At 47.6% G+C, this 114,754-nt stretch overlaps 1 protein-coding gene and 2 long non-coding RNA genes across 9 annotated transcripts; 2 read left to right on the top strand and 1 right to left on the bottom strand.

Annotated features, from left to right (window-relative positions):
* The first annotated feature begins 30,222 nt into the window (after positions 1-30,222).
* Positions 30,223-39,262, top strand: LOC122238481. 3 transcript variants are annotated; one of them, XR_006217405.1, is made up of 7 exons: positions 30,223-30,357; positions 32,606-32,662; positions 33,578-33,638; positions 33,746-33,781; positions 33,871-34,143; positions 36,355-36,450; positions 39,076-39,262. It is a non-coding gene; the product is annotated as an uncharacterized LOC122238481 (long non-coding RNA). The 3 variants fall into 3 exon arrangements; XR_006217406.1 differs by having other exon boundaries at positions 33,978-34,143; XR_006217407.1 differs by lacking the exon at positions 33,578-33,638.
* Positions 32,962-77,994, bottom strand: LOC122238480. 5 transcript variants are annotated; one of them, XR_006217402.1, is made up of 9 exons: positions 77,956-77,994; positions 76,485-76,887; positions 64,015-64,932; positions 62,194-62,350; positions 38,230-38,322; positions 36,936-37,181; positions 35,548-36,421; positions 33,928-34,219; positions 32,962-33,253 (listed from the first exon to the last, which is right to left on the bottom strand). It is a non-coding gene; the product is annotated as an uncharacterized LOC122238480 (long non-coding RNA). The 5 variants fall into 5 exon arrangements; XR_006217401.1 differs by lacking the exon at positions 32,962-33,253 and having other exon boundaries at positions 34,128-34,219; positions 64,015-64,243; positions 64,672-64,932; XR_006217403.1 differs by lacking the exon at positions 32,962-33,253 and having other exon boundaries at positions 34,128-34,219; positions 38,230-38,308.
* Positions 77,995-80,286: 2,292 nt separating this feature from the next.
* LOC102964765 (tripartite motif-containing protein 26) lies at positions 80,287-107,090 on the top strand. The gene is made up of 8 exons (XM_042985408.1): positions 80,287-80,370; positions 90,625-91,092; positions 91,189-91,284; positions 93,740-93,970; positions 98,340-98,362; positions 98,750-98,865; positions 100,574-100,606; positions 100,967-107,090. The coding sequence occupies exons 2-8, from the start codon at positions 90,655-90,657 to the stop codon at positions 101,647-101,649; spliced, it is 1,620 nt and encodes a 539-aa protein (XP_042841342.1). The 5' UTR covers positions 80,287-80,370; positions 90,625-90,654; the 3' UTR covers positions 101,650-107,090.
* The last annotated feature ends 7,664 nt before the right edge of the window (positions 107,091-114,754 follow it).

Below are 114,754 nucleotides of genomic sequence, written 5' to 3' on the forward strand. Positions count from 1 at the left end.
ATTCCGCCCTGGCGACGTCCCTGGACCAAACCCTAACCCTAGCTAAGGCTCCCTCCCCATGGGGACCCAATGCCAACGTCTGACAACACCACGCGCCTGGGGTCCAGAAGCGGTGCAGGCTGACTCGGCGTGGGACCTGGAAGCTCACCATGTGGTTTCCCCGCCTGTCTGCAGCTGAGCGAGAGGATTCCGGAGGCCTCCTCGAACAGGGGCCGATCGACGTCTGTGGCCTTGGCAGCCAAAGCCGGATCCTGACCGGCACCGTCCCTTGTGTCCTCAACTCAGCCCTTCGGGGAGACCACTGCCCTGCGGTGGGTTCGGCGCCTGGAGCCTCCTGGGACCTAACCCTAACCCTAACCCCACACCGAACGGGGACCCTCCACCGAAACCTAAGCCGGCCTCGAACCCTAAGCCTGCACTTGAGCCGCCTTGCCGCATGCGCCCTCACTTCAGCCCTCGAGGGAGATCACGAGACCGGAGTCGCTTCGGCCCTGGCGACGTCCCTGGACCGAACCCTAACCCTAGCTAAGGCTCTCTCCCCAAGAGGACCCAGTGCCAACGTGTGACAACGCCACGCGCCTGGCGTCCGGAAGAGGTGCAGGCTGACTCGGCATGGAACCTGGAAGCTCACCATGCCGTTACCCAGGCCCGGCTGCAGCTGCCGAGAGGATTCCGGAGGCCTCCTGGACCAGGGGCCCAATCACGTGTGTGGCCTTGGCAGCCAAAGACGGATCCTGACCGGCAGGCTCCCTTGTGCCCTCAACTCAGCCCTTCGGGGAGACCACGGCCCTGCTGTGGGTTCGGCGCCTGGAGCCTCCTGGGACCTAACCCTAACCCTAACCGTACCCCGAACGGGGACCCTCCACCGCAACCTCAGCCTGCCTCGAACCCTAACCCTGCAAGTGAGCCGCCTTCGGGCATGGGCCCTCACTTCAGCCCTCGAGGGAGATCACGAGACTGGAGTCGATTCCGCCCTGGCGACGTCCCTGGACCAAACCCTAACCCTAGCTAAGGCTCCCTCCCCATGGGGACCCAATGCCAACGTCTGACAACACCACGCGCCTGGGGTCCAGAAGCGGTGCAGGCTGACTCGGCATGGGACCTGGAAGCTCACCATGTGGTTTCCCCGCCTGTCTGCAGCTGAGCGAGAGGATTCCGGAGGCCTCCTCGAACAGGGGCCGATCGACGTCTGTGGCCTTGGCAGCCAAAGCCGGATCCTGACCGGCACCGTCCCTTGTGTCCTCAACTCAGCCCTTCGGGGAGACCACTGCCCTGCGGTGGGTTCGGCGCCTGGAGCCTCCTGGGACCTAACCCTAACCCTAACCCCACACCGAACGGGGACCCTCCACCGAAACCTAAGCCGGCCTCGAACCCTAAGCCTGCACTTGAGCCGCCTTGCCGCATGCGCCCTCACTTCAGCCCTCGAGGGAGATCACGAGACCGGAGTCGCTTCGGCCCTGGCGACGTCCCTGGACCGAACCCTAACCCTAGCTAAGGCTCTCTCCCCAAGAGGACCCAGTGCCAACGTGTGACAACGCCACGCGCCTGGCGTCCGGAAGAGGTGCAGGCTGACTCGGCATGGAACCTGGAAGCTCACCATGCCGTTACCCAGGCCCGGCTGCAGCTGCCGAGAGGATTCCGGAGGCCTCCTCGACCAGGGGCCCAATCACGTGTGTGGCCTTGGCAGCCAAAGACGGATCCTGACCGGCAGGCTCCCTTGTGCCCTCAACTCAGCCCTTCGGGGAGACCACGGCCCTGCTGTGGGTTCGGCGCCTGGAGCCTCCTGGGACCTAACCCTAACCCTAACCGTACCCCGAACAGGGACCCTCCACCGCAACCTCAGCCTGCCTCGAACCCTAACCCTGCAAGTGAGCCGCCTTCGGGCATGGGCCCTCACTTCAGCCCTCGAGGGAGATCACGAGACTGGAGTCGATTCCGCCCTGGCGACGTCCCTGGACCAAACCCTAACCCTAGCTAAGGCTCCCTCCCCATGGGGACCCAATGCCAACGTCTGACAACACCACGCGCCTGAGGTCCAGAAGCGGTGCAGGCTGACTCGGCATGGGACCTGGAAGCTCACCATGTGGTTTCCCAGGCCCGTCTGCAGCTGAGCGAGAGGATTCCGGAGGCCTCCTCGAACAGGGGCCGATCGACGTCTGTGGCCTTGGCAGCCAAAGCCGGATCCTGACCGGCACCGTCCCTTGTGCCCTCAACTCAGCCCTTCGGGGAGACCACGGCCCTGCTGTGGGTTCGGCGCCTGGAGCCTCCTGGGACCTAACCCTAACCCTAACCGTACCCTGAACGGGGACCCTCCACCGCAACCTAAGCCTGCCTCGAACCCTAAGCCTGCAATTGAGCCGCCTTCTGGCATGGGCCCTCACTTCAGCCCTCGAGGGAGATCACGAGACTGGAGTCGATTCAGCCCTGGCGACGTCCCTGGACCAAACCCTAACCCTAGCTAAGGCTCCCTCCCCATGGGGACCCAGTGCCAAAGTCTGACAACGCCACGCGCCTGGGGTCCAGAAGCGGTGCAGGCTGACTCGGCATGGAAGCTGGAAGCTCACCATGTCGTTTCCCAGGCCCGTCTGCAGCTGAGCGAGAGGATTCCGGAGGCCTCCTCGAACAGGGGCCGATCGAGGTCTGTGGCCTTGGCAGCCAAAGACGGATCCTGACCGGCACCGTCCCTTGTGCCCTCAACTCAGCCCTTCGGGGTAGACCACGGCCCTGCGGTGGGTTCGGCGCCTGGAGCCTCCTGGGACCTAACCCTAACCCTAACCCCACACCGAACGGGGACCCTCCACCGAAACCTAAGCCGGCCTCGAACCCTAAGCCTGCACTTGAGCCGCCTTGCCGCATGGGCCCTCACTTCAGCTCTCGAGGGAGATCACGAGACCGGAGTCGCTTCGACCCTGGCGACGTCCCTGGACCGAACCCTAACCCTAGCTAAGGCTCTCTCCCCAAGAGGACCCAGTGCCAACGTGTGACAACGCCACGCGCCTGGCGTCCGGAAGAGGTGCAGGCTGACTCGGCATGGAACCTGGAAGCTCACCATGCCGTTACCCAGGCCCGGCTGCAGCTGCCGAGAGGATTCCGGAGGCCTCCTCGACCAGGGGCCCAATCACGTGTGTGGCCTTGGCAGCCAAAGACGGATCCTGACCGGCAGGCTCCCTTGTGCCCTCAACTCAGCCCTTCGGGGAGACCACGGCCCTGCTGTGGGTTCGGCGCCTGGAGCCTCCTGGGACCTAACCCTAACCCTAACCGTACCCCGAACAGGGACCCTCCACCGCAACCTCAGCCTGCCTCGAACCCTAACCCTGCAAGTGAGCCGCCTTCGGGCATGGGCCCTCACTTCAGCCCTCGAGGGAGATCACGAGACTGGAGTCGATTCCGCCCTGGCGACGTCCCTGGACCAAACCCTAACCCTAGCTAAGGCTCCCTCCCCATGGGGACCCAATGCCAACGTCTGACAACACCACGCGCCTGGGGTCCAGAAGCGGTGCAGGCTGACTCGGCATGGGACCTGGAAGCTCACCATGTGGTTTCCCCGCCTGTCTGCAGCTGAGCGAGACGATTCCGGAGGCCTCCTCGAACAGGGGCCGATCGACATCTGTGGCCTTGGCAGCCAAAGCCGGATCCTGACCGGCACCGTCCCTTGTGTCCTCAACTCAGCCCTTCGGGGAGACCACTGCCCTGCGGTGGGTTCGGCGCCTGGAGCCTCCTGGGACCTAACCCTAACCCTAACCCCACACCGAACGGGGACCCTCCACCGAAACCTAAGCCGGCCTCGAACCCTAAGCCTGCACTTGAGCCGCCTTGCCGCATGGGCCCTCACTTCAGCCCTCGAGGGAGATCACGAGACCGGAGTCGCTTCGGCCCTGGCGACGTCCCTGGACCGAACCCTAACCCTAGCTAAGGCTCTCTCCCCAAGAGGACCCAGTGCCAACTTGTGACAACGCCACGCGCCTGGCGTCCGGAAGAGGTGCAGGCTGACTCGGCATGGAACCTGGAAGCTCACCATGTGGTTTCCCAGGCCTGTCTGCAGCTGAGCGAGAGGTTTCCGGAGGCCTCCTTGAACAGGGGCCGATCGACGTCTGTGGCCTTGGCAGCCAAAGCCGGATCCTGACCGGCACCGTCCCCTGTGTCCTCAACTTAGCCCTTCGGGGAGACCACTGCCCTGCTGTGGGTTCGGCTCCTGGAGCCTCCTGGGACCTAACCCTAACCCTAACCGTACCCCGATCCGGGACCCCCACGGCAACCTAAGCCTGACTCGAACCCTAACCCTGCAATGGAGCCGCCTTCTGGCATGGGCCCTCCCATCAGCCCTCGAGGGAGATCACGAGACTGCAGTCGATTCAGCCCTGGCGACGTCCCTGGACCAAACCCTAAACCTAGCTAAGGCTCCCTCCCCATGGGGACCCCATGCCAAAGTCTGACAACACCACGCGCCTGGGGTCCAGAAGCGGTGCAGGCTGACTTGGCATGGAAGCTGCAAGCTCACCATGTCGTTTCCCAGGCCCGTCTGCAGCTCACCGAGAGGATTCCCGAGGCCTCCTCGAACAGGGGCTGATCGACGTCTGTGGCCTTAGAAGCCAAAGACGGATCCTGAACGGCACCGTCCCTTGTGCCCTCAAGTCAGCAATTCGGGAAGACCACTGCCCTGCTGTCGGTTCGGCGCCTGGAGCCTCCTGGGACCTAACCCTAACCCTAACCCCATACCGAACGGGGACCCTCCACCGAAACCTAAGCCGGCCTCGAACCCTAACCTTGCACTTGAGCCGCCTTGCTGCATGGGCCCTCACTTCAGCTCTCGAGGGAGATCACGGGACCGGAGTCGCTTCGGCCCTGGCGACGTCCCTGGTCCGAACCCTAACCCTAGCTAAGGCTCTCTCCCCAAGAGGACCCAATGCCAACGTCTGACAACACCACGCGCCTGGGGTCCGGAAGTGGTGCAGGCTGACTCGGCATGGAACCTGGAAGCTCACCATGTCGTTTCCCAGGCCTGGCTGCAGCTGCCGAGAGGATTCCGGAAGCCTGCTCGACCAGGGGCCCAATCAATTGTGTGGCCTCGGCAGCCAAAGACGGATCCTGACCGGCAGCCTCCCTTGTGCCCTCAACTGAGCCCTTCGGGGCGACCACTGCCCCGCTGTCGTTTGGGCGCCTGGAGCCTCCTGGGACCTAAACCTAACCCTAACCGTACCCTGAACCGGGACCCTCCACCGCAACCTAAGCCTGCCTCGAACCCGAACCATGCAATGGAGCCGCCTTCTGGCATGGGCCCTCCCTTCAGCCCTCGAGGGAGGTCACGAGACTGGAGTCGATTCCGCCCTGGCGACGTCCCTGGACCAAACCCTAACCCTAGCTAAGGCTCCCTCCCCATGGGGACCCCATGCCAAAGTCTGACAACACCACGCGCCTGAGGTCCAGAAGCGGTGCAGGCTGACTCGGCATGGAAGCTGCAAGCTTACCATGTTTCCCAGGCCCGTCTGCAGCTGACCGAGAGGATTCCGGAGGCCTCCTCGAACAGGGGCCGATCGACGTCTGTGGCCTTGGCAGCCAAAGACGGATCCTGACCGGCACCGTCCCTTGTGCCCTCAACTCAGTCCTTCGGGAAGACCACGGCCCTCCTGTGGGTTCGGCGCCTGGAGCCTCCTGGGACCTAACCCTAACCCTAACCGTACCCCGAACCGGGAACCTCCACCGCAACCTAAGCCTGCCTCGAACCCTAACCCTGCAATGGAGCCGCCTTCTGGCATGGGCCCTCCCTTCATCCCTCGAGGGAGATCACGAGACTGGAGTCGATTCAGCCCTGGCGACGTCCCTGGACCAAACCCTAACCCTAGCTAAGGCTCCCTCCCCATGGGGACCCCATGCCAAAGTCTGACAACCCCACGCGCTTGGGGTCCAGAAGCGGTGCAGGCTGACTCGGCATGGAAGCTGCAAGCTTACCATGTCGTTTCCCAGGCCCGTCTGCAGCTAACCGAGAAGATTCCGGAGGCCTCCTCGAACAGGGGCCAATCGACGTCTGTGGCCTTGGCAGCCAAAGACGGATCCTGACCGGCACCGTCCCTTTTGCCCTCAGCCCTTCGGGAAGACCACTGCCCTGCTGTGGGTTCGGCGCCTGGAGCCTCCTGGGACCTAACCCTAACCCTAACCCACACCGAACGGGGACCCTCCACCAAAACCTAAGCCGGCCTCGAACCCTAAGCCTGCACTTCAGCCGCCTTGCTGCATGGGCCCTCACTTCAGCCCTCGAGGGAGATCACGGGACTGGAGTCGCTTTGGCCCTGGCGACGTCCCTGGACCGAACCCTAACCCTAGCTAAGGCTCTCTCCCCAAGAGGACCCAATGCCAACGTGTGACAACGCCACGCGCCTGGCGTCCGGAAGAGGTGCAGGCTGACTCGGCATGGAACCTGGAAGCTCACCATGTCGTTTCCCAGGCCCGGCTGCAGCTGCCGAGAGGATTCCGGAGGCCTGCTCTTCCAGGGGCCCAATCACGTGTGTGGCCTTGGCAGCCAAAGACGGATCCTGACCGGCAGCCTCCCTTGTGCCCTCAACTCAGCCCTTCGGGGCGACCACTGCCCTGCTGTGGGTTCGGCGCCTGGAGCCTCCTGGGACCTAACCCTAACCCTAACCGTACCCCGAACCGGGACCCTCCACCGCAACCTAAGCCTGCCTCGAACCCGAACCCTGGAATGGAGCCGCCTTCTGGCATGGGCCCTCCCTTCAGCCCTCGAGGGAGATCACGAGACTGGAGTCGATTCCGCCCTGGCGACGTCCCTGGACCAAACCCTAACACTAGCTAAGGCTCCCTCCCCATGGGGACCCCATGCCAAAGTCTGACAACACCACGCGCGCCTGGGGTCCAGAAGTGGTGCAGGCTGACTCGGCATGGAAGCTGCAAGCTTACCATGTCGTTTCCCAGGCCCGTCTGCAGCTGACCGAGAGGATTCCGGAGGCCTCCTCGAACAGGGGCCGATCGACGTCTGTGGCCTTGGCAGCCAATGCCGGATCCTGACCGACACCGTCCCTTGTGCCCTCAACTCAGCCCTTCGGGAAGACTACTGCCCTGCTGTGGGTTCGGCGCCTGGAGCCTCCTGGGACCTAACCCTAACCCTAACCCCACACAGATCGTGGACCCTCCACCGAAACCTAAGCCGGCCTCGACCCCTAAGCCTGCACTTGAGCCGCCTTGCCGCATGGGCCCTCACTTCAGCCCTCGAGGGAGATCACGAGACCGGAGTCGCTTCGGCCCTGGCGACGTCCCTGGACCGAACCCTAACCCTAGCTAAGGCTCTCTCCCCAAGAGGACCCAATGCCAACGTGTGACAACACCACGCGCCTGGCGTCCGGAAGAGGTGCAGGCTGACTCGGCATGGAACCTGGAAGCTCACCATGTCGTTTCCCAGGCCCGGCTGCAGCTGCCGAGAGGATTCCGGAGGCCTGCTCGACCATGGGCCCAATCAGGTGTGTGGCCTCGTCAGCCAAAGACGGATCCTGACCGGCAGCCTCCCTTGTGTCCAACAGTTTGTGGAATAACAGTGGTGAGAGTGGACATCCCAGTCGTGTTCCTGACCTTAGGGGGAAAGCTCTCAGTTTTTCCTCATTGAAGATGATATTAGTTGTGGGACTTTTGTATCTGGACATACTGATATTCCGACAAGATCTTTCTATCCTTCCTTTCATGAGTGCTTTTTTTTTCATCAAGAAAGGAAGCTGCATTGTGTCAAATGCTCTTTCTGCATCTATTGAGAGGATCATATGTTTTTATCCTTTCTTTTATCAATGTGCTGTATCACATCAGTTGATTTGCAGATATTGATTTCGTGGTGCATCCTAGGAATAAATCCAATTCATTCTGGTGCATAATTATTTGTATGTATTGTTGGATCCGGTTCGTTACTTGTTGTTGAGAATTTTTGCATCCAGGTTCATCAGGGAAATTGGTCTGTAGTTTTCCTTTCTGGTGGGGTCTTTGTCCAGTTTGGACTCAAGGCCAAGCTGGCCTCAGAGAATGAGTTTGGAAGTGTTCCTTCCATTTCTCTGGCCATGACCTTATCTTGTTCATTCATTTGGGATGCATTCCTCTTCTCTTGGCATTTTGGCTGAGTATTTGCCTTCTCTGTGTTACAAAAGCTCATTATGTTAGCTTCTTTTGAGATGAATGGCTTTATAAAATGGAGTTCATCTAGTGTCCAGGGCCTGACACATCAGGGAGTGTCTGTGGTGTGTGTTGCGTACACTGTTTTGTGTTCTGGCTGCACTGTCCTTCAGGCCAGTTGTATGGACAATGTATGGTCCTTGGCCAGAATGTGCTGAGTTTTATCTAGGTCAGCTCCGATCTACTTCTTAAATGAGACTTGAAATGACTGCCACTCGAAGTGAAGCTCTGCAGAACTGTCTGGTCAAGAGAGGTGGTATGGTCCTGGGCTTCCGCTGGTCTCCTGGGGAAGGGGACACCTCCACTGGGACTGAGGCAAGCCTGATTGACCTAGAAGGCCAGTCTCACCAGAGCACAGGAATGTGGGGTTGGTGTAAGCATCTTAGGCAGCCAGTGTGGGATGACATTGTTTCCAGCAGATGGCTCTGTGTTTATGCTGTGGAAAAGAGGAGGAAAATGGTCCCACACACCTCCTCTGTCCTAGCTCCTTTGTCCCCTTGTTGTGAACACTGCCTCTCAGGGGTGCTCTCCATGATGAGTGTATAATCGCCCCACTGTGTGCACCAGGCGATGTACAGGTCACTGTTTCCATACCATCTGCCTGTAAGTAGTTTGCTGTCTTCTCTCAAGGATTAGGCCAGTGCCCTCAGGGCTGTATCCCAGCCAAGCCTGCTAACCTTTGAAACTCCACGTTTTCGGGGTCTGGATCGCTTGGTTAAGTGTCCGAGTCTTGATCCTGGCTCAGATCATGACCTCGTGGTCATGGGCTTCTCTCTCTCCCTCTACTCCTGCCCCTCCCTTGCATGTGCTCTTTCTTTCTCTCTCTCTCTCTCTCTCTCTCTCTCTCTCTCTCTCTCTCAAAATAAATAAACTTAAAACAAATTTAGTGACATGGAATACCTTATTTAGGTGAGATTTCCTCCCTGAAGAAATGGCAGGGGTCTATCAGTTAAATTTCCAGCAATGACCAGGAATTTCATTGCTGACTGGTTAAAAGTTACATTCCTACAGGAATGAATTTAGTGTTAGTGACATGAGGCCTTAACATAAGTAACTCCATGATGGTCCTGTGAGTTTTCTTTACATTCCAAACCCATATTTTTGCACATCAATTTTTTTATTAAAATCATAGCCCTAAATAATATTTTAGTCATCTACTGCCGGCCCAATGATCATATCCTGTAAAACTGTGACCATCTCCTAATCATAGATGAAGATCAACTCTGTGGCTATAAGGTTTTTGTGACTCTAAATTACATTGATGTATGTTACTAAGATCTTTGTGAGTCTAGGTTACTGCTGGCCTCCTGAAATCTTTGACCCAGGGACACCCAGCCAGGTTTCTGAGCCATCACTTAGCCACAGAAGGACCCTTTCCAAGTCACCTCTTCCTAAAGCGTGTCTTTCACTCTGGTACTTCTGGGTCTTACCCTTTTGCAGATCACATGCTGTGATGGACATCCCCTCATGAAAACCTGTCAAAGTGGACGAGAGAAACCTGCTTGCCTGTGACTGCCACTTCATGGTCACATATTTTCCTTCTGAAACCCCTTGAACACCCTATCATTCTTCCAGCCTTTGAACATCTCTTCGATTTGGAAATATTTCATTCTCTTGTATTCCTGCTAAAAATATGCGTGAAAATATTAAAGCAAGGATTCTTTACAATAAGTGAGCTAGTCACAATGATCCATCTGGCCGTGTGTACGTATGTTTTCTTTTTTGGACACTCTTCAGGCATGATGTGAAGTACATCCTGTAAAATCTGAGTATCATTCATTATCTAGGATAACCGCCTCTATGGAAAGCCATTTAATGACATGTTCATTCAAGATCCGAAAAACGCTTAATTTACATACCACATAATACAGTGGTGTATACATACGTTATTATCTTAAAATATGTAAAGTGGATGTTTCTATGAAGTGTATATCATGCATTCAGTTTTCTGTACCATGAATGCTATTATTTAAATTACACAATAGTAAGAACAACAAGAATAGGTACATGGCCATCACTAGTAACTAATACTAGAACTAGTCATATAATATTAGGTGTTGAAAAAATAAAAGCATGATTACTAATAATCTTTTCAATCATGGTGGGTTTCTAGTTACTAGAAAAATTGGGAAGATATTATTGAGTCTCCACATACATCAGAGTGTTTTCTGACTATTGATGTCCTCTAAGTTGATACGTGATCACAATCAATATCCCAAAGAGATATGGTAGTATTAATTACTTTATATTTGTATTCATATTGCTTCAGTTTTAACCTCTTCTGTCCCAGACTCATCCCAGCTGGCACATTACAGTCATCCTGTCTCCTTCAGCTTCACTTGGCCATGGCGATTTTTAGATTTTTCCATATTTTTCCTAATCTGCAAAGTTTTGAGGGTACGTTTGTAGAATGTATTTTGTAGAATGATCCTTGGTTGGGATATGTCTAACGTTTGTTCAAATGCTTAGGCTGACTACTGTGTTTTGGAGCAGAAGATCCAGAGGCATAGTTCCATCCATAATTATCACTTCACATAAAGGTTGTTTACTCTGAAGATTTGGGTCTTTTGTGGTTCTGTACAAATTTTAGGACCGTTCTAGTTCTATGAAAAATGTTGCTATTTTGATGGCAATTGCATTAATTGTGTCAGTTGCTTTGGGAAGTATAGACATTTCCATGAAATTTGTACTTCCGATCCATGAGTATAGAATATCCTTCCATTTTTTCGTGTCATCTTGTATTTCTTTCATCATTGTTTTATAATTTTCAGAGTATAGGTCGCTCACCAGCTTGGATAGATTTATTCATAGATACCTTATTATTTGGTGTACAACTGTAAATGGGACTGTTTTCTTAATTTCTCTCTCTACTGCTTCGTTATTGTCTAGAAATGCAACAGATTTCTGTACAATGATTTTTGTATCCGGTGACATTGCTGTATTCATTCATCACTTCTAGCAGTTATTGTGTGGACTCTTTAGGGTTTTCTATATATAGTGTCATGTAATCTGCAAAGTGTGAAAGATTCACTTCTTCCAGATTTGGATTAGTTTTTCTTTTTTCTTTTCTTTTCTTTTCTTTTCTTTTCTTTTTTTCTTTTCTTTTCTTTTACTTTAATTTACTTTATGTTGTTTTGTTTCATTTTGTTTTGTTTGATTTATCTGCTGGCTGTAGCTTGGACTTCCAGTGCTATGGTTATTAAAAGTGGTAAGAGTAAACATCCTTGTGTTTTCCCTGACCTTATAGGAAAACTCTCAGATTTTCTCCATTAAGGTTGATTATACCTGCAGGGTTTTCATAGAAAACATTTATTGCATTGATGTATGTTCCCTGTAAACCTACTTTAGGGGGTTATAATCATGAATGGATGTTGTAGTATGTCAAATGTTTTTTCTTCATGTATTGAAATGATCGTATGATTCTTTTCTTTTAACATTTATTAATTTTGAGAGACACAGAGTGTGAGCAAGGAAGGGGCAGAAAGAGAGTGGGAGACACAGAGTTCGATGAAGGCTCTTGGCTCTGAGCTTTCAGCACAGAGTCCGATGTGGGACTTGAACTCACGAATCATGGGGTCATGACCTGAGCTGATGTCGGACTGCTAAAGGATCAGTGCCCCGATCATATGGTTCTTGTCCTTTCTCCTGTTGATATATTGTATCACATTGATTGATTTGCAAATACTGAACCACCCTTGCAGCTTGGGAATAAATCCCACTTAATTGTGGGATATATTTACATTTTTTATATCTCCTTTTGGACTGTACCCTTTACTGTTATATAACGTCCTCCTCTGTCTCTTGTTATGTACTTTGTTTTAAGTGTATTTTTTCTGATACAAGTATTGCTACTCTAGTTTTTTTTTTTTTCATCCGTTCTTACACCCTATGTCTCTAGATTGGAGCGTTCATTCCATTTACCTTCAAAGAAATGATTGCTATGTATGTATGTATGTATGTATGTATGTATTGCCATTATATTACCTGTTTTCTTGTGGTTTCTAATGATTTTCTCTGATCCTTTCTTGTCTGTCTTTCATGTTTTGCTTATTTTCTTTAGTGAAGTATTTTAATTTATTTATCTTTATTCTTAGCATATTTGTGACTGGTTTCTGATATATGGTTACTGCTGGATTATTTATATAACCTCTTCTGCGTTTAGCAGTTTGTATTAAGGTGATGGTCATTTACCTTGGAACCCATTATTTTCTCCTCCCTAGGTTTTTGGTAAATGTTATTATATTTCAAATCCATATCTCCGAGTTCCTTAACTATTTTTTACAAAAATATTCATGTTTTACTTGATTTGTGTCTTTTACGTCTATAGTGTCACTTTTGGTCTCTCCTTTCCACTCAAAGAGTCCCTCTTCAGATTTCTTGCAGGACTGGTTTAGTGGTACAAACACCTTTAGTTTTTCTTTGGGAAAGTCTGTGTCTCCTTCCATTCTGAATGATAGACTTGCTGGATAGAGTATTCTTGGCTGCTGATTTTTCCATTCAGCACTTTGAATATGTGATGTCACTTGCTTCTCGCCTGCCAAGTATCTGTTCAGAAATCTGGTAGCTAGCCTTATGGGTCTTCCCTTCTAAGTGAAGGTCTCTTTGTGTTGCTGCATTTAAGAGTTTTTCTTTATTGTCACTGTAATTTGCAAGTTTGCTTACAATATGTCTGGATGTTGGCCTGATTTTGTTCATTTCGATGTGAATTCTCTAGCCTCCCGGATATGGATGTTTGTTTCCTCCCCCAATTAGGACATTTTTCAGCTATTGTTTCCACAAATAAATTTTCTGCCCCCTTTTCTCTTTCTTCTGAGACTCCTACAATATCAATATTGTTATCTTTGCTGTAGTCACTGAGTTCCCTTAGTCTCATCTCACATTGCAGAATTCTGTTCTCTCTCTTTGGTTCAGTGTGATTATATTCTATCACTCAGTCTTCGAGGTCACTGGTTTGCTCCCCTGCTTCTTCTGTCCCTCTGTTAGTTCCAGCAAGCGTGTCTCTCCTTTATTGTGTCCTCAATGTCTACTGTACTATTTCTTATCTCTAGTCAGGGGTCTCACTCTTCTACTCATTTCACAACTCTAATGAGTATCCTTATGATCATTGCTTTCAAATCTGTATCAGGTATGTTACCTACATCTCTTTGGCTTATATCTCTGGCTGTGACTTTGACTAGGTCTTTCACTGTGGAAAAACATCTCTGTGTCCATTTTGTCTGTCTCTCTGTCTCTATTTCTCTGTGTTAAGAAAGTCAGCTGTACCTTCTGCTCTTGAAACTAATAACATTATGAAGAAGAGGTCCTGGAGAACTCAGCAGTGCACATCTCTGTTTATAGGACCTGGACCTTCAGGAGGCTATCGTATGGGTACTGTTCACAGCCTGCTGTTGTGTCTGGGTTACTTTTCCTTTTAGTGCAGGTGTCTGCACTGATTGCGTGCTGTTGTGGGCTGTGCTTCGTCTCAGTGGTGTTTGTGGGACCCAGGCAGGCCAGCTGTGGGGTGGTACGCCCGCTGGATAACTTGGGCACAGGGCAGGAGTGTTAGCAAAATTTCACAGGGCTACAAGTCCTATGCCAGATTTCCCGATGTCCTTTGGTGGCTGGGGTGTGTGGCCCAGCGGTGGAAGCTAGGGGCTTGAGGATATGCACAGAGCATGTCTGTGCCTGGGGACATGTGGCTTAGTGAGACAGATGAGGGTGCCTGTATATCTACAGCTGGGTGAGGTGCAGATGTGCACAGCATGTTGTGGCAGCTATGCATGCAGCTTGTCAGACAGGGTGCCCTTGTGGTTTGAAAAATGTTTGGCCTGAGACCAGCAGGCTTGGTTTGGTGAGTCCCCTAGTGAACCCTTGGGACTGGCACACTGCTAATGGGTTAGTTAGCAAGTGTCACCCTCTTGTGAGTGCTTCTATGCTTATTCTGGGAGGCTGGGGGAGAGGAGTGGTGTCTGTGAGCTCCCTCATTGTTGGAGAAGTCCTCCAACACACTCCAGAATCAGCATGAATACATCTGTCTCCTGTTCCCTCGGCATTGTGCAAAATGCCATGTTTACATTGCCTCTCTACACATGCAGGGATCTGGCTATCACTCATCCTCCTGGATCTCCCAGTGCTGGGTCAGCTGACCTCCAAAGCTCCTGGATCTGAACACAAAGGCATTCAGCCCCTCTAAGTTTTAATGCCCATTGTTATGGAGATTAGTCTTCCCCCTATGACCTCCCTGGTGTGGGGCACACTTTTTCTGCCCCTTCTGCAGGCAGATGGCCTCCACCTTTCTGACATTCCTAACCTTTCTGATGCAGCTTCTCTCTACTTCGGTGTGGAGTTTGTTCTGCCAGTCTTTGGATCCCTCTTTGGTTCATGGACTTGGATGTGGAAGTTATGCAGTTGAAAACATGGGACAGGGTGAGCTCAAGGTCCTCTTACTTTGCTATTATTAATTTTTTTAATGTCTTATTATTTTGGATTTTTGAGACATGGGAAGACAGACTCATATCACACATGCACTTCAGGATTGGAAAGGAAATTTCCCACATTTGCTTCTATTATTTTATGTTTTGAAACTCTCTTTAATGAGGTACAATTACATATAACAAACCTCAAGTTAAAGGATATACTTTGATGAGATTGAGGGTACAGGACCATGGGTACAGCACCATGAAATCATATGGTTTCTCCCTAAACCTTCCATCATGATCCCTTTGTGTCTAATGCTAATGTTGCTTTTGAAGTAAGGACTACTTTTTTTCCCCCATGTTTTCACATATTGCCCAGGTGTCTGAAAGCTGGCATTAGGGTATCTCTTTTTCCGATAGTCTATGTTCCCATAAGTTTTGCAGTCGGTTTACCTTTGGACTTTTGCTTCTATTGTATTTCTCTGTATGTTCACATACTCTCGTTGCAATACTTTAATGATGAGGTCTTCATCATCGCTTTAATTTTCACTAAATGGTATGAGCTGCAGTTCCACTTATGACAGAAGGCACAGGCTTCCTGTGATATGTATTCAAGAGCAAGGCAGATATCCTGAGCACTTGAGCTGAGAATGTCACCCTGTCTTTTTGCCTGCCCTCTTCCCTTCCCTGCGAGACAAGAATCTCCTTTTGTTCACACAGAAATGTGGGTGAAGTCAGTAGAAAACATTGCCTTCTCTCCTCTTCCCTTTATATCTCAAAATCCTTGCCACTATCTTCTGCCTTTCCCTTTCTCTGACTCAATCTCCCAGGCCCACTCTTCCACTCCAGCCATGATCAGGGTGTCCTCCAGCTGCTGGCCTCTGCCCTGTCCATCCCTCAGTGAGAAATCTGGAGTAGGATTATGCATTTCACAGGACTGATCAAGAAATATGTGATCCTCAGAGCCCTCCTGCACAAGGTTGCTGTCCGTGGAGACATGGCATCCTGAGGGAGGATCTGACTCCATGTGTGGCCTCCTCACTCATCTCCCACAGTCACTGTTGGTCCCTGATCCTTACCCACCATTACAAATCAGCCATATGCTAGGGTCATGTACCTGTCTATCTGACCCCAAGACAGGAGTCAGTGAATATTTCTAAAATAAATGAACACAAGCACCCCATGCATCTAGATATAGGAAGTTACCATCAACCCAGAAAACTCTCTCGGGCTCCTCTGCAAAAAGGGCAATCTTGCTACTATCCTCCATCACTGCAATTTCTGCTAGTTTGTTACCTGTGTGTATAGGAACCGCACTGTGTGCATTCGATGGGGGGTGAGAGTAGGTCCTCCTAGAAGCAAACACTGAAACAGAGACAGAACAGTGAAAGTACTATTAAGGGATACTAAGAAAAACAAAGTGGAGAGCGCAGGGTGAGCAGAGAAAGCATGCGGGCAGATCTGACACATTTTTAAGATATATAATCACCATACTCTGTCACCTGACACAGTCCTAGTCAAATTTCAAAATCGTTGTCGTATAAGGCAGTGAGATTTACGAGATTTGGGGTTATTTCCCTATGGTCTTATGTTTTGCTACATGCATTCCCTCTTCGGTACTTAATCTGTGGCCTCAGATGAACACTTTAGTGTGTGGATGCATCTGCGAGTCTATATGTAATGGAATATGATTGTCTTCAGATCTCAGATGTAGAACTCTGATATACACATTCTCGTAATTATCTTTTTTCTTTCTTTGTCCTGTAGGGCCTGAATCTTAATAGAATAAGTGTGCCGTTGTCTTCTTTAAAGTGGCAATCCCCAATCCCTGGGCAGAGGCGTTAACCATCTGGTTTAATGAACTTCTGTGACCATATTTTTTTGATGATCATTTGTGTGGAGATATCTTAATTGAAACTGTGAGAAGAGTGAGTGGATATTTCCCAGACATTTTGCAGATGCATTCTGTATTCAATGTCTTCTTTTCATTATGTCCTTAGAAACAAATATTACCCCTCTTTCACAGATAACCCATCTCAGGCTCTGTGTAGGTCCCACTGAGAATTGGTGTTCTGGCTGAGATAGCAGGAACACAGGGAAACCCTCGGGATATTGTGATAGAAGTTTAAGGAGATAGATGCAATGCCGTAGTCAGGTTATGTCAGGGGTCCATCAGGGGTGGCATCTCGGCATCCCTGAATTGTAGGTCTACCCAGGCTAAAGGCCAATGCAGACACTCAGCTGATCTAGATCCTGTCTTCACTTTTAGTCTCACTGAAGGATATGAACTTAGGCAGACAAGCATTTCCTTAAGACCAAGTTAAATTTCCTATATATCCAGGGCATTTTTTCACCCATAAATATCCAGAACCTTCAGACAATGCAGGGAGAAAACAACCTTTTTAGATGATCACCTGGGTGCACTTTGACAAATATGACATTTTGGAGAGGAACCTTGCATTGTGCACTGAGAGTGATCCCACATAGTAGCTCCGTGTGGAACTCATGCTCCCTGCTCAGGCTGTGGTCAGGAATGGCCTGCAACTGCATCTCACTGAACCCAGTACCCTCCCCTCTGCACTTCCTCAAACTCTGCTTACTGTCCTCTAATTTCTCAAATTTCTATTCCTGTGTGATTCAAGTTTCCCCCACTCCTTCACTGGTGCTTCCATTATGGTGACCACAAGGTCTGTGTCATATAATGCATGTGCCCCATTTCACACAGGACACCTAAGGCACCTAAGGGGTGCATCTCATCCTTCACAGAACTCAAAACATTGTGTCTGTAAAATATGCACCAGTACGCCTGATACATCTGTCTTTGTGTAAAAATCCTCTTTCTTTTTGACAGGAGAAACCTAAAGCTGACCTCATTACGGGGAAATGATACAGTCCATTGAACATATGTCCTGAGAAACTTGAGATATGTTACAAAGTCCTCAGGCAGTTTTGCAGTTGAATTGCCAAGCCCTAACAACCATCTCTACATTTTTCTCACAAAGTGTTTCACGAAGTAGATGAATATGCTTTAGAAATCCCTAACCACTTCAGTTTATCTACCTAAATAGAGGAGGCGGGGGATGGGGGGGGTGGTTCATAGCCCATGACTGGTGATGAAAGACTTTCCATGGGGTTAGGGTTAGGGGTTAGGGTTAGCGGTTCGGGGTTAGGGTTAGGTTTAGGGTTAGGGTTAGATTAGATGGTTAGATTTAAAGGGTTAGAATTATGGTGAAGGTTAGGTTTAGGGTTTAGGGGCTAGGGTTGGGGTGATGGTTAGGGTAGGGCTTAGGTGTTAGTGTTAGTATCAGCATTAGCTTCAGGGTTAGGTTCACGGTCAGGGTAGTGTCAGGGTCAGGGGATAGGGGTTAGGATTTAGGTTTTATTGTTTAGAGTTTAGGTTTTAGGTTTTGGGGTAGGTTTTAGGTTTTCGTGGTTACGTGTTAGTGGTTAGGTTTTAGGGTTATGGTCAGGGTCAGTGTTTGGTTTAGGGTTAGTGTGTAGGATTTATGGTTTAGGGATTAGGGTTAGAGTTTAATGTTCAGGTCTAGGGTTTAATTTTATGGTTATAGTTAGGATTTGGGGTCTAGGGTTCAGCGTTTGTGTGTAGGGTTTTGGGTTAGTATTATTGTTGCTGATGGTGTTAGGGTAGGTTAGTGCCATGGTTTGGGTTAGGGATAGGATTTAGGGCTAGGATTTAGGTTTGGGTTTGGGTTTGGGTTAGGATTAGGGTTCGTAGTTAGGATTCAGCCCTTGGACATTGCAGGGGCTGAACCACAGCATTGCAATTGTGTCCCCAAATGGCTGAGGTGAGGTTCGTAGGTCGTTTGCCTTTCAGGATTAGTCTTTTGGTTTCAATACAGACAACTGTATGGGAGAGTGGTCTGGTAGGCCTCAGGGAATAATCTCGGGCAGCTGCAACCAGGTTTTGGAAATGACATGGTGATGTTCCAGGTTCTAAGCTGAGTGATCCTGCACCACTTCTGGACCCCAGGGCGTGTTGTTGTCAGACTTTGTTATTGGGTCCGCATGGGTAGAAAGCCTTAACTAGGGTTATGGTTTGTTACAGGGATGTCACCAGGGCTTAGGCGACTCTAGTTTCGTGATCTCCCTCTAGGACTGAATTGAGGACCCATGCGACGATGCTTTTCAACTGTAGGGTTAGGGTTGAGATAGTGTTAGGATTCGGTTGAGGGTTCTGTTTAGGTTTAGGCATAGGTTTAGGGTTATGTTCCAGGAGACACTAGGCGCTGAAACCAGAGCAGTGCAGTTGTTTCCCAGAAAGCCTAATTTGAAGGAACAATGGATGGTGCCGATTAGGATTAGTCTTTGAGTTCCAAGGCTAGACAACTGTATGGGCCACTAGTCGGGTAGGCCTCTGGAAATCTCTCTGGAGCTTCAACCTGTCCTTCAAAAGGACATAGTAGGTTACATGTCCTATGCGGAGTTATGCTGCACCGCTTTTGTTCTCCAGGCATGTGGTGTTGTCATACGTTGTTATTGGGTCTAATAGCGAGAGAGCTTTATCTAGGGTTAGGGTTCTGTCCAGTGACATTTCCAGCTCCAAGCGAAACCAGTCTCGTCATCTCCCTCGAGGTCTGTAGTGAGGGCCAATATGACGATGCAGAGCAATTGTAGGGTTTGGGTCTAGTTAGGTTCGATTTCAGTTGAGTTTTCTGATGAGGGTTAGAAGTAATGTTCGGGGTTTGTTCCCAGGACGTTCAAGGCGCTAAACACATAGCAGTGCACTTGTCTCCCCGAAGGGCTGAGTTGAGGGCACAAGGGAGGGTGCCGGTCAGGGTTTGTCTTTGGGTTCCAAGGCCAGACAACTCTATGGGCCACTGGTTGGTTAGGCCTCAGGAATACTTTTGAGCACCTGAAGCCCAACCTTGGAAACAACATGGTGATGTCCCAGGTTCTATGTGGAGTGATCCTGTACTGCTTCTGGACCCCAGGCGCTTGGTGTTGTCAGATTTTGGTATTCGGTTCCATGGGAAGAGAGCCTTAGCTAGGCTTAGGGTTTGGTCCAGGGACGTCACCAGAGCTGAAGCCACTCCCGTCTCGTGATCTTCCTCGAGGGCTGAAGTGAAGGCCTGGGTGATGGTAAGGGTCAAGTGTACGGTTAGGTTTCGAGACTGGGTTAGGTTTTGGTTGGCGGTTCTGGTTGGGGTTAGGGTTACGGTTATGTCCCAGGAGGCTCCAGGCACTGAACCTACAGCAGTGTGGTTGTATACCCAACGGGGTGAGTTGAGGGCTCAAGGGAGGGTGCTAGTCAGGATTAGTCTTTGGGTTCCTATGCCAGATATCTCTATGGGCCACTTGTGTAGGCGTCAGGATTCCTCTCAGATTGCTGCAGCCGGGTTTTGGAAACGACATGGTGAGGATCCAGATTATATGTTGAGTGATCCTGCACCATTTCTGCACCCCAGGCGCTTGGTGTTGTCAGACTTTGGTATGGGGTCCCCTTTCAGAAAGAATGTTAGCTTGTGATAGATTTCAGTCTAGGGACGTCGCCAGGGCCAAAGCCACTCCAGTCTTTTGATCTCCCTCGAGGGCTGAAGTAAGGGCCCATGCGACGGTGCGGCTCAACTGTAGGGTTAGTTTTCGAGATAGGGTTAGGTTTTGGTTGAGAGTTCTGGTTAGCGTTAGGTCCCAACAGGCTCCAGGTGCTGAAGCCACAGCAGTGCAGTTGACTCCCCGAAGGGCTGAATTGAGGGCACAAGGGAGGGTGCCCTCAGGATGAGTCTTTGGATTTCAAGGCCAGACAACGCTGTTGGCCAAAGTTCGGGTAGGCCTCAGGAATACTCTTGGACAGCTGCCACCAGGCCTTGGAAATGACATGGTGATGTTCCAGATTCTATGCTGAGTGATCCTGCACCACTTCTGGACCATAGGCGCGTGGTGTTGTCAGTTTGGTATTGGGTCCTTATGGGGAGAGAGCCTTAACTAGGGATAAGGTTCGGTCCAGAGACAACCCCAGGGCCGAAGCGACTCCAGTCTCATGATCTTTCTTGAGGGCTGAATTCAGGGTCCATGCAACGGTGTGAGTCATGGGTTTCGGCTTTAGATACGGTTAGGTTTCTGTTGAGGGTTCTGGTTAGGGTTAGGGTTAGGGTTAAGTCCCAGGATTCTCCCTGCGCTGAACCCACAGCAGTGCAGTTGTCTCCCTGAAAGGCTGAGTTGAGGGCACAAGGGAGGGTGCCGCTCAGGATTAGTCTTTGGGTCCCAGGCCATACAATTCTATGGATCACTCGTCAGTTAGGACTCAGGAATTCTCTTGTGCACCTGTACTCAGGCCTTGGAAATGAGTTGGTGATGTTCCAGTTTCTATGCTGAATGATCCTACATCAATTCTGGACCCCAAGCACGTGGTGTTGTGAGACTTTGGTGGGTCCCAATGGGGAGAGAGCCCTAGCTAGGGTTAGGGTTTGGTCCAGGGATGTCCCCAGATGCAAAGTGACTCAAGACTCGTGATCTCCCTCGAGGGCTGAAGTGAGGGCCCATGTGACGGTGCGGGTCAAGTGTAGCATTAGGTTTCAGTTGAGGTTTCTGGTTAGGGGTAGGGTTAGGTCCCAGGAAGCTCCTGGCACTGAGTCCACAGCAGTGCAGTTGTCTCCCCGAAGGGCTGAGTTGAGGGCACATGGGAGGATGCCAGTCATTTTTAGTATTTCCGTTCCAATTCCAGACAACTGTATGGGCCATTGGTTGTGTAGGCCTCAGCAGTCATTTCAGAAAGCTGCAGCCGGGCCTGAGAAATGACATGCTGAGGTTCAAGGTTCTATCTGGAATGATCCTGCACTGCTTCTGGACCCCAGTCTTGTGGTGTTGTCAGACTTTGGTTTTGGGTGTCCATGGGTAAGAGCCTTAGCTAGAGTATGGTTCCATCTAGGGTTGTCGCCAGGCTGAAACAACACCACTGTTGTGAATTCAATGGAGGGCTGATGTGTGGCTGTGAGTCTGCTATAGAGTTAGTGTGCTAGGTACGGTTAGGCTTAGGGTGAGGGTTATGTTTCAGTTCACCGTTAGTGTTAGGTCCCAGGTGAGTGAAGGCAGTGACTCTACAGCAAAACAGTTGTCTTCCTGAAGGCCTGAGTGCAGAACAGAAGGGAGGGTTTTCATTAGCATTAATCTTTGGGTCCAAAGCCAGACAAACATATGGCCCACCCTTCGGGTAGGCCTCAGGATTCTTCTCGTGCAGCTGCTGTCATGCTTTGCATGTGAAATGGTGATGTTCCATGTTTCATGCCTAGTATTTATGCACCGATTCTCGATCCCATGTATGTGCTGATGTCAGACTTTGTAAATGAGTCCCCATGGGGATAGACAATTAGCTAGGGTCAGGGTTCAGTATAGGGAAGTCGCCAAGTCCCAAGTGACACCAGTGTTTTGGATTCCATGGAGCACTGAAGTGAGGGCACATGCGCGGCTGTGAATCTGGTTTAGAGTTAGTGTGCTAGATAGGGTTAGGTGTAGGGTGAAGGTTATGGTTCGGGTTATGATTAGGGTTAGGGTCAGGTCTCAGGAGGCTCTAGGCACTGAACCCACAACAGTGGTGTTATCTCCACAAAGGGGTGAGTGGTGTCCCCAAGGGAGGGTGTCAGTCAGGTCTAGTCTTTGGGTTCCAAGGCCAGACAAATGTAAGAGTCACCATTCGGGTAGGCCTCAGGATTCGTCTCATGCAGCTGCAGTGGCGCTTTTGAAATGAGATAGTGATGTTCCACAGTCCATGTCGAGTATTTCTGTACAGATTCTTGAAACCGTGTGCATGCTGTTGTCAGACTTGGAATTGGGTCCCGACGGGCAGAAAGCCTTACCTAGGGTTTGTGTTAGGTCCAGGGAAGTCAGCAGGAGCAAATCGACTCCAGTTTCGTGATCTCCCTCGAAGACTGAATTGAGGGCCCATGGGACAGTTCGGGTCAAGTGTAGGATTTGGGTTAATGTTAGGGTTAGGTGTAGGGTGAGGGTTATGTTTAGGGTTACGTTAGGGCTAGGCTTAGGTCCCAGGAGTCTCTAGGCACTGACCCCACCGCAGAGCAGTTGTCTCCCCGATGGGATGAGTGGAGTACACAAAGGAAGGTGCCAGTCAGGATTAGTCTTTGGTTTCCAATACCAAACAAATATTGGGCAAGCTTCATATAGGCCTCAGGAATCCTCTCGTTCAGCTGCAGTTCCTCTTTGAAAATGACATAGTGATGTTCCACGTTCCATGTCGAGTATTTCTGCACCGATATTCGAACCCATGTGCGTGCTCTTGTCAGACTTTGGAATTGGGTCCCCATGGGGACAGAGCCTCAGTTAGGGTTAGGTTTCAGTCCATGGGCATCACCATGGCAGAAGCCATAGCAGTGTTGTGAATTCCATGGGGGGCTGAAGTGAGGGTATGTGCGTGGCTATGGGTCTGGTGTAGCTTATCGAGGTTGATAGGGTTAGGTGTAGGGTAAGAATTATGTTTAGGATTAGGATTAGGTTTAGTTCCCAGAAGACTCCGGACACTGATCCCAGAGCAGAGCTGGTGTTAACCTGAGGGATTGAGTGGAGTACACAAGAGAGGGTGCCGGTCAGGATTAGCCTTTGACTTCCAAGGCCAGAGAAATGTATGTGTCACCCTTCCTGTAGGATTTAGGAAGCCTCTAGTGCAGCTGCAGTCGTGCTTTGGAAATGACATGGTAATGTTCCACGTTCCATGCCAAGTATTTCTGTACTGATTCTCGAGCCCGCATGCGTACTGTTGTCAGACTTTGGAATTGGGTGCCTGAGCCTTAGCTAGTGTTAGGGTTTGGTCCAGGGAAGTCGCCAGGCCTGAAGCAACTCCTGTTTTGTGATCTCCCTCGAGGGCTGAATTGAGGGCACATGCGAGGGTGTGGTTCAATGTAGTGTATGGTTAGAGATAGGGGTAGGTGTAGGGTGAGGGTAATTGTTAGGGGTACGGTTAGGGTTATGGTTTGGAAATAACATGGTGATGATATATATTCCATGCCAAGTATTTCTACACCTGTTTACGAACCCTTGTGTGTGCTATTGTCAGATTTTGGACTTGTTTCCCCATGGGAGAGACACTTAGATAGGTTTAGGGTTTGGTCCAGGAATGTCACCAGGACCAAAGCAACTCCAGTGTTGTGAATTCCATGGAGCTCTGAAGTCAGGGCACATGCGCAGCTGTGGGTCTGGTGTAGACTTAATGAGATAGATAGGGTTCAGTGTAGGGTGATATTTAGGGTTAGGATTACTGTTACGTTTAGGTTTAGGTCCCATGACCCTCCAGACACTGACCCCAAACAGAGCAGGTGTCAACCTGAAGAGCTGAGTGTAGTACACAAGGGAGGGTGCCCGTCAGTATTCGTATTTGGGTTCCAAGACCAAACAAATGTATGGGCCACCCTTTGGGTAGGCCTCAGGATTCCTCCCGTGCAGCTGCAGTCACGCTTTGGAAGTGACATGTTGATGTTCCAAGTTCCATGCCAACTATTTCTGGACCAGTTCTTGAACCAGTGTGAGAGCTGTTGTCAGACATTGGAATTGGGTCCCAATGCATACAGAGCCATAGCTAGGGTTAGAGTTCATTCCAGCAGTGTGGCTATGGCCGAAGAGACTCCAGTGTCGTGATCTCGCTGCAGGGCTGAATTGAGTGCCCATGCGAGTGTGCGGGTCAAGTGTAGTGTTTGGGTTAGAGATAGGGTTAGGTGTAGGTTGAAGTTTATGATTAGGGTTATGATTAGGGTTAAGGTTAGGTCCTAACCCAGCAAGCTCCAGGCACTGAACGCAGAGCAGAACAATTGTCTCCCCTAAGGGCTGAGTGTAGGATACAATGGAGGGTGACTGTCCGGATTAGTCTTTGGGTTCCAAGGACAGGCAAATGTATGGGCAACCCTTCGGGTTGGCCTCAGGAATCCTCTTGTGCAACTGCAGTTGTGCTTTTGAAATGACATGGTTATGTTCCACGTTCCATGCTGAGTATTGTTGCACCGATATTCGAACCCTTGTGGGTGCTGTTGTCAGGTTTTAGAATTGGGTCCCCATGGGGAGAAAGCCTTAGCTAGGGTTAGGGTTCAGTCCAAGGAAGTCGACAGGGCTGAAGCGACTCCAGTCTCATGATCTCCCTGAGGGCTGTGTTGAGGGCCCTAGAGAAGGTGGGGGTCAAGTATAGGGTTCAATTAGAGATAGGGTTAGGTGTAAGTTGAAGGTTATGTTTAGGGTTTCGTTTAGGGTTAGTTTTAGGTCCCAGGAGGCTCCAGGCACTGAACCCACAACAGTGCAGTTGTCTCTCCGAAGGGATGAATGGAGTACATAAGGGAGAGTGCCAGTCAGTATCAGTTCATAGGATCCAAAGCCAGAGAGATGTTTGGGCCACCCTTGGAATAGGCCTCAGGAATCCTGTCGTGCAGCTGCAATCACACTTTGCAAAAGACATGGTGATGATCCATGTTCCATGCCGAGTATTGTTGCACCGATTCTCGAACCCGTGTGCGTGCTGTTGTCAGACTTTTGAATTGGGTCCCCGTGGGGATAGACACTTAGCTAGGGTAAGAGTTCAGTACAGGAAATTGCTAAGCCCGAAGCGACACCAATGTTGTTAATTCCATGGAGGGCTGAAGTGAGGGCACATGTGTGGCTGTGGATCTGGTTTACTTTTCATGTGCTAGATAGTGTAGGTTGAGGGTTATGGTTAGGGTTATGTTTATGGTTAGTGTTAGGTCCCAGGAGCCTCTCCATCCGTATAGTTTCAAATGGCAAGATTTTATTCTTTTGATGGCTAAGTAATATTCCATGGTGTGTGTATGTATGTATGTATGTGTATACACGCACACACACACACATATACATACTATGTATGTATGTATGTATGTATGTATGTATACCACGTCTTTATCCATTCCTCCATCGATGGACATTTGGGCTTTTTCCATACTTTAGCTATTGTTGATAGTACTTCTATAAACTTTGGGGTTCACGTGTCCCTTCGAAGTAGCATATCTGTATCCCTTGCATAAATACCTACTAGTGCACCTGTTGGGTTGTAGAACAGTCTTCTTTTTCATTTTTTGAGGAACCTACCTACTGTTTTCCAGAGTGGCTGCACCAGCAGTGCAAGCCAGTGCACCAGCAGTGCAAGAGTTCCTCTTTCTCCATTTCCTCGCCAACATCTGTTGTTGCCTGCGTTGTTAATGTTAGCCATTCTCACAGGGGTGAGGGGGTGTTTCATTGTGGTTTTAATTTGTATTTTCCTGATATGATGATGAGTGATTTTGAGCATTTTTACATGTGTCGGTTAGCCATCTGGATGTCTTCCTTGGAGGAGTGTTTGCTTGTGTCTTTGCCCATTTCTTCACTGGATTACTTGTTTTTTGGGTGTTGAGTTTGGTATGTTCTTTATAGATTTTGAATACTAATCCTTTATCTCATATGTCATTTGCAAATATCTTCTCCCATTCTGTTGGTTGCCTTTTAGTTTTGCTGATTGTTTCCTTCTCTGTGCAGAAGGTTTTTATTTTGATGAGGTCCTAATACTTCAGTTTTGCTTTTGTTTCCCTTGCCTCTGGAGATGTATTGGGTAAGAAGATGTGGACGCCAACATTAAGAGGTTTTTGCCTGCTTTCCCCTTGAGGATTTTGATGGCTGCCTATCTTACGTTTAGGTCTTACATCCGTTTAGAGTGTCTTTTTGTGTGAGAAAGTGCTCCAGGCTCATTCTTCTGCATATCACTGTCCAGTTTTCCCAGCACACTTGCTGAGGAGACTGTCTTTATTCCATTGGATCTTCTTTCTTTTGGTCAAAGACTAGTTTGCCATACATCTGTGGGTCCAATTCTGTGTTCCTGTTCTGTTCCATTGATCTGAGTGTCTGTTCTTGTGCCAGTACCATACTGTCTTGATGATTACAGCTTTGTAATACAGCTGGAAGTCCAGGATTGTGATACCTCCTACTTAGGTTTTCTTTTTCAAGATTGCTTTGGCTATTCGGGGTCTTTTCTGGTTCCATACAAATTGAAGGATTGTTTGTGTAACTCTGTGGAGAATGCTGGTGTTATTTCGATAGGCATTGCATTGAATATGTAGATTGCTTTGGGTACTATTGACATTTTAACAATATTTGTTCTCCCTATCCAGGCGCATGGAATGTTTTTCGTTTTTCTGTGTTTGTCATCTTCAATTTCTTTCATAATCTTTCTATAGATTTAAGTGCATAGATTTTTCACCTCTTTGGTTAGATTTATTCCTAGGTATTTTATGGGTTTTGGTGCAATTGTAAACGGGATGGATTCTGTGATTTCTCTTTCTGTTGCTTTTTTGTTTGTGTATAAGAATGCAACTAATTTCTGTGCATTAATTTTATACCCTGCCACTTTGCTGAATTCATGGATCATTTAACAGTTTTTTGGTGGAATCCTTTTATCAAGAAAGGATGCTGTATTTTGTCAAATGCTTTCTCTGCATCTATTGAGTGCGTCATGTGGTTCTTGTCTTTATTTTATTGATGTGATGAATCACATTGATTATTTTGTGGATATCAATCCAGCCTTGCATTCCAGGTTAAATCCCACTTGGTCGTGGTGAATAAAGTTTAAATGTATCATTGGATCTGGTTGGCTAATATCTTGTGGAAGATTTTTGCATCCATGCTCATCATGAAAATTGGTCTATACTTCTACTTTTTAGTGGGATCTTTGTCTAGTTTTGGAATCCAGGTAATGCCAACTCATAGGAAGAGTTTGGATGTTTCCTTCCATTTCTATTTTTGGGACAGCTTCAAGAGAATAGGTGTTAACTCTTCCTTAAATGTTTGGTAGAATTCCCCTGGAGAGCCATCTGGCCCTGGGCTCTTGTTTTTTTGGGAGATTTTTGATTACTAATTCAATTCTTTACTGGTTATGGGTCTGTTCAAAATTTCTATTTCTTCCTCTTTCAGTTTTCATAGTTTGTATATTTCTAGGAATTTGTCCATTTCTTCCAGATTGTCCATTTTATTGGTATATAATTGCTGATAATATTCTCTTATTCTTTTTTGTATTTCTGCTGTTTTGGTTGTGATCTCTCCTCTTTCATTCTTGATTTTATTTATTTGGGTCCTTTCCTTATTCTTTTTGATCCAACTGGTTGGTGGTTTATCAATTTTATTAATTATTTCAAAGAACTAGCTTCTGGTTACATTGATCTCTTCTACTGTTTGTGTGTGGGGGGGGGTTGTTGTTTGTTTTTGTTTTCAGTTTTGAAAGCATTGATTTTTGCTGTAATCTTTATCATTTCTTGTCTTCTGCTGGATTTGGATTTTATTTGATGATCTTTTTTCCATTACTTTAAGGTATAAGCTTACGTTATGTATCTAAGACTTTTCTTCCCTCTTTAGGAAGGCCTGGATTGCTAAACTTCCTCTTATGACTATCTTTGCTGCATCCCAGAGGTTTTGGACTGTGGTGTTATCAGTTTTATTGGCTTCCATGTACTTCTTAATTTTCCCTTTAACTTCTTGGTTCACCCATTCATTCTTTTTTTTAATTTTAGTTTTTATTATTTACAATTTATATCCAAATTAGTTACCGTACAGTGCAACAGTTATTTCATGAGTAGATTCCTTAGTGCCCCTTACCCATTTAGTCCATCCGCCCCACAACCCCTCCAGTAACCCACTGTTTGTTCTCCATATTTATGTGTGCACTTCTTTTGTACACCTCCCTGTTTTTATTTTTGTTTCCCTTCCATTATATGTTCATCTGTTTTGTGTCTCAAAAACCTCCTATGAGTGAAGTCATATGATATTTGTCTTTCTCTGACTACTAATTTCACTTAGCATAATACCCTCTAGTTCCACCCATGTAGTTGTAAATGGCAAGATTTCATTCTTTTTGATTGCTGAGTAATACTCCATCTCACACACACACACACACACACACACACACACACACACACACACACACCACATCTTCTTTGTCCATTCATCCATCAATGGACATTTGGGCTTTTTCCATACTTTGGCTATTGTTGATCGTGGTGCTATAATCATGTGGGTGCATGTGTCCCTTCAAAACAGCACACCTGTATCCCTTAGATAAATGCCTAGTATTGCAATTGCTGTGTCGTAGGATAGTTCTCTTTTTAGCTTTTTGAGGAGCCTCCATACTGTTTTCCAGAGTGACTGCAGCAGCTTGCATTCCACTATTCATTGTTCCGTAGGATGTTCTTCAGTCTACAAGTATTTGTTATCTTTCCAATTTTTTTCTTGTGGTTGATTTAGAGTTTCATAGCATTGGGGTCTGAAACTGTGCACGGTATGATCTCTATATTTTTGTACTTGTTGAGTACAAGTAAACATAAAATTATTTATGTTTATTTATTTTAGAGAGAGAGAGAGAGAGAGACAGGGGCAGAGAGAGAGGGAGACACAGAATCCAAAGCAGGCCTCAGGCTCTGAGCTGTCAGCACAGAGTCCGACACAGGGCTCAAACTCACAAACCATGAGATGACGACCTGAGCTGAAGTCAGATGCTTAACTGAATGAGCCTCCCAGGCACCCACTTTAATGAAATTTTAAATGACACTGTTCAAAGTGCACTTGCTACCTTGCAAACTCAGAGAGAGAGAGAAAGAAATGTGAAGAATCAGGAAGTGGTTAAGAGTTGGCTGCTGAGTTTTACCGTAATTTGGCTTTGGAGGGTTTTTGTTCATTGGGTGAAGTGAGCACAGCATATTTGCCTGCCATTTACCACAGTAGACAATGGGCCTCTGGGAGCCAAAACTCTTTCTGACCAATGAGTTGGAATTTTACTAGGACCGCCAAGATGAGATTTGCTATTTCAAGGACTAGGAGTTATCTTTTATTTTCACAACTAGGTAATTATCACATCATTCAACTTTGCCCTCCAAGATATGTAGAAAATACCCAAATATAGTTGAGAGAGAAAGGGTGATGGCCAAAGTGTATAATCCTTTCCCTTTAAAAAATATGTTTAAATTATGCTTTATGATTTTTTTTTTAATTTTAGTGAGGGGGCAGCAAGTGGGGGAGAGGGGCAGAGGGAAAGAGAGAGAATCTTAAGCAGGATTCACACTCAGTGTGGAGCCCAACACAGGTCTGGGTCACATGATCCTACAATCATGACCTGACCCAAAATCAAGAATCTGATGCTCAACTGACTGAGCCACCCAGGTGCTCAATAGTCTCTTTCTCTCTGAATGCTGAATAGTAAATTTTCAACGTGAATGGGGGATAAACATGCATACATACATACATACATACATACATACATACATACATACGTATACCACTAAGAAAGCCATGAGTTGTTAGACATGAACTATTTTCCATCATCTTTGTCTTCTAGTTATATTCATGCCTCAAGGTGTTTGTTGATTGCAATGCACGATCTTGCTGTGTGAGGTACAAATTGTTGTGTGATCAGTTTTCCGTGAAAGTCTTTCCTCATATCTGTCTTAACCACAAGATGCAAATGTTGAATTCAAGGATGTAGAGCTAAGAGCCTTCAGGTCCAATAACTGTCAACTAGAAGTTATATTTTCTGTTGGGGAGAAATCCCCATATGATGGCAATGACTTTGCATTGGTAAGGGAAAGAATACTTTCATGCCTTCGTGGTTCTTGCCTTTTTTCTGTCTCACCAAACTCAAGACTCAGGTCATGTGCACGTTTATCAAGAAAACACCTTTTTTTTTTCCAGAAAATAAAAACGCCCTGGAAGACAAGTGTGATGCATTGAGGTCTGTGAAAGCCACAAAGGAAGCAAAAGTCAAACAGCTGAAGGAGAAAGCACATAACCTGGAAGAATTCTATGAACAAAGAAAAGTGCCTACAAAAAAGTAACATGGGGGCGCTTGGGTGGCTCAGTCGGTTGAACGTCCAAATTCGGCTCAGGTCATGATCTCACGGTCCATGAGTTCAAGCCCCATGTCGGGCTCTGTGTTGACAGTTCAGAGCCTGGAGCTTGCTTTGGATTCTATATCTTCCTCTGGCCCTACCCAACTCGCACTCTGTCTCTATCAAAAAATGAATAAACGTTAAAAAAAATTTAGAAAAGTAAGATGTTCATGTGAGAACTGTCACAAGGACCGGATTGTATGGGAGAAGATGGCAGCCAGTAGAGATAATTGTATTTCTTTTGGAACTGTGTCCAGAGTATTTTTGCCCAATGCATTCAGTAGTATTGGACCTTCCCTTCCTACCTTGCTTTCTGTAATGTAACCTTCATTTTCCTTTCTGTCCTAAGTGCTTGCCACACATTGTGTCATGTTTTGGGGGTGGAAGAGGGAAGGTACCATCATTAATAACTTTAATACCTGGATCCACTCTGGATCCACCTACACTGTCCTACAGGTTTCAATCGCATCACACTGTTTTGTCACCCAGCAATTAGGTCATTTTTCTTCAGGACCAGACATGGGTCAAAAATGTGTGGGGAAAAAAAATGAATTATCTTGCTGCAGAAACAATGGAAGTTGCTTTCTGGAAAGTGGGTAGGGGTACCAGCAGTACTGGATCCCTGCATCCATTCTGCCAGTGAGATTGCTCACTGAAGGCCCAATCCCTAAGAAAGTCAAGTTGTTTCCTGTACCCTGATTTTTTAAGTGTAACTCTTCTGAGTCTTGGCCAAAGCCCGCAGCTTCACTAGGGCTCATCTTTGCTGGCCGCCCCTGAACTACACTTGTTTACTTCTAAGTCTGTGCCCATAAAGTTGTTCAGCTTCTTTGCCATTCAAATGTATGCCCCCCACCTCAATGATGAGTCCTAGGGAGTTTGGGTCCAACTGCCAGGCTGGCTTTGTCCTGGGCTTCCTTCTTCTCCATCTTGGTCTTGTGTGTCTTTGTGGGGTTGTCAGACACTTGGTGCATTCAGTAACATGTTTCCTCCTTTGTACAGTATTTCCTTTTGTTCTCAGGAGGAGATGCGGGACTTTAGAGTCCCTCACTCGTGTTGGAAAATGAAGTCTTCTCTTCCCTGGAGACTCACCTTATATTTGTCCTTCCCACAGCTGGGGCTGGGGTTAGGGCTTGCTCTGTCTCACTGGCATCTTGTTTTTGTTAACTCGTAAGCACTTTCTGTGAGTGGGTGCAGCACCCTGACCACCTCTCTATCTTCAACCCCTTACAACAGAGCCACTACATTACAACCACTCCAGCGAGCATTTGCCGAAGGACTGCCTGAGAGGCCAGAAGGAAATGCATGTGCCTTTCTCTGTCTAGTGCTTTTGTGTCATTTTCTAAGAGATTTTCAATTTTGCATGTGATTCTTGAGTACATCAAGTGTCAAGTTGAAACCATCTCAATCAACACCACAAAGAAAATAGTCTGAGGGTAACACAGCAACCCAGCCTTGCCAAGCATTGCCTTTTGCTGCCTTCATTATCAATGGAATGAGTCTTGTTAAAGTAGATTTGGCTCCATGAAGTTGAGAGTTTTCCACCTGAAATCTCTTTCCTGGAAGTAATCCCAGACTGTGTGACAGTTCATATCATGTTGTACGTCAGGAGATGATGTTGTTCTAAGATTGGCCTTTTGAAGGTGGAGGCAGGGGTTGCAGTCCTGAACTCTAGCGGTGTCTGGGAGTGAGCTGCAATGTTAGTGAAACCATAATCTGGAAGGTCGTCTTTCAGGTGATTGCCTGTGTCATGGTACAACTTTTGGACTGAGAATCAGGGCTCCCCACGGAGGTGTAAGACTAGTGATGATCCCCTGCTTCATCCTAATGGGTACAGTTGGTCAGATATGGTTTTTCACTCACTGATGAAATGAGTCTTCACCATCTCAAACAAAAGACCAACTCTGGGAAGGCACAAAGTACAATGTTATTTGATGACTTTATGATAAAGGAGAGGAAACGAGAACTAGAAAGACAGTTCCAATAGTAGAGACGTGGCAGCAGACAGAAGTTGAATTTTCTTGAACTTAAATGGGGTGTTCACTTCATTTCTCTGATTGGGTTGTCAGTCTGTGCATTTATGGGAGAAGTGGGGGAAGGGATATTTGCATAGGACTTCAAGAGTGCTGGGAGGTAAAAAGGGAGAACCTCTGGACCTTGTTCCTGACTGTGTATGTATCTTTCCCATCATAGGAAGCTGAAAATGACACTGTGAACTGGTGGCAAAGAAGAATCAGCTGGCAGCTGCAGGTAAAATTTGAAAATAGCTACTTAAAGGGCGCCTGGGTGGCTCAGTCGTTTAAGCGTCCAACTTCAGCTCAGGTCATAATTTCACAGTCCGGGAGTTCGAGCCCCGTGTCAGGCTCTGTGCTGACAGATCAGAGCCTGGAGCCTGTTTCAGATTCTGTTACATCTCTCTCTGTCCCTCCCCCGCTCATGCATGTGCTCACTCTCTCTCTGTCTCAAAAATAAACATTAGGAAAAAAAAGAAAATAGCTACAGAAGAAATAAACAAGTACAAGTGAGTTCAGCTAGTAATTACCAGCAGCTCATGAAACTGCTGTTCATTTTTTGGTTTTTAATCTTTGTGCAGTGTTTAAAGTCAACATATGCATAGAGTATTAACAGATAAAAAAGGTAAGTTTAGAAAGAATAAAACAATTAAGTTTCTAAACATTTGCAGATCTCAAGTAGTGGCCAGACTGTGTGGAAACTTTGTCCATGCTAACATTCCTCGGAGGTGGTGTCAATTGTCATCATATGTAGGAAAGCAGTGTGTCATACAATGAATCATACCCATCAACGTGGTAGTGCCATTTCATGGCCCTCATCTTTGCAACCCTGGGAAACATGGTGAGGATATAAGTTATAGAAGAATAGATCTTTATGATAAAAGACACTTGTCACATGATGAGTTAGAGAAAGATTGAAAATGGGAAGGAATTCTATGAACTCTGAACCCTACAGGCATGGAATAATGAGTAAGGAAAAGATGTAACAATAGCTTTGATCCTACTGGTCATTGATAATCATGTGCAAAGTGTTTCATGTGTAAGAATAAATTGTATCCTGGGACAAATATGAGGTTGTTGGGAACGTGGGCAGCTTATTTAAAATCATACCCAATATCGGGCCTTATCTGACAAGAGCAATTGTAACTCACAGGCAACAAATTGAACAAACACGGGAACAGCTGCAGCAGGCAGAGCTCCCCTTTAGATACCAGGTAACCTGAGTTCTGCCTGACATACTGAACCCTTAGCACCTCACGCGGGTGAGTGTAGTGGCCCTTGGAATCCCTGACCACGGGCTTTTCATTGTTGGCTTTTTCAGCTTGCAGTTCATGAGAAGAATGCTCAGGACAACTAGGTAAGTGTTTTCTTGTTTCCTCCTCTTTCTTTGGTGCACAGTGTGGCACCACCTTCCGACTGAAGGTGGATGTGTTTTTTCTCCCCCAGATCAAGACTCAGATCTGGGACAGGGAGATGGTGGAGCAGGGCAGGGAGGTCGCTTACTTGAAATACAGGTGTGGTCATTTGACTTGCGTTTTTATGGGTGTTTCCAGGGATGACGCCTGCACTGTTTGTTGTCTAGTAGACGACGCGGTGTTGCAACTCTTATAGAAGTCCATTATTTTTCTGTATCCAAGACTGGACGGGATGGAAGCAAAGAGGCTGCCTGAGGGATACATGAGGCAGAAAACAATCACTGCAAGAACCCTCCACGGAGAGGTAAGGAGCACGTTGTGATGTGCCGCAGTCTAATTTCTGCTGTGCAGCCTGTTCCTGTGTGTGATCATCGTGTGGTCTGGAAAGAATCACAAGCAGTAAGGACGGCAGGTGGTCTGAAGGGGTGACAGAATGGTGTTCTCCTCTGCTGCCGCAGACAGTGAGGCACTTGTCCCTGTGACTGGTGGAGTTCATGCCCCTCCTCTGACGGTGACCCTCCCACCTCCTCTAACATCCCGGTGTCTGAAGAGCCTGGAAACCTTCTTCCCACTCGGACACAATACGAAGACTTTAGTTTATTTGAGGAGAAGGTCATTTATTCACTAGTTTTAACAGTCTTTCTTTTTGTTTGTTTTGGGAACTGTAGCCCTACATCCCTCATTTCAAGTTCCATAAAGCTTAGCTTAGTCCTCTGATGGTATCAGTGCAACTCTGCAGCTTCACTGCTAACTTCTGACAGTTTTCCTTTTCTCGATAGTGTCAAATTAGTCTTTCCTTATATACTAACTGCTCTCATGTGGAAGGCAGCTTGTAGATAAGCTGGGAGATTGAACAATTTGCCTGAAGCCTGAAGAAATGCACCCTTCTTGAGGACTCATTGAGGATATACACCAAACCAGTATTCTCAATGTTATTCTTTTTTGTTAATTTTATTTATTTTGAGAGACGCATAGACAGAATGCCAAGCAGGCGCCACACTGTCAGTGAGGAACCCAATGCTGGGCTTGAATTCACAAGCTGTGAGATCGTGACCTGAGCCAAAATTAAGAGTTGGATGCTGAATCCAAGCATCCTCAGATTAATTCTTGATCTGTAATGGAATCGTGATTTCCCATGATGTATACTGAGAAAACTGTTTTACTGGTGAATTCTAAATTGCTAGTTTGCCTGGCCTGTCCACAGTTATGTGATTAATTATGAAACAACATGAACTAGGGCACCATGAGGTCTTTATCAAGGTGAGGGGATGGTTCTCCCCCTTATCCTTGGGGACCTGACCATAGGGAAAAGTTTAAGATATTTGAGGAATGAGTTGAGGGATTGTTTTCATTCCGCACAGTCCTCTAAAAGCAGAATAAACCTCTGTCCCTTCTAGGGTCTTTAGTAGATCGAGAAACTGCTGAAACCTTTGTGGGTTACAGCGGCTCTGACTGTACCAAGAATGCATACAAGGACAAGGTAAATGCCAGGGCCATTCTCAGTTGTAACTCTTTTGGGAAACCCTCATCTTTATGTACAGCATGCTCCCCCGGCCTTGTCTCATTTTGCGTGTTGTGTGATATGTCTGTTTGTTCTTTCTTTTCCAAATGCACACTCATAACCCAGGAGCCCACAGGCTTCTCAATTTTTAGTCTGTCAGCTTTCTGTGGTAAGTTTAGAAGCCAAAAGCGCTTAGAGACTGAGTACCTTAAGGTTTTTCCATGAGTTTCAGGAAATAATGAGAGGAGGATGACTGCACACTCCAAACAGAGGTCTCCCGGCCTGGGTGATCCCTTCCAGACCTCACCTCTGTGGGAACAGTGTGGCTTCTGTGTCTTCCTTTCTTGATTCTGGCTAGGAGATGAACCTGTTAGAAATGACATCATGACTCCAACTTTTTATTATGTGCCCTGTGCCATTTAGAGTGGTCATAGAGAAAGCCAATGTCATCACCTTTCTGTCTTTGTTGGTAAATGACTTGTCTGGAATCCTCCAGCTATACCTTAGGTAAAAAACAATTTGAACACTGTGTCCTTCAGTTGTGTTTCTATAAGCAGTTTCTGGTTGTGTCCCCAGTCACTGTTAGAGCTGATATAATCTCATGACACATACCAGTTTTATACCAAAACACTTGCATGAAATCTGTTATGTGAATTTCTCCCTCTTTTTTTCCGTTGCACATAACTACTCTGTGTCCTTTAGTATGTTTAAAGTCAGAATTCCCTATGAATTAAGAAGAACACATCTGAACTTTGTAGACATTCACCACAAGTAACTCGTTCTTCACAGAAGACTCTCATTCCCCTGCAAGATTCCAGGCATCCTCCACTCCCCAGAGGTCTCCGAGGCCTTTGACAACACTTCAAGAGGGAAGACTCCTTTCTCAGGGAGAGGACCAGAGGAGGCACAGTGAGGGTCCGGCTGCAGAACGTTTTGCCAGGAGTGGCTGTGATTCCATGAGCAGAATATGAGTCGTTTATTCCCAATCATTTTTTTTTTGTGTTCTTAATATAGCAAAAGCAGAGCATCTGGAGTCGCCGTAGAGGAGGGATGCAGGGTGAACCTGGACATCGGTGGCTGCCTGTCGGGAGAATGCTACTTCATTAATCTGTAATTACTTCTGTTAACCCTCTAGGACAGGACCCTTGCCATTTTACTTCCGCAGACATGGTCAATGATGTGTGGTGGCAATAGGTTAACCTCTTGCATCTACTACCCCAAGCTGTAGGTGGTATCCAGTGGCAGGGACAGACTTTTCAGGTACTGATGCTACTCTCTTGGATCCTGGTGGTAGAGAGGTGGCAGGTGCTGACACCTTCTTCTCTGGGTTACAGCTGCTTTTGGTATTTGTTCTCTTGTCTGGCATATGGATGTAGCTGTCACTTCTGTTCTGCAGGGAGGTCTGGATCCTGGGGACCTCCTCCGTTAACTGGATGATTCTGCATGCCCTACCCTAGACATGCCCCACCCCCATGGACTATTAGGCATGTCCACCTCCTGAACCTTAGTGGCCCTGAGGCCACCCGGAACCCCTCCACCTGCAACACTTGGTAAGATGATCTAAGCACTAGGATTTGACTCTAAAACACACTCACCTTATTTTGTTGCTGTTAGGTCTTGGGCCAAGGTGCAGAGGCGGTACCACACACCATTGTGATGCAAGGGGAATGTGTCTGCTGCCATTACCATATTCCTCAAGTTGCTCAGGATCTCATCTTTGTCCTTTCCCCCACCATGGGTTGGTACAGGCATCTCTTGTGGAAAAGGAATGGGGCCGTATGCAGAAAAGCAGACATAGCGCTTCAGCAGAAATGCCCTGTACACAGTCCACTTGCTGGGATCTGTGAGGCATGAGGCACAATGTAACGTACGTCCATCTAGTTGTGCTCACAGCCATCCATAGTTGTTCTATGAGTGATGAATACATCTGAATCAGGGCTTTTAGGAGTCTTCATCAAGTTATAAGGGATGGTTCTTCAAGTTCTTTTTGGGTATCACCGGAGGCATGTGGGACACCCTGTGCATGTAATTTGGGATCTCACTGGGACAAAGAGTTTAAGTTGACGGAAGTATGAGGGGAGGGTTTTTTGTTTTGTTTTTGACCTCCAAACAGTCTACTCAAGTCAGAATAAACCTCCATCTCTTCTAGAGCTTTCTGCAGGTCCAGAAGTAGGTGTCACAACCAAGAGTGACATCGACACTGGCTCTGCCAAAACTACCAAGAAGCACAAAGTAAATACTGTGGCCATTTTCAGTTCTAAGTCTTTACGGACAGCCACATCTTTCTGTACAGGACACTCTCCTGCCATTGTCTCTGGTTTGTGTGAAGTATGGCCTGTCTGCTGTTTTTGTTTTTTTTTTCCCAAATGCAAAACCTTTACCACCGAGTCTATGGGATTCCCTATTTTCCAGCTGGCATCTCTTTGTGGTAACTTTAGAAGCTAAGCGTGCTTAAGGGTGAGAACCATAGGGCTTTTCCAATGTGTTCCTGGAATAAATCAAGGAGGATGACACCACACTCCACTTGGAAGTCTCCTACCTTGCCTCATTCTTTGTGGATCTCCTCAATGTGGAATCATTGCTCTTGCTGTTTCTTCCTCTCCTGTTTCCTTCTATTGAGGGTTTTAACGTGCTCAGAAAAATCTGTGGGTATCCTTACAATTTGAAAATGCAAACTGCCTTCACTCCAACTTATATTTTTGTATGTGTCATTTACAATGGTCTTAGACAAAGTAAATTTCATACCCATCAGCATTTTGGTAAACATGCTGTCCAGAGTCCCTTCAGGTGTGCCCTGGGCACAAATATCTGAACTATAAGAGGTGGCATATTTGCCATAGAAAACATGCACTGAAACTTAAGTTGTGAAGAGAAAAAATCCAAAATTACCTGTGTGTCAAGTCCCCACGGTGTCCTTCACTTGTGTTCACATGAGCACATTCTCTCGTGTCCTGTGTCACAGGTACAGCTAAAACATGGAAACTTACACCAGACATCAAAGTGCATTTGTGTTAATTTTGTCTTTTAGAATTTCCGCTCATTTTTCCAGAGGACACAATTACCCTGCAAAGTGTACTGCACTTAAGCTGAGAAGTACCTCTGAATTCAAATAAATTAGCTGAACCCAACTAACATGTATAGGCTACCTGTTTCTCTAAGAGCATGCTTTCCCAGGTCCTCTACAGGCCCTCACTGTGCCCATGGATAGCACTTCCAGAGAGGAGGAGATCCCATTGTCGGGACAGTAGTTTGGACACAGGCAGGGGCTTAGAGGCAGAACTTTGAGCCACGAGGGCTATGATTCCATGTGTGGACACTGGCTTTGTCATTCCTTCTCATTCTGTAGTTCTTCACATACACAATAAACAGCCTCTGTGGTGGAGGGGATGAAGGGTGGAGTGTGATCCTGGACATAGTTGACTTCCTATCTGGAATATGCTACTTTGTTAATTTAGTATTCAGCCTATAAATCTTCTAGGAAAAGGACGCTTGCTGTTTCTATGTTTCCAGACACGTGGGGACATTAGTTTACCCCAATCACATCCTCTTCCCACCCCAAAGCTGTAAGTGGAACCCAAAGTATGGGTAGAGATTTTGGCACTGATGCTGCCCTCTTGGAACCTGGTGGTGGGGAAGCTAGTAGAATATGAGCACTGCTGCTTTGGGTTTCCGCTTTTTGCTGGTGTTGGTGCTCGGTTCTGTCCTATGAACATACCTCTCATTTCTTTTCCGCAGGCTATTTTGTATGCAAGAGTCCTGGTCCTTTCCCAGGATTGCCTTGCAGGCTGTACCCTGTGGACCACCCTTCACCTCCAGTCATGGGCTATAGGCCACATCCCCCTCCTCCACCTACTCTATTTGTTAAGATGACCTGAACTGGATGAGTGGCTGGTAAAGTATATTCATCTTCTTCATGATTGACTTTGTGGCAATGATGTAGAGATGGCTGTGAGTCTTGGCAATCCAACTACAAACTGCCTGAGGACACCGTAGCATATCTCAAGTTTCTCAGGACATACATACAATGGGCAGTGTCATGTCCCTGTAATACAGTGAGCTATACGTTTCTCTTGTCAAATGAAAGAGGATTTTTTACACAAAAGCAGACGTATCAGCAGTACTGGGGGGTATGCTGGAGACACAATGTGTTGGGTTCTCTAACTTTTAGAGCATCAGGTGTCCTGTGTGAAAGAGGGACATTCATTAAACGATGCAGACCTTGTGGTCACCATGATGGAAACACCAGTGAAGGATCCAGTGCAAAACCAGGGGAGACTTGAATCATACAGGAATAGAAGGGAAGTTGAGCACAATAAGCAGAGTTTGAGGAGGTGCAGAGGGGAGGGTGTTGGGGGTCAGTGAGATGCAGCTGGAGGTCATTCCTGGCCACAGCCTGAGCAGGGAGTGTGAGGTCCACACGGAGCTGCTATGTGGGACCGCTCTCAGTGCACAATGCACTGTTCATCTCCAAAATGTCAGTGTGTTGCCAAAATGCACGCAGGTAATCACCTAAAAAGATTCTTGTCTCCCTGGATTTTCCTGAAGGTTCTACATATTTGTGGGGGGAAAAGAGCCCTGGAGATATGGGGAATTTAACTTGTTCTTATGAAAATGCTGTATGCCCAAGTTCATATCCCTCAGTGAGACTAAAAGTGGAGACAGGTTCTAGATCAGCTGAGTCATCCTACAATTCAGGGCTGGCCAGATGCCACGCCTGCTGGACCCCTGTCATCACCCTGACTACAGCTTTGCATCTCCTCAAACTTCTCTCACAATATCCTGAGGCTTTGCCTGTGTTCCTGCTGTCTCAGCCCTAATAACAGTTCTCAGTGGGACCTACACAGAGCCTCAGCTGTGTTATCTCTGAAAACAGGGGTAATATTTGTTTCTAAGAACAAGAGAAAAAGAAGACATTCAGTGTATAAAGCATCTGCAAAATCTCTGGGAACACGCTTCTCACAGTTTCAGTTAAGATATCTCCACACAATGATCCTCCAAAAAAGATGGTCACAGGAGTTCATTAAACTAGGACTGTTAACAACTCAGCCCAGGGAGTGGGAATCACGGTTTTAAAAAATAAGGCAATGTCCCTCGTTTTTCTATTAGAATTCGGGCCCTGCCACACAGTGAAAGAAATCTAATTATGAGAACGTGTACATTCAGAGACCTAGATCTGAAGACAATCATTTTCTATTACACATAATCTCACAGATGCAGCCACACACTACAGTGTTCATCTGAGGCCACAGCCACAGATAAACTACAGAAGACAGAATGCATGTAGGAAAACATAAGATCACAGGGAAATAAACCCAAATCTCTTTGCCTTGTAGGACAACTCTTTTGAAATTTGAAGAGGACTGTGCATGGTGACAGACTATCATGTTTGTATATACATTTTAAGAATGTGTCAGATCTACCTGAATGCTTTCCATGCCCATCCTGTCCCCTCCACTTTGTCCTTCCTACTGTCCCCTAGTTATGTCTCTGTGTCAGCGTCTGCTTCTAGGACCATCTACTCTCACTCCCCATTGGTGCACACAGTGGGGTTCCTGTACACACAGGTAACAAAGTACCGGAAATGGTGGAGGGAGTTTTCTGGGGTGATGGGACCTTCCTATATCTAGGTGCTTATGCTCATTTATTTTGGAAATATTCCCTGAGTCCATGATGCCTTCGGGTCAGATAGGTATCTGTCCTTAGGAAATGGCTGAGATCTAATGGTGGAGAAGGATGAGGGACCAGCAGTGACTGTGGTAGAGGAGTGAGGGTCAGACCCATGCCCAGGATGCCAGGTGTCCACAGACAGCACCACGTGTAGGAGGACTCTGAGGAGCAGAGATTTCTTGATCAGACCCATGGACTACATAATCATCCTGCAGTTTCCTCACTGAGCGATGGCCAGAGCAGAAGGACAGCAGCTGGAGGACACCCTGATCATGGCTGGAGTGGAGCAGTGGGCCTGGGGGATTGAGTCAGGGAAAGGGACAGGCAGAAGGCAGCAACAGGGAGTTTGAGAGACACAGGAAAGAGAAGACAAGGGACCCTTCTCTGCTGACTTCACCTACATTTCTGTGTGACCAAAATGAGACGCTTGTCTCCCAGGGAAGGGAAGAGGGCTGGCAAAAAGACAGAATGACATACTCAGCTCAAGTGCCCAGGGTATCTGCCTTGCTCTTGAGTACCTAACACAGGAAGCACGTGCTTTCTGTCATGATTGGAACTGCAGCTCGTACCATTTAGTGAAAATCAATCCAATTATGCATCCCTCAGCATTAAAGTACTCCAACAAAATTAAGTGAACAGACTGAAAGATACAACACAGGATAAAGTCCAAAGGTAGAATGACTGCAATACTTTCGGGAATACAGTCTATCAGAAAAGGAGGTAGCTACCCTAGTGCAGGCCTTCAGACACCTGGGCAATATCTGAAAATGTAAAAAAAAAAAAAAAAAATTCCTTACTCCAAAAGCAACATTAGCGACCCAGAAAACCGCCAGAGGATTAGCAGAACGGAGTCTCCAGAGCCAAGCGCAGACGAGAGGCCCACGGAAGAGGGTAGGAAGGGCGGCAAGGCGGTGCGCGCTCCACGGACTGGCGGGAGGGAGCCGGGGCAGAGGGGCGGCCCGCTGGCCAAGCAGAGCCCTCGAGTCTGGCTGGCAAAAGCGGAGGGGCCGGAGGGACTGTGTTCCAACAGCAAGCGCGACTTAGCGTCTGGGAGGTCATAAGTTAACAGCTCTGCTCAGAAAGCGGGAAGGCTGGAGGACAAAGGGAGGGAGAGCTGCTGAGCCCCCAGACGGCAGAGCTCAGCTTGGCGGGGAACAAAGGCGCTCGCCAGCGCCATCTCCCCCGCCCATCCCCCAGCCAAAATCCCAAAGGGAACCAGTTCCTGCCAGGGAACTTGCTCACGCAGCGCAAACACCCAACTCTGTGCTTCTGCTGAGCCAAACCTCCGGCAGCAGATCTGACTCCCTCCTGCTGCCACAGGGCCCCTCCTGAAGTGGATCACCTAAGGAGAAGCGAGCTAAGCCTGCCCCTCCTGCCCCCGTGCACCTTGCCTACCCACCCCAGCTAATACGCCAGATCCCCAGCAACACAAGCCTGGCAGTGTGCAAGTAGCCCAGACGGGCCACGCCACCCCCACAGTGAATCCCGCCCCTAGGAGAGGGGAAGAGAAGGCACACACCAGTCTGACTGTGGCCCCATCTGTGGGCTGGGGGCAGACATCAGGTCGGACTGCGGCCCCGCCCACCAACTCCAGTTATACAGCACAGCACAGGGGAAGTGTCCTGCAGGTCCTCACCACTCCAGGGACTATCCAAAATGACCAAACGGAAGAATTCCCCTCAGAAGAATCTCCAGGAAATAACAACAGCTAATGAACTGATCAAAAAGGATTTAAATAATATAACAGAAAGTGAATTTAGAATAATAGTCATAAAATTAATCGCTGGGCTTGAAAACAGTATAAAGGACAGCAGAGAATCTCTTGCCACAGAGATCAAGGGACTAAGGAACAGTCACGAGGAGCTGAAAAGCGCTTTAAACGAAATGCAAAACAAAATGGAAATGATGACAGCTCGGCTTGAAGAGGCAGAGGAGAGAATAGGTGAACTAGAAGATAAAGTTATGGAAAAAGAGGAAGCTGAGAGAAAGAGAGATAAAAAAATCCAGGAATATGAGGGGAAAATTAGAGAACTAAGTGATACACTAAAAAGAAATAATATACGCATAATTGGTATCCCAGAGGAGGAAGAGAGAGGGAAAAGTGCTGAAGGGGTACTTGAACAAATTATAGCTGAGAACTTCCCTGAACTGGGGAAGGAAAAAGGCATTGAAATCCAAGAGGCACAGAGAACTCCCTTCAGACGTAACTTGAATCGATCTTCTGCACGACATATCATAGTGAAACTGGCAAAATACAAGGATAAAGAGAAAATTCTGAAAGCAGCAAGGGATAAACGTGCCCTCACATATAAAGGGAGACCTATAAGACTCGTGACTGATCTCTCCTTTGAAACCTGGCAGGCCAGAAAGGCTTGGCACGATATCTACAGTGTGCTAAACAGGAAAAATATGCAGCCGAGAATCCTTTATCCAGCAAGTCTGTCATTTAGAATAGAAGGAGAGATAAAGGTCTTCCCAAACAAACAAAAACTGAAGGAATTTGTCACCACGAAACCAGCCCTACAAGAGATCCTAAGGGGGATCCTGTGAGACAAAGTACCAGAGACATCACTACAAGCATAAAACATACAGACATCACAATGACTCTAAACCCGTATCTTTCTATAACAACACTGAATGTAAATGGATTAAATGCGCCAACTAAAAGACATAGGGTATCAGAATGGATAAAAAAAAGACCCATCTATTTGCTGTCTACAAGAGACTCATTTTAGATCTGAGGACACCTTTAGATTGAGAGTGAGGGGATGGAGAACTATTTATCATGCTACTGGAAGCCAAAAGAAAGCTGGAGTAGCCATACTTATATCAGACAAACTAGACTTTAAATTAAAGGCTGTAACAAGAGATGAAGAAGGGCATTATATAATAATCACAGGGTCTATTCATCAGGAAGAGCTAACTATTATAAATGTCTATGCGCCAAATACAGGAGCCCCCAGATATATAAAACAATTACTCATAAACATAAGCAACCTTATTGATAAGAATGTGGTCATTGCAGGGGACTTTAACACCCCACTTACAGAAATGGATAGATCATCTAGACACACGGTCAATAAAGAAACAAGGGCCCTGAATGATACATTGGATCAGATGGACTTGACAGATATATTTAGAACTCTGCATCCCAAAGCAACAGATTATACTTTCTTCTCGAGTGCACATGGAACATTCTCCAAGATAGATCATATACTGGGTCACAAAACAGCCCTTCATAAGTTTACAAGAATTGAAATTATACCATGCATACTTTCAGACCACAATGCTATGAAGCTTGAAATCAACCACAGGAAAAAGTCTGGAAAACCTCCAAAAGCGTGGAGGTTAAAGAACACCCTACTAACGAATGAGTGGGTCAACCAGGCAATTAGAGAAGAAATTAAAAAATATATGGAAACAAACGAAAATGAAAATACAACAATCCAAACGCTTTGGGACGCAGCGAAGGCAGTCCTGGGAGGAAAATACATTGCAATCCAGGCCTATCTCAAGAAACAAGAAAAATCACAAATACAAAATCTAACAGCACACCTAAAGGAAATAGAAGCAGAACAGCAAAGGCAGCCTAAACCCAGCAGAAGAAGAGAAATAATAAAGATCAGAGCAGAAATAAACAATATAGAATCTAAAAAAACTGTAGAGCAGATCAACGAAACCAAGAGTTGGTTTTTTGAAAAAATAAACAAAATTGACAAACCTCTAGCCAGGCTTCTCAAAAAGAAAAGGGAGATGACCCAAATAGATAAAATCATGAATGAAAATGGAATGATTACAACCAATCCCTCAGAGATACAAACAATTATCAGGGAATACTATGAAAAATTATATGCCAACAAATTGGACAACCTGGAAGAAATGGACAAATTCCTAAACACCCACACGCTTCCAAAACTCAATCAGGAGGAAATAGAAAGCTTGAACAGACCCATAACCAGCGAAGAAATTGAATCGGTTATCAAAAATCTCCCAACAAATAAGAGTCCAGGACCAGATGGCTTCCCAGGGGAGTTCTACCAGACGTTTAAAGCAGAGATAATACCTATCCTTCTCAAGCTATTCCAAGAAATAGAAAGGGAAGGAAAACTTCCAGACTCATTCTATGAAGCCAGTATTACTTTGATTCCTAAACCAGACAGAGACCCAGTAAAAAAAGAGAACTACAGGCCAATATCTCTGATGAATATGGATGCAAAAATTCTCAATAAGATACTAGCAAATCGAATTCAACAGCATATAAAAAGAATTATTCACCATGATCAGGTGGGATTCATTCCTGGGATGCAGGGCTGGTTCAACATTCGCAAATCGATCAACGTGATACATCACATTAACAAAAAAAAAGAACCATACGATCCTGTCAATCGATGCAGAAAAGGCCTTTGACAAAATCCAGCACCCTTTCTTAATAAAAACCCTTGAGAAAGTCGGGATAGAAGGAACATACTTAAAGATCATAAAGGCCATTTATGAAAAGCCCACAGCTAACATCATCCTCAACGGGGAAAAACTGAGAGCTTTTTCCCTGAGATCAGGAACACGACAGGGATGCCCACTCTCACCGCTGTTGTTTAATATAGTGCTGGAAGTTCTAGCATCAGCAATCAGACAACAAAAGGAAATCAAAGGCATCAAAATTGGCAAAGATGAAGTCAAGCTTTCGCTTTTTGCAGATGACATGATATTATACATGGAAAATCCGATAGACTCCACCAAAAGTCTGCTAGAACTGATACATGAATTCAGCAAAGTTGCAGGATACAAAATCAATGTGCAGAAATCAGTTGCATTCTTATACACTAACAATGAAGCAACAGAAAGACAAATGAAGAAACTGATCCCATTCACAATTGCACCAAGAAGCATAAAATACCTAGGAATAAATCTAACCAAAGATGTAAAAGATCTGTATGCTGAAAACTATAGAAAGCTTATGCAGGTAATTGAAGAAGATATAAAGAAATGGAAAGACATTCCCTGCTCATGGATTGGAAGAATAAATATTGTCAAAATGTCAATACTACCCAAAGCTATCTACACATTCAATGCAATCCCAATCAAAATTGCACCAGCATTCTTCTCGAAACTAGAACAAGCAATCCTAAAATTCATATGGAACCACAAAAGGCCCCGAATAGCCAAAGTAATTTTGAAGAAGAAGACCAAAGCAGGAGGCATCACAATCCCAGACTTTAGCCTCGACTACAAAGCTGTAATCATCAAGACAGCATGGTATTGGCATAAAAACAGACACATAGACCAATGGAATAGAATAGAAACCCCAGAACTAGACCCACAAACGTATGGCCAACTCATCTTTGACAAAGCAGGAAAGAACATCCAATGGAAAAAAGACAGTCTCTTTAACAAATGGTGCTGGGAGAACTGGACAGCAACATGCAGAAGGTTGAAACTAGACCACTTTCTCACACCATTCACAAAAATAAACTCAAAATGGATAAAGGACCTGAATGTGAGACAGGAAACCATCAAAACCTTAGAGGAGAAAGCAGGAAAAGACCTCTCTGACCTCAGCCATAGCAATCTCTTACTCAGCACATCCCCAAAGGCAAGGGAATTAAAAGCAAAAGTGAATTACTGGGACCTTATGAAGATAAAAAGCTTCTGCACAGCAAAGGAAACAACCAACAAAACTAAAAGGCAACCAACGGAATGGGAAAAGATATTTGCAAATGACACATCGGACAAAGGGCTAGTATCCAAAATCTATAAAGAGCTCATCAAACTCCACACCCGAAAAACAAATAACCCAGTGAAGAAATGGGCAGAAAACATGAATAGACACTTCTCTAAAGAAGACATCCGGATGGCCAACAGGCACATGAAAAGATGTTCAACGTCGCTCCTTATCAGGGAAATACAAATCAAAACCACACTCAGATATCACCTCACGCCAGTCAGAGTGGCCAAAATGAAGAAATCAGGAGACTATAGATGCTGGAGAGGATGTGGAGAAACGGGAACCTTCTTGCACTGTTGGTGGGAATGCAAATTGGTGCAGCCGCTCTGGAAAGCAGTGTGGAGGTTCCTCAGAAAATTAAAATTAGACCTACCCTATGACCCAGCAATAGCACTGCTAGGAATTTATCCAAGGGATACAGGAGTACTGATGCATAGGGGCACTTGTACCCCAATGTTTATAGCAGCACTCTCAACAATAGCCAAATTATGGAAAGAGCCTAAATGTCCATCAACTGATGAATGGATAAAGAAATTGTGGTTTATATACACAATGGAATACTACGTGGCAATGGGAAAAAATGAAATATGGCCTTTTGTAGCAACGTGGATGGAACTGGAGAGTGTGATGCTAAGTGAAATAAGCCATACAGAGAAAGACAGATACCATATGGTTTCACTCTTATGTGGATCCTGAGAAACGTAACAGAAACCCATGGGGGAGGGGAAGGAAAAAAAAAAAGAGGTTAGAGTGGGAGAGAGCCAAAGCATAAGAGACTGTTAAAAACTGAGAACAAACTGAGGGTTGATGGGGGGTGGGAGGGAGGGCAGGGTGGGTGATGGGTATTGAGGAGGGCACCTTTTGGGATGAGCACTGGGTGTTGTATGGAAACCAATTTGACAGTAAATTTCATATATTAAAAAAAATAAAAATTAAAAAAAAATCTAAAAAAAAAAAAGCAACATTAGCTCTAGACACAAAGGGATCATGATTTAAGGTTTAGAGAGAAAGCATGTGACTTCATGGTGCTGTATCCATGAGATCAATTCTCATCAAATTATACCCTTTAATTTGAGGCTCTTTGTTATATGTAAATTATACCTTATTAAAGAGAGTTTCAAAGCACAAAATACTAGAAGCAAATGTGGGAACTTTCCTTTCAAATCCTGAAGTGCATGGGTGAGATGAGTCTTTCTGCCCATGTCTCAAAAATCCAAAATAATAAGACACTTAAAAAATTAATAGCAGACTAAGCAGACCCTGAGCTCACACTGTCCCATGTTTTCAACTGCATAACATCCACATCCAAGTCCATGAACCAGAGAACGATCCAAAGACTGGCAGAACAAACTCCACACCTAAATAGAAGCTGCATCAGAAAGGTGGAGTCTGGCTGCCTGCAGAAGGGGCAGAAAAAGTGAGCCCTCACACCAGGGAAGACTAATCTCCATAACATTGGGCATTAAAACCCAGGGGGGCTGAATTCCCTTGAGTTTAGATCCTGGGCTTTGGAGGTCAGCTGACCCAGCACTGGGTGATCCAGGAGGATGAGTGATAGCCAGGTCCCTGCCTGTGTAGAGAGGCAACGTAAACATGGCATTTCACACAATGCTTAGGCCACAGGAGACACATGTATTCATGCTGATTCTTGATTCTTGACTCAGCTGGCCTGCCTGGGTCCCACTGACACCACTGACAGCAAGCACAGCCCACAACAGGCACGCATTCAGTGCAGACCTCCGCACTGAAAGGAAAAGTAACCCAGACACAACAGCAGGGAGTGAGCAATACCCATACGATATCCTCCTGAAGGTCCAGGTTCTATAAACGGAGATGTGCACTGCTGAGGACTCCAGGACCTCTTCTTCATAACGGCATTAATTTCAAGATCAGAAGGCACAGCTGACTTTCCTAACACAGAGAAATAGAGCCAGAGAGACAGACAAAATGGACACACAGAGATGTTTATCCATAGTGAAAGACCTAGTCAAAGCCACAGCCAGAGATCTAAGCCAAAGACATATAAGTAACATACCTGATACAGAATTTAAAGCAATGATCATAAGGATACTCACTGGAGTTGTGGAATGAGTAGAAGAGTGAGACCCCTGACAGAGGTAAGATATAACATAGTTACACACTGAGGACACAATAAAGGAGAAACATGCTTGCTGGAATGAACAGAGGGATGGAAGAAGCAGCCGAACAAACTAGTGACCTTGAAGACTAAGTGATGGAAATTAATCACACTGAACCAAAGAGAGAGAACAGAATTCTGCAACGTGAGACGAGACTAAGGGAACTCAGTAACTACAGGAAAGATAATAGTATTCATATTGTAGGAGTCCCAGAAGGAAGAGAAAATGGGGAAGAAAATTTATTTGAGGAAACAATAGCTGAAAACTTCCCTAATTGGGGGAGGAAAACAAACATCCACATCCAGGAGACTAGAGAACTCCCATCAAAATCAGGCCAACACACAAACCTATTGTAAGGAAACTTACAAATTAGGGTGAGAGTAAAGAAAAACTCATAAAAGCAGCAAAACAGTCCTTAACTTAGAAGGGAAGACCCATGAGGCTAGCTACATATTTCTGAAAAGAAACTTGGCAAGCCAGAGTGACATCACATATTCAAAGTGCTGAATGGAAAAATCAGCAGCCAAGAATACTCTATTCAGCAAGGCTATCTTTCAGGATGAAGGAGACAGACTTTCACAAAGAAAAACTAAAGGAGTTTGTACCACTAAACCAGTCCTGCAAGAAATATTAAGAGGGATTCTTTGAGTGGAAATGAGAGACCAACAGTGACAGTATAGAGGTAGAAGACAAGTTCAAGTAAAAAATGAACATTTCTGGAAAAAAATCAGTTAAAATACTCAGAGAAATGGATCTGAAATATAATAACATCTGCCAAAAACCTAGGGAGGAGAAAGTAATGGGTTCAAAGGTAAATGACCATCAACTTAATACAAACTGCTAAATGCAGAAGAGGTTATATAAACACCTAACAGTAGCCATATCCTAAAACCAGTCATAAATATGCTAAGAATAAAGAAATCAAAATATATCACTAAAGAAAATAAGCAATACATGAAACAAAGGCAAGAAAGGATCAGAGAAAATCATTAGAAACCACAACAAAACAGGCAATAAAATGGCAATACATATATACATAGCAATCAATTTTGAAGGGAAATGGAGTGAATGCTCCAGTCTAGAGAGGTAGGGTCTAAGAATGGATGACAAAACAAAACAGATTCTGATGCCTACAAGTGACCCACTTTACACCTCAAGAATGATAGGATAGAGAAACATCACACAAATGAATGTCAAAAGAAAGCTGGGGTGGCAATATTTGTATCAGAAAAAATACACTCAAAAAAGTACATAACAAGAGACAGAGGAGGACAGTATATAACAGTAAATGGTACAATCCCAAAAGAAGATATAACAACTGTAAATATATCCCACAATTAAATGGGATTTATTCCCAAGCTACAAAGGTGGTTCAATATTCGCAAATCAATCAATATGATACAATACATCAACAGGAGAAAGGATAAGAACCAGATGATCAGGAAATCCGGGTGGCTGATCCTTTAACAGTCTGAAATCAGCTCAGGTCATGACTTCATGATTCCTGAGTTCAAGTCCTGCGTCAGACTCTGTGCTGAAAGCTCAGATCCAAGAGCCTCCTTCGAATTCTATGTCTCCCTCTCTCTCTGCCCCTCCCTGCTCACGCTCTCTCTCAAAATTAGTAAACGTTAAAAGAAAAGAAGCATACAGTCATTTCAATACATGCAGAAAGGAACATTTGACAAAGTACAACATCCGTTCATGCATGTAACCCCCTAAAGTAGGTTTACAGGAAACATACATTAACATCATAAAGGTTATCTATGAAAACCCTGCAGTTATAATCAACCTTAATGGGGAAAATCTGAGAGCTTTTCCTGTAAGGTCAGGAAGAAGACAAGGATGTTTACTCATACCACTTTTAGTAAACAAATTACTGGAAGTCCTAGCCACAGCCAGCAGACAAACAAAATGAAACTATTTGCAGATTACATGACACTATATATAGAAAACCCTAAAGAGTCCACCCAATAACTGCTAGAACTGATAAATGAATTCAGCAATGTCACAGGATGCAAAATCATTGTACAGAAATCTGTTGCATTTGTAGACCATACAGAAGCAGTAGAAAGAGACATTAAGAAAACAGTCCCATTTACAGTCATACAACAAAAATAAGATATCTATAAATCTAACCAAAGTGGTGAGCGACCTATACTCAGAAAAGTATAAAACAGTGATGAAAGAAATTCAAGATGACACAAAGAAATGGAAGGACATTCCATACTCACGGATCAGAAGTACAAATATAGTGAAAATGTCTATACTTCCCAAAGCAATTGACAGAATTAGTGCAATTTCCATCAAATTACCGACAGCAGTTTTCACAGAACGACAACAGTCCTAAAATTTGTATGGAACCAAAAAAGACCCCAATCTTCAGAGTAAACAATCTTTATGTGAAGTGATAATTATGGATGGCACTATGCCTCTGGATCTTCTGCTCCAAAACACAATAACTCTGGCTTAAGCATTTGAACAAACGTTAGACATATCCCAACCAAGGATCATTCTACAAAATACATTCTACAAACGTACCCTCAAAACTTTGCACCTTATGAAAAATATGGAAAAATCTAAAAATTGTCATGGCCAAGTGGAGCCTAAGGAGACAGGATGACTGTAATGTGCCAGCTGGGATGAGTCTGGGCTAGGAGAGGTTAAAAACCGAAGCAATCTGAACACAAATATAAACTTTACTTCATACTACCATATCTCTTTGATACATTGATTGTGATCATGTACCAACCATTATGACATCAATAGTGAGAAAACAGTCTGATGTATGTGGATACTCAGTATTATGCTCCCAATTTTTTTTGGTAACTAGAAACCCATCATGAAAGAATAGATTATTAGTAATCATGGTTTTTCTACACATAAGATTACATAACCGGTTCCAGTATTAGTTACTAGTGATGTACATGTACCTATTGTTCTTACTATTGTTTAATTTAAATAATAGCATTCATGGTACATAAAACTGAATGCATGATAAACACTTCATAGAAACATCTACTTTACATATTTTAAGATAATAACGTATGTATATACCACTCTATTATGTGGTATGTAAATGTTTTTCTGATCTTGAACGAGCATGTCATTGAATGGCTTTCCATAAAGGTGGTTATGCTAGATAATGAATGATACTCAGATTTTACAGGATGTACGTCACATCATGCCTGAACATCGTCAAAAATAAAAACATACACGCGGCCAGATGAAGCATTGTGACTGGCTCACTTATTGTAAAGAACCCTTGCTTTAATATTTTCACGTATATTTTTAGCAGGAATACAAGAGAATCAAATATTTCCAAATCGAAGAGATATTCAAAGACTGGAAGAACGATAGGGAGTTCAAAGGGTTTCAGAAGGATAAGATGTGACCATGAAGGGGGAGTCACAGGCAAGCAGCTTTCTCTGGTCCACACTGACATGTTTGCATGAGGATATGTGACTTGCCAAAGGGTAAGTCCCAGAAGTACAAGAGGGAAAGACAACGCTTTAGGGCGGGGTGACTTGGAAAGGGTGCTTCTGTGCCTAAGTGATGGGTCAGCAACCTGGCTGGGGGTCCCTGCGTCAAAGACTTCAAAAGGTCAGCAGTAACCTATACTCACAAAGATCTTAGTAACATAGATCAAAGTAACTTAGAGCCACAAAGATCTTAGAACCACAGAGTCGATCTTTACCTATGATTAGGAGATGGTCACAGTTTCACAGGATATGATCTTTGGGCCGGCAGTAGATGCCTAAAATATTATTTAGGGCTATACATTTAATGAAAAAAATGTATGTGTAAAAATTTGGGTTTGGAATGTTAAGAAAAATCACAGGCCCGTCATGGAGTTACTTACGTTAAGGCCACATGTCACTAAACCTAATTTCATTCCTGCAGGAATGTAACCTTTAACCAGTCAGCAAAGAATTTCCTAGTCAGTGCTGGAAATTTAACTGATAGATCCCTGCCATTCCCCTCAGAGAGGCAGTCTTGCCTAAATAAGGTATTCCATGCCACTATTTTTTTTTAAGTTTATTCAAGTTAGAGACAGGGAGCACATGCAAAAGAGGGGCAAGACAACAGGGAAAGAGAGAATCCCACAACCAAGAGGTCATGATCTGAGCCAGGATCAAGAGTCAGACACTTAACCAAGCCATCCAGGCACCCTGAGAATGTGGAGTTTCAAAGGTTAGCAGTCTTGGCTGGGATACAGCCATGAGGGCACTGGCCTACTCCTGAAGAGAAAGCGCAAACAACTTGCAGGCAGATGTCATTGAAACAGTGATCTGTACAACACCTGGTGCACACACTGGGGGAGATTATACACTCATCGTGGAGAGCATCCCTGTGAAGCAGTGTTCACAATGAGGGGACAAAGAGCTAGGACAGAGGAGCTGCGTGGCACCATTACCCTGCTCTGCACACCCCCCCAGCAAAAAAAAACACAGAGCCATCTGCTGGAACCAAGGCAATCCCCACACTGGGTGCCTAAGCTGCTTACGACAACCCCAACTTCCTGTGTTCTGGCGAGACTGGCCTTCAAGGTCATTCAATCTTGCTTCAGTCCCAATGGAGCTGGCCCCTTCCCCAGAAGACCAGGGGAAGCCCATGACCATACCACCTCTCTTGACCAGACAGTTATGCAGGGCTTCACTTCTAGTGGCAATCATTTCAAGTCTCACTTAACAAGCAGATTGGAGCAGACCTAGATAAGTCTCACAACATTCTGGCCAAGGACCATACATTGCTCATACAACTGGCTTGAAGGATAGTGCAGCCAGAACACAAAACAGTGCATGCAACACACACCACAGACACTCCATGATGTGCCAGGCCCTGGACACTAGATGATCTCCTCTTCATAAAGCCATTCATCCCAGAGGCAGGTAACATAATGAGCTTTGGTAACAGAGAAGGTACATACTCAACCAAAATGCCAAGATAAGAGGAATGCATCCCAAATGAAAGAACAAGATAAGGTCATGGCCAGAGACATGGAAGGAACATTTCCAAACTCATTCTATGAGGCCGGCATGGCCTTGAGTCCAAACTGGACAAAGACCCCACCGGAAAGGAAAACTACAGACCAATTTCCCTGATGAACCTGGATGCGAAAATTCTCAACAAAAAGTAGCAAACCGGATCCAACAATACATAAAAAGGATTATTCAGGACAATGAGGTGGATTTTATTCCTGGAATGCACAATAGATTCAATATCTGCAAATCAACTGATGTGATACATCACATTGATAAAAGAAAGGATAACAACCACATGATCCTCTCAATAGATGCAGAATAAACGTTTGACAAAATGCAGCAGCATCCTTTCTTGGTGAAAAAAAAAAAACCTCATGAAAGGAGGGATAGAAGTATCATTCCTCAACATGAGAATATCCAGATATGAAAGTCCCACAGCTAATATCATCTTCAATGGTGAAAAACTGAGCTTTCCCCCTAAGGTCAGGAACACAACGGGGATGTCCACTCTCAGCACTGTTATTCACCATACTGTTGGAAGTCTTAGCCTTAGCAATTAGACATCAAAAAGAATACAAGGTGTCCAAGTTGGCTAGGAGGAATCAATATTTCCCTGCTCACAGACACAATACTCTCCGTGGAAAATCTGAACGACTCCACCAAAAAACTTCTAGGATTGATACAGGAATTCAGGAAAGTATCAGAATATACAATCAATATGCAGAAGTTGATTGCATTTCTATACACCAGTAATGAATCAACAGAGAAATCAAGGAATTGATGTCATTTACAACTGCACTGAAAACCATAAAATACCCAGGGATAAACCCAACCAAAGAGGGAAAAGATCAGTACAGTTAAAACAATAGAGGGTCTCCTGGGTGGCTCAGTCAGTTAAGTGCCGTCTTCGGTTCTGGGCATGATCCTGCATTTGTGGGATTGAGTCCCTTGACGGGCTCTGTGCTGACAGCTCAGAGTCTGGAGCCTGCCTCAGAGTCTGTGTCTCCCTCTATCTCTCTCTGCCCTCCCACCCCCCCACCGCTCATGCGCTCTCACTTGCTCGCTCACTCTCTCAAATATAAATAAACATTAAAAAATTAAAAGAACAAACCATACAGCGTCTATAAAAGAAGTTGAAGAAGACACAAAGAAATGAAAAAAAATCCCATGTACATGGATTAGAAGAACAAATATTGTTAAAATGTCAATACTATCCAAAGCAATCGACAAATTCAATGTAATTCCTATCAAAATAACACCAGCATTTTTCACAGAGCTAGAGACAACAATCCTAAAATTGTATGGAACCAGAAAATATCCCAAAGAGCCAAAGTAATGTTGAAAAAGAAAAACAAAGATGGAGACATTACAACTCTGGACTTTATGGTGCATTAGAAAGCCGCAATCATCAAGACAGTATGGTACGGGCACAAGAACAGACACATAGATCAAAGGACCAGAATATGGAACCCAGAAATGGAGCCTCAAACATATGGCTGAATAATCTTTCACAAAGCAGGAAAGAATATCCAAAGGAAAAAGAAGAGTCTCTTCAGCAAATGGTACTGGGAAACCTGGACAGTGACAAGTATGAACCTGGACTATGTTCTTAAACTTCTCTCTCTCTCTCTCTCTCTCTCTCTCTCTCTCTCTCTCTCTCACACACACACACACACACACACACACACACACACACACACACACACCTCAAAATGGATGAAACATCTAAATGTAAGACAGGAAACCATCAAAATCCTAGTGGAGAAAACAGGCAACCTACCTCTTTGATCCTGACCGCAACAACTTCTTGCTTGTCATTTCTCCAAAAGCAAGGGCAATAAAACCAAAATAAACTATTGGGACCTCAAGATAAAAAGCTTCTGCACAGCAGAGGAAACAATCAGGAAAACTAAAAGGAAACTTAATGGAATGGGAGAAGATATTTACAGGTGACATATCAGATAAAGGGTTAGTATCCAAAATCTATCAAGAACTTATCACACTCAACACCCAAAAACCAAATAATCCAGAGAAGAAATGGGCAGAAGACATGAAGAGACACTTTAACAGGACATCCAGATTGGTCACACGTGAAAAGATGCTCAACCTCATTCCTCATAAGTGAAATACACATCAAAACCACAATGAGATATCCCCTCACGCTGATCAGAATAGCTAAAATTAACATCTCAGGAAACGACAGATGTTGGCAAGGATGCAAAGGGAAAGCTTTTGCAATGCTGGTGGGAATGCAAAATGGTGTAGCCACTCTGGAAAATAGTATGGAGATTCGCTACAAAAACCAAAATAGAACTGCACTAGGACCCAGCAATTGCACTACTAGGTTTTTACACAAAGGATACATTAATGCTGACTCCAAGTGGCACATGCACTCTAATGTTTATAGCAGCATTATCAACAATAGCTACATTATGCAAAGAGGCCAAATGACCATTGACAGATGAATGGATAAAGAAGATGTATATTCATACAATGGAATATTACACGGTGATCAAAAGGAGTGAATTCTTGCTATTTTCAACAACGTTTAGTGAACTGGACTTTATTATGATAAGCAAAATATGTCAGAGAAAGACACACATCATATTAAATTCCACAGATGAGAGAATTCATAACACTGAAGAACGTAGTGAAAGGAAAGCAAAAATAAGATACAAACAGAGATGGAGTCAAACGATAAGACACCGTTAAATAGAGGGAAGAAGCTCAGGGTTCCTGGAGGGTTACTGAATAGGGGTATGGGCTAAATGGGTGATGGGCATTAGAGACAGCACTTAGGATGAGTACTGGATATATTTTGTAATTGACGGATCACTAAATTCTAATCCTGAAACTATTCCACTATAAGGTAACTAACTTGGGCTTAAATTTTAAAAAAGAAAAAAATATTAAAAATAAGTAAAGAAATATACTACCAGTCAAAAGTAAAGAATATATAAATCGGGCTCTTTTAGTGGAAATGAAAGACCAAAATTGTTACAGACAAGAAAGGATCAGAGAAAACATCAAGATACAATGGTAAAACAACTAGTAGGGCACTAAATATATACCTATCAATAATTACTCTAATGTAAATCGATAAATGCTCCAATCAAAAGACATTGGATAGGGAGACAGAATGGACACAAAAAAAAAAAAAAAGAAAGAAAAGAAAAAGAAAAGAAACAAACAAACAAACAAACAAAAAAAACCAAGGCCTATCTAGGTGCTGCCTACAAAGCCTTATTTGGACTTAAGTCACCTGCAGATTTAAATTGAGGGAATGAAAAAACATTTATCATGCCAATAATATCAAAAGAAACCCAGTACCAATACTTATATCGGGCAAAAAAACTTTAAAATTGAGACTGTAGTTTGGTACCCTTTAGGTCAATACCTAGTAGTAAAATTGCATGCACCCAATATTTATAGCAGCTTTATCAACAGTAGCTAAATTATGGAGAAAGCCCAAGTATCCAACAAGTGATGAAGGTATAAAGAAGTTGTGGGGTCTGTGTATGTGTGTGTCTGTGTATTCATGTATACGCGTGTGTGTGTGTACGTGTATATATTCATACATACATACATACATACATACATACATACGTATATACAATCAAATATGTCTCGGCTTCAAAAAGAATGAAATCCTGTCATTTGCAACGATGTGGATGGATCTAGAATGTGTTATGCTAAGTGAAATATGTCAATCAGAGAAAGACAAATATATCATTTCACTCATGTGTAATTGAAGAAACAAAACAGATGAAAACATGGGAAGGGGGCAGGAAAAGAGAAGAGTGGTAACAAACCACATGTGTCTCTTAATGATAGAGAAAAAAAAGTGAAGATTCATGGAGGGAGATGGGTCAGCTCTGGGCTAGATGGGGGACCTGTATTAAGAAGAGCACTTGTTGTGATGAGCACTGGGTGTTGTATGTAAGGGATGAATCACTGAATTCTACTCACGAATCCGAGAATGCACTGTATGTCAACTAAGACTTAAATTTAAAAAATAAATAAAGCTGTAACAAGAGATGAAGATGAACACTATCTCATACTAAAGGGGACAACCAAGCAAGAAGATCCAATGATTGTAAATTTTGATGCCCCCAACATGCAACCACCAAGTATATAAAACATTTAACAACAACAATAAAAGAACTCATTTATAATAATATAACGATATTAGAGGACTTTAACACATAACTCACATCGATGGACAGAACCTGTAAACAGAAAACCAACAAGGAAACAATGGCTTTGAATGACACACTGGACCAGATGGGTTTAACAGATATATTCAGAACACTCCATACTAAAATGACAGAGTACACATTCTTTTCAAGTGCACATGGGGCATTCTCCATAATTGATCACATTCTAGGTCACAAATCAGGCCTCAACAGGTACCCAAAGACAGAGATCAGACCAAGCATTTTTTTCTGACCACAAAGCTAAGAAACTTGAAGTTAACCACGTGTGCGCACGCACGCACGCACACACACACACACACACACACACACACACACACACTAAGGGGGAAAGGCCACAATTAAAGGGAGGTTAAATAACATGCTACCAAATGAATGGGTCAAACAGGAAATCAATGAGAAAATACACCGAAACTAATGAAAATGAAAATACACTGGTAAAAGTATTTGGAATGCGGCAGAAGCAGTCTATGATGGAAGTATATAGCAGTACAAGCCTACCATAAAGAGCAAGAAAAATCCCAAACAATCCTAACTTATAACTAAAGGAATGAGAAGAACAGCCGAAGGAAGGAAATAATAGAGATTAAGGCAGAAATAAGGAATATAGAAACCAAAAAGACACTAGACCAAATCAATGAAACCAGGGGCTGGTTCCTTGAAAACGGTAATCAACATGAAAACCTCCTAGGCATACTTTTCACAAAGAAGAAGGGAAGGACTCAAATAAAATCACAAATAACACAGGAGAAATAACAGTCAACACCACAAAAATACAGTTAGAAGATAATATTATGAAAATCTATATGCAACAAATTGGACACTCTGAGAAAAATGGAACAATCCCTAGAAACACACAAACTACCAAAACTGAAACGGAAAGATACATAAAATCTGAAAACAGAAAGAAATCAAATCAGTAATAAAAAATTTCCCCCCAACACAAGAGTTCAGGGCCAGATGGCTTCACTAATGAATTCCACCATTACAATTATTACAATTATTATTATTATTATAATTATACAAAAAATTATTACAAAAAATAAAAAAAGAAGGAAAACTTACAAATTCATCTTATGAGGCCATCATTACCTTGATACCAAAACCAGTTAAAGCCTCCACTAAAAATGAAAACTGCCGGGGCTCCTGTGTGGCTCGGTGGGTTTGGTGTCCAAATCTTAATTTTGGATTAGGACATTATCTTGCAGCGCATGGATTCGAGTCCCACGTTGGACCCTGTGCTGACAGTGTGGAGCATGGCCAGGATTCTCCCTCTCCCTGTCTCTCTGCCCCTCCCTCACTTTTATGTACCCTATGTCTCTAAGTAAATAAATACTTTAAATATGTTTTAAAAAATTTAAATAAAACTACAGACCAATATCCCGATGAATATGTATGCATAAATTCACATCAAGATACCTTCAAATTAAAGTCAATAATACATTAATAGAATCATTTACCATAATCAAGTGGGATATATTCCCGGACTGCAAGGGTGGTTCCACATTCACAGATCAATCAACATGATGCACCACAGTAATAGAAGAAAGGATAAGAACAATATGATGCTTTCAAGACATGCAGGAAAATGATTTGACAAAATGTCACGTCCATTCACGATAAAACCCCCTAGCAAGTATATTGGTACTCAACCTACCTGCACATAATAAAGGCCATCTATGAAAAACCCACAGCTCATCTCATCCTCAATGGGGAAAAATTGAAATTTTTCTTCCAAGGTCAGGGACAAGATGGGGATGATCCCTCTCACCACTGTTATTCCACATAGTACTGTAAGTTATAGCCACAGCAATCAGACAACAAAAAGAAATAAGAAGCATCCAAACTGGCAAGGAAGAAATAGAACTTTCACTATTTGGAAATGACATGATGCTCTCTATAGAAAACATGAAAGATTCCCCTCAAAATTGTTAGAATTGATACATGAATTCAACAAATCAAAATATACAGAAATCAATGTACATAAATCTATTGCATTTCTGTAGACAAATAATGAATTAACAGAAAGAGAAAGTAAGGGGTCAATCCCATTGACAGGTGCACCAAATACCCCAAGATACCTGGAATAAACCTAACCAAAGAGGTAAAAGATCTGTACTCTAAAGGCTTTGAAACACTGATGAAAGAAATGGAAGAGGACGCAAAGAAAAGGAAATACATTTCATGTTCACGGATAGGAAGAACAAAATACTGTTAAAAGGTCTACACTCCACAAAACAATCTACACATGTAATGAAATCCCTATCACACAAACAAAACATTTGTCACAGAACTAGAACAAATAGTCCCAAAATATGTATGGAGTGACAAAGACCCCAAACAGCCAAAAGAAATTGAAGACCAAAACTAAAGCTGGAGACATCACGCTTCTAGACTTTAGGTTATATTACAAAGCTGTACTGAACAGAACAGTATGGTACTGGCAACCAACAACAACAACAAAAACATAGACGCAGAGACCAATAGAATGGAAACCCAGGCATGAACTCATACATATATGGTCAATTAATTCTCAACAAAGCAGGAAAGGATATCCAATGGGTAAAAAAAGATACTCTTGGGACACATGTGTGTCTCCACAGCGTGTGACCGTGGATTCAGCTCCAACCATGATCTCAGGGCAGTGCAGAGCATGCGTGGGATTCTCTCTCTCCATTTCTCTCTGACCCTCTTCTGCATGTTCTCTCTCCCTCTCTCTCTCTCTCTCTCTCTCTCTCTCAAAAATAAATACATAAACTTAAAAAAAGTCTCCTCAACATGTGGTTTTGGAAAAACTAGACAGCAACCTGCAAAACAAAACAAAAACACAACCGGACCACTTTCTTACAACATACACAAAAATAAATCCAACATGAATAAAGAACTATGTGTGAAACCTGAAACCATAAAAATCCCAGAGGATACCTAACACAGGAAGTATCTTATTTGACATTGTCTGTACAAACATCTTTGTAGATATATCTCCTGAGGTAAGGGAAACACAAGCAAAAATAATGGGACTTCATAAAAATAAAAAGCTTCTGTCACAAAGGAAATAATCAACAAAACTAAAACACCTACAGAATAATATTTGTAAACGACATCTGATAAAGGTTTACTGTCCAAAATATATAAAGTTATACAGCACCCAAAAAATGAGAAATCCAATTAAAAATGGGCAGATGACATGAATGGACATTTTCCCAAGGTGACATAAACATAGCCAAGAGACACATGAAAAGATGCTCAGCATTACTCGTCTTCAGGGAAATACAATTCAAAAGTACAATGAGATAACACGTCACATCTGTGAAAATGACTAAAATCAATGAATGATGAGACAGCAGGTGTTGGCAAGGATGTGGGGAAAGAGGAACCCTCTTGCATTGTGGGAAGGAATGCAAACTGGTGCAGCCACTCTGGAAAACAACATGGAGATTCGTCAAAAAAAAATGGAAATAGAACTATGTTACGATCCAGCAATTTCACTACGAGGTATTTACAGAAAGAATACAAAAATAATTCTTCAAAGGGATACATGCACCATGAGGTTACAGCAGTATTTTCTACAAAAGCCAAATTACGGGAACTGACCAAGCATCCATCAACTGATGAATAAACTGAGATGTAGTATATGGAATGTAATATTTATTCAGCCATAAAAACATGAAATCTTGTCATTTTCCACGAGGTGGATGGAGAGAATGTTATGCTGGGTGAAATAAGCCTGTCAGAGAAACACAAATACCAGATGATTTCACTAACACATGGAAATAAAACAAAACAAAGTGGGGGGGGGGGGGAGACAGTGACAAACACTCTTAACTAGAAAACAAACTGAGGGGTTCCACAATGAGGTGGGGGAATGGATGAAACAGCTTCTGGGGATTACGAAGTGCACCTGGGATGAGCACCAGGTGACGCATGGAAGTGTTGCTCTACATTGTACACCTGAAACTAATATTACACTGTATGTTTACTAAGTGCAATTTAAAGTAATAGATATCAGAAGGTTAAGACACCTACCTACGGGGTTTTCTGTAGTTTTTAATCACTTCATTAGGTTGGAAAAATAACCATAATTTTTTTAAAAAAGCATGTATGTTGTGGGGGACAGTTTGTGCCCTTACCTCGGTCACTGGTTCCAGCAGGACTCGGAAAGTGGGTCACAGCTCATTCTTCTAGAAGGTCCTGAGACAAACATTTCGTGTATTCAAGTCCTAATGGAGTGCAGCTCCCGTTCTTCTGAATTTCTGTCAGGGTTTCTTCCCGGAAACAAGCCTGAATCTGGAACAAACCATCGACTGTATCTATGAGGTGATGTCGTGGAACCCTGCAATCCACAAGTCCTTTAGTAAAATACGACTTGTTCAAATACTGTCCAGGAAGTTGAGGAATGAAACACGGGAACAACCGAGAAAATGCAAGGGCCTGTGCTGTTTAGCAACCATCATGCCCAGGGAAGCCACCCAGCGCCCCCTCCTCAGCAGTCAGTACAAGGTAGCTTCTCTCTGGCGACTCAGGAGATGCCAAGTTGCTGCAAAGCTCCCAAGGTCTCCCCTGGGGCCGGCGGCAGAAGCCGCTGGAAACGCAGCTCTGCTCTCTGTCCTGAGACAGCGGTAGAGGCCCTGTGTCCTCTGGGAGCAGCAGCAGCCCTTCCTGCTCTGAAGTGCCCTGGGTCAGAAAAGCCGATGGTGCGCCCTCTGCTGGCCATCACTGCCTAGGCAGAGGAGCCCGCCCCTCCGGGTCTGTGGTGCTTGAGCTCTCTCTGCTGGATACCATGGGAATTCGTGCAATGTTGAAGGCCCTGGCCGCTCAGCTGAGGGACCGAAGGTGCTCTGGGAAACTCCGCCTGTTCTCCACAATGGGAAGGGTCTTAGTGACAGGGCCTGGGACACAAAGAAATCTTTTCCTTCTCCTTTTTTTTGAGTGAAGAATGAAACAGAATTTATTAACATAATGACATCATTTGTAATGTTTTAAACAATGTCCACAGAAAAATAGACTGCCAACTTACACATGCTGAGCAAGTAATTGTGTTTACCACCAGAGTATTTAGGTTAGATAAAGAATTGACACCTTTGAGAGAGAGACAACTGCTTCCAGCTATGGAACGAATGAGTCCTAGGGATACAAGAGACAGCCAATGGAATAGAGTCAATTCTGTAATAATATTGTTGCATGCTTTCACAGGATAGCTACACTTGTGCTGAAGTAAAACATAATTTATAGACATATGGAATGACTACAAAGTATGCCTAAAACTAATACAACAAATGTGTGAAGAATATTTCAATGAAAAGTTGACATCCTCTACGCTATCTTTAATTTATCTTTTTTTTTGCCAATAAACTATCATTCCTGGGGCGCTTGGGTTGCTTAGTCAGTTAAGCGTCCGACTTCCCATCAGGTCATGATCTTGCAGCCCATGAGATTGAGCCCTGCGTCAGGTTCTGTCCTGACAGCTCAGAGCCTGGAGCTTGCCCCAGATTCGGTGTCTCCTGCTCTCTCCCCCATCCCTCCCTCAGGCTCTCTCCAAAAAAGAAAAACAGAAACATTATAAATTTTAAAAAAAATCATTCCTAATTTAGAATCTGTGAAATTCCATTTATACTAGATTCTCTAACATCACCATCTTGATGTTGAGAGCTTATCTGAATAGTCACTAATATCTTTGATGACACATATGTGACAGGGTCAGAATGCAACTTACAGGGAGCTACACATCTGTTATGAATTTACTGTATGTGTCCTTGGCTAATATTTCCCATGAAATGTGCTTTAGGGATGCACATTTCATACATCTGCATCCCTGGATGTGTGTAATGAACATCCATTCTGTGTTGCAGTTAACTTTAAAGCCATAACAATGAGTCTTATAGGACTGACAGCAAGATGTCAGTAGAGCTGCTTCCTTCCAGAGATTCTGAGGGGAGCATCCATTTCTTTACCTTTTTCAGAGTCCAAGGGCTACCTGTGTCCCTCAGCTTATGGCTCCTCCCATGCTCACACCACTCAAGTCTTCTCTTCCCCAGTCAAATTTCATTCTTCGTACAATGATGCTTGTGGTTGCATCCAGGGCCCACCTGGACAATCCAGGCCATTCTCCTCATCTTCAGATCATTGACTTAATCACATCCACAAAGTCCTTTTTGTCATCAAAGAGAACAGTCACGGGTTCTGGGGATTAGGACATTGATACCTTTGAAGCCCATTATTCAACCTACCACACTCTACCCTCTGGCTCCCCAAAATTTATGTCCACTCCATATGCAAAATATATTCACCCCATCCTAACATTCCTAAAAGTCTCAAGCCCTTACATCATCAACTCAAGTTCAAAATCTCATCTCTATATCATCAGCTCCAAAGACCCAACTGTCATAATCTAAATCATGAAAGCTGGTATGAGTGGTCTCTGGATATGACCACCCTGGATCACAAGTCCACTCTGGGGAGCTTGGGAAGATGGCAGAGTAGGAGGACCCTGAGGTAACCCCATCCCACGTTTACAGCGAGGTATCATGCACACCCAAGTCAATAAATCAGAGCACAATGCAAACACTGACAGAACAAAGTCCACAACTAAATTAGAGAAGAAGCTGCACCTGAAGGTTTTGGAAGGTCGGAGATGGAGGCAGATGGAGGGCCTTGTGCACACGAGGAGGGCAGAGAAACTGGTCCTTGCAGGAGGAAGCTCATATGGGGAAAACTAGTCCCCATAATGTTTGGCTTTAAAAACCAGACAGGCTGAGTTTTTAAAGCCAGTGGGACTTGGATCCTGGAGCTTTAAAAGTCAGCTGACTCATCACCAGGCAAGCCTGGAGGGTGAGTGATAGCTGGGTCATCGCCCTAGAAGAGACAGCAGCCTGCACAGAGAGACAATATGCAAAGAGCAGTTTACAGAATGTCAGGGGCAAACAAGAGACATATCTGCTAGTACTGATTTCTCTAAAATCAAGGAAGCTGGCAGGTGCCATTTTCCTCTCCCTTCCCACCGCCCCCCCCCCCCCCGCATTAACACAGGACTACCTGGGGGAGGCAGGGATACACAGACACTATTCACCTTTGTCCAGGGCTATGGGAAAATGTTGCTAAAGCAGTGCATGTAGCCCACCCAGCCCCAGAGCCACATTCAGTCATGCACCCCCAGGCACCATCAAGTGTAAGGCCCAGATGTCAGAAACACAGCTGAGTGGAGGGCCACTCTCAGCCACCACACTGTGCCCAGCTGCCTGCCCCCAGCCACCCTGGTGTGCAGCCTCCAGCCACCCAGCACTTCAGGGGATCCAGCATAGGATTCGTGGCCCAATATAAGATCTCTAGTGAGCACATCCCCTCAGGGCTGGCCTGCCTGGGTCCCACTCACACCACAGACAGGAAGCACAGCCCACAATAGGCAGAAAGGAAAAGTGTGTTACTCTTGGGGTAACAGCGGGGCAGGAGCAACACCATGGGATAGAGACCAAAGCTCTCCAGGTCATGGTGAACAGAGACACTGCACTGCAGGCACTCCAGGACCTCTTCCTCACTGAGTCACTACTTCCAAAAGCAGGAGACACAGCTTAGTGAGTTCATACACATGAACAGACAGAGAGAGGCAAACCACACAGGGTGAGGGAGAAATTTACCCCAAATGAAAGAAAGGAACAAGCCACAGCCAGAGATCTAGGCAAAACAGATCTAAGAAACCTGCTTGATAGAAAATGTAAAGCAATGATCATAAGGATACTCACTGGGCTTGAGAAAAGAGTGAAGAATATGAGTGAGTCCCTTAACACAGAGATAAGGACCAACATAGCAGAGATAAAGGGCTCAATAAACAAAATGAGAAACACACCTGATGGAATGAACAGCAGCAAAGAAGAAGAAAAGGAATGACTTAATGACCTAGGAGACAGAGTAATGAAAAGTAATCAAGCTGAGGAAAAGAGAGGAAAAAAATAATTATGCAAAACGTGAATAGATTTAGGGACCTCAGTGACTCAATCCAACATAATAACATTCATACCATAGGAGTCCCAGAAGAAGAAGAGAGAGAAGGGGGGATGGGCAGAATATTTATTTCAGGAAATAATATCTAAAAACTTCTTTAATCTGGAGAAGGAAACAGACATAAGACCCAGGAGGCACATCGAATGTCCATCAAAACCAACAAAAGCAGACCCACAGCAAAACATATTTTGCTTAAACTGGCAAAATATAGTGATAAAAAAGTCCTAAAAGCAGCAAGACAAAAGAAGTCCCTAACTTACAAAAGAAAACATCAGGTTAGCAGCAGATCTCTACACAGAAACTTGGCAGGCCAGAAGGGAATAGCAGGATGTATTCAACGTGCTGAATGGGAAAAAACTGTAACCAAGAATCTTTTGTCCAACAAGTCTGTCATTCAGAATGGGAGAGATCAAGAGTTTACCAAACAAAAACCACTAATTTAGTGACCACTAAACCAGTATGCAAGAAATTTGAAGATGGACTCTTTGAGTGGAAAAACCAAAAGTCATAACACAACAGTAGGAAACACAAAAGCAGTAAAATGAATATTTCTATTTAAAAAATCAGCCAAGAAACTCACAAAATAAGAGAATGTAAAGTATGACACCACATACCTAAAACCTGGGGAGGAGAGGAATAAAGAATGGATTCGAACTTAAACAATCATCAATGTAATATAGACTGCTATATGCAGATGTTATATACAAACCTAATGGTAACTACAAATCAAAAACCACTAATAAACATGCAAAAAATGAAGAGAAAGAAATCCAAATACATCACTAAAGAAAGCAAAACATAAAAGAAAGAAAGAATCAGAGAAAAATTCAGAAGCAAAAACAAAAGTAATAATAAAATGGCAATAAATACATATCTATCAATAATTGCTTTGAATGTAAATGGACTAAACACTCCAATCAAAAAACAGAGGTGAAGCGTATTAAGGAGGACACGTGTTATGATAAGGGTATTAAGGAGGACACGGATGTTGTATTTAGGTGATGAATCACTAAATTGTACACGTAAAACTAATATTACATTGCATATTAACTAACTGGAATTTAAATTTAAATTTAAAAAAAGACATAGGTGACAGAGTGGATAAAAAATCAAGATCCATCTATATGCTGCCTACAACAGACTCAGTTTAGACCTAAAGACACCTGCAGACTGAAAGTGAGAAGGTGGAGAAATACGTCATGCAAATTAAGTCAAAAGAAAGCTGGAGTAGCAATACTTATATCGCACAAAATGAATTTTAAAACAAATACCAGAAATGGAAAAACATTCCATGCTCATGGATCGGAAGAATAAATATTGTTAAAATGTCAATACTACCTAAAACTATCTACACATTCAATGCAATCCCAATCAAAACTGTACTAGCATTCTTCTTGAAGCTAGAATAAGCAATCCTAAAATTTGTATGGAACCACAAAAGGCCCCGAGTAGCCAAAGTAATTTTGAAGAAGAAGACCAAAGCAGGAGGCATCACAATCCCAGACTTTAGCCTCGACTACAAAGCTGTAATCATCAAGACAGCATGGTATTGGCACAAAAACAGACACATAGACCAATTGGAATAGAATAGAAACCCCAGAACTAGACCCACAAAAGTATGGCCAACTAATCTTTGACAAAGCAGGAAAGAATATCCAATGGAAAAAAAGACAGTCTCTTTAACAAATGGTACTGGGAGAACTGGACAGCAACATGCAGAAGAATGAAGCTAGATCATTTTCTTACACCATTCACAAAAATAAACTCGAAATGGATAAAGGACCTGAATGTGAGACAGGAAACCATCAAAACCCTAGAGGAGAAAGCAGGAAAAAACCTCTCTGACCTCAGCTGCAGCAATTTCTTACTTGACACATCTCCAAAGGCAAGGGAATTAAAAGCAAAAATGAACCATTGGGACCTCATGAAGATAAAAAGTTTCTGCACTGCAAAGGAAACAATCAACAAAACTAAAAGGCAACCAATGGAATGGGAAAAGATATTTGCAAATGACATATCAGACAAAGGGCTAGTATCAAAAATCTATAAAGAACTCACCAAACTCCACACCCAAAAACAAATAATCCAGTGAAGAAATGGGCAGAAAACATGAATACTTTTCCAAAGAAGACATTCAGATGGCCAACAGGCATATGAAACAATGCTCAATGTCACTCCTCATCAGGGAAATACTAATCAAATTTACACTGAGCTACCATCTCATGCCAGAGTGGCTAAAATGAACAAATCAGGAGAATATAGATGCTGGAGAGGATGTGGAGAAACGGGAACCCTCTTGCACTGTTGGTGGGAATGCAAACTGGTGCAGCCACTCTGGAAAACAGTGTGGAAGTCGTCAAAAAATTAAAAATAGATCTACCCTATGACCCAGCAATAGCACTGCTAGGAATTTACCCAAGGGATACAGGAGTGTTGATGCGTAGGGGCACCTGTACCCCAATGTTTATAGCAGCACTTTCAACAATAGCCAAATTGTGGAAAGAGCCTAAATGTCCATCAACTGATGAATGGATAAAGAAATTGTGGTTTATATACACAATGGAATACTACATGGCAATGAGAAAGTATGAAATATGGCCTTTTGTAGCAACGTGAATGGAACTGGAGAGTGTTATGCTAAGTGAAATAAGTCATAGAGAGAAAGACAGATACCATATGGTTTCACTCTTATGTGGATCCTGAGAAACTTAACAGAAGACCACAGGGGAGGGGAAGGGGAAAAAAAGTTAGAGAGGGAGAGAGCCAAACCATAAGAGACACTTAAAAACTGAGAATAAACTGAGGGTTGATGAGGGGTGGGAGGGGGGGAAAGTGGGTGATGGGCATTGAGGAGGGCACCTGTTGGGATAAGCACTGGGTGTTGTATGGAAACCAATTTGACAATAAATTTCATATTAAAAAATAAAAATAAAACAAATACCATAAAAAGAGACAAAGAAGTATCCTTCCCAAGAAGGACACTATACAATCATAAAAGGATCTATCCATCAAGAAGATCTAACAATTGTAAATATTTATGCCCCCAACTTGGAAAAATCCATATATATATATATATATATATATATATATATATATATATATATATATATTACAATATACAATATACAATATACAATGTACAATAATACTAGGAGACTTTAACACCCCACTGACAGCAGTGGACAGATCATCTAAAAGGAAAATCAGTAAGGAAACAATGGTTTTGAGTGACACATGGGACTAAATGGACTTAATAGATATATGCAGAACATTTCATCCTAAAGCAGCAAAATTTACATTCTTCTCGAGTGCACATGGGACATTCTCCAGAATAGATCACATACTGGGACACAAAACAGCCCTCAACAAGTAAAAAAGATTGAGGTCATACCATGCATATATTCTGACTACAGTGCTGTGAAACTTGAAATCAACCACAAGAAATAATCTGGAAAGACCACAAATATATGTAGGTTAAAGAACATCCTACTAAATAATGAATGGGTTAACCAGGAAATTAAGAAATTTAAAAATGCATGGATGTAAATTAAAATGAAAACACAAAAGCCCAAAACCTTTGGGATGCAGCAAAGTCCGTCTCAGAGGAAAGTACATTGCAATTCAGGCCTATCTTAAGCAGTAAGAAAGGTCCCAAATACACAACCTAACCTTACACCTAAAATAGCTAGAAAAAGAAAAAACAACGCCTAAAGTCAGCAGAAGGGGGATAATAAAGATTTGAGAAGAAATAAACAATATAGAAACAAAAACAACAGTAGAATAGGTCAATGAAACTAGGAGCTATTTTTTTTGAAAGAATTAATGCAATTGATACACCCCTAACCAGACTTATCAAAAAGAAAAGAGAAAGGACCCAAATAAGTAAAATCACAAGTGAGAGAGGAGAGATCACAACCAACACCACAGACATACAAACAATTATAAGAGAATATTATGAAAAACTATATGCCAACAAATTGGGCAAGCTGGAAGAAATGGATAAATTCCTAGAAACATATAAACTACCAAAAGTGAAACAGGGAGAAACAGAAAACTTGAACAGACCAATAACCAGCAAAGAAATTTAATCAGTCATCAAGTATCTCCCAACAAAGTCCAGGACCACATAGCTTCACAGGGGAATTCGACCAAACACTTAAAGAAGAGTTAATACCTATTCTTCTCAAATTGTTCCATAATATAGAAAAAGAAGGAAAACTTCCAATTTCATTCTCTGAGGTCAGCATTATCCTGATACCAAAACCAGACAGAGTCTCCACTAAAAAAGATAACTATAAGCCAATATCCCTGATGAACATGGATGCAAAGATTCTCAATAAAATACTAACATACTGAATCCAACAGTACATTAAAAATATCATTCACCATGATCAAGTGGGATTTATCCCTGAGCTGCAAGAGTGATTCAATATTCACAATCAATCAACGTGATACACTACATTAATAAAAGAAAGTATAAGAACTACATGATCCTTTCAATAGATGCAGAAGAAGCATTTGACAAAGTACACCATCTATTCATAATAAAAACCTTTGAGGATTGGAGGGAACATGCCTCAACATCATAAAAGCCATATACAAAAACCCCACAGCTAATATCATCCTCAATGGGGAAAAACTGAGAGCTTTCCCCCTAAGGTCAGGAACACAACAGGGATGTCCACTCTCACTACTGTTGTTCAACATAGCGTTGGAAGTCTAGCCTCAGCAATCAGACAACAAAAACAAATAAAAGGCATCCAAACCAGCAAGGAAGAAGTTAAACATTCACTATTTGCAGATGACATGATACTCTATGTAGAAAACCCAAAAGACTCCATCAAAAAATTGCTAGAATTGATACATGAATTCAGTAAAGTCACAGGATACAAAATCAACATACAGAAATCTGTTGCATTTTTATACACCAATAATGAAGCAGCAGAAAGAGAAATCAAGGAACCAATCCATTTACAATTGCACCAAAAAACATAATATACCTAGGAATAAACCTAACCAAAGATGTAAAGGACTGTACTCTCAAAACTACAAAGCATTTATGAAAGAAATTGAAGAAAACAGAAAAAAATGGAAAAGCATTCCAGACTCATGGATTGGAAGAACAAATACTGTTAAAATATCTATACTACCCAAAGCAATCTACATATTCAATGCAATTCCTATCAAGATAAAACCAGCATTCTTCACAGAGCTAAAACAAACAATCCTAAAATTTGTATGGAACCAGAAAAGACCTCGAATAGCCAAAGCAATCTTGAAAAAGAAAACCATAGCTGGAAGCATCACAATTCCAGACTTCAAGATGTATTACAAAGGTGTATTCATCAAGATAGTATGGTACTGGCACAAAAACAGGCACTTAGATCAAGAATATCCAATGGAATAAAGACAGTCTCTTCAGCAATCGGTGTTGGGAAAGCTGGACAGCAGAAGAATGAACCTGGACCACTTTCTTACACCATACACAAAAATAAACTCAAAATGGATGAAAGACCTAAACATAAGACAGGAAGCCATCAAAATCCTAGAAGAGAGAGCAAGCAAAAATCTCTTTGACCTTGGCCGCAGCAATTCTAACTAGACATGTCTCCAGAGACAAGGGAAACAAAAGCGAAAATGAACTATCGAGATAAAAACTTCTGCACAGAGAAGGAAACAATCAGCAAAACTAAAAGACAAATGACAGATGGGAGAAGATATTTGCACATGACATATCAGATAAAAGGTTAGTATCCAAAATTTATAAAGAACTTATTAAACTTAATAACCAAAAAAAACAAAAAACAAAAACAAAAAAAAACAACAAATAATCCAGTTAAGAAATGGGCAAAAGACTTTAACAGACACTTTTCCAAAGAAGACATTCAGATGGCAATCAGACACATAAAAAGATGCTCAACATCACTCATCATCAGGGAAATAAAAATCAAAACCACAATGAGATACCACCACACCTGTCAGAATGGCTAAAATTCACAATTCAGGAAACAACGGATGTTGGTGAAGATGCAGAGAAAGGGGAACCTCTTGCACTGTTGGGAATGCAAACTGGTGCGGCTGCTCTGGAAAACAGTATGGAGTTTTGTCGGAAAACTAAAAATAGAACTACCCCACAACCCAGCAATTGCACTACTAGATATTTATCCAAGGGATGCAAATATCCTGCTTCGAAGGGGCACATGCACCCCAATGTTTATAGCAGCACTACCAACAATAGTCACGTTATGAATAGAGCCCAAATGTCCATTGACTAATGAATCAACTGAAGAAGGTATGTGTGTATGTGTGTGTGTGTGTGTGTACACACACACACACACACACACACACACTGGAATCATATATACTCAGCCATAAAAAAGAATGAAATCTTGCCATTTGCAGTGACATGGATGGAGCTAGAGTGTATTATGCTAAGTGAAATAAGTCAGGCATAGAAAGACAAATACCATGTGATTTTACTATGTGGAATTTAAGAAACAAAATTGATGAACATAGGGGAAGGGTGGGGAAGGAGAGGGAAAGATACCATAAGAGATTCTTAAAGATGGAAAACAAACTGAGGGACGATGGAGGGAGGTGGGTGGGGGATGGGCTAGATGGATGATGGACATTAAGGAGGGCACTTACTGGGAGGAGCACCAGGTGTTATATGTAAGTGATGAACCCCTGGGCTCTACTCTTGAAACCAATACTATACTATGAGTTAACTAACTAGAATTTAAAGAAAAACTTAAACAAAGAAACTGATTTGTGAACCCAAAGGTGAAAAGGGAATTCTCCTTTTCATTCAATTAGAGTGGATGAGATACTATACAACCCAGCCCCCACCCCATCTGGCCAGGGAAAGCAGACTGAGAAGCTCACACAAGCAGAGGACAACTTTATTCCTGCAGATCCTCATATCATTGCTGTGGGTGCTGCCTTTCTGACACTTGGGATGCAACCTTGGACGTTCCTAACACCTGCTTTTCTACAGACTACTCATCAGGGTTAGCGCTCCTTTAGTTACTAGTCATGCAATGTCCTCTTGCCCTACTTCCTCAGGGTTTCAAAGTAGTCTGTAATATGCCAAGAGTGGATTAAATAAACCTCAGCACAATGTGAGCTACTGGTACGATCATGAAGTAGCCCCCGTGAAGAACCCACTAAGATCACATTGCATACCTGTTTAAAGCTGGGTAGTCCTTGAGGGAGGATGATATCCAGGGCCCTGTGTCCTTCTTAGGAACCATGCAGATAGAGCCCACAGAGATGTTGCACAATGTAGACAGGCTAGATGGTTAGTCTTATAGCCTCCAATCAGAAAGGAAAAGTGCCCCCACCCTCCTGATTAACCTGACTAACCTCTTTGGATATTAGAGGTAAAACATCCCATGAATCTGCACCAAATTCCTAGCAAGCAACATTTGAACAGGACCCTGGTGACAAAAAGCTTTGGAGGTGCCCAAGCTGCTGTAAAACAAGGCTGCCATTGGGGTCCCTGTATCCTTCAGGAGATTTAAAAAAAAAATTTTTTTTTAATGTTTATTTATTCTTGAGAGAGAGACAGAGAGAGACAGAGCGTGAGTGGGGGAGGGTCAGAGAGAGAAGGAGACACAGAATCTGAAGTAGGCTCCAGGCTCTGAGCTGTCAGCACAGAGCCTGACGCGGGGCTCAAACTCACAAACTGTGAGATCGTGACCTGAGCTGAAGTCGGACGCCTAACCGACTGAGTCACCCAGGTGCCCCCCACTTCAGGAGACTTTATTAAAATTTGTCTTAAAAAATTTTAGTAGCAAGGTAGTCACATGATTCTACAAACAGTAAAAAGTTTTACAGATACTTCTGCCCTAATGTTATATATGTATCCCTGGGGGAAAGAAATTCACAAGTTGCAAAACGTCCCCAGAAATAATAGGGTTTATAGTGGAAAATAGTGTTTTGGCAGCCAACTCAAAATCTACACACCTCTGTGACCACAATACCAACAAAATGATAACAATTCCCAGCACAGTTTGGGAAAGACGTGTTAAACTCCTAATAGATAAAGATTATAACATGAAATAAAGGGCTTTACTGATATAAAAGGCAAAACTAAAGATCTCTTGAGAGTATGAGGGAAGAAGGAAGCTGCTGGTTCATGGAGACAGGCAGAGGGACATCACCACTTGTGTTTCAGGACAGGGGCATCTGGGTGGCTCAATGGGTTAAGTGACTCTTGCCTCAGCTCAGGTGTTATCTTAGGGTGATGAGGTGGGCTCCGAGCCAGGCTCTGTCCCCAGTGTGAAGCCTCCTTTTAAAACACAGCTCTTTGGGGCACCTGGGTGGCTCCGTCGGTTGAGCGGCCGACTTCGGCTCAGGTCACGATCTCGCGGTCTGTGAGTTCAAGCCCCGCGTCGGGCTCTGTACTGACTGCTCAGAGCCTGGAGCCTGTTTCGGATTCTGTGTCTCCCTCTCTCTCTGACCCTCCCCCGTTCATGCTCTGTCTCTCTCTCAAAAATAAATAAAACGTTAAAAAATTAAAAAAAAAAAAAACAGCTCTGGGATAAGCAGTTGAGGTTTTGCCAGTGATGGTAGGCTCTGGCTCACCACCTTGTGCTTGTTTCTGTTTGGCTTAAAAAAGACATCTGGGTTCATTTTGCTGTCCTGCTACCTTCTCTCCTTAAGAAGCAGCTTAGAGAGCTCCAAACACAACTTTACCCCAGAAGTGCAGTCTGCCCAGCAGCGGTCACTTCTTCCAGTGGACACACGTCCTGTGCACATTTCCCGTGGAAGACAGCAGGCAGAGCTCCTGGGGGGCAGCCTAATGAAGACTTCCTGCTGCACTTTTGGGGGCCCGCACAGAGTGAGTTGTGGCTGCTCTCATGCAGGAAGGGTCTGCAGCAGCATATTAATACTCTCATTCCCAAAAAAGGTGCATGATGATTAGGGGGGGTACGTAGTAAGCATTTCAAAATGGAGGATGTATCAGGGCTCCTGGGTGGCTCAGTCGGCTAAGCGTCTGACTTCAGCTCGGGTCATGATCTCACAGTTCATGAGTTGGAGCCCCACGTCAGGCTCTGTGCTGACAGCTCAGAGCCTGGAGCCTGCTTCAGATTCTGTCTCCTTTCTCCCTGCCCCTCCTCTGCTCATGCTCTGTGCCTGTCTCTCTCTCTCAACACTAAATAAACATTTAAAAACTTTTAAACAGGGACTGTGTCCAAAAAGAGTGAGGAGGATGGAGGAGGGGTGAACAGCATCACACACAGCCCTGTTCTTCCGTGGCCGGCTCTGTTCAGCTGTGTTTGGTACTTTGCTGAGCTGGGACGCTTGCGTGTGGCACAGTGCGGCTTCCATACTTTGCTGACACTCCCCTACTTATTCATTTGCTGTAAGGAACACTCACTGCCTCAGTAGGGACAGGAAAGTGTCCTGCCCCTGCTCCTGTCCACCATTTGTGCAGTTCACTTCTCGTCCTCAGACACATAGCATCTTTCTTTAGTTTCTCGCGTATCTTCTAGTTTATGAGAATATCAATGGAGTCTTTGTTCCATCCTCTTTTTTAATACAAAGGTAGCCTACCATACACTGTTCCTCATCTTGCTGCTTTCACTTAGGAATGTACTTGGAGATCTTACCAAAAGTACACAGAGAACTGCGCTGAGATTAGTTTTTCATTGAATAGGATTCCATTGTGTGAATACATGAATGGGGCAGAGGTCCAAAACTGATGGACACATGGGTACATGTGCCAGGATACATGTGGGATAATGTTTATAGCAGTGTTGACCATAATAGCAAAAAGATGGGGACAGACCAAATTCCAGGAACAGTAGAATGAAGAAGAAAAAAATGCAAATTGTTCATATCTGAAATACTACACAGCTATGAAAATTAAGGCATCAAACCTAAATGCATCAAGATGGTGAATCTCAAAAACAAAGACAAGTCACAGAAGAACACGTGCAGGGGGATTTCCAGGTACAGAAACTTCAAAAACAGGCAAAACCAGACAAGGTACTATTTAGAGTTACAAACATGTATAAAAAAGAAGCATAAAGAAAAACCAAGGAATGATGATCACACAAGTGCAGATTGATCCTTATGTCTGGGGGAGACCACGAGTGAAATACTGCTTAGGGACACACAGTGAAAGGTACTGGGAATGTCTGATTTCTTAAATGAGAGATGAATGCCAGAGCCTACTTTATTACCTTACCATTAACGCTTTAAAACATATAACGTATTATGTATACTCTTGAACACATGGTATATTTCAGTTTTTAACAGACTGAGAGGAAAGGAAATGCAGAGAGCAGGTACAGACAAGATTTTCAAGTTATAAGGAACAGACATGAGAGAAGGGCTGGCTGAGGAAAAATGATTGAAAAACTTAGATATCAAGGAATGTTTCTCTTAACAGGAGATATTATATGTTTATGCTCACGAGTTAGTGAAAAGGTAGAAAATGCTGGAGCAGGAGATGGGATATTTGTGGATGCAGAATCTCAGAAAACAGAGGGGATGGGATCCAGCCTTGTCTGTGGTGGTGTCTCCCAAGATGGCTCCAGGCTTGTCTGTGTGGTGTTTCCCAGGACGGCACAATAGTCACAGAGGTTCTGCTGCAGGAGAAGTTGCTGGAACTTCCCAGAAATCCACCGTCTTGGGTGCAGGAGAAAGCCGTTCACACCAGGAACACTCCAATATAAAGCCACCCAAGCGGGGTGCCAAGAAGCTGCTGGTGGCTGTGTCTTGCTGACCATCATGCATTGCAGACACTGGATGTTAGGGAAGTTTCTGGTGCTTTGGGAGGTGCCAGCTGCAGGAGCCTGGCATGGAGCACACCAGAACTAGGAAGCAAAAATCATTTTCTTCCTTCAAACACAGAATAAAATAAACTGGTTTCTCCAACAAATTAATAGTGTGAAACTAAAGGATTGTTATAGATAAAAAGAACATTAAAAGACATAATAATAAAATGCCATATATTGTCAAAGGATAATTTTCAAAAAGTTAAAAACAATGGTCCTATACAAATATAAACTGAGCATGTATCAAAGTTATATTGACATGGGGACCAGTAAAAAAAGAACTATTCCAAAGACATTTCAAAAATCAGAGCACACGTGCACATTGAGTGCACGTATTTTATATCTCTACTGAACAATATTCATTGGCATTGCTTCTGACCAAGAATCACTTGCATCTACGTCACTTTCCATAAGCTAACATCTGCCCATAGAGAGTCCTCCAAAAATCCTGCCATGGTAAGTCCAACAGGGCTGTGCTAGAGAATTAGATCGTTGTTTTGTGGGCCTGTTGGAAAATGCTCCAGTGTTGCTCAGAAAGCATACACAGTCTTCATTTTGCCCATTTCCAAGTTTGGGATTTTTTTCCTTAATAGTGTGGCCCTTATTTGCATCGGGATTGAGACAACTTAATTGTAAAAAGACATCTTTGAGAAAATCAGGAAGTTTGAATATAGTCTGGGTGCTAAAAGCTATTATTGAAAATATTGATTACATGAATACTTTTACTTGGTGAGATGGTGGCATTTTGGTGATGGAAGCAAATGAAATCCCCGTGGTTAAAAGAGCTAACTTTTAACTTTTTCTAAGCTTTTTTAGATAGCTTTTTCTAGCTTTTTAAGATAGTCATTTATTCTGGTCCTGATGCAAAGGCATCCTTCGTATGAAAGATTCAGACAAATGCTTTGCATCTTTACCAATGGAAACCTCATATTTTCAAGGACTTTTGTTTGGAGGCCTCTTTGCAAGCACTCTAATATTCTTAAAGCCTTGAGATTTCCAGATGCCACATTTTAACTCAATATATTTATACTGTGCAAAGTCAGTTTTAGAGGGGACCCCCTAGTTCTTCCTGAGGTTAAACCTGGGTTGCTCCAGGAACATACTTACAACATCCTGTTGCTTAAGATTCTCATTTCAGGGGCACATGGGTGGCTCTTTCAGTTAAACTTCCGACTCTTGATTTCAGCTCAGGTCATAATCTCAGGGTCTTGAGTTCAAGCCCTGAACTGGGCTCTGTGCTGGGTATAAAGCCTACTTAAAAAAAAAAAAAAAAAAAAAAAAAAAGATTCTCATTTCAAATGGAAGTAATTATACTACACCCTACACCCTTTGGCCTCCCAACACTCACCGTTCCAGAAGTTTTATATGTACTATCTTATTTAATCTTCCCAGCATCTCTTTGAAGTGGGTATAATATGTATTATCTTACTTAACCCTCACAGCAGCTCTGTGAATTACCATCTCTATTTTGCAGAGAAAGAGCCTGTGGCACATAGAGTTTGAGCAACTCTCCAAAGTCACACCAAAAGTAGCTGAGAGTAGGATTCAAGGGCATGTAGAGCCAAACAGAGACTGGACTCCAAAGTCAGACATCTAATCAGCCGCATTTACTGCACTGGACTCCATCTGGTGTGAGCACCGGACCAGAGAACCGGAAGAAGGAATTTTGGCTGTGTTCCGAGAAAGGCGGGAGGCCAGTAAGTCTGAACATGCAGCAGCCAGAGAGGATAGTACTACCCTATGCTGCTACAAATCCATCTCTAACCACAAAACAAGGCCTGGAGTCAGCATTTCCACTGCTGTAACTCAGACCTGAGAAGGTATGGTGTGCTGAAGTGCATGACCAATACTGCAGCCAGGCCGGTTGACACAGCTTCAGAAAGCTTCCAGAAACGCCCAAGCAGAGATCATTCATTCAACATACATTTGCTGAGTGGCAGGCAGGTGCCCGGAAGGAGGCAGGGAACGTGTCCACTCTCATGGGACGCACAAGCGGGGCGGGCAGAGACACCGACAGGAGAGTAAGAGGCTTTCCAATGCTGACACGTGCATGAAGACAGTGACAGAATGAAGGCCGGTCTAAGACGCCAACTGAGCCGCTAACAAGAAGAGGGCAGCTGTGTGAGGGGCAGGGGCAGAGTGTTTCAGGCCAGAGGGGTTGAAGCGCAGGGACGGAGACAGAAGTGGCTCAGAGAGATAAGTACGGTCTTCCTGCGTCTCTAAGTGGGCAGGGAAGGTATCATATAATTTGAAGCACGGCAGGGGACCTCTATGGCTACAGAATGGCCTCTGAGTGGGGCAAGGGTCAGGGACAGAGAGAGGACACACCAGTAGCACGGAAACACTTAAGGAGCATTTTACGCACGCTTTCTTCCACAACACCCACCACAAGACCAGGTGGCAGCAGTGTCCAGGCTGTGCTGAGACCACACCCAGAGCCCAGGCCGGCCCGCGTCCTGTTCAGAGGGTGAGGCCAACACCCCTCCACCCCAGAGAGGGGCTTCCAGTGGCACCGCGGCAGAAAGGGAGAGAAGACTGCCTGGCGTGGGGGTGGGGGCGCACACGGAGGTGGAGAAACAAGGCCGCGTAGGTCTGAATGGCCCACCGCGAGAGGGCCAGGGGCGGGCAGGTGCTAAGGTTTAGGACCCCGCCAGCCACCCTCTTACCCCTACCCTGACCTTCCGGCGCCCTTAGGGGCGGAGACACGTTGGCGGCTGGCGCGGAGCCTGGGCGCACGCGCCGGAGCCGCCACGGACCCTCCCCACCGGGGTCTCAGGGACTCGAGTGTCCCGCATCCAGCCCCGAGGAGGAAGACAGCCGCCCTGAGCGGGGCCCGGGCACCGGAGCTCTGGGAAACTCGGTGTTCCCTTCTGTCCAGTGGGAACAGTAACGCCGTCCTGTTCAAGGGTATTCTGTGTACGGCCCCTCACTCGTCGCAGGCGCTTCGAAAACAGCAGTTAATTTTTGTAAACAGCGCCCATTAAGTCTGTGCTTGCTAAGGGCCTTCCGGGTTCCGGAGGCGAATTTAGGCCACGTTGGGGGCGAGGAGGCCTAGTTGAGGCCGAGCGCCTGGTGCGCGCCACCCCGCCGCAGAGCCCCCTCCGACGCCGACCCAGCGCTGGGGGAGGCAAGGGATCCAGTCGGAATCCTGCAAACCAGCCGCCAGGTTTCGGAACCCGGTCCCGCCATCCCGCCGCCGGGAGCGCGCCCCGCGTACCTGGGCTCCGCCCGCGCGCAGGCTTTCCCCTCCCCCCGCCGGGCTGGGCCCCCGATGCCCCGCCCCCTGCAGAGACCCGCGGATTTGCCCAGTGATCAGTGACGTAGCAGAGCTGCGGGCTCCCATTGGGAGGCGGAGTTTGGCAGCAGCCAATCCGGGCGCTGATCCGAGAAATCTCGGAGCCGCGCCCGGCGGATCCCGGAGACCGCGCGGCGGGGACGCGCGGGGATCGCGATCCGGAACCGTCCGCCGAGCGAGAGCAGCGCCCCCGGCCCGGAGCTCGCGGCGTGGAGACCGGCGGTGGGGTGAGTCGGCGGGGAGGGGGGGTGCGGTGCGCCTGGGTGCGGGGCCACTGCCCTCCCGGGCCCTCTTGGCGCCGGCAGGTGGCCCGGGGCCCGCGTCGAGACTGCTTCCGTCTGCTCGTCCGCCAGGCGGGGGAGGGTTTGGTCGGAATGAACCAGGTTAGGCTCCGGGCTTGGAGCTGCACGTTCACTCCATCCTGCAGCCGGTTCGCGCTGCCCGGTTGACTTCATGCCTCGGTCGCCTCAGAGAACAGGCTGTGTCAGTTCATCCTGGAGGAGCAAGTGGGGGGTGGGGGGGGGCAGGCACTTCCAGATTCCCGGTGCGCCCCGGGTTGATTGTGACACCGCACGCTCTGCGTGTGCGCCCCGGCTTGTGACACCGCAAGCTCCCCGTGTGCGCCCCGGCTTGTGACACCGCACGCTCCGCCTGTGCACCCCTGTTTGTGACTTCCCACGGGTCCTAACCCTTTCCCCCCGTCTATTAACATCTTACATGTGGCACATTTGCTACTGCTGATGAACCGATATTGATACCTTATTGGCCAGAGTCCATAGTTACTCCGAGTGACGGAGTTTTCACCTAAGCACTTGTTCTGTGTCATGATCCCATCCAGGTCACAAGGTGACATTTGGTCAGCATGGCTCCCTAAAGCCCCCTTGGCTGTGGCAGTTTCTCAGACTTGTTTGTGATGATGTTGACAGTTTCACTGCCTGCCGGTGATCTGTGTTCTGGGCGCCCCTCCACTGGAATCCCTGTGATGTGTTTCTCCTAAGACCGGCTGCAGGTGATTGGGTGGAGGACCCCAGAGGAAGGCCGCCCACAGTGTCAACACGATGTATGACGTGCTGTTGATTGTGACCCGTTGGCATCGTGTAGCCAGGCCCCTCAGGTGTAAAGTCACTCTACTACATTTCATACTGAACTCTCTGGAAATGAGCGACTGTGTGCAGCCCACTTCCAAGGAGGGGGGCGTGCTCCTCCTCCCTGAGGACAAGTATCTACATATATTACTTGGAATTCTGCAGGGGAGTTTAGTCTCTCGTGTTCCTTAATTATTAACTCAGTCATTTATTTGTATCAGCATGGACTCGCGGATATTTGTTTTATACTTTGGGTTATAATCCAATACTGCTTTATTTTGATGCTCAAATTGTTGCAGCTTTGGCTTTTGGGTGCCCTGTCAAGTTGGCTCCTGTGTCCTTGCTAGCATGTGTTTATAGAGCTTCTTGCTGTTGAAAGCACTTTATGTGGCTTCACTTGAACTTCACACAGTGCAGTGAACTTGACAAGACATTATTATTCTCCTCATTAAGAGGTAAGGAAACTGAGGCCCAGGAGCAGTGAATGACTTCTTAGATGTCACTTCCCTGCAAGGGAGCGACAGACTGGTCTCAGACAAGGGCTGACCACCCCAGAGAGCCCTGCAAACCGCAGAAGGAAGTCCGTAGTCCAAGCTGAGGTTTCTTGGGGTGACTTCAGCCTTAGGCCCCAGGATCAGAACAGAAAAGATGGAGAATGGGAAGATAATGGTTTTGGAAAATAAAGGCTTAATTTGAGTGGCATCCAGGAGGAAGTACCACCTGCCAGATCGGTAGACATGAAAGGTTGAACTTGTCCCCAAGCTGCTGTGTGTGGAGGGAGGCGAGGGGCAATCTGGGAAGTGTTTGTGGTCAGAGCGTCTCATCTGAGGGGGAGGGAGGTGTGGGCAAGTGTGGGGGGAGCATGAAGAGGGTGGTGCTCGAGAGACAGTCGACAGACCTCCTGCCTTGTGCCCAGTGCTGGAGCTGAGAGGGTCAGCGAGGAGTGGTCCTTGGGCAGAGCCATTAAGCTCTGAGCACAGGGAAGGTCTCGCGAGGGGCTGGCCTGTGTCAAGTCCTCAGGGATGAGCAGGAGCAGGGACAAGGACCAGGGGTGGGGAGCAGGGGCCCTGAGGACACAGCTGTGTTCCTGGCTCAGGGCAGGGGGGCCAGCTTGCAGGAGGCTTTGTCTGCTGTGCAGTGCGGGAGAGCCCCAGGTCGAGAGCTGTGTTAGGCTGGCCCTCGTGGCCCTTTGTAGGACATCTGCTACGTTCCACCAAATCGTCAGTGCTGTCAGTTTAGGCATGTTCCACACAGAACACACATCCTGCCAGCTGAATCAGGATGTGCTGCTGATCACACTTGAGAGACTGAAATGTGATGCCATGGGCATCTGAAATTTGACGGAAAGTTGTAAATCACTCACCAGTTGCTCAGATCCCTCCGCCGTCTGGGAAGTGAACGGTCAGGATATCTCCATCTCACTAACCCGTCCCTGGCTCTTTCCTGCCTGATAGCCAAATTGTGGAAAACCAGCACAGGGGACGCCTGGCCTCCGTCTTTCATCCGTGCTTATTCTGCGTTGCTTGCTCCTGTTAACGGCCATGACTTTGTGTGGCACATCAAATACGCTGCTGTGCTCGGCCAACGTCTGTTTCAGTTTGCCCTGTGAGCGGCCTGGATGTTCCCCCCGCTTCCCCCCACCATGTCTTCCTGTGATAGCGAGCTGTGTAGAGGTCAAGAATGTAGCCGCAAGCTCTACATCTGAGTGACTGCAGCTGGGTGAAAATCCGGGTTTGCGTGCTGATCCGGGAGTCCTCACTGTCGGCTTTGGTTAGAAGGACAGCCCGGGGTGAAAGAAGGTTTCGATGGTGTTTCCTCGCACCATCCAGGAGCCGTGGGAAAGGGCCGTGGTGGGCCAGAGCAGGCTGGAGACCTGGCTGTCCTGGCAGGTTGTATTCCACCTGTGGGGCCAGAGAGGGAACTGCTGCCCAGTGTCTGCCCTTCTCTAGATGAATAGGCTGTTTTTTTGGTTGTTCTTTTTTTTTTTCACAAATGCTTTGTATAGTTCAGCCTAGTAACCTTCAGCAACTTCCTGTGCTGTATCAGTCAGGATTCCTTTTTTTTTTTTTTTTTTTTTTTCAAATGACACACAAGCCCAATCTGGCTGGGCATAAAGGGCATTTATTGGCTCACGTGATGGCAGAACTCAAGGGTCAATCTAGCTTCAGGCACAGCCTGATACAGGGTTTTACAGGATGTCATCAGGAACCAGTTTCTCGTACCTCCTCTCTGGGCTGGCTTCACTCTCAAACAGACTTAGCAAAATTGCTCATGTAGCTCCAAACCATATGACCTCACCTCTTGCACGTTCTCGAGAAACCACAGAATCTTTTCCCCATCTAAACTCGGTCTCCTTGTGACTATCAGTCCTTGAGTCGTGTTCTCACCTCTGAAGCAGGCACCGTGGCCAAGGAGGCATCGCATGCACTCTCTCGCTCCACCCTTGAGCTGAGGGAGAGCTCTGCCCTAAGCACATAATCCCCAGAAGGGAACTGGGAAGAGTTAGCAGAGGAAGGAAGAATGGAAGCTGGGGGGACCGCTCGCCCAAAGACCAAGCTCTTGCAGCACTTACCGCCGGGACCAGGGAGCGCCGTGCCGTCGTCTGCTCTTGTCTGCTGTGGTGGGACTCCTCAGCCAGTGCTCGGCCTCTCCCATGCTGCTTCCCTTGCGCTCCGTCTTGCTTCCTCCCTCTGCCTTCAGCGTCACGCGCATATATGCACACATCACACACACATGCACACGTCACGCACGTATATGCACGCATCCTGTTTCCCATCCTCCACACTGGCAACAGTTTAGAAGCTGATAGTACCCGGCGTCGACAGGGCCGTGGGGCAGCATGGATGCCTGTAGCCTGCTGGTGGCAGCATACAGTGGTACAGTCAGTGTGGAAACAGTGTGGCTTGATCCGCTTAAGGATGCGTTTGCTCGCTTGTGTGTACCAGGACACGGGTGCAGAAATGTTCGCAGAACCGTGTTTGTAACTGTCCCGAGCAGGAAACGGTCCAGGTGGCCATCAGAAGCAGACCACATGCAGACCTGTTTTCTTTGCAGATCCTGCGTTGTCACGAACGGAAAGTTTGAGGTAAGCCCACATCAGGCAAGGCTCTTAGTCCCACTTCCGATCGGCCTTTTCTTGCTTGGTATGTTGGCGTCACAGTTTGGCAATCCCCATGGTGTTTCCAACCTTTGCAGTATGATTACAGTTGTTGTGGTGATCTGTGACCAGCGGGGACACTTACCCTGAAAGCTCAGACAACAGTTGGAATTGTTTACATACGGTATTTTTAATTAGGGAACGTACGTTGCTTCTTAGACATAACGTGACTGCACGCCTCATAAACGACAGTATAGTGTAAACACACTTTTTTTTTTAATAGGAAACTTATTGTCAAATTGGTTTCCATACAACACTCAGTGCTTCTCCCAACAGGTGCCCTCCTCAATGCCCATCACCCAGCCTCCTCTCCCTCCCACCCCCATCAACCCTCAGTTTGTTCTCAGTTTTTAAGAGTCTCTTATGGTTTGACTCTCTCCCTCTCTAACTTTTTTTTTCCCTTCCCCTCCCCCCTGGTCTTCTGTTAAGTTTCTCAGGATCCACGTAAGAGTGAAAACGTATGGTATCTGTCTTTCTCTGTATGACTTATTAAACACAACTTTTTCATGCACCGGAGAACAAAACGATTGCTTTGACTTGCTTTATTGTGATCTTCACTTTACTGTGGGAGTGTATGACCGAACCCCCAAATCTCCAAGGTGTGCCTGTTCGTCAGAGGTAGCATTATAGTGTCAAAAAGCAATGGACATGAATGACATCAGCTCACAATCACATAAATGCACCTTACAAACATGCTGTTGATACCCACCCCTGCAAGAAGAGGTAGCATCTGTAGGATGAGAGGCCAGTGATTTGTCACCTGTGTCACATATGCCACAGCATCTGTCTCCCCAGACATGGCTCTCCCTCCTCCCTCAGTGTCTGCATCCCTGCAGCCAGACCCAGGCACCGTGACAGGAGGGTGCTGGTGATGTGGTCTTGCTGGTCTTGCTGTGGAGAATGTGGAGAAATCACCCCTCTCTCCCTCTGCTACTTCGCCGTCTGGGCGGAGGGGAAAGGACAGGTGGCTGCGATTGCTTGCCCTTGTACAGACATGTAGGAAGCATCTGTGCGCATCAGATGCCCTGTGCCCGTGCTTCTTCACCTCCTGGCTAGGAGGTACTGGCCCTGGGCTGGATTCTGGGCATAAGGCAGACAGTCTCTGTCCAGATGTAATGAGGCTCATTAGCCAGGACTCAGCACTGCAAAGAAGTGCAGGGCACAGCGTGGGACGCTCTCAGGCTTTGTAAGGGAAAGAGCCTGTGGTCTCAGTCTGTCTGATCTGGAAACAATGGCCAGAGGAGGTGGCATTCAGCTAAGCGGGAAAGGAATAGCGTTCAATGCAGAGAGAGTAGCATTTTCTAAGGGCTCAGGCAGGAGGGAGCATAGCATTTTGGGAGACATGGAGAGGGTTTTGAGTTGGCTATGGGGTCGGGTTAGGGTGGGGGGTGGCAGGAAATGAGACTGCAGACAAGGGCTGGGCCTAGGTTCCTTGGCCTCAGGGAGGACTGGAAGGGGTTTTGACTTGATCCCTGGGGCACCAGAAGAAAGCCACCGAAGGGTGCTAACCGGGCTGGTCGCGTGGGCACACCTGCATCTGAACATGCGGTGGAATGTGCGTGCCGGACGGGAGGCCGGGCTGGGGGACCAGAACACAGGCCGCGGAGGCAGGAGGTGCTGGGAAACCCTGCAGGGCTGTGTATCAGTTAGCTCCAGCCTCAGCTTCCAAAGGGTCACGCACGTGCATCACTTGGTCGGAGCTCTGGGAGGGCAGGGACTTTGCCACGTTTGTCCTGTGCCGTATCCTCGGTGCCTGGCACGTAGCCGGTGTCCGGGACGTGGGGGAAGCATGACAGCCTGCTACCTACAGCCTGCAGTGGCACGTCACAGCCGGTCCCATCCACCACCATGGCTGCCACAGCCCCTGAGCCCTGGGGTTTCCACTGCTCACAGCGCAACTCAGCCCAGCCCCACTGCGCGTCAGAGCACCACAGACGCCGGTCCTGTGGGGACAGTAGCCCACGTGTGACCTCAGGAGTGCACTGGCCACACAACCTGTGTCCCCCAACACTGTGGCCCACCTGCCAGCCACAGCCAGGGCTGCAGGACCTGAAGGTTCCATCGTCAGCCAAGATGCAGCCACTTCTCCGCAGCCAGATCCAGATCAATTGGGTTTTGCCCCGAATTCTGTCGTCTCCAGATTTATAAGGCATCACAGGTGTTTACTTCTAGGAGAATTTGCTTATTTCGGATGAAGAAATGGGGCTTAGCCTGGGGCCCCAGGAGCCCTTAAATGGGATTCCCATGGGGAATGGAGCCATCAGCTAAGTGCTTTGCGATTACAAGCAAGAAGGGGCTCCTGTTTACACCCCACGCGTGGGCTTGGCAAGCAGCCTGGAGGCCACTGGCAGCTCTGGGCCGTGAAGCCCACAGCTGGGACTTGGTGCCTTCCAGGTCCCTTTCAGTGGCATCCGGGAGCCCAAGGCAGTGGGAGGCAGGGAGGACAGTGTGGGGCAGCTGAACTACAGACAGCTGAAGGGGAAGTTAGGACCTGCGGGGGCGGAAGACGGTTTCCATGAAGAAACAAGGGGCAGTTGGGCCAGGGCAGGGGCAGAGCGAGGGGTGTGCCTGCCACCCCAGAGCAGTGGTGCATGGCCGCTGGTACCAGGCAGGCCACGAAATGATCTCAAGTGTCAGAATTCTCACTGAGGGTAATGGGGACTGGGTGGATGGTATGGCCTGGAAGGGTTTCCAGCTCTTTCCGTGGTTCCTTCTGCCCCAGAGCAGGACCATTGCCCCTCCATACTGTGGAATCCAATGACATAGAATGTTCCAGAGGCATTGCACAAGACAAAGGGCAGAGTCTCGCTGGCGTGAGCAGGTCCAGCCTGCCAAGGCTCCTGCACTGGAGCCCTCTCCGAATCTGAGCTGCTGTGCTTTTGGTCAGTGCACACACTGGGCAGCTCACAAAGCGCTTCCATGTGGGTGGCCTCACCTGAGCTCCTGGCATTTCCCAGGGAGCCAGCCGAGGAGGAGGATCCAGTCGAGCCGCCGTAGCCCTGTGCCCCTGGGCACACTGCTTGACCTCACTGAACCTCAGTTTCCCAGAAGAGTGTCCCAAGAAGCTGGTCACCCGGCTCTGGGGCCCCAGACGTGACCCTCGGTTGTTGGACTGACCAGTTTACACATCCAGTCGTGTGTGCAACCGGCAGCGTGAGCTGTGTGTTTGGGATGGAATCCGTGTAACCGGGTGTGGGACGGTGCATGGAGACACCGAGCCTCGATTGCCTGCTCAGGCCAGGCTCACAGACATGGGGTTCGCACAATTCACGTCACCTTTGGTTTGTCCGGGCCCACCGCCTGTGTGCCCACACTGAGCATCCACAAGGGGGCAGCGGCCTTGGTCATTCCAGACCCTTGTACACATTCCTTTAAGTGATAGAAAACCAGAACGCCCTCCTCAGGAAATGATTCTAACTTTGTATGATGTTTTGTTGAACCATTTAAAAGTGATAGTCCTTAGCCCCAAATACGGCAGGATGAATCACCTAAACGTGTGTTCCCCTTCATCACCTCAGTAAACACCGTTAAAAATTAATGATGATTTTTTATGATCCAGAACCCAGGCTTTTTTTAATGTTTATTTATTTTGTGAGAGAGAGAGAGAGAGAGAGAGAGAGCGAGCACAAATGGGGAAGGGACAGAGAGAAAAGGAGAGAGAGAGAATTCCAAGCAGGCTCCATGCTGTCAGCTCAGAGCCTGACCCAGGGCTCAAACCCATGAACCATGAGATCATGCCCTGAGCTGACTTCAAGAGTCAGTCACTTAACCGGCTGAGCCACCCAGGTGCCCCTAGTACTGTGTTTTGTCAGAGTTCCTCTAGTTGTCCCAAAACTATTTTTGTAGCTTTAAAAAAAAAACAAAACAAAACGGGTGCCTGGGAGGCTCAGTCGGTTAAGCATCTGACTGCAGCCCAAGTCATGATCTCACGGTCCGTGGGTTTGAGACTTCGCCTCAGGTCACGATCTCATGGTTTGTGGGTTCGAGCCTCACATCGGGCTCTGTGCTGACAGCTCAGAGCCTGGAGCCTGCTTCTGCTTCTGTGTCTCCCTCTCTCTCTGCCCCCTTCCCACCCCCACATTCACACTCTGTCTCTCTCTGTCTCTCAAAAATAAACAAATGTTAAAAAAAAAAATTATTTTTTAACAAACAAACAGGATCCAGTCAAGGTATTTGCATTTGGCTGTTATTTCTCTTCAGTCTACGTCAAGAAGAGTTTTTTGTTTTTTTGTTTTTTTCCCCATGACATTGACTGATTTAAAGGCTGGGCCAGTTGTCCTGTGGAAGGTCCTATATTCTGAATTTATCTGATTGTTTCTTAATACTGTGGTTTAGTCTGAATTTATCAGATTGTTTCCTCATCCTGTGGTTTAGCTCATTTCTCTGTCCCTCATCTTTTCTGTATGTTGGAAGCTAGGTCTACAGGCTTCATCAGATCCTTTCAGGTCAAACATTTTTGGCAGGATTCCTTCACAGGGGATGCCGAGTGTTCCATATGGTGCCGTACTGGGAAGCCAGTGCCAGTCTGTACCTCTCTGAGCGATGCTGGGTTTGGTCACTGCTTGGGGTGATCACCAGATACTCCCCTCATCAGGGCACATTGGGAGGTCATCCACAGGGAGGGCCTTCAGCACCATGGGACTTACCGTGTTCCCTAATACCTTTCTTGCCTGTAGCATCCACTGATAATGCGGGTTGCAATGTGGTGGTCTTCTGTTACCCCCAGACAGCCTCATGCATCTGCTACGTGTGTGGGCATTTTCGTGCAGTGTCGGCATGGGGCCTGGCTGTGACCATGGTCAGGTGCGCAGGAGGGGCTGTCACCAAGCTCCCTGCGGTCTGCTGTTCTCAAAGCAAGCTGCAACCGTACGTCCCAGCCCCAAGGACAGCACGTTCCGTCCCCAGCAGCAGTAACAGTAACGGTGCCCCTTGCCAGAGCCCGGCACCGACCAGCTTCCTCTTGGTGAGGGACCAGCAGTTCCCAGGGTCTGTTGCAGCCTCGCTGACACCCCAGACACAGCCGTCTGTTCTTTCCCGTGAGCTCTGTGTGCGCGTGGCGTCCCTCAAGGCCACAGCCTCTGAATCCATGCTGCTGTTGGTCATCAGCATTAGGAGCATCCCTTACGTCCACACGGTACTCACAGCCTATGAGGCACTCTTGTAATTGTCGCATCGCATCTTGGGGACAAGACCTTATTCCCGTGTCATTTCTCTGGGGTTCATCTGCAACTCGTCCCAGCTCGTCACCACAGGGCAGGGCCTCCCCGTCACCGGGCTGTGACACACTCTCCCCGCACACAGCCACTAGTGGTAGTGACTTACCTGTGTCTGCAGGTGCCTGCTCCAGCCTTGCGGTGACCCATGTGCCCTGTGGGCCGGCTGTCTTCCCCAGCCTGTCCTGGTCCCTGCCCCTCAGGGACTGTAATTGAAGCACGTGCCACTGTGGCTGCTGTGTCCTCACCTCCTCTCCTGCTCTGTTCGTGCTTCGAACTGTCACCAGGTTTGGGAACCAAGGGTTCTGACTTCTGTGCCCGCCTCTGTGTCCTGTGCCCTCACCAATCCTTTGTCTCCGCCCATGTAGAAACTTCTAGGTAAGCATCAGTGTCCCCATTTTATGGATGAACAGACCGAGGCTCAGAGTGCTTGAGAGGCGTCTCTGTTGTCACACAGAATCAGGGGCAGGGGGCCACTGTTCATCAGCTATGCCGAGGCTCCTTCCCCAGACAGGAGGTGGGCCTGGCCATATGGGTAGACAGGACCAGTGTCGTCTCCAGCCACCCAGGGACTCCTCCCACATCAGTGTCTTGCATGAGCACCCCCAGGAATGGTTGTGCAGCAGGTGCACAGCTGAGGGAGCACCGTGCACACAGGAGACACCACAGGCCTCTGTGTGTTACAACACACTTCCACCACATAGTTAACACACGTCCTACCCTGTCGCACTCGGTATGTCAGAGCACTTTCCCCACACTAAGGGATGGAGAGGGTCTTAGGCCGGAGCGCTGCCCCAGCAGCATGGCCTGGGCTGCTGGTGCTGTGCTCCCCAGCCCACCAGAGTGCCCTCTCTGGGCCTCCCTTTCCTCATGTGCACGATGTGGGGCTGGCCTGGAGGGTGGGTGAGGTCCTCTCGCCCGCATGCTGTGGGCTCTGGTAAGCCTCTGCTGACTGTCCCCGGCAGTGCGGGCTGCCACTCTGCGCCCCAGCCCCGCCCGCTCTTGACACCGTGTCTGTTCCCCAAGGCAAAGAAGCCCCCGTGAGCCGAGGACGCCATGGCCACGTCGGCCCCACTGCGCAGCCTGGAGGAGGAGGTGACCTGCTCCATCTGCCTGGACTACCTGCGGGACCCCGTGACCATCGACTGCGGCCACGTGTTCTGCCGCGTCTGCACCAGCGACGTGCGCCCGGCCCCGGGCGGCCGGCCCGTCTGCCCACTCTGCAAGAAGCCCTTCAGGAAGGAGAGTATCCGGCCCGTGTGGCAGCTGGCCAGCCTGGTGGAGAACATCGAGCGGCTGCAGGTGGACAAGGACAGGCAGCCCGGAGAGGGGGCCCGGGAGCAGGCGGACGGCAGGCTGTGCGAGCGGCACCGCGAGAAGCTGCACTATTACTGCCAGGACGACGGCAAGCTTCTGTGCGTCATGTGCCGCGAGTCTCGGGAGCACCGGCCCCACTCGGCCGTCCTCGTGGAGAAGGCTGCCCAGCCCCACAGGGTGAGCCCTCCACGCCCCTCCCCCACACGCCCCGCAGCCCCACCTCCCTCCCCAACCCGGAGCACCCACCTGTCCCCACCGCCCATCTCCCCACAGGAGAAGATCCTGAACCACCTGAGCACCCTCAGGAGAGACAGAGACAAGATTCAGGGCTTTCAGGCAAAGGGAGAAGCCGACATCCTCACCGCCCTGGTAAGTGAGGCTGTCAGCACAAAGCCTGAGGCAGCTGGCTGTGCGGAGGGGGAGCTGGGAGGCTGTGCAGGGGAGGCTGTGCTGGGAGGCTGAGCAGGGGAGGCCCTGCCAGGAGTCTGACCAGGGGAGGCTCTGCCGGGAGGCTGACCAGGGGAGGCTGTGCTGGGAGGCTGAGCAGGGGAGGCCCTGCCAGGAGTCTGACCAGGGGAGGCTCTGCCGGGAGGCTGACCAGGGGAGGCTGTGCTGGGAGGCTGAGCAGGGGAGGCTCTGCCGGGAGACTGAGCAGGGGAGGCTCTGCCGGGAGGCTGACCAGGGGAGGCCGTGCTGGGAGGCTGAGCAGGGGAGGCCCTGCCAGGAGTCTGACCAGGGGAGGCTCTGCCGGGAGGCTGACCAGGGGAGGCTGTGCTGGGAGGCTGAGCAGGGGAGGCTCTGCCGGGAGACTGAGCAGGGGAGGCTCTGCCGGGAGGCTGACCAGGGGAGGCCGTGCTGGGAGGCTGAGCAGGGGAGGCCCTGCCAGGAGTCTGACCAGGGGAGGCTCTGCCGGGAGGCTGACCAGGGGAGGCTGTGCTGGGAGGCTGAGCAGGGGAGGCCCTGCCAGGAGTCTGACCAGGGGAGGCTCTGCCGGGAGGCTGACCAGGGGAGGCTGTGCTGGGAGGCTGAGCAGGGGAGGCTCTGCCGGGAGACTGAGCAGGGGAGGCTGTGCTGGGAGGCTGAGCAGGGGAGGCCCTGCCAGGAGTCTGACCAGGGGAGGCTCTGCCGGGAGGCTGACCAGGGGAGGCTGTGCTGGGAGGCTGAGCAGGGGAGGCTCTGCCGGGAGACTGAGCAGGGGAGGCTGTGCTGGGAGGCTGAGCAGGGGAGGCCCTGCCAGGAGTCTGACCAGGGGAGGCTCTGCCGGGAGGCTGACCAGGGGAGGCTGTGCTGGGAGGCTGAGCAGGGGAGGCTCTGCCGGGAGACTGAGCAGGGGAGGCTGTGCTGGGAGGCTGAGCAGGGGAGGCCCTGCCAGGAGTCTGACCAGGGGAGGCTCTGCCGGGAGGCTGACCAGGGGAGGCTGTGCTGGGAGGCTGAGCAGGGGAGGCTGTGCCGGGAGACTGAGCAGGGGAGGCTGAGTAGGGGAGGCTGAGCAGTGTCAGCCAAGCAGGAGAAGCTCTGCCAGGAGGCTATGCTGGGAGGCTGACAGGGGAGACCAAGCGGGAGAGGCTGAGCAGGGGAGGCTCTGCCAGGAGGCTGAGCAGGGGACGCTGAGCAGGGAAGGCCCTGTTCAGAGGCTAAGCAGGAGAGGCTGAGCAGTGGAGGCCAAGCAGGAGAGGCTGTGCTGGGAGGCTGAGCAGGGAAGACCCTGCTGGGAGGCTGAGCAGTAGAGGCCAAGCAGGGGAGGCCCTGCCGGGAGGCTGACCAGGGAAAGCTGTGCTGGAAGGCTGAGCAGGGGAGGCTGAGCAGTGGTAGCCAAGCAGGAGAGGCTCTGCTGGGAGGCTGAGCAGGGGAGGCTGAGCAGTGGAGGCCAAGCAGGAGAGGCTCTACTGGGAGGCTGAGCAGGGGAGGCTGAGCAGTGGAAGCCAAGCAGGAGAGGCTGAGCAGGGGAGGCTGTGCTGGGAAGGCTGAGCAGGGGAGGCCCTGTTCAAAGGCTAAGCAGGGGAGGGTGAGCAGTGGAAACCCTGCCGGGAGGGTGGCTTTGGGCTGGCGTCCTCATCTGCTGCAGGAGTGGCCCTGTGTCAGCTAAGGTTCCTTCTGTGTGACTCACCATAGTTGTGGGTCCCATCTGGCAGCTGCCGCTGTTGTGCTAGGGATGGCCAGAGTGTAAGGGACCAACGAGTTCCTGGCTGAGTCCTTCCTATCAGAGGGGGAGGGAGATGAGATTCTGATGGTGGAGGGGAGCCGGAGGGTTTGGGAAGAGGGAGGAGGCCAGGGACGGCCTGAGCGGCTCTGAGAACACTGTGGATGCTGAGTCCTGTCCCAGGACCGCTGCCCACAGTCAGAATGCAGAAGCAGCACAGCATGTGCATGATTAGGAACGGGTCAGGAGGACATGTTCCAGGTTCCTGGGGGAGCGTCAGTGTCAGGGAGCTGTGTGCTGCAGGGATATGGAGGCCCCACAGTGAATGATGAGATCCTGGGGGAGAAGAGTGAGGCAGGAGCTGGCCCAAGTCCAAGGAGCCCCTGTGCCCTCACTGTGCATGGACATCAGTCAACAGGGGTTCTAACTCTGGCCAGACTCCAGCCTGCACTAAGCAGGGAGATGTGGAGGCAGGAAAGGACATAGTCCCTGAACACAGATATTCCATGGTTTCACTGAGGGAATAGGATACAGTCCAATGAGGCAGAGCTCGGGGACATATTTTGTACATCAGACATAAGCTGGGGGGGGGGGGGCCCTGGATGGGGGCAGGAGCAGAGCCTGCGGGGATTCTCTACCCCACAGCAGAGGAGTCATGCCCTCCTCCCCTCCTTGTGCCCGCAGAAGAAGCTCCAGGACCAGAGGCAGGACATAGTGGCTGAGTTTGAGCAGAGCCACCAGTTCCTGAGGGAGCGGGAGCGGCACTTGCTGGACCAACTGGCGAAACTGGAGCAGGAGCTCACGGAGGGTAGAGAGAAGTACAAGACCAAGGGTGTCTCAGAGCTGGCCCGGCTAGCGCTGCTCATCTCTGAGCTGGAGGGCAAGGCCCAGCAGCCAGCAGCAGAGCTCATGCAGGTGAGCAACCTTCCCAGGGTAGGGGCGGGAGGCCAGGGCGCTGGGTCTCTGCCCCACCGCTCACCTGGGGGACCTGGGGACACTCACCACTGGGTCTCTGCCCCACTGCTCACCTGGGGGACCTGGGGAAACTCACCACTGGGTCTCTGCCCCACTGCTCACCTGCGGGACCTGGGGACACTCACCACTAGGTCTCTGCCCCACTGCTCACCTGCGGGTCCTGGGGACACGCACCCACTAGGTCTCTGCCCCACCGCTCACCTGGGGGACCTGGGGACACTCACCACTAGGTCTCTGCCCCACCGCTTACCTGGGGGACCTGGGGACACTCACCACTGGGTCTCTGCCCCACCACACACCTGGGGGACCTGGGGACACTCACCACTAGGTCTCTGCCCCACCACTCACCTGGGGGACCTGGGACACTCACCACTGGGTCTCTGCCCCACTGCTCACCTCCGGGACCTGGGGCACTCACCACTGGGTCTCTGCCCCACCGCTCACCTGCGGGACCCGGGGACACGCACCCACTAAGTCTCTGCCCCACCGCTCACCTGGGGACCTGGGACACTCACCACTAGGTCTCTGCCCCACTGCTCACCTGGGGGACCTGGGACACTCACCACTAGGTCTCTCCCCACCACTCACCTGGGGGACCTGGGACACTCACCACTGGGTCTCTGCCCCACCGCTCACCTGCGGGACCTGGGACACTCACCACTGGGTCTCTGCCCCACTGCTCACCTGGGGGACCTGGGACACTCACCACTAGGTCTCTGCCCCACCGCTCACCTGGGGACCTGGGACACTCACCACTAGGTCTCTGCCCCACTGCTCACCTGGGGGACCTGGGACACTCACCACTAGGTCTCTGCCCCACTGCTCACCTGGGGGACCTGGGACACTCACCACTAGGTCTCTCCCCACCACTCACCTGGGGGACCGGGGACACACACCCACTAAGTCTCTGCCCCACCGCTCACCTGGGGACCTGGGACACTCACCACTGGGTCTCTGCCCCACCGCTCACCTGGGGGACCTGGGGACACTCAACACTAGGTCTCTGCCCCACCGCTCACCTGCAGATCCTGGGACACTCACCACTGGGTCTCTGCCCCACTGCTCACCTCCAGGACCTGGGGCACTCACCACTAGGTCTCTACCCCACTGCTCACCTGGGGGACCTGGGGACACTCACCGCTAGGTCTCTGCCCCACCAGTCACCTGCGGGTCCTGGGGCACTCACCACTGGGTCTCTGCCCCACCGCTCACCTGGGGGACCTGGGGACACTCACCACTGGGTCCCTGCCCTACCGCTCACCTGGGGGACCTGGGGACACTCACCACTAGGTCTCTGCCCCACCACTCACCTGGGGGACCTGGAGACACTCAATCACTAGTGTCTGCCCCACTGCTCACCTCCAGGACCTGGGGACACTCAGCCACTAGTCTCCAGGACCTGGGGACACTCACCACTGGGTCTCTGCCCCATCGCTCACCTGGGGGACCTGGGGACACTCACCATTAGGTCCCTGCCCCACTGCTCACCTGGGGGACCTGGGGACACTCACCACTAGGTCTTTGCCCCACCGCTCACCAGGTCCTGGGACACTCACCACTGGGTCTCTGCCCCACTGCTCACCTGCGGGTCCTGGGACACTCACCACTGGGTCTCTGCCCCACTGCTCATCTGCGGGTCCTGGGACACTCACCACTGGATCTCTGCCCCACTGCTCACCTCCAGGACCGGGACACTCAACCACTAGTGTCTGCCCCACTGCTCACCTCCAGGACCTGGGGACACTCACCGCTAGGTCTCTGCCCCACCACTCACCTGCGGGTCCTGGGGCACTCACCACTGGGTCTCTGCCCCACCGCTCACCTGGGGGACCTGGGACACTCACCACTGAGTCTCTGCCCCACTGCTCACCTGGGGGACCTGGGGACACTCACCACTGGGTCTCTGCCCCACCGCTCACCTGCGGGACCGGGGACACGCACCCACTAGGTCTCTGCCCCACCACTCACCTCCAGGACCGGGACACTCAACCACTAGTGTCTGCCCCACTGCTCACCTCCAGGACCTGGGGACACTCACCACTGGGTCTCTGCCCCACCGCTCACCTGCGGGTCCTGGGACACTCACCACTGGGTCTCTGCCCTACCGCTTACCTGGGGTACCTGGGACACTCACTGATTCTCAGGCCTGGGTTTTCTCTCCTGAAACGTGAGCAGGATAACCCCACTGCCCCACGTATTCCAGCAGTCAGGTGAGTGTAAGATGACATGACTGGCGTGTGCTGTCACTTCAAAAAGCAAATTTTCTACCAAAAAAAGTGTAAGAATTTTAGAAAGTGCTGTGGAAGTGGAAGGGAAGGTCATTGCTCTTTCCATGTCTGCTCCTGTCCTCAATTCTACCGTTCACAAGTCCACCTGCTAGCCAGTCCAGTGGGGGCTGATTCTTGTGGTTTGGAGCAGACGTAGCTTGGGTGGGGGGTGAGCACAAGCTGAATGGCAGCTCCTCGCAGGGACCTGAAGGACTGGAGGAGATGGGCAGCTGGGGAAGGAGACTGATGGGCGAGGTTTTTTTCTGCAACTGTAGTTACCCCCAGAGGAAAAGTCAGAGAGCAGGCAGGGAGCCTCTGGAGCACTTCCTGGAGGAGGCAGCTTGGATGCTGTCAGGGGGAGAGTCCTGACCTGAAACAACTCTGTGACTCCCTGCTCCTGAACCTGTCTAAGGAGTGCCCCCTCCCTGATCAGGGCTCACAGCCTCTCTGAGGTGTCCCGCCTCCCTGGTCAGGGCTCACAGCCTCTCTGAGGTGTCCCACCTCCCTGATCAGGGCTCACAGCCTCTCTGAGGAGTGCCCCCTCCCTGATCAGGGCTCACGGCCTCTCTGAGGTGTCCCGCCTCCCTGATCAGGGCTCAGTGCCTCTCTGAGGAGTGCTCCCTCCCTGATCAGGGCTCAGTGCCTCTCTGAGGTGTCGCGCCTCCCTGGTCAGGGCTCACAGCCTCTCTGAGGAGTGCCCCCTCCCTGATCAGGGCTCACGGCCTCTCTGAGGTGTCCTGCCTCCCTAATCAGGGCTCAGAGCCTCTGGAAGAGTCCCACCCGTTGACCAGGGTTCAGCGGCCTCTGGAGGGCTGTGCTTGATCTTCCTCCCCCTCCCCGAGTCAGGAGGAGGCCTGGGATGGTCTCACTTGCTGGTGTGCAGTTGGGCCTGTGTGTCTGTGGTGGAGCCCCCAGGGTCTCCTCCAGGAAAATGCTGTCTGTTCCGGGCCAGCAGCCTCAGGGAGAGACAGCAAGGCAGGCTCTCCAGGTGTATGAAGAGATGGCCTTGGCCGGCCTCTGTGCTGCTGGGGATTCCGCCCCATGAATCTGGACCCGTGGCCCTGTGCCCATATGCTGGCACACCTGTTGGCCACGCGGGTGCACTCGTGGCCTCTCTGAGCTGGCCGTGGTGTACGTGTCGGGGGGGGGGGGTGGCGCAGATTAGAAGGATTTACTGGACACTCACAGCTAGTCTCTGGACAAGCGCTTCAAGGACGGGGCCTGGCCTCCCCTGCCTGCCATCAGTGTCCTGTGTCCCCGTCTGTGTCCCCGTCGCCCCCTCTGCCCCAGTCTGCAGGACTGGGGCATTAGGGCAGCTGCAGTGTCAAACCCAATACCCTGGCTCAGAGAGAACACTTTCCCTTCTTCCAGGAACCGGGCGGCCAACCGTGAGGTTATCCTGGAGGCTGGGTGCCTCTACCTGCTGGTTCCACCTGCTTCAAGGGGTGTGGGTCTCAGCTAGGACAGCACCCCAAAATTTCCTCTCTGCTTCCTTTCACATCCCATTGGCTGCACTCGGTCATGTGACCAGGCCTGACCACAAAGTCATCTGGGAAGTGTAGTCTTCTGCTGGGTGGCAGTCTGCCCACTGTGATTCCAGGGCTTCTGCTCTTCAAAGGAAATAGGGGGAGGGGGTGCCTGGGTGGCTCAGTCGGTTAAACGTCCAACTTCAGCTCAGGTCATGATCTCGAGGTCCATGAGTTCAAGCCCCACATCGGGCTCTGTGCTGACTGCTCAGAGCCTGGAGCCTGCTTCGGATTCTGTGTCTCCCTCTCTCTCTGCCCCTCCCCTGCTCATGCTCTCTCTCAAAAATAAATAAACATTTTTTAAAAACTAAAAAAAAACAAACAAACAAACAAAAAAATGGAAGAAGGGGAGGAGGCACCACACACATCATGAGCCACAACCTTTGACCAGCCATGCCACTGGGTGCCAGAGCCATGGGGAAGGGACTGTGCATGGGTGCCCTGGCTCCTAACAGACCTGTGGCCTGTGAGTGGGGTCTGATCGAATCCCACTGATGCTGTGCTTTCTCCTTCCAGGACAGCAGGGACTTCTTGAACAGGTAAGAGAGCGCCCTGTGTCCTCCCTGCCCTTCTGCTAACCTGACCTGTTTGAATTGATGGTGTCCGTGTCCACCACCTTCCCTGCTGGGGAGCAAGAGCACATCCTTGAGAAGTGCAGGCTTGCGGGTTCTGCGTGACCCCAGCTGTGCTGGGTGGAGACGGGACAGGTGACCAGGGGCCCAGTGCACAGCAGCACGGATGTCCAGTCTGTAGATGGTCTCAAGTCCTGGTTCAGCTGCAGGCAGTTCCCTCTGCCTCTAACCCCCTGGTTTTCTGTCATTTGAGTGGGGATGGTCATACCTGTCCTTCCCGCTTCATAATTGTTGTGAGAATTGAAAGAAATGCAGGGGGACCTAAGTAACAGCGTCCCTGTGTCATTTCCCTAGGTATCCGCGGAAGAAGTTCTGGATTGGGAAACCCATTGCTCGAGTGGTAAAAAAAAAGACAGGAGAATTCTCAGAAAAAGTGCTGTCTCTGCAGCGAGGACTAAGAGAGTTCCAAGGTGAGGGCCAGGGTGGGGCACTAGGATGGGAGTCAGGCCGGGAGGCATTGGGGTCGGGGATCAGAAGCCAGGCAGGGAGGGCACTGGCGTGGGGGGTCAGGAGCTGGGAGTCGTGGATCGAGTCGGGAGCCGGGCAGGGAGGGCACTGGGGTGAGAGTCGGGAGCCGGGCAGGGAGGGTGCTGGGGTGAGAGTTGGGAGCCGGGCAGGGAGGCCGCTGGGGTGAGAGTCGGGAGCCAGGCAGGGAAGGCACCGGGGTGGGGATCAGGAGCTGGGCAGGTAGGGCACTGGGGTGGGGAGTCAGGAGCTGGGAGTCACGGATCGAGTCGGGAGCCGGGCAGGGAGGGCACTGGGGTGAGAGTCGGGAGCCGGGCAGAAAGAGCATAGGGGTGGGGATCAGGAGCTGGGCAGGGAGGGCACGGGGGTGGGGATCAGGAGCTGGGCAGGGAGGGCACTGGGGTGGGGGTCAGGAGCTGGGAGTTGCGGTTCGAGTCGGGAGCCAGGCAGGGAGGGCACGGGGGTGAGAGTCGGGAGCCGGGCAGGGAGGGCACTGGGGTGAGAGTCAGGAGCCGGGCAGGGAGGCCGCTGGGGTGAGAGTCGGGAGCTGAGCAGGGAGGCCGCTTGGGTGAGAGTCGGGAGCCAGGCAGGGAAGGCACCGGGGTGGGGATCAGGAGCTGGGCAGGGAGGGCACTGGGGTGAGAGTCGGGAGCCGGGCAGGGAGGGCACTGGGGTGAGAGTCAGGAGCTGGGCAGGGAGGCCGCTGGGGTGAGAGTCGGGAGCTGAGCAGGGAGGCCGCTTGGGTGAGAGTCGGGAGCCAGGCAGGGAAGGCACCGGGGTGGGGATCAGGAGCTGGGCAGGGAGGGCACTGGGGTGAGAGTCAGGAGCCAGGCAGGGAGGGCATGGGGGTGGGGGGTCAGGAGCTGGGCAGGGAGGGCACTGGGGTGGGGGGTCAGGAGCTGGGAGTTGCGGATCGAGTCGGGAGCCGGGCAGGGAGGGCACTGGGGTGAGAGTCAGGAGCCGGGCAGGGAGGGTGCTGGGGTGAGAGTCGGGAGCCGGGCAGAAAGGGCATAGGGGTGGGTATCAGGAGCCGGGCAGGGAGGGCACGGGGGTGGGGGGTCAGGAGCTGGGAGTCGCGGATCGAGTCGGGAGCTGGGCAGGGAGGGCACTGGGGTGAGAGTCAGGAGCTGGGCAGGGAGGGCACGGGGGTGGGGGTTCAGGAGCTGGGAGTCGTGGATCGAGTCAGGAGCCGGGCAGGGAGGGCACTGGGGTGAGAGTCAGGAGCCGGGCAGGGAGGGTGCTGGGGTGAGAGTCGGGAGCCGGGCAGAAAGGGCATAGGGGTGGGTATCAGGAGCCGGGCAGGGAGGGCACGGGGGTGGGGATCAGGAGCTGGGCAGGGAGGGTACTGGGGTGGGGGGTCAGGAGCTGGGAGTTGCGGATCGAGTCGGGAGCCAGGCACGGAGGGCACGGGGGTGGGGGGTCAGGAGCTGGGAGTCGCGGATCGAGTCCGGAGCCAGGGCTCTGTTTGGAGGAGTGGAACCAGCTCCCTGCTGTCACCTTGTTCAGCCCTACTCCTGGGTCTGCTGCTTCTTTTCTCTTTTCTTCTTGGGTCTCAGTGATGGGGGCCTGTCAGGAAATGATTCCTGTCCTAGTAGGACACAGGCCCATACGTGTGTGGGGCTCGATGGTCACTGCTGTGTTTTTCCTCCCCAGGGAAGCTGCTTAGAGACTTGGAATACAAGACGGGTAAGTGTCCAAAGAGCTATCCCAGTTCACCTCCTGTAGAGAAAAAGAACGCCCTCCCCCAGAGAGGCACCCTGGTCCCTGCTGTCCCTGGCCCCTCCCTCTTGCAGCGGGATTTCCCAGCTGCTGGTCTGAGCCCCCGCGTTGTGTCTGTAATCAGCCACAGAGGCCTGTACTTGATCGTCTGACCCTCCTCTGCAAGACATGCAACTGGCCAGAGGCCGTGTGTGCCCCAGGCCCTGCTGTCAGGTCGTGTCCTGCATGCCCCTGAGCTGGGATTGGTCCCCCTGGGCTTATTCAGTGGGCAGCCCTGGAGACCTGCCTCCCACCTACCGGTGACTCCTGGTTCTGCTGTCCCCACAGTGAGTGTCACCTTGGACCCGCAGTCGGCCAGCGGGTACCTGCAGCTGTCAGAGGACTGGAAGTGTGTGACGTACAGCGGCCTGTACCAGAGCACTTACCTGCACCCACATCAGTTTGACTGTGAGCCGGGTGTGCTGGGAAGTAAGGGCTTCACCTGGGGCAAGGTGTACTGGGAGGTGGAGGTGGACAGGGAGGGCTGGTCCGAGGAGGAGGAGGAGGGGGAGGAGGAGGAGGAGGGGGAGGAGGAGGAGGAGGAGGAGGAGGCCGGCTACGGGGACGGGTACGAAGACTGGGAGACAGATGAGGACGAGGAGTCTTTGGGGGAGGAGGAGGAGGAGGAGGAGGAGGAGGGGGAGGAGGTCCTGGAAAGCTGCATGGTGGGGGTGGCCAGAGACTCTGTGAAGAGGAAGGGAGACGTGTCCCTGCGGCCAGAGGACGGGGTATGGGCCCTGCGCCTCTCGTCTGCGGGCATCTGGGCCAATACTGACCCCGAGGCTGAGCTCTTCCCTGCGCTGCGGCCACGGAGGGTGGGCATCGCCCTGGACTACGAGGGGGGCACCGTGACCTTCACCAATGCCGAGTCACAAGAGCTCATCTACACGTTCACGGCCACCTTCACCCGGCGCCTGGTGCCCTTCCTGTGGCTCAAGTGGCCTGGGACACGCCTCCTGCTGAGACCCTGAGCCCCGCGCCTCCCCCAGCCCATGACCCCCGACGCCCCCCTCCCCTGGGAGCCCTGGACTGTGCTGGGAACGGGGTGTCTGGCCATCGCACCTGGAGCAGGTGGGCCCCGCCCCCCCGTGGCCGGGGCCCGTGGAGGCTCGCTCAGTGCTGCTGCTGTGCCATACAGCCGTAGTCAGGCTCTTCCCCCAGCCCCCGGGGCTCCCCATGCACACTTCCAACCCGAGGGCCACGGGGCCCCTCTTCTGCCCACTGCCTTTGACCCAGCTCTGCACTCTCCATGCTGAGTTAGAGGAGAAGCAGTGTTTTGCTGCCCCGTCCAGCATCCCACGCTGACTCTTCCTAGGAAAAAGCAGGTGACTGTGAGGCCCAATCCACATGCTTCCCGCTTGCCCAGACCCTCTCTGCTGCCTGCGTTCCCCAGCACTTGAGACAGCCGCACTGCCCCCCAGCTCAAGAGTCTCAAGCACCCACACGCACGCAAGTGGACAGGGCCAAAGCCCGCCACGGTTTCCGGGCTGCGTAATAAGCCTCCTGGAGTGCCGCGGAGTCGGGGGTCAGCATGGGCTCCATGCTTCTCCAGGAGAGAGCTGAGCGTCTGATGTGTGTGCATTGAAGAAGGCGGGACCCCCTGGAGGACCTGTGGACTTGGGGGAAGGATCTGCGTACGTGTGGCTTTGGTTCACCACTTGTGACCAGTGATCAATATAACCCGTGGGTGTGGCCACAGGAGGCAGATTGTCCAGGGCGTCCAGAATATCCTCCTCTTGACCAGTCCTGTAAAAGCACCAGGGCAAATATCCGCTGAAGCCACACCTGGAATCCGGTCCCCTCCCTGGAAGCCTGGACAAGTCTGCTGCAGGCTACAAAGCAGGAAGCCTGTGTCGCGCCTGACTCCACACACACAGTCTGTTCTCCTGGGAGAAGGGCGGTGGTGGGCACAGGAGAGGTCACCGGGTCCTCGGGTCAGGAGGAGGTTAGAGCCTGGCCTCGTACGCCCAGGCCCAGCCCTGTCCCAGCCGGTGTCCAGGGCCCTCTCGTGGCCAACCCCACAGCCTGCCAGCAGCCTGCCCCAGAGACCACGTGTCCCCAGCCACTGGCCTCCACACTGTCTGGGACTTGCCCCGTGCATGTGTCTCGTGCTGCCGGGTCACACATCCACCTGATCCTGCCTCTAGGTTTGTAAGGTCCTGGAGGGTGGAGACCGTGTCTTCTCCTCTGCACTCCCTGCGGCACCGCCTGCAGTGTGGGCACATAGTAGGTGCTTAATAAAAACTTGATGAATGAGCAGCCTGGGTTTACACATATTTTATTATAACTCAGATACCCCCAGACCTTCTTAGTCTGGCTACAGAGAGGTTCCACGGACAGTGGCCCCAGGCTTTGCTCCCCCACCCCTTCTGGGACGTGTACCTGCAGCTCTGCCCACCATTTGCTCACACACTCTGCACGTAACACTGTCCTCTGTACACACACTCTTTGTTCACAGGCTGTTTGCACACACGCTGTTGTCTGCACATACATTCTTTGCACATACGCTGTTTGCTCACACACTGCACACACATTGTTTGCAGACACTGTTCACTCACACGCTGTCTGCACACACTTTGCTCTCATGCTGTTTGCGCACACACTGCTTGCTCACACGCTGTTGCACACGCGCTGTCATTTCTGCTCCCCCAGACAAAAGCCCCCTTACCTCCCTTCCCACGGGGCCAGCCCTTGGTTGAGCCCCAGCATCCGCAGAGTGCATGATGGGGCCGTGAGAAGGTGACATTGGTGGCACTCCCAGAATCTTTCCTCAGAAAATAAGCAGTGCCCAAAGGAAATACAGCAGAGACTCTGTCCTGCTGTGTGACACATTCAACTCTCTGGTTCTGGCCTCTTTCTGATTTTTTTAAACTGCCATATTAAAGGCGGAAACGGAAGAGTGGGATAAAGCCCCTTCAAGATCTCGTTTATGACTCGTTTGGGTTCTCCCTTTTTATTTTAATTGTTCTTTTTACTCTTCTTTCCAAATACAGATATGCAAAATGTGTCAATTATAGACATACAATGTGCGGTATCAATTATAATAAGGTCAGTTAATCTGCATTTGAGTCCTGAGAGACAATAATCACCAGCATATTCTTGAAATTCTTGAAAATTTATTTTGTTGATTGATGTGAATTGTTCCCTGAAATTATACTCTACTAATCTTTTATTTATGGAAAATTTTCATAATTCTCAAAATGCCTTTTCTCCTTTCTTGGAAAGAATTTTTATATAATGAGGTTTCTGAAATGTTTTAAGGTGATCATTGTATAATTAAAAGCTCATAGTTATTAAATAGGGAACATTTCCATTTGAACAAAATATGAATGCTTTCAGGTCATTGTTGCTTTACCGAGTCTCACAAGGGTCATACTTCCAGGATAATCTGTAGGCGAGCAAGTGTCAACATAAAACGGCCTTGCAAAGTCATAAACAAAACTGCATACTGGGTGACACCCTCTTAGAACAGAAAGTTACCAGCAGGGTACTTACTCAGCAAGTTCTCTTGAACCTTTCTATTTTGTAAGTAGTTTTTATACATGAGCTGCAACTACACATATGGTCCAATCTACCTTCCGTGTTCCCACAAAGGAGAAAGAACACTGCCTACCCTCCCACCCCCCACGGCAGGAGGGGGTCGAGCTCTGGGCTCCCATCCCACCCACCCTGAGCTCAGGCAGCTGAGTCCGGTGTCTGTGAAAGCAGTTCACACCTGGACCACTGGCAAACGTGGCTGCTTTTCCTTCCTGTGCGGCTTCGTCTTCCCTGCTGTAATTGCCTTTTTCTCCCCTTTTGCTTCATCTCCTACATCCTTGTTACTAACTGAACCCCAAAGACTTGGCTGGGCGTCAGGGTCCCTCAGGGTGCCCACTTCCCAGGTTCTCTTCTCAGTGCTGTTTCTGCCGCCTCCTGACCTTCAGTCTGGGATGGCTGCCCCTCACCTGTGCCCCTCACCTGTGCCCAGCCTCCTGGCTCTCCCTTCTCTGCCATATTGGAACCCTGGCTTTGGTTTCGTTTTCTTATCCTATTTTTTCCCTCTTCTTCATTTACTTCCTTCTGATGAAACATTACCCCCTAGCTTCCTGAGAAATGGGGCATGTAAGTCGAGTTTTTGAATTTGTAAACATCGGGATGTATGTGTCCAACCTTCCCCCACCATGGTGCTAATTAACTCAGTGGACCCTGTCATTCTAGAAATTCATAAGCTTTCGGTTCTGGGAAACATTACTGAATTATTTCTTGATGGTTTTTCTCTCCTTCATTTTCTCTGTTCTCTCAAGTCTATTCTTTGCCGCCTTCGTATAGCTCCTGAATTCATTTACTGAGTGCCTGTGAGAAGCCAGGATGTGTCTAGGTTACAATAGCAATAAAGTAAACAAAGTCCCTGCATGGAGTTGATATTCTAGTGGAGGGTAATGGGCAGTGAGTGAGAGTAGAAAATACAACAGCAGTTAGCACCCTGCAGAGACCTAAGATAGGAGGATGATGTGTAGTAAGCCAGATGGTCAGCGCCTCTCTCAGAAGGTGGCATTAAAGCTGAAATCCAAATTCTGAGAAGGAATTCTAGGATGGCACCAGCCAGAGTCACAAGGCAGGGACAAGTTGGGCACAGAAAGATGGGGTGTCTGGAGTGTGATATTGGAGAGCAGGGAGAGGTCAGCAGAGGCGACTCATGTCGGACCATGTGAGCCTGAAGTCAGCACTGGGGAGGGGCTGTGCTGACCCCTGGGGTGAGTGTGACATCAGCACCGGGGAAGGCCGTGCTGGCCCCTGGGGTGAGAGTGAAGGTCAGCACTGGGGAGGGCCATGCTGACCCTAGGGTGAGCTGACCCCTGGGTGAGAGTGAAGTCAGCATGGGGGAGGGCCGTGCTGGCCCCTGGGGTGCCCCAGCACCTGCCAGAGGGCCAGGCAGAGGAAGGACGCAGTAGCCAGCCAGGTGAGAAGGAGCCCAGCGAAGCAGCAGGTGGAACTGGAGAGGTTAGATGCTTCGGATTAATAAATAAACCTTTCAGGCATTTATACTTTTAGAAAACATGATTATTCAGTTATTACCTGAGCAGTTATTGTCTGGCAAGAAAATCATGTAATAAAGCAGGCACTGTACAGACTAAAAGTCTCACCAGATTCTACAGACTGCAGTCGTAACAGCTGGAGCTGAGGAACCCTGGAAGAAAGCCTTGTTACGGCCAACACTGGCAAGATCAGCTCTACGACAGCAGAGCACAGAGCGCGTGGTCGTGGTTAGAGGCTTCCCTGCAGCCCACACCCTGAATGCTGATGTTGCCGTGGACACCCCTGGCCAGACCCCCCTCAGAACAGGCAGGAGAGGTCCCCAAGCCCTAGCACGAGGATTCCACAGGTTAGGAGCAGGGGAACAGGGCAGAAAGAGAAGGTCAAAACTTAGACATGGAAAAAAGTTTGAAACAAATGGGGGGGGGGGCAGGCATGCAATGTTTTGCTCTGACAAGGATACTCATGTCTGGCTTTGGTACCTAGGTCCTCGTCACTCTTTTCCTAATGTTCCACGAATGTTCAAAAAGACTGTTTCCTGTTAAGTCTACGGTTCCACATGTGATCATTAGATGAACTTTATTTTGTTATTCCAATACACTGTATCTTTATTCCGAAAATCTTATTTTGTGCCTCAAATATTCTATATATCTTTACAATTTTTTTTGCCTTTGAGTATCAGTGACTGAAAGAAATATGTTTTAAAATCTGCTATTAAGTTCTTTTTGTAACTGACCATGAATTGTTAGATGTGTTAGAGCTTAGAATTGTTAGTTTCCAGATAAATTGTTCCTTTTACCAGAATGCAGTGTCCCTGTTTCTTGCACCAAATAATACTTCTTGCATTGAAGTATGTTTTCTCTGATAGTAATACAGTTACATCAACTTTCCCATCACTATCATTGCCCAGTATATTATTTTTAATCTTTTTTTGTACTTTTTTTTTTTTTTATCTTTGTTGGGTTGGTTAACTTTTCTTTATTCCATTGTTTCTCCTCTCCTGGTTTGGAAGTTACATATTTTCTTTCTCTTTATCTGTAAAATTTTACATGCATACTTGAATTAACAAAAAATAAAGCATATCAATGTCCCTCTGTCCTTCCAGCAACAGAAGACCTTGGAAAGTTTTAACTGGGAACACACCTTCATCTACATGATGGTATTATTCACAGCTTTGTCCCACATCTGTGTTGTTTCAAGTCTCGCACTGTGACAACAGTGCTGCTAAGTGGGCACCTGACTTTCGCTCAGGTCATGATCTTGCAAGTTTGTGAGTTCGAGCCCTGCGTTGGGTGAGCTGGAGCCCCATTTCTGGTAAAACAGGAGCCCTGTGTGAGCCCCACTTTCTCTCCCCCCCTCCTTGTGAGACTCTCTGTCTCCCTCTCTCTCTTTCTCTCTCTACCCCTCGCTCACTTACACCCTGTCTTCCTCTCTCAAGACAAAACAAACAAACAAAAAAAAAGGCGCCTTGGTGGCTCACTCGGTTAAGTGTCTGACTTCGGCTCAGGTCATGATCTTGCAGTTCGTGGGTTCAAGCCCCGCGTTCCACTCTGTGCTGACAGCTCAGAGCCTGGAGCCTGCTTCAGATTCTGTGTCTCCCTCTCTCTGTCCCTCCCCTGCTCAGGCTCTGTCTCTCTCTCTCTCAAAAATAAAAATAAAATAAAATAAAAAACCACTGCCGCTAAGTATATTTCTGCATCCCTCCGGATGTATATGCAAGGGCTTATCTGGATATACACATAAGTGGAATTTGGGCCATAATGTGGTATGTTTTCCTTACCAGGTGTATGTTGGCTTTACCAAGGTGATGCCAAAGTGGTTTTGGAAGTGGTTGCATTAGTTCATACTCACGCTGGTATCTGAACTTCCTCACTGCTCTTCGTGTTTGGTAGCATCAGCCCTGGAAGCCTGTGCCCAGCGGCAGGTGTAACAATCTCACTGTGGTTGTCGTTTGCGCTTCCTGGTTTGCTAAAGATGGTGGCTTTGGGTTTCCTCTCTGGGTTCTGCCTGCTCACGTCTTTTGTATGTTTCTCTGCAGTTCTCTTGCATCTTGACATGCAGTTTTTATTACTCTGGATCCTAGTCTTTTGTCAGTTACATGTATATAGTCCGTGTCTTTTCCTAGTTTATGACTGACCTCTTCACTCTCATCGGCTGTCATGATCAGAAGTTCTTAACTGTAATGCTGGGGAATTGATAGATCTGTACGTTTGTGGTGAGTGCTTTATTCACTTATTTACTTACTGGTCTTACGAGATCTTCCCTTACCCCCAGGTCCTGGGGATATTCTCCTGTCTTACCTTGTAAACGTTTTACAGCATTTCCCTCACACTTTGATGTGTAACTTACCTGAAAACAGTCGTGTGCACTCTTTGTTTTGAATGCCTCCAAGTAGTCCCTGTTACCGCTGGTCTATAGAATTAATGCTTCTTTATGTTTGCTCATGTTTACCGGTTCTGAGCTGCCAGACAACATTGGCAGCAGCAGCAGCAGCATCGCCGAGTCTTACCCTGAGCCAGGCAGTGTGCCCAGCACCATCACGTGTGGTGAGATAGTAAGACACATATATATAGGTCTCTGCCCCCAGTTCCTGGCGCAGAGCTCCTAAAACCCTCGCAATTTCCTAAGTGCAAAGAGCATTAGGAGCACCTCTTGTTCTGATGAGGGGACTCTGGGTGGGCTTCTGGGTGGGGGCTGGTCACCAGAAAGGCCAAACCATGATTAGAAGCTTGGAATCCTCGACCCATCCCGTACTCTCCAGAAAGGGAAGAAGGACTGGAAATGGAGTTAATAATTCATCCTACCCGCATGAGGGAGTCTCCATAAAACCCAGTAGTACAGGGTTGAGGAAGCTTCCAGGCTGGTGAATACACCCACACCTGGAGGGTGCTGCACCCCAAGTCCATGGGGACAGAAGCTCCCATGCTCAGGACCCCATGCATTCCCTGTGTCTGTTCATCTGGCTGTTCATATGAACCCTTTATCATGTCCCTAAATAAACTAGCAAACAAATCAGTGTTTATCCGAGTTCTGTGAGCCACTCTAGCAAATTAATGGGACCCAAGGAGTGGTCAGTCAGAAGCACAGGTGATAATCTCAGCATCTGAAGTGGGGGTGGAGGGACAGTCTTGCGGGACTGAGCCCTCCCCTAACCTGTGGGATCTGATGCTGTCTCCAGGTGGAGAGGATCAGAATTGAGTTAAATTATAGGACACCTAGCTGGTGTCGCACAGAATTGTTTGATGCAGGGAGAAGTCTCCACACACCTGGTGGCCAGAAGTGAGTTGTTACATGTGAGTAGGATGGAGACTCACGGTAGGGAAAAGCTGCATGCTTCTCTCCATAGAAGGAAAAATCTGCATTTCTCATTGCACATGTATCGTCTCATTCCCTCCTTATTACAACCCTAACGTAGGCATTTGTTCCTAGTTTTCAGACAAGGAGAGTAGAAGTTTAGGGAGATTAAGTAAACCTCCCTAAGCTCACACCAGTAAAACGTGAGTCAGGATTTGAACCAGGGTCTCCCTGTTTCTAGAGCCCATGGTTTCCACTGAGCACAAAGGTATGAGGTCATTGCTTCGCCAGGGGACCTGGGTGAAAGTGCATGAACTTGGTCCCCAGTCCTAGGAGAAGCAAGGTGGCACTTTAGGGGGTAGAGGCCCACTCCTCAGGCCCTAAAGTGCACAGCTCCATGATAGGCATTAAGACTCACAGATGGGAGGGATCCTCTAGTTGTTAGGCCCTGGGCAGATGGGAGGATCCATCCCTGAGGTTGAATCATCAAGCCTGGAGCAGGGCCCTCACATCCCCAGGCAGGCACCCTGGTTTGTGTGCATACTCACCGTCACTTCTGCATGCTTCTCGGGGGCACCCAGCCACTCTCAGGAATCTATACAAAGAGACTTCTGTAAGCAGATGACACTGGTGGCAATGGCTTTATTGTCATGAGGATAATTAGCTCTGTGTCCTCCTTCTGAAGGGGGCGGGAAGGAGAGAATATACAAAGATAATACTCACTGGCAAAGGCCACATAGTCCAAACCAAAGGTAATGTACACAGCAGTTCTCACTATAATGGTTTTGCTCTTCTGTAGGTTTGAGTACGTTTTTAATTCCCTGTTATGACTCTCAGTCAGTGAAGCCGCACCGCTCTTTGAATTCAGGACATAACCAGACCCAGAGACACAGGAAAGTTGGGCATAGCCACCCCTGGCCCCATTCTCTCCTTCCTCCGTGGGGCTGTGAGCTCTGCTACCCAGTTCTCTCCGTCTGGAGTGTTGCCTGGACTAATTTAGGCCAGATTTTTTATTTTGACCACAGACTTTTCAGTTACATGTGAGAAAAAGAATGGATAAGTGGAGATCTCCCTGCTCCTAAATACGTCCTTTTTGGTGCACATTTAAAGGTTCACACCAGTTTGACCCTGACTCTGAAGACCACTCACTGAGCCTCCTGGCAGGGTCTCATCCTAGAAGAATTTGTCCCAAGTCCAAACACCAGCATTAAATGCTTACTAAATGCCAAACACGGTACCAAGCCCGTTACATGTTGTGATAATGCGATTCAGTCATACAACCAAGATATAGTTCTCATATATATTTGGTCTTTGTCCACAGTTCCTGGCTCACAGCTCCCCAAACCTTGCAATTTCCTGAGCCATCTTTTGCTACAATGGTGGCTCTCTTATGCTCAGTTTCTGAAATCTCTTCAGAGTCGTGAAGGAGAAATGGGTGTCCTGTGGTTGATAACAGGCCCCTTTCCTCCACAAGTGGGCTTCTGTTAATGAGGGACTTTTGGGAAGCATGTAAGGAAGAGAGCTGGTTGCCAGAGGGAAGAACCATGAATCAGGAAGCAACCTCATTTCTGGGGAGCGGAGGGGAGGGGCTGGAAGCTGACTCCAGTCCCTGATGGCCGGTGATCTAATCAGTTATGCTCCCACGTGCTACCATACTGGTCCCCAAGCTTCACAAAGACAGAAGTCCCTTTGTTTGAGACCTGACTTATACAGCTCTTCATCTGGCTGTTGATTCAGATCTTTTAATATCCTTTGCAATAAATCAATAATCTAGTGAGTGAACAGGTTTCCTGAGTTCTATGAGCCACTCTAGAAAATTAATTGAGCCCAAGGAGAGGGTCATAGGAACTTCTTTTTTTTTCTAATGTTTATTTTTGAGAGAGAGAGAGAGAGAGAGAAACAGAGAGCTTCGGGGGAAGGGCAGTGAAAGGGAGACACAGAATCTGAAGCAGGCTCCAGGCTCCTAGCTGTCAGCACAGAGCCCGACGCAGGGCTTGAACTCACATACTGCGAGACCATGACCTGAGCTGAAGTCGGAAGCCTAACCAACTGAGCCACCAGGTACCCTGGGAACTTCTGATTTACAGCCAGTGAGTCAGAAGCATAGGTGTCAACCGGGGTTTGTGATTGGCGTCTGCAGTGGAGGACAGTCTATTAGCACTGACTTACCCTGTGCAATCTGGGTAGATAGTGTCAGAATTGGGCTGAATTGGGGGACACCCAGCTGGGGTCAAGATAATTGGAGCTGGTGTCAGGAAAACCCATGTACCTACTTTGGGATTGGGTTCCAGTATCATATTACACGTATCAATCCATGTAAACCACACAATAATCCTATAGAATAGGGATTTTGATCTCTTCTTCACATGAGGAGACTAAGATTCAGAAAAATTAAGTAACTTGCTTCTGGCTGAGCTAGGATTTGAACTCATAATAACCAAGCCAAAGGGCTATGAACCATACCAGGTCCTGCCGGCCACATGATCAGCCCTGAGGTCATTTTCAAGGGTCACCGGACACTCACAGGCTAGTGACTTGCAATCTGGCATAAAAGTCAGTACAGAGACGACCAAAGCCTCTCAGGAGTTCGGGATTTGAAGTTTAGGTCTGCCGGTGACAGCTGTGATCTAAAGCCCTAACTAGAGTAGAGTCCTCCTTATACCTGTGAATCAGAACTTGCACTTGAACAAGTCAACACTAAAGTGTTTAGTTTAAACACTAAAGTTTGCAAAGCAGGGCAGGGGAGGGGCGGGTAGATGGTGGCAGCTCAGCCCAGAGGGTCCTGCGCAGGTTAAAGAATGTGTATGTGATTGTGAAACACTTCAACAATGGGCTACACTGTTATCACATAGAGTTCACCTCTGACAGGCAATGATAGCCTAACATCAGAAGATCTGACGTGGGATGACCACATCCATGGACAGACAGAAAAATCACAACGCTTATCTCAAAACGTGAAAAGAGGTATTTGATAAAGCTTAAACCCCAGGTATTATTTGAAAAACTCTAAGAAAACCAGGAATAGAAAACCACTCTTTAACTTGATGAAGGCTCTCTACCAAGAAATCCACAGTCAGTATACTTAACGGAGAAAGCTTAGAGAGCTTATTCTCATGTTAAAAAGGGACCAAGGGTGGACTCTGTTAACACCACTCAGCAGCATGTTGCAGGTCCCCTGCCCACACAGCAGGGTGCAAAATGGCAGTAAGAGTTACACAGATTAGAAGGAAAGAGTCAAAATTTATTTTCAGATGATAAAATAGTAACGATTTTCTATGTAAGTGACCCTATGAATTAACAAACTATTAGAATTCATAAGAATGTGGCAAAATAACTAAAATGATTATCAAAATCAATATTGTTCCTTCATATCAGCAATAACCAAGACAAATTATAATTTTTTAAAGGAAAGTTTTATAATAGCAATGTGAGCCTTGTAAATATCATAGCTTCCCCAAAAGGTACAAGTTTTAGGAAAAGCAAGTTTTGGTTTTCCTTATGAAGCATTTCAGATCTGCAGAAAAGTGTTCTAAGTAACCTAAGGAATAGTCACCACTCAACTCCATCAAACTCTTATCCCTTGATGAACATGATCTAGTTCCCCCCCCACCCCCCAGAAAATAAAACATTACACATACAGCTGAGAGGCCCTGTGTGCACAGTCCTTTTCCAATCACAAACCGCCTGCCTTCCTGACCAGAAAGACCCACTGGCTGGGTTTGGTGTGTGCCCAGGTGTGCTTTTGAAGTGTATCCATACAGATTCGTGTAGCTATGATTCATTCATTTTCACTGTTGTATGGTACTGTATTATATGAATAGACCACAGCTGATTATCTGTTCTGTAATTTAAACTGTGCTGTATAAGAGACTCTTAAAAACTGAGAACAAACTGAGGGCTGATGGGGGGTGGGAGGGAGGGAAGGGTGGGTGATGGGTATTGAGGAGGGCACCTTTTGGGATGAGCACTGGGTGTTGTATGGAAACCAATTTGACAATAAATTTCATATATTTAAAAAAATAAAATAAATAAATAAATAAGCTGTGCTGTGACAAACCATCATGAGGTGTTTCATTGCACATTTGTGTGAACGTTTCTCCCGAGGGAAAGTTTCCGGGTCAAAGGACAGGCATGTTACTAGATGTTGCCAAACTGTTCTCTGGAGAAAATCTCAAAATCCCATTAAAGACACAAAACAAGATCCAAACAGCTGGAGGGAGAGAACATGTTTATGGATAGGATGACAATGTCCATTTTCTCCAAGTTAATTTCCCTCAATCCTCCAATTCAATAAAATTTCAATCAATGCCAATGTAAGTTCTGTTAAAAGAGCACCAGCATTTTTTTAAAGAATCTGACAAATTGATTCTAAGTTCATATGGAAGCATAAATGTCTACAGGTAACTGAGATATATCTAAAAAAGAAGCTAAAGGGGGTAGAGCCGTCCTATTAGACGTTAACTTGCACTACAAGGTTGTCGCAATAAAAAACAGCATGAACTGGCCCAGGAGAAGACAAATAGATTGAGACAACAGAGTAGAAAACTCAGACACAGCTCTTTCATTCATGGGAAGCTGGTGTAGCAGAAGTGGCCCTACTGGTCAGTAGGACTAAGATGCATTATTTAAGTAAACGGAGTTGGAAGAACTGGCTTACTCTATGGAGAAAGGCGGCGTCCTCCTAACTCCAGATAAACTAAAGATTCCATGTGCACAGTAAGTTATAAAACTAGTTTATATATTAAATATAAATATATATATAAAAAATAAATATATAAATATAAAAATATATATAAACACACACATGATCTTGTGGTGGTGAAAAAGATCTCAAAAACATAAATCACAAAGTGAAAATTTATTAAATTTATCATGAAAGTTCAGGATTTCTATCTAATTAGTAACACCACCAGCAAAGTTAATAAATGAGTGGTATTTTCAAGCCTAAGATGAGCAAGAGATTAACATCTAAAATATGTAAGAGATTCTTGGAAGTCAATGAAAGGAAGAGGGGAACCTGAAAGATAGGGAAACAGCATAGAAAAGTCCAGAAGAAACGCACACTTTACAGGAAGAAAAACACAAACATTTTAAAAATACGTTATCAGTTTACAGTCATCAGATTTGCAGAAATGAGCAAGTTTGATGGCACCCATTTGTGTGGGGGGGGCTGGGAAGCAGGAACCTCTGTGCCCCTCCAGCAGAAGTATAAGTGGGTACAGCAATCTTGGGGAGCAATCTGGTGGTACTTAAGGAAATTAAGTGTGCAAACGCCAGCCATCCCCTCCTGGGGTATATCTTAGGTTCACAAGGGAAAAGCATGAGGCTGTTCATCATCAATGTTGCTCATTGTCACAGGCAGACGGAGGTAACCCAGACATTCTTTGCCAAAAGAAAGCAAAGTAAACGTGGTTGACGTGTTCTACAGAATACTATTCAGCGATTAGAAGCCATAAACTAGATGTATATACAGCAACATGACTAGATCTTAAAACCGTGGTACTAGGTTTAAAGAAGGAAGAAACAATCCTGTACTACTTGTGTGTGCAAGGACCCCTCTGTATACAATGGTATGTGAGAACATTCGAGAGCCACTGCCCACGGGGTGAAGAGAATGGGAATGGGACTTGGAGACAGGGGAGAAAGTATAAATAAAACAAGAAGACCCTGCACGGTTTTGCACCCGGAACCATGGAGTATGACTGAGTCAGCTGTCTGCACTGGGGTCCAAGGAAAAGGAAAGAACGGAGATGCGTGGGGAAAACAGCA

This window comes from Panthera tigris, chromosome B2 (genome assembly GCF_018350195.1).
Source record: "Panthera tigris isolate Pti1 chromosome B2, P.tigris_Pti1_mat1.1, whole genome shotgun sequence".
NCBI classification, from domain to species: Eukaryota; Metazoa; Chordata; class Mammalia; order Carnivora; family Felidae; genus Panthera; species Panthera tigris.

What these genes read in the sequence shown, in the direction of transcription:
- LOC102964765 (XM_042985408.1), top strand. Translation starts at nt 90,655, where the DNA reads ATGGCCACGTCGGCCCCACTGCGCAGCCTGGAGGAGGAGGTGACCTGC. An exon ending in AGGCTGCCCAGCCCCACAGG is followed by an intron (nt 91,093 to 91,188) that starts GTGAGCCCTCCA and finishes ATCTCCCCACAG; the next exon opens with GAGAAGATCCTGAACCACCT. An exon ending in AGACTTGGAATACAAGACGG is followed by an intron (nt 100,607 to 100,966) that starts GTAAGTGTCCAA and finishes CTGTCCCCACAG; the next exon opens with TGAGTGTCACCTTGGACCCG.